General features: G+C 36.9%; 2 protein-coding genes and 3 pseudogenes across 2 annotated transcripts; 2 read left to right on the top strand and 3 right to left on the bottom strand.

The window, feature by feature from the left end:
• Positions 1-24,445: 24,445 nt before the first annotated feature.
• LOC110345683 (vomeronasal type-2 receptor 116-like) lies at positions 24,446-100,274 on the bottom strand (annotated as a pseudogene).
• On the bottom strand, positions 27,479-40,828 carry LOC147820562 (vomeronasal type-2 receptor 116-like; annotated as a pseudogene).
• On the top strand, positions 54,985-77,275 carry LOC147820561 (olfactory receptor 7A10-like). Its single transcript, XM_087204040.1, has 2 exons — positions 54,985-63,481; positions 69,697-77,275. Exon 2 carries the CDS (start codon positions 69,710-69,712, stop codon positions 70,637-70,639), a length of 930 nt encoding a protein of 309 aa, XP_087060166.1. The 5' UTR covers positions 54,985-63,481; positions 69,697-69,709; the 3' UTR covers positions 70,640-77,275.
• LOC101701937 (PEST proteolytic signal-containing nuclear protein-like) lies at positions 86,639-87,465 on the bottom strand (annotated as a pseudogene).
• A 22,024-nt stretch (positions 100,275-122,298) lies between the features above and the next one.
• On the top strand, positions 122,299-123,916 carry LOC110347495 (vomeronasal type-2 receptor 116-like). Its single transcript, XM_087204038.1, has one exon. The coding sequence runs from the start codon at positions 122,974-122,976 to the stop codon at positions 123,889-123,891; it is 918 nt and encodes a 305-aa protein (XP_087060164.1). The 5' UTR covers positions 122,299-122,973; the 3' UTR covers positions 123,892-123,916.
• The last annotated feature ends 13,552 nt before the right edge of the window (positions 123,917-137,468 follow it).

Here is a 137,468-nt window from a genome sequence, read left to right as displayed (position 1 = left end):
TAAAATTATAAATCAGTTAGGATAATTTGACCTCTTTACTATGCTCACATTCTCTTTCCAGTAAGAGATATTTCCCTCTAGATATCTCAATCCTACTTTGAGTATCCTTTCTTGAAGTTTTTTTTAAACTTATAGATTATATTGCTTTCTTGTTAGCAATTTTTAAAGACAATTTATATTTAATGTCATGAAGAATGATACTCCTCCATAGTATATTTCAGCTATTGCTACTATATTAATAAAAGTTTTAATTTTCTGTATTGATGAAGTCTCTTGTTTTACTTCTGTGTTTCTTTATAAATTTCATTTACTATCAATTTCTAATAGTATAAATTTATGACACCTTTCTTTAGGTTTTACTTAATTGTTGCAAAGTTCCAGATTCTTGTTAAAATGTATAGTGAGGTTTGGAATTCCTATTTTTTTCTTTGAAAGCGGATAATCTAGAATTTTGTAATGTAATATGAGCCTTGCTATCACATTAAATATGAAATTTTAAAAATCATATTAACTTATATCTTTGCTTCCTGGTATTGTACAGGGGACTTGTAAAGCTATGAATAAGTGTTTAATGATTAGTTAAATATTTAGAAAAATGATGTTATACTAATCTCTATAATGCAAATAATTTTGAAACATTAGATATAGAACAAGACAGTATATCAGTTCTCTGAAGGAAACATAAAGAAATAGTATAAGGAAAATAAATAAATAGTATATACTTGAACTTGGCAACATATTCTTTGAAAGTACCACGATTTCCTGAAAAAAACTTTTGTGTAGAAAGGAGAAAAATAAAAATCAGTAATAGGAGTTATATACTAAAAAACTATCATTGAAAACATTTGTTGGAGAACATCAGAATGCAAGAATAATGTATTTGGTGATACAGGTTAATAATTTTGATTTACAAAGCCTGCATGACAAAGTGTAGACAAATGCACTGCTGTAGAAAAGGTGTAGCATATTAAATATTCATAAAATAAATGTATAAGAGTAATAGATGTTTGACACTTTGGATGGAAGAGAATGAAGGCACTTGTAATGGCTTAGGAAAAATGACAAAATCTTGGATAAGAAATGCTTAAGAGATGCTAATGCTAAGGGAAGGTCAATGTCCATTAGGAAGGTAGAGAGCTTCAGAATTGGCTTCTAGAAGCAAAAGAAAGCAATCTGAGAAGAAGTTGAGAGGAAGAGAAACCAAGAGGGATTCAGAAACTAATTGCTTAGAATTCTTTTGATGGACTCATTGCATTGCTCTTATTTATCATCTTTTGAGAGCTCTGCCTGCCTCCATACCTGCTGCCCTCATCAGGAATTCCTGATGATCCTCTGTTCTTTCAGTGATTTTGGTTCAACTCAGCACCAAGTTTGACAGGGATGTGGCATCAGGCATAAGTCCTCTGCAATGTACAGTGGAACTCACCCTTTTCTGACACAGTAGAGCTAGCTGAGTGGATGATGGAGGTGTACTTACTATTTTCACAGCCTCAGAAATTACATTCTAATGAACGCTCATTAAGGTAATTATCCCATTGTTACTCTATTCTCTGAGCAGTTAGGTTCCCATGAGTGAGGTAACCAAAATAGAATGATATTTTTGTGTGTTGGTAGTTTCATATCTTTGGGATTATCTTGTGTTGCACGATATTAATTTCCCTTTCCCTGGGCTCTTTGTTCATGGTGTTACTTTTTTCTGGACTCAATGTCCTGTATTCATCTTTCTCCATGGGTATTGCCTCATATATGAAACAGAGTTTCTTTATCTATCAATGATGTGAACAGGCACAGTTTTCAAGACTGTGCAAATCCTGACAACCTTCACTTAAAGCTAAAGACAGGGAACAAATCCAACTGCACATAAAAATTTGCCAATGATGTCAAACATATCCTCAAGGTTAAAGGTGCAGTATACATAAAGTTCCAGGCATGTGGTTCAGGGAGAGGCAGGTTGAGAATGTGAGAGGTGGGTGGGTTGGCTGTCCAGGTAGTTCTCTGCAGGTATCTGGAGCTTTTCAAGTTCAAAACTTGCCCAGTGGTTGACCTTCAATATTCCAGCCCAGAAATAAAGACTATCTTTAACAAGTTACAAGGCATTGCTTTTATAGCCTGTTGTGGCTTGGACTTGGAATGTCCTCCCAAAGGCTCATGAGCTCAGAAGTGGGGCTTGTGGAAGGTGGTTGGATTATGAGACACTACAGTTGGCTTGCTTTTAGGAGGCAGAGCTGGATTTGAGGCCAGTGATTGGAGGTGTGTCCTGGAAGGGTACATCTCCCTCCTTGGATCCTCCTTCCTCTCTCTGGTGGCCATGGTGTGAGCAGCTTTCCTCTATGGCAGACCCTCCCACCATGCCCTTTGTGCCTTGCAGCAGATTGACCATGAACTGAAAATGTGAACAAAAATAAACTTCTCCTTCCTTAAGTTTATAGGTGTCCAGTATTGTGTGCCAGTAACAAGAAAGTGATCAATACACAGCCCAAATCACTATTTATTAAAACAGTTCAGGATGATGAGAACAACTGGACACAAAGCATCTATTTTTGAAAGGCTGTCTTTAGCTTAAAGAATTAATGAGTGGGATGAGAACTTTCTCATCCCTACCATGGAAGGACCCCCTACCATGGAGCTTACAATGCTCATGAATTCATATCTGATCTGTTCTTTATTCTTGGATTGACTGTGTTCATTTCTACCTCTTAGGAATGGGTGACATTTCTTGCTTACTATTGGTATAGAGGCCTCAGCTGCTACAAAATGTAAACTGGAAAGAGCCTTGTGAAATCCATTGTTGGACAGAAAGAAAGAAAATTATTGAGGACATTGCAGAGGACTTTTACTTGAGAGGAGTGTTATGAAGTATTTGTGTTGTAATATAGCAGGAATGTTACTCTTTGGAGAGCTAGCTGATTAGTGTTTATTTTGTTAATGTCCTGACTCTTGTGATTAGTATATTCTATGTTCCTTCTTTTGTCTTTCTTCTGTCTGTTCTTCTTCTGTCTTAAATTAGACTCCACTTTAACATTGCACAAATAACATTGTGCATGGACTTATGGCCTATGGTAATGACATGTAAACATGTTTTGTGGAAGAGAAGTAGATGTTTCACACAGGCAAGCAGGAGCATCTCAAGTAGACTGATTTAGGACACTAGGGATTCTATGCATTTTCATCTTAGTGATAGTGGATTTTTGAGTGGAGAAATTATGGAACAGACTTCTATTTTTAAAGATCATTCTGGCATGGTATGCACAATATAGGAAATGGTACCTTTAATCACCCCATATAAAGCCAAAGAGACAGCTATTTGCAAACCTGAAAATGCCAAAGAAGATTAAAAGGCCTGTTAAATAATCTAAAGCAAGTGGTAAAAAAAGATAATATTTATATTGAAAGATTGCTGATGGGGTCTATATAACTAAGATAATAGGTAATATGGTTTGGATCTTAAATGGCCCCTAAAGACTCATGTGTTGAAGCTTGGTCCCCAGCTGACATGCTATTAGGAGGTAATGGGTCCTTAAGGATGTGGGTGCCTGAGGATGTGAAAGGTTATAGTAAGTACAGTGGCACCTCAGTTCATGAAGCCTTTTGTTTGTAAACAACTTGGTTCACAAACAGAAGCATTTGGAAAAATTGTCTTTGTACTCTGCATTGGAAGACAAACATGATCATGACCATCTTTCCCAAAAATATGTGGCCATATTTTCCACAATCATATCACAAATTAAAGTTCTGAACTGCGGTACTACTGTAGTTCATTGTGGATTTGTCTTTGAAGGGAGTATTAGGATCCCTGTCTCTCCCTTTCTCTCTCCCTCTTTACTTCTTTGCCACTATGAACTGAGCTGCTTTGCTCCACCCTGTGCTCCTCACCACGTTGTTCTGCTTCACTACAGTGCCAGAGAAAATAGGACCAAGTGACAATGGACTAAATCTTCTGATGACAAGCCAACATGAATCTTTTCCTCTATACGTTGTTTTTCTTAGGTATTATGTCATGAAAATGGAAAAGTAACTCACTAGAAGATGGATAAGGTCGAAGAAGGAGAGTAGATTGATGTGATCATTGATGTTGATTGTATTACTTTGGCCATGGTGATTTAATTGTCCTAGTCAGTTGTGCTTCCTGGTATACCAAGACTGAGATTGCCTAAGGGTCATTACAGGCTTAAAACACAGAGGCCAACTAAACCTGGAAGACAATCCAAGAAGTAGCCATTCCCTGAGGGTTCTGAATACTTGCAAAAAAGATACTTGCAATAAGCAATTTGCAAGCAGCAACCTAGGAGTTAAACCAAAAACATCATCAACAACAACAAAAACTAGAAATGAGAACACACATAAGCAAGTCTCAAAACAAGACTTCCAGATCATGTAAAGCAGCCACAAGTGTCAACAAGATGGCATAATCTGAAACTCAAGAAGTTCTCATCCCTCAACTGGCAATCAGAGTATGTGGAAAAAAAGTAATCAGAAATAATTTATCAGATAATAACAGAGATGGTGTACTCAAGGAAAGACATGCTTAATAACTCTAGAGCAGATACAGATAAAAAAAATAGAGGAGCTCAGGAACATGATGGAATCCCAGCATAGGAAACAAATGGAATCTTTAAAACAGTTGAAAAAAGATATCCAGGAGACTAAAAACTCCATTGAAAGTTTACACAGCAGAAACACACAATGTGAGGCCAGACTATCACATATAGAACACAGGATTGTGATCAGTGACCAGGAAAAGAAATAGTCGTAAAAATACCAAAGGAAAATGAGAGAACAATCCAGCAGCTGCTAGATGATGCAAATAATAACATAACCCTGAAAGAAGTCAAATAAGAAAGAGTAGAGTGTGCAAATGACATTAAAAAAAAAACTGTTTACAGAAGTAATGGCAGAAAACTGCCCAAGCAGGGGAAAAGAACTTGACATACAGAGAAGTGAGGCATATAGGACTCCAACTAGCCATGATCAAATAATCCACACCTGGGCATATAATAGTTAACATTCCAGAAACCCAACAGAAGAACAAAATACTACAAACAGGTAGAGAAAAGTAACAAATCATATACAAAGGCAAGCCCATCAGAATCACAACACACTTCTCAACACAAACCTTCAAGTCAAGAAGAGCCTGGAGTGAAGTATTTCAAGCCCTAAAAAACAGAACCTCCAACCCAGATCTAAGTAACCTGCAAAACTATCTTTCAATCTTGATGGAGAAATAAGATAGTTTTATGACAAAGAGCACCTGAGGAACATGATTACAAAACTAGCATGCCAAAAATGTTTGAACAGTATCCTAGGAAAAGAGAGTGAAGGTCACAACCAATGAAGCCCAACAGAATGAATTCATCAGACAAGACGAAATTAAATGCAAAGTGGAAGAATCCAACAAAAGGAAAATGTCATGAATACGACAAGTCAATACATATCAGTTATAACCACCAATGTTAATGGTCTCAATTGACCAATTAAAGAAATAGACTGGCAGAATGGGTCAAGAAGCAAGATCCAACAATATGCTGCATACAAGAAACACAATTAAAAAAGAAACTCATAGACTGAAAGTTAAAGGGTGAAAAATAATGACCCATGTGACAGGAATTGGAAAAAAGCAGGAGTAGCTATTCTCTTTGCAGATCAAATGGATTTTAAACCAACACTAATTAAGAGAGACAAAGAAAGACACTGCATCCTTGTAAGGGGAACAATCCAAGAGGAAGACATGACAATAATGAATATATATGCACCAAATACTAGTCCACCCAACTATATAAAACAAATACGAACAGACATGAAAAATCAATAAGCATTAATACTACAGGAAAGGGGACCTCAATACCCACTGTCACAAATCAATAGAACAATTAGACAAAAAATAAACAGTGAAACACTAGAACTCAATCAAACTCCTCAACAAATGGACTTGACAGATGTTTATAGAGTGTTCCAATACACAATATCAGAATACACATTCTTTTCAGCTGCACACAGGTCATTGTGCAAACTATACCACATACTTGCTTAAGTAAATGTTTAAGTAAATGGAAAGGAATTAAAGTTATCCCCTGGTATTATCAGATAATGGTGCAATGAAATTGGACATCAACACCAAGGAAAACACAAGAACTTTATAAACACATGCTTCTGAACAATCAATGGTTCACAGAGGAAATTAAGAAATCAGACAGTTTCTACAAATAAGTGACAATGTCAATACAACATATTGGAATTTATAAGACACAGTGAAAGCAGTCTTACAAGGGAAATTCATAGCAGTGAATGACCATATTAGGAAAACAGAGAGAGCGCATATAAAAAACCTGATGCTGAACCTCAAACTTCTAGAAAAGAAGAGGAGGACAAAGCCAAAGCTCATACAAAGGAGGAAATTATACAGATCAGACCAGAAATCAATGCAATGGAGACTAAGAGATCCATACAAAAAGTCAATGTAGCAAAGAGTTGGTCCTTCAAAAGAATAAATAAAATTAAAACCTTTTGCCAACCTTATCAAAAAAGAAAAGAAAAGACTCAGATCCAAGCAATTAGGAATGAAGAGTGAAATTACAATTGACAGAGCAGAAATCCAGAGGATCATCAACACATGCTTTGAGAACCTATACACCAATAAGATGGAAAACACAGAAGAAATTGACAGATTTCTAAACACATATGAATTACCAAAGATGAATGAAAAAGATTTAAAAATTCTAAACAACTCAATAGCACACAATGAAATTGAATACATAATTTAAAAATTATCAACAAGAAAAGCCCAGGTCATGATGCCTTCACTACTGAATTCTACAAGACATTAAGGGAAGAACTATTGACACTACAGCTTAAACTCTTCAATGAAATTGAAAGGAAAGCATACTCCCAAATTAATTACTGGAAGAATGCATCACCTTGATTCCAAAAGCAGAGATTGATGCAACCAAATAAAAGTACTATAGGCCAACTTCACTAATGAACATAGATGCAAAAATCCTCAATAAGATACTAGCATACAAAATGCAGAAGATCATCAAATAGATCATACACCCTGACCAAAAGGGATGAATCCCAGGGATACAGGGTTGGTTCAACATGTGCAAACCAATAAATGTAAAACACTCTATGAACAGAGCCAAGGACAAGCCATATGATAGGCTCAATAGATGCATAAAAGGCATTTAACAAAATCCAATAGAAATTCATGATAAAAAAACCCTACAAAAATTGGAATAGACAGTCTCTATCTCAACCTGATAAAAGCCATCTATGAAAAACCAATAGCCAACATCACTAAATGGCCAAAACCTAACATCCTTCACACTAAAATCAGGAATAAGACAAGGATGTCCACTATCACCACTCCTATTCAATATAGTTTTGCAAATATTAGCCAGAACGATTAGACAAGAGTAAGAAATAAAAGGAATAAAGGTAGGAAATGAAGAAGTTAAATTGTCATTATTTGCAGATGGCCTGATATTCTATATAGAATACCCCAAGAACTCCTCCAAAAGTCTTCTATACTTAATAACAAAATTCAGTAGAGTAGCTAGATACAAGGTCAACACACAAAAATCATGAGCCAGTATAGTAAAAATGCCCATACTTCCAAAACTGCTATAGAGATTCAATCCAATCCCAATTGAAATTGAACAGCGTACTTCACAGACCAGGAGAAAAAAAATCCACAAATTCCTTTGGAACAAGAAGAGATCTAGAAAAGCAAAAGAAATTGCAGACAACAAAGACAAGGTAGGGGGTACCACAACTCCCAACTTGAAACTATACTGGAAAGCTATTGTAATAAGAACAGCAAGGTAATGGCAATGAAACAGACTTGCAAATCATTGGAACCAATTAGAAGACACAGAAACATCTCCAGACACACTCAGTCACTTCATCTTTGATAAAGGAGCCAAGCACCCTCACTGAAAGAAAGATACTAAATGGTGCAGGATAAATTGGGTTTCAACTTGCCAAAGATTAATACTAAACTTATATTTCTCAGCATGCACTAAACTAAAATTGAAATGGTTCAAAGATCTAACTACTCAAACAGAAACACTAAACTAGCTGGAAGAGAGGTTAGGTAAAATTCTTGAAGACATTGGCATAGGCAAAGATTTCATGAACAAAATCTCTGTCGCACGTGAACTAGCACAATGAATCAATAAGTGGAACCTCTTCTCATTAAAAAGCTTCTGCACAGCAAGAGAAACGAGCAACAATGTGAAGAGATAACCCACAATAGGGGAAAAAATTTTCTAGCCATTCCTCAGACAAAGAACTACTATCTCAAATATATAAAGAACTTACAAAAGTCAGAGTTCACAAATTTAATGACTCAATCCAAAAATGGACATCTGATATGAACAGATATTTCTCAGAATTAGAAACAACAGATAAACATTTAAAAAATGTTCGACGTCACTGGTAATTTGAGAGATCCAAATGAAAATAATGCTGAGATTCCACCTCAGCCCAGAAAGAATGGCTGCTATCAAGAAATCAATAACAAATGCTGCCAGGGATGTGGGGGGAAAGAACACCTCTCCACTGTTGGTGGAAGGGTAGACTGCTGCAACCACAATTTAAATTAGTATAGAGATACCTCAAAAAACTAGGACTAGAGGTCCTAGTATGACCCAGCCATTCCCCTGCTGGGTATCTTCCCCAAAGTATCAAAAACATCATACCACAGCAGTATATATGCACCCATGTTGAAAGTGGCACAGTTTGTAATAGCTAAATCATGGAATCAGCCCAGGTGCCAATCAACTGATGCCTGGATAAAGAAGATGTGTTTTTTTAAATATAAAATGGAGTACTACTCAACCATAAGGAATGAGAAACTAGAGACATTTATAGCTAAATGGATGCCCATTGAGGCAATACTGAAGTGAAATAAATAGGACACATATTTGTAAATAGCAAATAGTTTCTGTGGTGTGAGAAACTGTACATGTAAGTAAAGATTAAAATGTATAATAGATAATGTGAAATAGGAAGAAAAGGTGCAAGGAGGCAGGGGAAGTGGGAGGGGTAGGGGAAAAGAAAGAAGGGAATGGAATTAACATGAGAAAAGGAAAAAAAGGTAAACAAAGTCTTTGTACATAGAGGGTGTGGAAGGGTTTTAGGCAGGGGAGGGGAATGGGGAAAAATTAAGGATCAAGTTATATTATGTAAATGTATAAATCTCCAATGATGAATGTCATTATATACCTGAAATGTACCAATAAAACTAATTAAAAATAGCTGTGAGAATATTGAAATGAAAATGTTATATGGTAATTATATAAATGTTTATCATAACATACTACTGCCAGAATATGAAAGTGTGGTACTTCAAGAGGAAAAGGCTTAATGAAATATATTAAGAAATTCAAAAGCTACAGTAATCAAGGCAGTGTTGGTGTAAGGAAAGACATATAGATCATTGGAATAAAACAGAGTATCTAGAAATAGAACCACACATATATGGTCCACTGAGTTTTGAAAGATTATTTAACATTAGCATTTTATAGAATATAAACTCAGCTCAAGAGACGAGGAAGAGATAGTGTTTGCAGCAAATGGCACTAGAACACCTGGTATCTGTATATAAAAAATTAACCTCAACCCTTTTTTTCCATACGTGAAAATAACTTGAAGGGATCTATGAACCTAAATAAGAAAGCCTAAAAGTATAAAACTTTAAGAAGAAATTATAAGGGAAAATATTTATGAACTTAGGGTAGGCAAGAACTACCTAGGATACAAAAAACATGATGTATAAAAGAAAAAAATTGATAAATGGGATTCCATCACTGCCTTGATTACTGTAGCTTTAGAAGAAGTCTAAAAATTAGGTACTAAATGTCTTACAACACTGTTTTTGTTTTTAACTTTTCTAGGTCCTTTGTACTCCTACATAACTTTTAAATTTCAATATCCAATTCTTCATTTATAGCAAGTATACACAGACCTGAATTTTTATATATACCTTGTGTTTTCTAATCCTGCTAAATTCAAGTACAAGTCCTCGGGGCTCCTAGAGATTTCTTAGTATTTTCTCTGTAGATGATCATTTCATCTACATGTAAAGATTTTGCTTCTACCATGCCAATCCTATCCTAGTTGTGTCATTTTATTGCCAGGCTATTTTGGTGGGGAATGGGTTTCAAAATTTAATGGACAGATGAAGAGTAAGCATATCTGCCCTTGTTCCCCACCTTAAGGAGAAAGCATTGTATCTTCTCCATTTATATAAGGCATTCTCGCTGGAAGTATGGAGTACCTGTCTTTAATCTGTTGAGAAGTTGCTCTTCTACTTCTAGGCTCCTGTTATCTTTTACCATGAACAGCTGTAGAATTTAGTCCAATACTTTTTCTCCAACTAGTGATAGGATCATATGGCTTTTTCCTTTCCTCCATTAAAATGATGACTTTTGGGGGTGGATCTTCTAATGCTGAACCAACACTGCCATCCCTATAACAAAACCACTTTCTACATCCTGCCAGATCTGACTTCCAATAGTTTATCTTGTTAAACAAATTTCTATCTATGTTCATACATTTTTGTACTATTATCTTTATCCAGTTTTAGGATTAGTACAATGCTGACTTCCTTAAATGAGGGGAGAAGTGTTCCTTCTTTATTCTGCTTTAATTGTTTGATATAATTTATCAGTTAAAATGTTTATGAGCCTGCTGTTGTCATATAGGTAGGTTTTCAAGCTAGGAATATACTTTCTTTAATAGGTGCTATTCAAATTTTGTATTTCCTCCAGAGCTAGTTTCATTAATTTATCTTCCAAGGTACTTCTTAGAAGTTGTCAAATTTATTTCAAAAAAGATTTTTGTAATATGCTTTCTATATCCTTTTAAATTCTGTAAAATCTGTGGTAATGTCTCCTAGATCTTAATATTGTAATTTAAAAAATGTATAACTGATATTGTATAACAGGAAGAAAAGTTCTAAAAGACCAGGGGAATTGGGAGAGGTAGGGGAAGGGAAAAAAGGGAAAGAAAAAAATATGAAAAGAGGAAAAAAATGGAAACAAGTTCTTTGCAAATAGGGAAGGGTGGAGGGGGTGAAGGGAGGGCAAGGGAAGAGGAAAAAAATAAGAACCAAGATACTCATGTAAAGCTACAAGATCCCAATGATGAATGTAACTGTATTTTATACCTATAATGTACCAATAAACTTAATGGGAAAAAAAAAGATTCAGGAACAGCAGCCTACTGACAAAACTGTACATCGTAAAACATGTGGATTTCGACTTCTGAATATACTCAAAGCCCAGGCATTGGAGGGTATCTGAGGACACTTAATTTCACAACTCAGTTCTTGGGGATATTCACATAATGGGGCACAGTTATCTAAGAATGACAACATACTCAACCACACATGTGTAGCATGGACAAAGTCATGCAGCAGCTGTTTAGTCTCACCATGTCTCAGTAAGCTGATAAGAATATAATTGTTGTAAACTGAAGGACATATAACTTTTTAGTAGCTGTAACTGCTGTTTTGCTGTAGGAATAAAGGCATGCAGCTCTTGAGCTCTGGACTGGAGCTCCAACTTTCATGCTCTGATGCTGAGGATTAGCTCCCCATGTGTTGTTCTTTATTGGGGAATTAATTAATGAACTTACTCATGCATAAAGGATTATATTGACTAAACAGACCCTTCTCCAGGTGTCTTCTTGAGGAGGCTCAGCTCTCCCAAAATATTAACAAAAGAATTGAGAAAGCCAAGGGAACACAGTGTAAGAGTCAATAATATAATCAGACTTGAGTACAAGTAATAGGTTTGGTTGGAGATAAAATGAGATTAAAAATCCAGATTAAAATTCAAATTTAAAAAGTGACTGTTAGAGATGAAAGTTACTTTAAGACTATTAGAGAAGAGTCAGTTGTTCACTGAATTAAACACCACATAGTAACCTAAAAACTGACTACAATATTGGTGAATATTTGCCTCAGACCCCGCTGTATACTTTAGGAATAAAATTCTTCTTAACTTAGAAATGCTTTTTCCCAGAATGTGACTTATCTCTGAACCTTGAAGAGAATTCCTATTTGGCTTTCACAAAATAATATACCACTTGTGGGCAAAGATACATCATAGGGCTCCTGTACTGGGAGCTAAGATGGAGAAGACCTCCATGGCCACCATGACCTTCCCCTTGGTGCTGTGGTACACAGGGAGGAAGGTGACCCACGCACTGCAGAAAACCCACGTGCTGAAGTCAGGAACTTGGCTTCATTGAATGTCAGGCAGATTCCTGGCCAGGAAAGCCACAGTGAAGTTCAGGAGAGCCAGGGAGCCCAGGTATCCCAGGACACAGTAGAAGGCAGTGAGTGAGCCCTTGTTGCACATGATGATGATGTGGCCATCATCTGAATGTACATCTGTGTCAATGTAGGGTGGATTTTTTTCCATCCAAATTCCAGAGAGTGAGCTGGATCAGGGAGGAGAAAGGGATGATGGAGTTAGATTCCCTTGATATCAGCAACTGCCTCATGATGCAGTGGCCTTAAAGGTCAGCATCACAGTAGTACTTTTGGCTAAGATGGTGGAAACAGCCTCAGTGAACACAACTCCAAATGTAGTCTGCTGGAGGATGAAGGTGGCTGTTGGGATGTCCAATGAAGAGTAAGGAGGAGAGAAAACAGAAGATGAGGGAGATGAGCAGGGTATAACTGAGAGCCTGGTTGTAGGCCTTGACAATAGGACTGTCTTGGTTCTTCACAAAAAGCCCAGGAACAACACCTGTCTGTGCCAGCCAGAACCTCAAGGGCTCTTCATAATCCAAAGAAGTCACAGATTTGGGAGAGAGCAATTTCTTTGCATATTGGTTGTGACGGTGCCAGCCTTCACTAGTCGAACAGTACCTGAGAGGAGGGGAGAGGATGAAAGAAAAACACAACCTCTGAGGAAAAGAAAAAGGAGAGAGAGGTGGAGAAGCGACCCCTCTTCCCACTTTATTGCCCTTTTTATACTTTTTCCACAACTCCCAACCCCTCCTCTGTACATAATTCGGTGACTAATTATTTTCCAGGGAAAAGGTCAAATGTATCTTTACAACTCCAGGAATAACGTTCCCTTGCACTGCAGACATTCGAACTCTTTCTATTTAACCACTCTCGTTACAAGTAACCATCCTCATTTTTGTGCCAGCTGCATATCCAGGATTCATTATGTTCTCAAGAGACTCAGTGGTCTCTCAAGGTTATTTCAACTTTTCGCTCTCCACAATTGGTATACTGATTGTCTGGGCATTTCACACACTGCTGCATGTACTGTGATGACCCATTTTTAAATCACAACCTCACTTTCCTCCAATATTGATACTTTCAATGATGACATGGGCTTAGTTAGACATTTCTTACCATTTGGTAAAAAGGAGAAAGCTGGAGAGCACTCCTGTATTTCCCAGCACAGTAATTATTGTAGACAATGGTCACAGAGTGAAACCCACAGCCCCAAATCTCATGGTTTTATCAAGCAATGAAACTCTTTTATATGATACTGTAATGCTGGCTATTGGTCAATTTACTTTGGCCAAAGTCCAAATAATGTACAACAGAAAAATTGAACTCTAAGTTGAACCATTGATTTTATTAGTATAAATGTATGGTGTTGATTTATGAATTGTGAGATAAAATTAAACACAATGGTGAAGGAGAAAGAATAGACTATTTGGATGATCTCTTTAATTTTTGTACACTTAAATTGTTCTTAATATCAATTCTCTTCATTTCAAGAAAAACATTTCTCATAGTGAAAAAATACACAGTGAGTCTCACAATTTGTATTAATGTATAATAACTATAACAATTTTTATATTTACTACATACCAAGATAGGTAGGGGTTGGGATGGTCCTGTAGCAGTGTACTTTAATGCATTCTCCTGTTACATCCAAGGACCAGGGTTTGATCCTTAGCACTACAAAAAGGATGAGCCTACATGTTTCTGAATTGTGCACTGCAATATGCACACTCTACAAACAGACACATGAAAGTAGAGTAGAGCAAGCATTTCTACATGCTGAGATAACCACACAAGTTCTTGACCTACTATATACAAACTCTCAGGGCCAGACTATCATTGTGGGTTGTACACTTTGGGGTCATGCTGCTGGCTGGATAGTGATGTCATTTCCTGGATTGTTCTGCTCAGTTAGCACTATTTCTGTGACCTGATGTGGGAAGATGAGGAGAGATGAATCCTGAGCAGAGGATGATCTTTCTAGTACAACCTAACACTGAAGTAGGGTGAACTAAGGCTTGCTGACCTCATCTCCACTCCCTTTCATGGGCACCTCTTGCAAAAGAACTTGAGATATTATTATTTGAGAAGAGGGCCTGACAAAAGACAGAAACCATTTGAAAATTGCATCAGATCTAAATTCACACAGTTCAAAATATTTGGTTTTCCATCAAGCTCATGACCAGAACATGAGATTCTGCTTTTTATAAGAGGTCTTAGAGCAATTGGATGTATCTTTGTTCATCAGCTGACATGCTCTGCCCCGTGTTTTGGTCTCAGGCTAAACCTTTTCACTAGTGAGCATAACCTTATAGAGCTCTCTGGTCTGGTTGCCCCTGTTTTGTACCATGAAGTCCTCACACTGTATCTGCTGTCCAGTGGCATCCACTCTGAGTGACCTTCCCTTGGTCAGGCAATAAGTCCCTGTATGGGGCACAAGTTACTGGGGGCTGACCAGACTCCCAATCGCCTTACCAAGGATACAGCAGAAGGATAACAAAAGACAAGACAAGATCTTTACTGCATAAAGGGGGTCCAGGATGGTCAAAGCTCTTATCAGGCTAAGACGCTCTCTCCTAAAGCTTACCATTATTTATTGAATACATAGTACTTGCAGGGGTAAGGGGAGGGCAGGGAACAGTGAAGTGGAGAGTACTGATACAAGCAGTGTCCTAGCAACAAAGGAACAAGGCATGCTAGCCGGAGCATATCATTGATTAATGAGAAAACTGCTGTGGCCCATAGATTAATTTTTGCTTTTATGGAAGTTGTGTCTATGAGTGATGTTGCCCTTAGTGCAATATTGTCTTGCCATCCAAGATGTCACAGCATCATGGCTCATCGAGACCTTTGCTATGACCAGCGGCATGGGGAGTTGTTGCATTCTCACACACCAACTGCTGCCTTTTCAGGCAAGACATTGTGGGCTAATAGGCAGACTCAAACTTTTAATATGAAAAGCCAATTTATAAATTTGCAGCTCACTTGGGCTGATCTTCATTAATCTTTCACACATGGTGTGAAGTCCATGCTTAGGATAAAGAAAATATCACAGGGCTGAGAATTTCCAACACATTTGCTGATGAAAAAATTAGCTATGTGAAGGAGCTGCCTTCCTACAAATATTAGCAGTGAAGAAACCCATCAATAAACTGGTAATAAGATTCAGAATGAGTGTTGTGAAATTTTATATATACAGGGCCACACAATAAATATTTTAAGTTTGAAGATCCAGTGGCCTCTATTGGATCTTCTCCTTTTGCAGTTGTACTGGAAATACAGCCACAGAAAATGGGTGTATACACAATGGAGAAAACTTTTTGCCAGCTACTCCTCTGAGGACTAATACCTAGAATATAAAAAGAACTGAGAAAAATTAGACCTCTCCAAAATAAAAGATCCAGTCAAAAAATAGGCAACTGAAATGAATAGATACTTCTCAAAAGATGTACAAGATGTACAAATGGCAATAAATACATGAAAAAATATTTTAATATCTCTGGCCATTAGAGAAATGCAAATTAAAACAACACTCAGATTCTGTCTTACTCCAGAAATAATGGCTATCATCAAGAAATCAAATAATAAATGTTGGTGAGGTTGTGGAGAAAAAGGAACCCTTCTACATAGTTGGTAGAATGTAAACTAGTACACCTGTTATGGAAATCAGTATGAATATTTCTCAAAAAACTAAAAACTAGAAATTCCATTTGACCTACCTATTCTCCTTCTAGGTATTTTCCTGAACGAGTTAAAGACATAATAGTATACAATGATTAGAATGAATAATTGAAAATGTAAAATAAGAAGGAAAGGTCCAAAGGGGTAGGGGTATTGGGAGGGGCAGGGGAAAGGAAAGAAGGGAACGGAAAAATGATGAGAAATGGAAAAAATGGAAATAAAGTCTTTGTAAATAGGGAAGGGTGGAGGGCATGAAAGGAGGGCTAGGAATAGAGAAAAAATAAGAACCAAGATGCATTATGTAAGAGTACAATTCCCAATGAGAAAAATAATTGTGTTGTATACCTACAATGTACCAATAAAAGAATTTAATTAAAAAAGACATAATAGTACAGTGATGCTTGCATACTTATGTTTATAGCAGCATAATTCAATAGCTAAATCTTGGAAGTAGCCCATATATCCATCAACAGGTGAATGAATGAAGAAAATAGTATTTATACACAATGGGGTACTATGCTATATAGAAGATAAACTTGATCCATGTGTAGGAAAATCGATGCACTTTGAAACTATAATGTTAACTGCAATAAATAAGACATGCAAGCTTAAAAAAAAGAAAGAAAATAGGCACATTAATTTGAAATCAGCTTGGCCATCACAGTGAGAATCCACTTCAGGAAAAGCAAAATAGTATGATGTCTTTTCAACAGATGGTGCCACACTTGTGTGGGGGACCCTAGAGGACATCACATATCATAGAAACCCCACTACACTGCCGGCCCTTAGAGAAGAAATTAAAAATGCACATGCAGCAATCTTGATGGCCAAGGTTACCCAAGCAGCATTTCTCTGTGCTAACTAATGTCTGGAAGATCATAGTCACCCCTTGGTACTGGGGATCCCTGCAGTTAGGTTCCAGTATCCTGTCCAGTATATGATGCCAGCCTGAAAAAAATACACTAACAGACAGAACTACCAGAGAACAAGCAATCAGGGTGCCAGGATGATGAATGCTAGTGTAACTGACCAAGGCCCTGGTCAGTCCCAGGCACTAACTTTATTGGCAATCAATTGGGATAAAAGCAAGCTAAGTGCAGTTTCTATGGAAATTAAAGTAAATAAGGCTTGCAAAGGACAAGACAAAGCATTCTTGAATTAGGAACAGAATAGACAAAATGTATGATTGTAATTAGAATATTGTCCTTTTGGTCAGAAGGTTTTAGTTGTGGGAATGGTATTTGGGTGCGAGTTACTCTGACCTCGGCATGTAGGCTTCAGCAGGCTCACTTTTATAAACAACCCAATTGAGGGGTTAACTCTTTACAAGCTGCTTTGGGAATACTCAATATTACAGTCCTCTGCAACTTGGAGCACTTCTTGTAATGGCACAGGCTAAAGTTACCTTGTATTAATCTCATGATGTCAATATAATTGTAGTTTTAAAATATTTATACATTTTATTTTCTTAAAATGTGCGCACATTTTATTGGACTCTATCTTATGTCTGATATGTGTTGTGTGATAAAATTATAATGAATGTATACATTTTTAAAATTTAAATGATTAAAATGCAGTAAAAGCTTTTATTTCTTTCTCTTGTCTAATTGCTGTGGCAAATGTTTCCAGAACTATATTGAACAAGAATGGTGATAGTGGACATCCTTGTCTTGTTCCTGATTTTAGTGTGAAGGATTTTGGTTTTTGACCATTTACTATGATATTGGCTGTTGGTGTTTCATAGATGGCTTCTATCAGTCTGAGGTAGAGACCATCTATTCCAATTTTTGTAGGGTTTTTATCATAGATGCATGTTGGATTTTGTCAAAACCTTTTTCTGCATCTATGGAGATAATAAAGATAGGTAATGAAGAAGTCAAATTGTCATTATTTGCAGATGACATGATACTCTATATAGAAGACCCCAAGAACTCCACCAAAAGTCTTCTAGAATTAATAACGAAATTCAGTCAAGTAGCTGGTTACAAGGTCAACACACAAAAGTCAATAGCTTTCCTCTACACCAATGACAGACTCACTGCGAGAGAAATAGGGCAAATAATTTCTTTCACAATAGCATCCAAAAAACTGAAATACTTAGGAATCATCCTAATGAAAGAAATCAAAGACCTCTTCTCTGAAAACTATGGCACTCTTAAAAGAGAGATTGAAGATGATATCAGAAAATGGACAGACATCCCCTGTTCCTAGGTAGGAAGGATTAATATAGTGAAAATGGTCATACTTCCAAAACTGCTATGTAGATTTAATGCAATTCCAATTGAGATCCCAGCAGCATACTTCATAGACCATGACAAAGCAATCTGAAAATTCATTTGGAACAAGAAGAGACCCAGAATAGCAAAAGCATTTCTAGGTAACAGAGACATGACAGGGGGTATCACAATCCCCAACCTGAAACTATACTACAAAGCTACTATGATAAAAACAGCATGGTACTGTCAAAAAAACAGACTTGAGGACCAATGGAACAGATTAGAAGATGCAGAAACAATGCCAGATACACTCAGCCATCTCATCTTTGATAAAGGAGCCAAACACCCTCACTGGAGGAAAGATGGCCTCTTTAATAAATGGTGCTGGAGAAATTGGGCTTCAACTTGCCAAAGATTAAAACTAGACCTATATCTCTCACCATGCACTAAAGTAAAATCAAAATGGATTAAAGATCTAAATATTAAAATAGAAACTCTGAACAAGTTGGAACAGAGGTTAGGTAGGACCCTTGAAGACATCGGTGTAGGAAAAGATTTATGAACAAAACCTCAGTTGCCCATGAACTAGCACAAACAATCAACAAGTGGGATCTCTTCTTATTAAAAATCTTCTGCACAGCAAAAGAAACCACCAGCAGTGTGAAGAGACAATCCACAATGTGGGAAAAAATCTTTACCTGCTCTTCCTCAAAAGTCTACTATCTCGAATCTATAAAGAACATAAAAAGATCAGCCCTTCCAAATTTAAAGACCCAATCCGAAATTGGGCATCTGAAATGAACAGACATTTCTCACACAAAGAAGTAGAAATAGCAAATAAATACATGAAAAAATGTTCAACATCACTGGTCATTCAAGAGATGCAGATGAAAACAATGCTGAGATTCCACTTCACTCCAGAAAGAATGGCTACTATCATGAAATCAACCAATAACAAATGCTGGTGGGGCTGTGGGGAAAGAGGAACCCTGCTCCACTGCTGGTGGGAGTGTAGTCTGGTGCAATCCCTGTGGAAATCAGTATGGAGATACCTCAAAGAACTAGGACTGGAAGTCCCATTTGACCCCACTGTTCCACTGCTGGAGATCTTCCCCAAAGAATTCAAAAAATCATACCACAGTGATATATGTGCGCCCATGTTCATAGCAGCACAGTTTGTAGTAGCTGAAACTTGGAAAGAGCCCAAATGCCCATCAACTGGAGACTGGATTAAGAAAATGTGTTTTTTTTATAAAATGGAGTACTAGTCAGCCATAAAAAATGAGAAATTGGAGACATTTATAGCTAAGTGGATGCACATTGAGGTGATACTCTTAAATGAAATAAATAGGACACACATGAATAAATACCAAATTGTTTCTCTGGTGTGAGAAACTGAAAGTGTAAATAAGGACTAAATGTCTAATAGGTAATGTGAAATAGGAAGAAAAGGGGCAAAGGGGAAGGAAGTGGGAGGGGTAGGGGAAAGGATAGATGGGAATGGGATTAATATGAGAAAACAGAAAAATAAGAACAAAATCTTTGTAAATAAGGAGGAATGGAGGGGTTGAAGGGAGGGCTGGGTAAGGGTGAAGAATAAGAACCAAGAGACACTATGTAAAGGTGCAAATTTCCAATGATGAATGTCATTATATTGGATACCTAAAATGTACCAATGATTAGAATGAATAATTGATAATGTAAAATAGGTAGAAAACGTCCAAAGGGGTAGGGGTAGTGGGAGGGTCAGGGGAAAGGAAAGAAGGGAGAGGAAAAATGATGAGAAATGGAAAAAATGAAAATAAAGTCTTTGTAAATAGGGAAGGGTGGAGGGCATAAAGGGAGAGCTAGAAATGGGGAAAAAATAAGAACCAAGATGCATTATGTAAAGGTACAATTCCCAATGAGAAATGTAATTGTGTTGTATACCTACAATGTACCAATAACAGAATTTAATAAAAAAAAAAACAGTAAAAGTGACTTTTCCTTCATTTCCCCCAAACACTTGAGACACACTCATCCCATTGTTCTTAACTCTTTCTGAAAGAGTCTTGGAAAGTCTGTTTTATGAATGTCTCTAGTTGTACTGACCTGGCTGCCTCAATGTTCTGAATTGATTCAAAATGTTAACCTTTCATGGTAGCTTTTTACTTTGCTTCAAGGCAGAATTGAAATGGTGCTGTATTTGGTAAGTACGGTGAATTAGAGCAAGGAGTAATGTTCTATGAGCCTGCATTTCTATTGGACAGCACTAAGCAGTAATATTCATTTCATTTTTTATCACACCTTTTAAAGACACTCAGAACAGAGAACTTCCAAAACTGCTCAGGAAGTGGCAAGGATCATGGAATGTGTGCTTGAAGGAAGAGAAAGTATTTTAGGTGGATTAATGACAATGTGTCTGCTACAGTAAAAATTATTTTAATTTGTACAATCACTCCATATTGCAATCACACCTCATATTCATAAGGAGTAACTGGAGTGGACAGAGGAGTAAAAATGGAGAGATGGAAGTGGTTTCCTTATGATGACAAAAATGAGTCATGTGCAGTAATTGTGGGAATTATTTAGAAGATAATATTCCAGGACAAACAGATCTTGTGTGTGTGTCATGGAAATGGAATATGTTTAGAAAATTGAGATCCAGAAGGAGATAGACACAGCTAAGTTTATAATCTAAACATGTCATATTTTATTCATGAATGTTCATCTATTACTAAAAGAGAAATGCATGTCCTCATTTAGAAGTAGGTAGCTAATGCCTACAACAAACTCTATTGAATGTTAAATGTTCGTTCTGTGTAAAATATGAATATATTCATAATTAACACAATAATACTTTTTTCAGGTACCTTAAAGTGAAAAAACTGAGTCAATCTTCCTTCTTATTATGACACATATCATCATTTATATATACAGTGTATTTGATTATTAACTGAATGGGAACTTAGAAGCTTAGAAGTATCTCGCATACACTAATGTGCATGAGGGATATTGCAGCTCACAGAGATAATTAATGCAGGGCAGGATTGAAGTATTACATTGGTAGTACATCAGATAGAACCAAGGAAATTTCTCTGGACTCCTTCTCTCTATACTTTGTGATTCTTGCTTCTAGTCAGGGTCATAGGACACATGGGACAACACTGGCATCGTGACCTGGTTACACTGTGTCTTTGCTGGGTAACAGATTTGGGAGTGAGGCTTGCCACATAAGAGTGCCAATTCCTTCAACATGTTCTACCTAATCTTCCATGGACTCTATCCCAGCCTGGGTAATAATACAGAGAGTAGCAGAGGATGCATGTGGCAGAGGTACATGTCAGGATGGATGCATCAGCATTGCCTGAATATCTTACCTGAAAGAACTAACAGCACTAAAATTAGTTCTCCTCTGAGAAACCCTGGAGCATGTGAGGCTCTGAGCTTCTGGAATCAGTGAGGGATGAGAGTGCTTTTATATCCAGTCAAGATAAAATAAATTTTTAATAATTGAAAGTGACTTCTTTAATTAGGAGAAAAATGTCTGTGTGCAACATATATCAGGTTATCCTAGGATATGGCTTTCAGGAGGAAAAATTGAACAATAAGGGAAATTCATTCTGAAAAAATGATTTTCATTTTTTAAATGAAAAATTGGCATACAAATATATTCTTTTTATAGGTATGACTATTAAACCTCAATGCACTTTATCACTGACCTACATCTTCAACCATGATCTGTTTTATTTTGTGTGAGTGTGTGTATGACAAAATCTCACTCTGTTGCCCATGTTATTCTCCAACACATGATCCTCCTCAATCAGCATCTCAACAGGCTGTCCCTGCAGGCCTTCACCTCCATGCACAGATGAACACATTGTTTATGCACAGTAAGAGCCAAAGTCTGAATTTTGGCATTGGAAGAGAAGAGAGCGCCCTCTGCTTTTCAGAGCAGTCTGAAAGAACATGTGCACAGACTTTGGAGGGGTCATTCTCAGAGGGTTTGGAGGGAAAATTGTAACTAATGTGTCTGGAATTGTTCAAGACTGGAATTTAGTTCTTCTTGCTTGGTCAGCTCTGTCTGCTTTGACTCAGGCAAAGAAAGGTGGATGCAGGTAGGTTTTTCACAATGAATTCTCCAAAACAAAGGGACCTAGACTGTTTCTTAAAATGTCATTTACTGCCAATAGATGGACAATTTTCTTGTCTTAGCCTGAATTATCCAATGTTGCCAAGATGCATTCACAAGTCTGAGCTCCTGGCAAGATTCCCCAGAACTCTCTAATTATTACTGTGGCACAGAGTGATACACAAACAATCAGATTCTTAAAATAGATACTACTTGGATCCAAGCCCAATTAAAAATATACTGAAGAGAGATGTGGATTCCCTTGGTTTATTTCTCCTTAGACAAGATGTGCTGTGAAAAAGCACAATTAAATAATTTAATGCATAGAGCTTGCTTATATTTTGACAAAGAGAAAATAGAGATAAGTAAAAGAGTGGATGATTGGGCCAGGGTTTTAGCTCAGTGGTTCCGCCACCTGCCTTGCAAGTGGAAGGATCTGAGTTTGATCCCCCGTACCAAAAAAAAAAAAAAGTGGATGATCAATTTTTGGGTAGGGTGAAATTTATTTCCCACAGATGAATCAATCAGAGGTAAAGGTTTTGCAGGGTTTAGCAGAGAACAAGGATAAGTGTACTTCCATGGGTATAGCAAAAGAGGAAAGTGATGATTTTTAAAATTTTAGTGAATAAAAATTTTGATAGATTAAAATTGAACCTTTTAAAATTATAATAAAAATTAAAATTCTGCATTTCTCTGCTTTATTTTTTGTGCACTCCTTGCCTCTATACTTCCATCTAGTTATGTGTGGACCACTCCCATTGTTTTGCCGCTAACACTGTCTCTTCCCTCTACCCACCCATGCTTTCATCATCAGACCCCTCATTCATCCAGTTCCTCCTCTCCTTTAAGAAATGGTTTTTACTGTATATTTAAATGTAAAAATCCAGCAAGAACGGCACTACAAAAAATGCTGTTCATCAAATCATTGACAATGTATCCAAACAGATTAAATTCAATTTGGCTCAAAATTATCTTAGAAAAAAACAGTACACTGTGAACAATTAAGTTTTTACTACTTGCTAATAGTGTTAATACTATTAATAAAATTTCTAAATTTAGGAGGGCTGAAAAATGTATTATGAAGTAAGAAATAGTTTGACCATGAACTGATGAAAATTCTGAGGAATATATAATACATATCTGATCATCTTTATAACAAGACACCATATTGGCAGTGTAATGAAAATCACAAAGAAACTGCAAGGAAGGAGTAAAGAAGATAAAGGTATGATAGATTGCAAGATCATATGCATTAAAAATCCAAGGGATTCAACAAACACAAATGTACACCCAAATAATTTGGTTATTTGATTCAACAAATAACTGTTCCTTTATAAAACACTGAATACATTCAAATATGGCAGATAAAATAATTTCTTTTTGCATTAACAACAAGTTATAAAAACTTAGGAATAAATCTGAGGAGAAAAACTATTGTGTACAATATTTTGGGTGTGTGTAAAATCGTAAAACAAGATATAAACTTGTTGACAGAAGTCTCCAATTATAAAAGGATATTTAAACAAGATAAATAGACTTAGCCAACCACTGATATGAAAATTCACTGCAAGCACTGCAAAATTATCCTTAATTTAACATAAAAATTCAATTCATTGCCATTTTAAACCCAAGAACATTTGATATCACATATGATCAACCAATCCTAGGATTCTGAAGGAAACAAGAGGGAAATTCTGAAAATAAAGGGCTTCAGAAATATTGGTAGTCAAGTGTGAGAAAGGAAATACAAACCCAGTTACCAGAATAAAGTTTAATCAGCATATTAAAGGCACACTAATTATGCAAGAGGAAAAACTATAATGAAATACATTAGGGAATTCTGAAATATAATGTTTTGCAGAGAAGAGTTATAATATGAGTAATTCATAAAAGTGATTGAGAAGAACAAATGGACCACCAGATAAAAGTATATAATATAATCATCTTAAGCAAAATTATAAGAATTTATTGCAGAATTTACAAAACAAAAAATTTCCAAAATAAAATTCAAAGTAAAAAGGTGATTGTTACAGGTAATGGTAACATTAAGACTATTGTAGAAAAAAATGAGTCCCTTGATTATTGAAGTAAATGCCATGATTCATTCTAAAATCTGAGACAAAAATGTTGCAGATTTGCCTAGAGACACTCTATATTTTATGAAGAACTTTTTTTTAACTAATAAATTTTCTTTTTGCTAGAATGTGCTTTATCCCTGAACCCATGCAGATAATTTCTAACTGGTCTTAACAAAATAATGTAGCATTTAGGAGCAATGATGCAGCCCAGCAATCCTGCACTGGAGGCCAAGGTGGAGGAGACCTCCATGGCCACCATGACCTTCCCCTTGGTGCTGTGGTACACAGGGAGGAAGGTGACCCACACACTGCAGAATACCAACATGCTGAAAGTCAGGAACTTGGCTTGATTGAATGTCTCAGGCAGGTTCCTGGCCAGGAAAGCCACAGTGAAGCTCAGGAGGGCCAGGGAGCCCAGGTATCCCAGGACACAGTAGAAGGCAGTGAGGGAGCCCTTGTTGCACACAGTGATGATGTGGCCTTGTTCAGAGTGGGCATCTGTGTCAACAAAGGGAGGAGAGGTTCCCAGCCAGACTGCACAGAGAATAATTTGGATCAGGGAGCAGATGGGAATGAGAAAATTAGAGGCTCCTGACACCAGTAACCACCTGATTGATTGTTCTGGTTTTTGAAGGCCAGAATCACAGTGATGGTTTTGGCCAAAACAGTGGAAACAGCCACAGTGAACACAAGTCCAAATATTATTTGCTGGAGGATGCAGGTGGCTGTGTTGGGATGGCCAATGAAGAGGAAGACACAGAGAAAGCACAGCAGGAGGGAGATGAGCAGGGTGTAGCTGAGAGCCCTGTTACTGGCCTTGACTATGGGAGTGTCTTGGTGTCTCACAAAGAGCCCCAAAACCAGAGCTGTGAGAACAGAGAAACACAGAGCTGTGCAAATCAGAGCCATCCCTAGGGGATCTGTGAAGGACAGGAAGTCCACAGTCTTGGGGAGACAGCGATCTCTGTCTCTTTTCAGGTACTCATGTGTTGGACACCATGTACACTGATCTGAATCTGGGGAGAAGGCAAAGATTCAGCATTTCTTTTTCACAAATTTTTCATTTCTGCCCAGTTGAACAAAGTGGTTAGCCTTGCAATATCACTATGAGTACCGGTGGCTCATATGTAGTTTTGAGATCCATCAGAGTACATGCCTAACCTAGGGAGAAAGCTTTCAGCTGTGACTAATATCAAAGCCCTTCAAATGGACCCTCAACACTAGAGGGGTTTGAGGTCACATCATGCTCTGATTTATTAATGTCATCAAGGCTATGGGTTGTGGACTTCTCTCAGCCCCTTTGTTACCACCACACCACAGCCTATTCCTCATGAAAATCTGTGTGTAGACACACTTGTAATAGTCACTTAGTGCAATTGAATTTAAGGCTTTCCAATATCTATACTCAGATGGAGAAATATTTATTTGTCTTCTTACAAGCTCAGTGTTTTAACTAATTGATCTTAATTCATGGAAGAACAAGTCTTTCTTCATGTAACATATTTATTTTTCTGTGACTATTCCAGGAAATTTTTCATAAAAATATTGAAAACTGTGAATTGAAAACACTTGTATTTTGTATGCCACTATATTGCTGGTGTACAACACTTTAGAGTAACTGATATTTTTATCCAGTTAGTGAAGAATATGTGTATTTCTAAAAACTTCATGCACTTACAACTGAAAGTATCATTTCCTAACCTTTTTTTATAATGTGTTATACAATAAGTTGAGAGCTTAGTATATATGATGATCATTGCTGCAAATGTTCACGTCTGCTTTTATAGAGCTTGAAAGCAGTCATGGGGCACAGCTCTATTAACAGGCATTTCTTTGTTCAATTTAAAATTTATTTACAGAAGTAATAAGGAACTTTCCTACTCCCATTTTAAGGGTCCTAAGGGTTTTTTCTTCCCACTCAGGTGGAGATTTAACACATGCATTCACAGTAAACTATATCCCCAGCTTCTTTTGCTTTTCATTTTGAGACAGGGTCTTGAAAACTTACTCAGGCCAGCCTCAAATTGCAATCTTCCTGCTTCAGAGCCTCTAAGTAGCTGGTGTTACAAGACTGCAACTCCATGCTGGGCTCTTATTTAGATTTTGTAGGTAAATCTCTTGCAAGAGGACAAGATTATGAACTTGTTTATACAGATTGTCTTTCATGTTTCTCCTGTTGGAATACTCATCCCTCTTCATAGTCACCAGGTGCTCCTGGTTTTTGCCCATAGATCTGCTTGACACAGACAAGCAGGTGAATATGGCAGCACACATTCCAAATCCTTTATTTCTTTTTTTTTAATTTTATGCATTACTTTGATGTTTCAAACCTGTCACAAGGAAGAGAAGTAATTTTTGGTAACTTATTTTTACTGAAAAAATTACTAGCTTTACTAAGTGAATAAAACCAAATGATGCTTCCTGCTGATATAATTGGAATGGCCCAGTACTTTTGCAGGAATTCAAACAATTACAATGTTTATTCTGTAACTTTCTAACATTGAAGTATTTTAAAATTGGTCCTACATTTCTTATTTTACAAAAGCATTTTGTTTGATTTTTAACTGCATAAATTTAAATGTGTAGAAGTTACTTTCAGAGATATCAGATGATTGTATCTTTCACTGGAATATTGTGTCTTTGTATTTTCTTATTGTACCATAACATAAAAGTTGATATTATACTATCTTTATATTAACTCTGCATACTTAAGACTGTGAACATGGCACACTGTATAATGGAATATTTCCACAATATTTTATGTAGTTTATTATTTAATGAGTGTACATTCCTCAGATGAATGCAATTATAAAGCATTCCAAATATGTTCCAATAAAAAACAACAATGTATGTACTTATAGTTTGTTATGGAAACTGTTGAGTGGGAAACTTCAAAGCACCGGCAGATAGGTAGGGGAATTATACATCTTACATTCCCTGGACAGTCTTTAGAATGGCTCACCGTGAGACTCATGTTTTAATGCCATCCATCTGACTCAGCCCTGGATGGCAAAGAAAGGCAACCACTGGAATCAGTGCCTCTGAGGAGCATAATAGAATGTGCACTGTCAGATGAGAATATGGACATATTTTAGTGATCGAAGTTAAAAAATAAATGTATTGGAGGGGCAATTATTATGGTGTAGCTTAATGTTTTCTACCTGTCTGATTGGAAATGTGTCTCTCTGGGCAAAATACACAAGTAAAGCAGCAGGCAGGTCTTCTTCCCTGTGGAATTTTTCTAAATCCTGGACCACAGCTCTGGCTACACACTGACTGAGGAGTCTAAGAGGAAGAGAGAAGCACTGGTCATGATTTTGCACATTCTTAGCAACTTAGCTTTGATGTAAATATTTCCCTTCTCATCAGAGAGAAATTTGACTTTCTCTATGAGATCATCACTTCCTCTCTCCCATCCTTACCCAATTTGATACTACCTAGACATCTAATTCAGGATAACAATGGTTAACTTCCCTTTGTTTGTTTAAGCTATTTGCCAAATATAATACACAGTTCCCTGATTAACTTAATATGTCACCAGCTACATTGCTTGACTATTTTCTCTTATTTATCAACTTCTTCCAGAATCTTTTTTGTGTGTGTGGTACTGGGGATGGAACTCAGGACCTTGCACTTGCAAGGCCAACATGGTGCCACTGAGCTAAATCCCTGGCTCTTCCAAAATCTTTAGTGTTAAGTCTTTATGTGTTAATGCTTCAAAGAAGGTTTACTCTGGAGATTATTTTACAATGGCATCACACTTGATTGAACATAATCTTTTAAGTTCTAGAGAGCAGAATGTAATGACATGATAACTTGGTCAACCACTGAAATTAACTACAGAAAAAAATTCCCTCCAAGAAATATAAAGAGTGATGCAATAGCAAAATGAAGAGAATACGTTATGAACTGTATGTGTATTTATTGCCTCTCTGTACTTCAAAATCAAGGCGGGCACCGCTTTCTGCACACTAACAGTCTGTTGCATACAGAGCATGACTGTTGTATAAATTGCCTCTAAAATTGTGTGGGATAGTTCAAGCATATAAAGGTGACATTACATCCTGTCAGTGCTTTGAGATGCTAAGTAGAACAAAAGCTGAAGACTAAATCTTATGCCAAAGGACAAAGGAAAAAAGGAATAGTGTGAATGTTATTTCAGTCTAAGACTTGCCATTTTATAGTCCTTCAAAGCATAGTAAAGACTCTGACAATGTATGGCAAGGGTTTTGGGGTATTTGGATGGATATGTGTGGTATCTACCTATTATTTCATCTCCACCCCTTTTCACTATCTTTATTCCTTTTTCATTCACTGCAATATGAATAAATATAGCTTGATAAAATATAATTGTTGGTATAAACTTGCTCTCTCTACTAGAATTAGCTCAGAATATCTGTCAGATGCTAAAGGTGAATTTAGTGCCGAGTTAAAGGCTTATATTTAGTCTGATCTCAGACTATATTCATATATCTGCTTTATCCACTATTGAAAGGAATCATAACTCTGTGAATCCACAGGCCATTCTATCATCTCTTCACTGATGACCAAGGCTTAATTATGCGGACTGTTGGAGACAAATTGTCCTACTTTAACCAGTAACACAAGACCAGTTGGGAAATTCACAGTGTTCTTAATGTCATATTGTGCCATATGGTATCTTTTGTCATCTAAGGAAATGTGGATCCTCACACCGTTTGTGAATTCAATTTTCTTCAGGAATGGATGAAGCTAGAGGAAAGGCCTCAGTTTGAAAATGAGAAATTCATCCAAATTAGAGGTGGAAAACCAATGTGTACTAAGCAATGCTTTTCCCTCCACCGTACACTCAAGTTTCATCTTTGATAGATGGTCTGTTCCATTTGGGTGTTCACCAACCCTTGGGTCCAAGTGAGAACTCTTCTCCCCATGAATGAGTGGGGGAGTAATGGAAACCAATCACAACAATTCTAGGATATTGGCTCCTGTGCAGCATTTTGCACAACCTTGGTTGCAACTCTGAGCTCCAAGTTCGTTTTGGATTTGGTACATGTCAATCTTTTCCACTGAAAAGGGATCTATATGAGTGAATTCATTTAGGATCATTTTTTAAAAATGTATTAAATTCTTTTATTGGTACATTGTAGGTATACAACACAATTACATTTCTCATTGGGAATTGTACCTTTATATAATGCATCTTGGTTCTTATTTTTTCCCCATTCCTAGCCCTCCCTTCATGCCCTCCACGCTTCCCTATTTACAAAGACTTTATTTTCATTTTTTCCATTTCTCATCATTTTTCCTTTCCTTCCTTTCCTATCCCCTGCCCCTCCCACTACCCCTACCTCTTTGGACCTTTTCTTCCTATTTTGCATTATTGAATATTCATTCTAATCATTGTACATTTTAGGTATCCAATATAATGACATTCATCATAGGAAATTTGCACCTTTACATAATCTCTCTTGGTTCTTATTTTTCACCCTTACCCAGCCCTCCCTTCAACCCCTCCATTCCTCCTTATTTACAAAGATTTTGTTCCTATTTTTCCTTTTACTCATATTAATCCCATTCCCTTCTGTCCTTACCCCTAGCCCTCTCACTTCCTTACCCTTTGCCCCTTTTCTTCCTATTTCACATTACCTATTAGACATTTAGTCCTTATTTACACTTTCAGTTTCTTACACCAGAGAAACTATTCAGTATTTACACATGTGTGGCCTATTTATTTCACTTAAGAGTATCACCTCAATGTACATCCTCTTAGCTATAAATGTCTCTAATTTTTCATTTTTTAAGGCTGAGTAGTACTCCATTTTATGAAAAAAAACCACATTTTCTTTATCCAGTCTCCAGTTGATGGGCATTTGGGCTGTTTCCAAGTCTTAGCTATTACAAACTGTGCTGCTATGAATACGGGCGCACATATATCACTGTGGTATGATTCTTTGAATTCTTTGGGGAAGATCCCCAGCAATGGAACAGTGGGATCAAATGGGACTTCCAGTCCTAGTTCTTTGAGGTATCTCCATACTGATTTCCACAGTGTTCGCACCAGTCTACACTCCCACCAGCAGTGGAGCAGGGTTCCTCTTTCCCCACAGCCCCGCCAGCATTTGTTATTGGTTGATTTCATGATAGCAGCCATTCTTTCTGGAGTGAGGTTGAATCTCAGCATTGTTTTCATGTGCATCTCTCAAATGGCCAGTGATGTTGAACATTTTTTCATGTATTTATTTGCTATTTCTACTTCTTTGTGTGAGAAATGTCTGTTCATTTCAGATGCCCATTTTTGGATTGAGTCTTTAAATTTGGGAGGTCTGATCTTTTTAAGTTCTTTATAGATTCGAGATAGGAGACCTTTGTCTGAGGAAGAGCAGGTGAAGATTTTTTCCCACATTGTGCATTGTCTCTTCACACTGCTACTGGTTTCTCTTGCTGTGCAGAAGCCTTTTAATAAGAAGAGATCCCACTTGTTGATTGTTTGTGTTAGTTCATGGGCAACTGAGGTTTTGTTCATAAAATCTTTTCCTACTCCGATGTCTTCAAGGGTCCTACCTAATCTCTGTTCCAACTGGTTCAGAATTTCTATTTTAATATTTAGATCTTTAATCCATTTTGATTTTAGTTTAATGCATGGTGAGAGATACAGGTCTAGTTTTAATCTTTGGCAAGTTGAAGCCCAATTTTTCCAGGACCATTATTTAAAGAGGCCATCTTTCCTCCAGTGAGGGTGTTTGGCTCCTTTATCAAAGATGAGATGGCTGAGTGTGTCTGGCATTTTTTTTGCATCTTCTAATCTGTTTCACTGGTCCTCAAGTCTGTTTCTTTGCCATTACCATGCTGTTTTTATCATAGTAGCTTTGTAGTATAGTTGCTGGTTGGGGATTGTGATACCCCCTGTCATGTCTCTGTTACCTAGAATTGCTTTTGCTATTCTGGGCCTCTTCTTGTTCCAAAAGAATTTGGGGATTGTTTTCTCAAGGTTGATGAAGTATGCTGCTGGGATCTCAATTGGAATTGCATTAAATCTATATAGCAGTTTTGGAAGTATGGCCATTTTCACTATATTAATCCTTCCTACCCAGGAGCAGGGGATGTCTGTCCATTTTCTGATATCATCTTCAATCTCTCTTTTAAGAGTGCCATAGTTTTCAGAGAAGAAGTCTTTGATTACTTTTCTTAGGATGATTCCTAGGTATTTCAGTTTTTTGGATGCTATTGTGAAAGGAATTATGTGCCCTATTTCTCTCTCAGTAAGTCTGTCATTGGTGTAGAGGAAAGCTATTGATTTTGTGTGTTGACCTTGTAACCAGCTACTTGACTGAATTTGGTTATTAATTCTAGAAGACTTTTGGTGGAGTTCTTGGGGTCTTCTATATAGAATACCATGTCATCTGCAAATAATGACAATTTGACTTCTTCATTCCCTATCTTTATTCCTTTTATTTCTTTCTCTTGTCTAATTGCCATGGCTAATGTTTCCAGAACTATATTGAAGAAGAGTGGTGATAGTGGACATCCTTGTCTTGTTCCTGATTTTAGTGTGAAAGATTTCAGTTTTGACCATTTAGTATGATATTGACTGTTGGTTTTTCATAGATGGCTTCTATCAGTTTGAAGTAGAGACCATCTATTCCAATTTTTGGTAGGCTTTTTATCATAAATGCATGTTGGATTTTGTCAAATGCTTTTTCTGCATCTATGGAGATAATCATATGGTTTTTGTCCTTGGATCTATTAATATAGTGTATTACATTGATTGATTTTCGTATATTGAACCATCCCTGCATCCCTGGGATGAATCCCACTTGATGAGGGCGTATGATCTTCTTGATGATCTTCTGCATTCTGTTTGCCAGTATCTTATTAAGGATTTTTGCATCTATGTTCATTAGTGAGATTGGCCTATAGTTCTCTTTTTCAGTTGGGTCTTTCTCTGCTTTGGGGATCAAGGTGGTGCTTGCTTCCAGGAATGAATTTGGGAGTATTCCTTCCCTTTCAATTTCATTGAAGAGTTTAAACAGTAATGGCAGTAGTTCTTCTCTAAATATCTTGTAGAATTCAGCAGTGAAGCCATCAGGGCCTGGGCTTTTCTTAGTTGGTAAGTTTTTAATTGCATTTTCAATGTCATTGGTTGACATTGGCTTGTTCAGAATTTGTAGGTGTTCTTCGTTCAACTTTGGAAATTCATATGTATGTAGGAATCTGTCCATTTCTTCTGTGTTGTCCATCTTATTGGTGTATAGGTTTGTGAAATAAGTATTGATGATCATCTGTATTTCTGCTGGGTCTCTTGTAATTTCACCCTTTTCACTCCTAATTGCATGGATTTGGGCCTTTTCTTTCCTTTTTCTCACAAGGCTGGCTAAAGATTTGTCAATTTTGTTGATCTTTTCAAAGAACCAACTCTTGGCTTCATTGATTTTTTGTATCATTCTCTAAGTCTCCATTGCATTGATTTCACCTCTGATCTTTATAATTTTCTCCCTTGTATGAGTTTTGGGGTTGTCTTGCTCTTCTTTTTCTAGAAGCTTGAGGTTCAGCATCAGGTTGTTTAATTGGGCTCATTCTGTTTTGCTAATATGAGTATTCTCTGCTATGAATTTCCCTCATAAGACTGCTTTCATTGTGTCCCATAGATTCTGATGTGTTGTATTGTCATTGTCATTTAATTGAAGGAATTGTCTGATTTCTTCTTTAATTTCCTCTGTAACCCATTGGTTATTCAGAAGTGTGTTGTTCAATTTCCAAGTGTTTATGAAATGTTTTGAGTTTCTTTTGCTATGGTTCTCCAATTTCATCTCACTATGGTCTGATAATATACAGGGGATAACTTCAATTCCTTTTCATTTACTTAAACATGTTCTATGTATGAGCATGTGGTCTATTTTGGAGAATGACCCATGTGCAGCTGAGAAGAATGTGTATTCTGATTTTGTGGGGTGGAAGACTCTGTAAACATCTGTTAAGTTCCTTTGTTCAAGAGTTCAATTGAGTTCTTGTATTTCATTACTTATTTTTAGTCTAGTTGATCTATCTATTTGTGACAGTGGGATGTTGATTTCCCCCACTACAATTGTATTAGTGCATATATGATTTTTCTTGTCCATTAATATTTGTTTTATATAATTGGGTGCACTAGTGTTTGGTGCATAGATATTTATGATTGTCATCTCTTCCTCTTGGATTCTTCCCTTTACAAGGATGTAGTGTCCTTCTTCATCTCTCTTAATCAGTGTTGGTTTGAAATTTACTTGATCTGCCTGGAGGATAGCTACTCCTGCTTTTTTTGGGTTCCTGTCACATGCAATATTGTTTTCCACCCTTTAACTTTCAGTCTATGAGTTTCCTTTTGAATGAAGTGTGTTTCTTGTATGGAGCATATGGTTGGATTTTGCTTCTTGACCCACTCTGCCAGTCTATTTCTTTTGATTGATGAATTGAGACCATTAACATTGATGGTTATATCTGAAAAGTATTGACTTGTCATTGCCATGACTTTTTCTTTTTGTTGGGTTCTCCCGCTTTACATTTAATTTCTTGTCATGCCAGATGGGTTCATTCTGCTTTGCTTCCTGGGGTTGTGATCCTCAATGTCTGTTCCTAGGATATTGTGTGAAATTTTTGGAGTGCTGGTTTGGTATTCACGAAGTTCCTAAGGTGCTCTTTGTCATGAAAGTATCTTATTCCTCCATCCATTTTGAAAGATAGTTTTGCAGGGAACATCAATCTGGGTTGGAGGCTGTTTTCTTTTAGGGCTTGGAATGTCACTCCAAGCTCTTCTTGCCTTGATGGTTTGTGTTGAGAAGTCTGCTGTGATTCTGATAGGCTTTCCTTTGTATGTGATTTGTTTCTTTTCTCTAACTGTGGAACTTTATTCTTCTGTTGAGTTTCTGAAATCTTAACAATTATATGCCTATGTGTAAATTTTTTTTGATCAAGGCTATTTGGAGTCCTATATGCCTCACTTATCTGTATGTCAAGCTCTTTTCCCCTGCTTGGGAAGTTTTCTGCCATTACTTCTGTGAACAGTTTTTTTTATGTCATCTCCACTCTCTCCTGTTTCTTCATTGAGCCCAATCAGTCTTATGTTATTCTTCTTTGCATCATCTAGCAGCTGCTGGATTGATTTCTCATGTTGCCTTATAATTTTGAAGCAATTTTTCTTTTCCTGGTCACTAATTGCAATCTTATCTTCTATATCTGAAATTCTGTCCTCACATTGGCTCATTCTGCTGTGTAGACTTTCAATGGAGTTTTTCATGTCCTGGAAATCTATTTTCATCTGTTTTATGGATTCCATTTGTTTCTTATGTTGGGATTGCATCATGTTCCTGAGCTCCCCTCTAGATTTATTAATTATGTCTTGCACTAGCGGCACAATTTCTCCTGTTATCTGAGAAATTATTTCCGATTTCATTTTTTCCAGATCCCCCTTTGTTGTCAGTTCAGTGGGTCCAGGTTGTTGAGTATCAGAATGGTCCATCTCATTTCCCTTTGTGGTTGCTGGAGATGATCTTGAAGTCTGGTTTTGAGACTTATTTACATGTTTTCTCATTTCAACTGGGATGGGGGGCTGTTAGCTCCTGCATGGATTACCTCCTCTGAGCTGGGTGAGGTGGGACAGGGGCTGGGAGCAGCGGTAGTGATGGTGACCCAAAAGCCCTTTCATGTGGGCTGGGAGCAGCAAGAGGTATGGTGGCCTGGAAGCCCCTTCCTCTGGACCAGGAGCAGTGGGATGGTGGTTCAGAAGCCCCTCCCTTTGGGCTGGGAGTGGTGTGAAGCTTGGTGGCCTCTAAGCCCCTTCCTCTGGGCCAGGAGCAGTGGAACAAAAGGTGACCCAAAATCCCTTTCCTCTGGGCTGGGAGCAGCGGGAAGGATGGTGACTGGTAAGTCCCTTCCTCTGGACCAGGAGCAGTGGGGTGATGGCTCAGAAGCCCCTACCTCTGGGCCAGGAACAACAGGACTCAGTACCTTGGTCTGGTGGTCTGGTGTCCTCTGCATCTTTGTAGTGTGGAACCAGGTGGCTGCCTGTCTGCAGTGGGGTGATTCAGTGTCTTCCACATGACTCAGGAACTCAGTAGGGCATGCACAGACCTGCCTGTCTGCAGCGGGGTGATTTGGTATCTTCCACGTGACTCAGGACCTCAGTAGGGCGTGCACAGACCTGCCTGTCTGCAGTGGGCTGATTTGGCATGTTCTGTGTGACTCAGGACCTCGGTAGGGTGTGGGCAGACCTGCCTGTCTGCAGCTGGGTGATTCAGCATCTTCCGCATGACTCAGGACCTCGGTAGGGCATGCACCTCCTTTAGGATCTTGATCGTGATGGTTGCATGAATGTATGGAGATATCCAATCTCATGAAAATAAACTCACTAAATATGTGCACTTTGTGTATATATTACACTCTAGGAAATTAAGAAAGTGTACAACATAGGTTGTTTTTGTCTATTCCTACAGATTTGTTGGTGAAATTTATTTTTATATCATATGGAAGAACCTATGTCTTCTCCCCTCCCCCAAATCTCTTCAGGTTTTAATTGGGATTTTAAATAAGTTACTAAGCCTTGAAGCCATGGGGGTCCACGACACTGTATTGTGGAAAATAATAAATTTTTCTTTTAACAACTGTTAAGTTCTTCAATATCTTGAATAAAAGCACTCTACACACTCCCTAATTTTAGGAAGGATTTATGTTGGTAAATTCACTTAATTTTCTTAGTGTCAAATAAAGATGCTCAATGAGGTATATCAAATGTTACTGCTATTGAGCCTGGAAATTAGATAATGACTTAAAGTGCATGAGACATTTTTATACGTCTATATTTGTCTTTACATTTTACATTTATTGATCACATTCAATAATCTGATGAATGTATTTGTCACTTCTACATGAGAAGAGGATTCATAAAAATGTTTCCCAGTCTTTGCTAACTAGGGGGACCTCAACAGTTTCCATAGCCTTACAGCAGACTGACCTCAAGAGATATTTTTCATGGCCTTATAAGAGACTTACATCAATAAATAGTACTTACATATGTCATTATAATATATTTACATTGGTTGTCATCAAAGGGTTAAATTCGACATATATTTTTGTGATGACTTTACATTGGCCATTTTCAAAAGAGTAAATTTTCTGTGAAAAACAACAAGGTTTTTATTGAAAAGATGCTTTTGGTACTAAACTAAATTCAAGGGCATAAGGTTTCATATATATAATTGTGATAATTATTATTGTTAATTTTCTAGTGTACTGTTTATTCATGGTTTCTTACTGTACAGGTTTTTTAATATATTGCTTATGATAACAAACTCCTTTTGATTCAGATATTTGCCTTTCTCTTACACTCCAGCTACTTATGATAACAGGTACATTTATAGGCTGATATATTTTCTTTAAATGGTATCCTATCAAAAGATAACAATTTGGGTAAGAGTTTTTGGGTTTTTTGGAGGAGACAGTGTTTAACAATGGTTATTTTCTACTAAGATAGATGTTTAAGTGTATTACAAAGATAATGTCATCATGAGTGTTATGCTAAAATGTTATGTGTGGCTCTTGACTGGAGGCTTTTTTTCCTGTTAGAATTTTACAGAAATTCAATTACTAGAACAATCACAATTGATAAAAAAATAAGTCTTCTAACTATATTTTATATTTCAAAGTCCTTGATATCAGATAAAATTATAATAATTAAACTCACTACTCATTGCAATGCAAATGTTATGGATCTTCTCTTCTGAGTGTTCAACAACTAAGGTTTAGAGACCAGAATTAGAAAGGTAACTGGGCTAAGAAGACAGCCAATATACTGGCCCTGGCTTTCCAAGGTCAACAAACAACCCAAGACATGAGAGAACCTTTCCTACATGATCCTACAAATTACTCAATACAACTAATAACATAGGGGCCAAGGTATGCTTATTTTTCAACCAAAAATAAAAAGATGCTGTGGCCATCATGCCAGAATGCATGATCATGGACTAAGATGATGGATTTGCTGCAAGCAGCATGATGTACCACCCCTGCTAAAAGCCATACAATGGCTGAATCTGAGAGACTATCCTTGCCAGATATTGCCCACGGACCTACCAAGATCATCAGACCTGATGCAGCCACAGCTTTCAAACTAAAAGGGAGAGAGGCAGAGGACTGTAATATTGATTATGCCCACAGCAGGCTGTAAAGAGTTAACCTCACAATTGGCTTGTTTATAGAAGTGAGCCTGGCTGAAACCTACATGACAAGATCAGAGTAACTCACACCTAAATTATGTTCCCACAACTAAAACCTTCTGACTGGAAGGGCAATGTTCTAATTGCAATGTATATTTAGTTTATTCTGTTCCTAATTTGAGAATGCTTTGTCTTCTCCTTTATGAACCTTGTTTACATTAATTTCCATAGAAACTGTACATAGCTTGCCTTTACCCCAATTGATTGCCAATAAAAGTCAGTGCCTGGGACTGGCCAGGGCTTTTTTTCAGTTGCACCACCATTGGTGGTCCTGGAACCCCACTTTCTCTCTTCTAGTTCTGTCTCAGTGTATTTTTCTGCAGGCTTACATGGTATAGTGGGCTAATGGATACTGGAACCTAACTGAAGAGGTCTCTGGGACTTCAATACTTGTATTATGATTCATATAAGCTAGGGATAAAAATCACACCAATTTATACTTGACATTCAGGGGGTGTCATGTACTTAGGTACATCTCAGGTTTCTCACATTTAAAAATGAGAACACAGACTCTGCTCCTACGATTCCCCGAGATTTGGAAAAGGGTGATATATACAAACAATTCTTTACCATGAGGAAGTTTAGAATATCATGTAGAATCCTTTTCTATTTTTAGTCAAAGTTTCACATTGAGGGCTTTGGCCACAACATATACAATACTCTGGGTGAAATAGCTGCTGTTGGATATAATCTTCATGACTGTATTTTCTGGCTCCTAATACATTGCAAGAAAAAAATACACAACTGACCAGTTGTAGTTCTCCTTGTAGTTTGTCATGAGTTCTGTTTAGATATTTTACCACATTTCATTCTATATTTGGAATTTTGGGATATAATATCTAATTAATTGGCTTGGAATCCTAGCCCACAGCAGCAGTGTTCTCCCCATGCAGGTGCATATTACAGATATATCTATGTCCAGTGCAAAAGGAGCCCTATTCCATTGGCTTAATTTTGCTGATCTAGACTTGAAAATATGCTTGTGGTTCATCTCATTGAAATACCTGCAAACAATATCAAGCCATCAGTGCATGTTGTGCTTCTGAAGTAGGTTTACCTGCCAGGGAAGAAGCCCAGGATGCTCTGCATCTTCTGGAGAGAACATTTCTGTTTTCTCCAAAAGCATTTTATGGAGCACATGGGCCACTGCATACACAGCATTGTAGATTAAATAGCTGGAGTCAGATATGATCATCAGGTCAATGTTTCCTGGCATAAACTCTAAGGAAGTATTTGGTGGGCAAACTCTAATTTTTCCACAAAATGACCCAGGAAGAGAGCATTCAAAAAATGTAAACCATAATTTACTGAAATAAAAGTCTTCAGGGTATTGGGAAGTGTTGGATGTCCTGAGGAAGTGTCTGAAACCAGGGACTTCAGCATTGTGAGGAGAAAATGAGAAGCTTCCATGGAAGGAGTGCAGCATGTGGTTCATCTCATACATGACAATGTCCCACTTGGCTGTCATGACCCACACCTTCCCTATGGTTAAATAGAATTCTGCTGTGATGTCCACAGTGATGAGGCTCCCGACTTCCCCATACAGGATGTGCACATTTGCAGATGAAACTCTGATCCTGGACATGAAAGTGATGTCACTAGATCTATACATTATCTTAGTGGCAGGGAGCTTTTCTGTGAAGGCCACACAGATACCTTACTTGAGCATCTCTGCTTTCAGGTCCCTCAAGAACAGCTCACCTTTCAGGTCATCAGATATAAAGATGGCCACCCACGTCCAGCCAAAATGCAGCAATAATGAGATCATGGCATGGACCAGAGTGCTGTCCTTGGTGGCCATCTGATAGAGTGATGGATATTGGTCTTTATCACTGAGGCTGGAATCAAAAGGTCCATATGTTACCTGGGTAAACAAAGAAAAATATGATTTTAAATCATAGTTGGATTTGGATTTGTTTCCTTTGCAGAGGGGCTGAGACAGTTCCCTTCAAGATAGGGCTAGTGAGACCACTAATGAATAAAGAGTGAGACTGGTGTAGAGATTCCCCAGTCCTCTTATTCTGAACAGACAGAGTTGTGGGTTTTCTGCTCTGTAGCATTTAGGGAAGGGTGTGTATATGTGATGTTCTATGAAAGAATTCTTAAGATCCACATGTTCTTTTCATTTCTGGCAGATGGGTCAAGAAGGAGTAAACTTTAGCTAGTGTCTGCCTCACCCCCTTCCTGTTCCCTTGGGCTCTAGTGCCACCTGCCAGCAGCCAATACTGGATGTAATCTCTGAGAAAGAAACAGGTATTTACTGTGTTAATCTCTGAATGTCTTCAAATTATTCCTGCAGTTACCTAGACTGTCTTGAGAAATACAATCACCTACAATGGGTAACTGTGTAAAGACAGTATTTCCAGAATGCTCCCAATGTAACAAATCTATTTATCCATTATGCCCCCTAACTGATCTTCATGTTGTTAGGTTCTTCAGGAAAGAACATATGATACTGATACCTGGTAGTAGAAATTTCTCTGGGAAACCTCTCAAGATATCTGTGTGGGTGAACTTAAGGCAGGTTTGTGCAAAGTGGATGAATCTCAATAGAGTTGTAGGAGCTTCAGCTACTCTTTGGATCTCTAAAACTTTAAGCCCTCAGTGTTGTCTCAAATAAATCAGATGTCCCCATGTCCCTAGACCCACACTGGAGAGTCACTGACCCCTGGAGGCTCCTGAGACTGTCATGTTCTGTGATGTGCAGATTGTGCTGTGGAGATTCCCCACAACACACAGCTGTGAACTGCTAGCAATCAATGGTAAAGGAAGTTGGGAAATCAACACACTGGCACAAGGCATAAATATGGATTGAAGCTCACAGTAACTACTTCTTCCCTCTCTCTCTCTTTTTAATCTCAATTATCTCCAAAGGCAGGGAGTTTCCTATAATCTGTCTTAGGCATTTAAAGGATTTCCATTCCTAGTCTCCATATGTCCTATTGACCCGATGGGAGGGAATGACATTGGATGCATTAAAAATTTTTTCTTTCCAAAATTCATGGCCCACTTGGCTGTGGGAATTTGTAGAGTTCCAAAAGTGTTCCAATCTCAGCTGAAAATGCTGCCATGGTTCCTGCAACGATGGTGGAAAATTTACTGTGTGTCTGGCAGTTGTAGTTTGGGAATTCCCTCATTGTTCCAGACAGCCAAAGCAGAGTGCTCCACAAGGAGAAGTGGTCACTGGCAATGGCATTGTAGACATGGAAACCCAAGGTCACATTGGGGAGGAGCTGAGAGTCCTTGTTGATCTCCTCCATGGCAAAGTAGAAAGCCAGTATGTACTGGTAGCTCTTCCAAAACCATCTATTAAATTAGAAATTATATCAGTTCTACAAACTGTGTCCATAAAATTTTAGAACATAGTATATTTCCTATTTTGTGCAAACAGAAGTTACTTGATTGCCAAATGCACAAAGATACTAAGAGGTTGTAAGATTATGATTATTGTACAGACTAATACATGCTACACTATAGATGAAACCTGAATACACTGCAAAACATGAAATTATCCAGATGGAAATATCACAAATCATGTGGATCCATTTATAGGAGATGTTTCAAGTAGGCAAATCTATAGCATTGCGAAGTAAATTATTGCCTTCCAGGAATGGAAGGAAGAATGGTTAGAAACTCTAAATGAATATGTGGCAATGAAATCGCTGGCTTTCCTGTAAGTGTTTAGCATTAAATATCATCAGCTTTGTCCATGAGGATATCTTTGTAACCAATACTTTTATTTTACTTATGTTTATCAGGGAAAATGTGCATAGCTTAATTTAAAAATATTGGACATTTAGGTATCATGGGTACAGAAATTGAGTTACAACCAAAATGTCCAACATTAGTTAAATGAATGGTGGCATACTCATGTAAAATGACAGTAGGTCTGGAAAAAATAACAGAAATGTTCATTACTCCTACAAAATTAGGACTGTGATATACTTCTAGTGACTAGAAGACCATTTACAGAATAAAGCTGAGAGTCTGTGCCCATATTAGGCTTGCACAAGTATAGGAATATATATTTTTATTGTTTTCTGACCATGTTAATTGTAACTGACTATGTTGCAGAGAAGGAGAGTGGCCTGAGGCTTCTCTGGCTGGACAACAGATTGCAGAGTGCAAACTTGGTCTTCCAGCTTCGGGAAATGGGGTGACAGTTTTTCTTCTTCATCCCCTCTGCTCTCATGAGCTTTCTTGACCACAGTTTCTCAGGAGGTCTACAGAATGCCTGGGATTAAATATTCTTTCCTTCTCTATTATCAGTGCCTACCCCCTAACTGAGACAGATGGGAAGCATCAGTAGCTGTCACCTAACCAGAGATTTCATATACATGAAGCAATGGCCAGAAAATGGTCCATTTTATATTTTTGGTAAAGGAAGAGGAAGAGATAAAAGGAAGAGAAACTCAAAATTAAAACATGAAAAGGAAGGATAACAGGCAGGATGTGTCAGAATACTAAAGACAGAGAGTCAGAAAACTAAAATTCTTCCCACAAGTTGGCAGCCCAATATCTTCTCTTCTTATTGCATGTGGTTTTGCTGAAATGACAAGACTTAAAATGATGTCAGCAGATACTGGTAAGAATAGAGACACCCATGGAATCAAGTTGCATAATGACCAACTCTCTTGGGATATGGATATATTGATGTATTGAGCCATTCTTTCAGTATGCTCTACTGTTGCACTAGCAAACCATGTAAGGAGAAACATGGTAATCTACAATTAAAGCCTTAATAAAATCAATCTGGGAACCAGTTATTACAAACACATGCCATACTGTTGATTAAGTCTAGAATGAATGAATTTCTGCTTTTTTTCTGGAAAAATTAACAATGAGGTTCCTGGAATAAGACATTAAACCCATTTAAAAGATGGTTTCATTTCTTCTCGTGAACATCAAGCTTAGGGGAATGAATGTCTCATGTTTGATAAGATTCAATTATGGGGACCAGTGAGCAGACAGTGAGGCCCTCACCACATGGAGCTGAGCTCCCTCCTGCCTGCGTCCCAGCCCCCAGTGACTAGTTTAGCCATGTGGGGACCTGCTGCACCCTTCCCTCTCCTCTGGCCTCCTGGCTGTGCCGATTCCTGGTTCCACACTACATAGGCAAAGGGAGGCATAAAGGCCATTGTCCTGAACTGCAGAAGATACAACAGAAGTGAACAACAAAAAGAAGGCCTTTCCCTGGCTCCTTGATGAAAATTAAAGCCTATTAGAAAAGCAAAGAGAATCTTTGCAATAAAGGCACACCAGACCACCGTACTTGCTAAGGTGGACAGATCGTCACCTCCCATCAGAACCTAGACTATCCTAAGGGGAAAGGCAGCTGGAGCCTGCAGTAGAGACTTGCAGAGTGCAACCCTGCAGGAGGACAGAGAGCTCAACTTAGGCCTTGCAGCCAGAAATCTGCCTGAATCTCATGGTTCTGCTACTGTCTTGCTGAGACTCATTGACTTACAACTGCACACTGCTGCCTGCATTGCCTATTGTGACAGCATAGACATACCCTAAAGGAGACTCTTCATTTTTATTTTTTATTTCTTATTTTCAAAAACATCTTTTGCTCTTATTTTTAATTTTTAATTTTTAGTTTTTATTTTTTCTACTCTTCAATTTTTTCTTTTTTCTTTTTCTTTTTTATTCTTTTTTCTTTCTCTCTCTCACTCTCTCATTCTCTTGCTGTCTTACTTTGTACTTCATCTTCCTTTTTGTTACTGTTCTGGCCCTAATTTGGATTTCTTCTTTATTTTTCTCTCCTTGTATTTTTTCTCCTCTCAATTGTCATTAGTTTTAAAAGAAAGTAAATAAAATTTCTAGCCACCCTATTGCTGTTAGGTTGTTCTGGTCTCTTCTTTGTTCTTTAATTCTGTCTTTTACTCTTGTCTTCAGCGGTTTCTTAGAGTTTGCATGATCTTCCTGTGTCCTTTGGCCTCACTGCTAACCTTTCCCTATCCTTCTACTTATCTATCCCTCCCTCCCTCAGCCACCTCATTTTTAACAAAGGAGCCAACCACCCTCATTGGAGGAAACATAAATATTTAATAAATGGTGTTGGAAAAACTGGATTTCAACCTGCCAATGACTAAAACTAGACCCATATCTATCACCATGCACTAAACTAAACTCAAAGGGCATTAAAGAGCTAAATATTAAAACAGAAACACTAAACTTGCTGGAAGATTAGTTGGATAAAACTCTTGAAGACATTTGCATAGGAAAAGACTTTATGAACAATTCCTCAGTAACATGGGAACTAGCATAAAGAATCAACAACTGGGATCTCATCTTATTAAAAAGCTTCTGCACTGCAAGAGAAACCACCAACAGAGCTAAGAGACAACCTACAATATGGGAAAAAATTTGTAGCAGCAGAACCTCAGACAGAGGACTACTATCCAAAATATATAAAGAACTTAAAAAAATCAGACACCCCCAATTAAAAAACCCAATTCAAAAATGAGCATCTGAAACAAACAGATATTTCTCACAGAAAGAAGTAAAAACAGCAAATACACACATGAAAAATCTTTCAACATCACTGATCATTCGAGAGATGCAGATGAAAACAACACTGAGATTCCACCTCTGTTGGGAGCAATGCTACATAATTTTGGAGAAAAATCATTTGATTAGGTCTAGTTCTCCTGCCTGCATGCCAGCTATGGCAATTCAAGACATAATTCCATTTTGGTCTCCGGTAACAACTGAGACTTCAATGACCCAGTGATGCTGTGATGCTCCATTACAAGATTACAGCAGCTGAAGATATCCTTGGAGGAGCAAAATCTTCATCTGCATAGTTCCTCATTTATCTAGATATTCCACTGCACTTCATGTTCTGAACTCTCTGTCCTGAGTTGTCTGTTACATTTGTTTCTCCCGATGTACCAAATGCCCTATCCTGAGTCATTTGTTACATTTATTTCTCCCAATGTACTGAATAAAAAGTGCAGCGAACTCAGGAGGCTTTTTCTTTGCCACCCAGAGCAGCACTGAACAGGTCTAAAGCTCAACTTCTTCTCAAAGTCTCATTTTTTCTACCTTTCCTGTATAATAAGTTAATTCGCCTTGTGCTCCTGTGGCTCACAGGAGACTAGGACTTACTGCAGAAGTTCTAGTAACATCCTCTTTCCCTGTTCCCTACACACCTCACCCTAGAAAGAATGGCTGCTATCAAGAAATGAACCAACAACAAACGTTGGCGGGGTTATGGGTAGAAAGGAACACTTCTTCATTGTTGGTGGGAGTGCAGACTGATGCAACCACTGAGCAAATCAGTATGGAGATACTTCAAAGAACTAGGGCTAGAGGTCCTATTTGACCCAGCTATTCCCCTGCTGGGTATCTTCCCAAAAGAATTAAAAGAATCATACCACAGCAATATATGTGCACCCATGTTTATAGCAGCACAGTTTGCAATAGCTAAAGCTTGGGAACAGCCCAAGTACCCAACAACTGGAAGCTGGATAAAGATGATGTGGGTGTTTCATAAAATGGACTACTGCTCAGCCATAAAGAATGAGAAACTATAGACATTTCTAGCTAAGTGAATGCATATTGAAGCCATACTCTTAAGTGAAATAAATAAGACAGACACGTAAATACTGAATAGTTTCTCTGATGTGAGAAACTGAAAGTGTAAATAAGGATTAAAATGATTAAAATGAATAATTGATAACTTGAAATAGGAACAAAAGGTCCAAAGGAATAGGGGAAGTAGGAGGGGAAGGGGAAAGGAAAATTGTGAGAAAAGGAAAAAAATGGAAACAAAGGTTTTATAAATAGGGAAGGGTGGAGGGGGTGAAGAGAGGACAGGAATTGTGAAAAAAATAACCAAGATATGTCATGTACAGGTACAAGTACCTAATGGTAAATGTAAATATATTGTATACCTATATGTACCAATAAAAGAATTTAAGGAAAGAAAAGATTCAATTATGGATCTTTTGTAGGACGTGGTCTGTTTTGGGTGGTGGATCTCAGCTAAAATTGGCTTCACCATGAGACATAGTTCAACAAGGTCCTTGTCCAAACTGGGCACCTAGAGTGAGTCACTGATTTTAAAATTAATGTCAGGCCAGGGCTAAGTTTCTGGGGTGCCTATGGCTGTCACATCATAGATGCTCAAGAAGCAGGTTCTGAGGCAGCAACAATTTCATTCATTTGAAGGATCCCCTGCTTGGTAATGAGCATGCATCTGATGGACTGGACACAAGGATGAGGAATTCTATCATCTGTTTTTATGGAGAGGAGAGCAAAAGAAAAGTGAAAAAATATGCAAGTATCGGGAAGTAAAAGAACCTCAGAAATCATGCTTTTCTGCCATGTCTTTACATTTTTTATAGTACAGTTCTCTATACATATGAACCACAGATTTGCACATACACTAGCACTTCCAAACAAAGAGTTGATAGTGTATTTAATACACACACACACACACACACACACAGACAAGGAACTTACCTATTGGCTCTCATGCTAGTTTTAGGCTGGAATAAAAAAGATAGATGGGATATTTCTGGGTCCTGGTTCATGTAGTACAGAGGGAAAAACCTACCAAGAACAAAGTCTCCATCTCTGTAAACACTTGGACTCAGGTATCCTAAACACCATGAAATGTCACACTGGGATGTGTGTAGTGGTTTCAGGAGTAGGAAGAGCAAAATTGGGAAGAGCATGTTAGGCTCGGCCCAAATGGAGACAAAGTTCTTTTTGTAGTCTGGGGTGAGGAAATGGAGCAGGGTCATGTCTGTCGACTTAGCCCTCTGTAGGGAGAACCAATCTCTGTGTAAGGCACATAGAAGGCCCACAGTCATCATATCCCTCCCCAAAGTGGAGAACATGAAAAACCAGCTTCTACACAGGAGCAGAGCTAGAGACACAGTGATGTATTAGTAACGTAGCCATGGTGGTGACATGTCACCCATGATGACATGATGGCCAGAGCATTGCTGGCTCCCTCTTTTCAGTGCTTCATGTCTCCTCAGCTAGGAGCTCTGGGGATTGACCTGCCCTGGGGCTCTGCACCTGTCACCCCCAACTTGGTGGAAAAACATTTTTGAAAAACATGTTTGGGTCTCCTTCCCTTGGCTTTGTTTTTTCATCATGGTCCACCAAGGATTTGGAGACGCCCCCTCCTGAAACAGAGGGATTTGTATTTTTGTGTCATCAAGGACAACAGTCTGTTTGTCAGAGCCTGTTTTGAGGAATTGGGCATATTTTGAAAGTTGGTTTTGAAATCAAGAAAACATCTATTGGCAAAATCCCATATGATATCTTAAGAAGAAAGTGCATGATGGAGGTTAAGCATTGATGAGCAGTTGTGCAGCCCCCATGTAAACACTTTACATGGTTTAGTGTCAGTCTCACGCCTGTGGTACACTCCTGGAATAAATCCTGGACCTCACAATTCGCAATGCTGTAAACCACATTACAGAGAAGACGAGGAGCCCTCCCACATCTCAGAATTTCCATTGTTATCTCTGAGCTTGACCTGTACTCTTCCCACTTTGAATTCTCTCACTATTACATTGTTCCTTTCTTTTTTTCTTTTTGTTTTTCTGTAACTGGGATTCAAGCTCAGGATTTTGCACTTGCTAGGCAGGTACAGTGCCATAGAGCTACATCCCTGGCCCCACATTGTTTCTTGGTGTCACAATGAAAAGGAACTTTACTTCTGACCCAACACTTACGTCCTGGATTCTTACCCTTGTGTTCCACAACTCTTCATAGAAAACTTTTATGTTTCCTGCCTATGTATTAATTAATAGTTTGCTGTTGACAAGTACAAATTGAATATATTCATGCACTGAACTAGATATATGGTCATTAGTATATGGTGTGGGATTGTTCTATCAAACTATGCATCTCATATATCATTGTGGTAAAAGATACAAAGTGCAGTGTTTTATTGTCACCTATATTGAGTATGATGTACAACAGAACTGTTAAAATTATGCCTGCTGACTTAAATTTTATGTCTTTTGCCCTAAATCTTCCTAAATACCTCCAATTTTTGGTTTACTCCCTTTTTCTATGAGTTTGACTTTTTAACCCTTGGCATGAGTGAGATCTACAGAGTTTTCCTCTCAGTGCCTGGCTTATTTCATCTAACATATCCTGTAGATTTATTGATATTGTTGAAAATTACCGAATTCCTTTTTTAAAAGGCATAATATTTTACAGTGAATATGTACAACAGTTTTGTTTTGCATTCATCTGTGGATGGATGCTCAGCTTGATTCCATATCTTGGCTACTTGAATATCACTATGAAGAACTGGCAGTGCAAGTACCTCTTAAACAAAGTCATTTTTTATTTTGTGCATATATACCAGTTGAGGAGTTGCTCAATCATATGGTAGTTCTATTTTTAATTTTGGGAGAAGCCTCCAAATTGTTTCTTTAATAGTCCACAACTTTACATTCCCTTCAGCATTGTACAAGTGTTCCTTTGTCAGTACATGTCAAGTAACTTTTACTACATTTCAAGCTTTTTATTAATGCATATTTGTAGGACAGAAAAAGTTTGTGATTGTATATTACTACATGTGTTTAATGTTATTTATTTTCTTCCCCATTACCTCCCTCTCTCTTCCTTTCCCCTCTCCTCCAAATACCCCTTCCTGTCAGAAGAAGAACATCATTTAGTTTTCTGTTCTCTTTCCTTGGTGTTAGCATTCATTTTTACTTATTTGGAGGTTTATTATTTGAGAAGAGCATGCCATTTTTAACTTTCTGAGACTGGCTTATTTGATTTAAGTACATTGTTTTCAGTTCTATCCATTTTCCTTCAAATGAAATGATTTTTATTTTTCTAATGGCCATTGTGTATTTATACCACTTTCCCTTTATCCATTAATCTTTTGAGCATAGCATTTCCTTAGCTTACTTATTGTCATTTATGCCACTATAAAATTGGAAATGCATATATCATAATATACTCTTTTAATATTTTCATGAATAGAAGTGTGGTATAGCTTGATCAAAGTTTTATTTTTTGAAGAATACTCATGCTGCTTTCTATATGGGTTGGCTTCATCTCAGGGCTCCCAGTGTTAAACTCCCATAGTGACTGGGTGAGAGACAACCATAGGAGATTGTCAATGGCCAGGGGGCTGTAGCAGGTGGGCAAGAGATACCAAAGTGTTATATGCTAAACAATTCAGGCCCTAACCCTGTGACCAGAGTCCAGGGTCAACCTGAAGTTCCATGGATTTGAAAGTCACAGTACTGTCATTCTGCCTAATCTTATGGCAGTTCTGGGGATCAAACTCAGAACCCTGCACTTGCAAGGCAGGTGCAGTGCCACTGAACTACATCCCTGGCCACCCCACCTAATCTTACTGTCAGCTTGCTGGTGTTTACTCAGCATGGATCTGGGCTGTGACTGCCTCCCACGTCTGCCAGTGAGAGCAGAGTCATGCCTTGCAGTTGACATTGCCCAAAATGCTAGAGCCCAGAAGATAACTATAGCCTTGAAATCCCAGAGAAAGTGTTTTTTCTTTGGTTTTTGTTTTGGTTTTGTTTAAAATTTCTTTTTTTTTTTTAGTGTGAACATAATTTTTAGGTTTTTTTATGTTACAGTTGTGCTTTTGTTTTTTCTTCTTTCTTCCCCTCCTGTCTACTTCACCAGTTTCCCAAGGCTTGGGTAATCTTCCTTTATCCTTCAGACTTGCTTCCAATTGCTTCCTTTCTTTTTCTATTTTTTTCTCTTTTCCTTTTTACATTTTTTACCCTTGATTACTTTTCTCTTGTTTTTTCTCTCCATATAATTTTTTTCTTTTTTGTCCTTTTTCTTGTATCTTCCCCTTCTTGCTGGTTTTTCTCTTACCTCTACCTTGTTTTATAGACATAATTCTACTCTGCAATAAGATCCTTTGTACCACTTCTCTCTCCCTCTTCTCATATCATAGAGTTTAGTGTTTCATGATTTTCCTTTTGCATCCTCCATTCCCAAACCTTAAATCTTTAATAGTATAACTATAAAGCTTTGTTCATTTTTAATTACTGTTGAATTAAAATTAATGTTTACATTTAAAATTACTGTTGAATTATTTTTCCATTAGTAGAGATATAGTGGTTCCATTTAGTACGTATTAGCTATAAGTCAGTATCTGGGTTGCAATAATGTTTACATCTTAATTGACATTTTCCTCTATAGGAATAAGGGTGGTAACCAACTGGTTCTTATGGTATGTTAATATCTCAGTTGTCATGGGTGGGCTGGGGGTTTGGCTCAGTGGTGCCACTGGTGACTTGCAAGTCCAAGGTCCTGAAGTTTGATCCCCAGTGCTGAGTAAATAATTGGTCATGGGCAACACCACTGTAGCTGATTCACTTTATATGAACAGTGTTACATAATTATTGCAATTTCTCTGTAAGCCAACACTCTGATTGCCTTTGTAACATCAACAGCACTGGAGTACATTTCCAGAAAACTTTGTTGCTGGACTAACTACATTGTATCCTTTCCCAAAATAACAAAGGTGGGCGAACCTTGGGGGTGCAGCCAAGGATTATACTTAGCAATGCCCAACCTACAACACTGGAAAGCAACTAAGGACATCTCTAGAGTAGCAAAAAGGCTTTAGACAATTAAGTATCCACAAACCTCAGCCCAAAACAAAATACACAAATAAATAAAAATGATAGAAACATAGGAAGAAAATGCAACAAAATACTTCAGTCTCACCCCAGAAAGAATGGCTGCTGTTGTGCAATCAACCAATAACAAATGCTGGTGGGGCTGTGGGGAGAAAGGAACCTTCTCTGTTGTTTGTGGGACTGTAGCGTGGTGCAACCACTGTTTAAATCAGTATGGAGATATTTCAAAGAACTAGGATTAGAGGTCCCATTCAACCTAGGTATTCCCCTACTGGGTACATTGCCAAAAGAATTAAAAGAATCACACCACAGAGATATACGTGCATATTTGTTCATAACAACACAGTTTGCAATAGATAAAACTTGGAAACTGCCCAGTTGTCCATCAACTGGAGACTGGAGAAAGAAACTGTGGTTTGTTTGTTTTTTATAAAATTTAATACTACTCAGTCATAAAGAATGAGAAACTAGTGACATTTATAGATAAATGGATGCACATTGAGGTGATACTCTTAAGTGAAATAAATAGGACAGATATGCGTAAATACCAAATAGTTTCTCTGGCATGAGAAACTGAAAGTGTAAGTGAGGATCAAAATGCATAATAGATAATGGAAAATAGGAATAAAAGGTCCCAAAGGGAAGGAGAAGTGGGAGGGCTAGGGGAAGGGAAAGAAGGGAAAGGAATAAATATGAGAAAAAGAAAAAATTGACACAAAGTCTTTGTAAATAGGGAGGGGCAGAGGGGTTACAGGGAGGACAGGGGAATGGGGAAAGAAATAAGAACCAAGATATATTCCCATTAATGAATGTCATCATATTGTATAACATAAATGTATAAACTTAATGAATAAAAAATTGAAAAAAGTAAACAAGAACAGAGTCCATTGGCATTACCATTGTATAAGGAACCATCAGCATTTCCTGCAGCCTACTCCAGGGAGGACATCAGAATATTTGCCACTGAGGTCACCAGTGTCCATTTCTATGGTGAATCCAGGACCGGGAGATATGGTCGCACACCTCTCCTCATCCAGAGGAGTGGCTGCTTGTTAATATGATTGGGAAAGAGCTTTCCCCTCTGAAAGTGCTGTGATTCTTCTACTGCAGCTGTCCTACAGCTGAAGACCCTTTACTGAAGACCCTGTCTCTGTGGATGAAATAATCACAAGCACATCTCAGACACCGCAGCCATTGCTCAGTGACATAGCTTGCAGTCTGGTTACCAGACCTCATTGTATGTGGTCATGCTCTTCTCATTGCCTTAGTGGCCAGATAAAGCTATGACCTAGTCTCACCTCAAAGCCATTGTACCTCTGTACATGCTTGTGCTTCCATTTTCAGACCATGGGTAACTTCACAAACATCCACATCTTGCATGTTGTGGCATGTGGGGGCACATACACCATGTGCCTATACCTTGTGCCCTATTATCTTTTTTGATGGCAGAACTATAGCCTCCCACTCATGCTTTTGATTCAGGTGCCAGCTCCATTGCTACTTTCTGTGGGGTGTCACAGTTACTCATGTCACTGGGCTCAAGAGTGAAACTGCAAGCCACGCTCATTTCCAGAAGGGATATCCTTAGACACATCTTCCTCAGTGGGAGAAAAGTCATTGGGAGGACTTCAGGAGCCATCACCACTGAGGTTTCCATTACCTCCCTACTCACTGACATTGCAGACATGGACAGCACTGGCCACTGAACATCCCTGCTGTTTGTCAACTCCAACATGAGTTGAAAGAGCTTCACAGAGATTTACATCTCTACCTTCATGATCGCCAGAGTCACTCCATCTTCCCACCAAGTATCTTTTAACCTCCCCTCTTCTTTAGGAGAAAATATTTTCACAGAAAAATTAGCTTGTACAGCTTGGAAGAAGTGACTGCTTTACAAAATATATGGACATCAACCAAAGATAATTGGAGACATGAAAAAGCAAAGTTATAACATCCCAAGATAACTGCCCAGAGGCTAACTCTACTGAAACGGAGATGTATGAATTGTTTGACAAAGAATTCAAAACAATTGTTTGAAGGAAGCTTAGCAAACTATAAGAAATACAGAAACAATTTTAAAAAACCCATAAACCCCAAAGAGGTGAAAGGCCTCTACAATAAAAATTATAGTACTCTGAAGAAAGATTGAAGAAGATTATAGAAAATGGAAAGACATCCCTGTTCCTGGATAGACAGAATTAATAGCATTAAAATGGCCATATTACCAAAAATGATCCATAGATGACTGCAATTCCTATTAAAATACTAACAAGCTTTTTCACATCTAAACAAAACAATCCTAAAATTTATATGAAACCAGAAGAGGCCCAGAATACCAAAAGCCACCCTGAAAAATAAGAGCACAGTGGGAGTTATTGCAATCCTGATTTTAAGATATATCCTAAAGCTACAGTAACAAAATAGAATGGTACAGCACAAAAGTAGGCACATAGACCAATGAGATAGAACAGAAGACACATAAACACCATGTACTTTTAATCATCTTATTTTTGACAAAGGGGCTAAAAATATACACAGGAGAAAAATATACACTGGAACCTCTAACAAATAGTATTGGGAAAATTATTTATCCATGTGCTAAAGAACAAAACCCAAACCTCTCACCTTGCACTAAAATCGAGTCAAAATGCATCAAAGTCCTAGTTATAAGAACAGAAACAGTGAAACTTATGGAAGGTATAGAAGGGAAATCACTTGAAAACAGGCACAGGCAAGGACTTCCTGAACAATTCAAATAGCACAAAAAATATGACCAAGAATCAACAAATGGGATTAGATTGTATTAAAACTATTGCACAACAAAGGAATCAATCAACAGAGTAAAGAACCAATCTTTAGAATGGAAGGCCTAGTGACTAGAGTATATGAAAACCCCCCAAAATTGGACTCCACAAAAAAACCCAGTCAAAAATTGGGAGTTCAATAGACATTCTCAAAAGAAGTGGAAATGACCAATGAGTACCTGAAAAAAATATTCCACACTTTTAGCTAGTAGTGCAATGTAAATTAAAACACTAAGATTCCATCTTAGTCCCATCAGAGTAGCTATCATAGAGAAACACACACACTGGGCAGGGGATTTGGCTCAGTGGTTCTGCCACCTGCCTTGCAAGCAAAAGGTCCTGAGTTTTATCCCCATACCAAAAAAAAGAAAAGAAGAAGACAGAAAGAAGGAAGGAAGGAAGGAAGGAAAGAAAGAAAGAAAGAAAGAAAGAAAGAAAGAAAGAAAGAAAGAAAGAAAGAAGGACACGAACACCATAAAACAACAAATGCTGGTGAGGATGTAGGGAAAAAGAAATCTTCCTGCATTGTTAGAGGAATGTAACCTAGTACCACAGCTATGAAAAACAGTGTGGAGGCTCCTCAAAAAATTAAAAATAGAAGTTCCAGTTGACTCAGCTATACCTCTCCTAGGTATTTTCCAAAAAGAGTTAAAGACACCATACTATAGAAATACATGTGTACCTGTGCTTATAGCAGTATGATTTACTGGTAAAAATATTTCTAGAGCCACTAAAAAAACCTTGCATTTACAAAGTACTGTGGTTGATAAAAATATTCCTCTGGATTGTACAAGAAGGGAAACAGAGACCACTGATAGACACAGTGTGCAATTAATGAGACTTGGATTCTTTCTCTTCTGCTTTGTCAGAGGCTGCAGTCTCCTGGTTTTTAGTTTCTCTCCTTTCATAGGTGGATCTTTAATTTCCTGGGTAGCATTTGGGCCTGTTTTCCCTTAGCTCCATTTCCCCCACACACATTGTTTGTGTGTGTTTTTGTCAGATTTATCAAGACCCACCATCTTGGGAGTGGTTCCAACAGCCCTAGGGCAGAAGACAGCCTTGCAGAGGGTAGCCTCCTGGGATAGGCCCCATACATACTCTCCCTCCCACCTGGAAGAGGCAGCCCAACATGGACTTTAACTCCAGGTAGGGCTCCAGGGAAGCTGTGGATCACAACCAGAGAAAGGGAGAGACGCCAACCAAAAAGAAGCAATCCCTTCTCCCCATCACTGGCCCATGTACCAGGGAGCACTGTGTCCCTACAGGATCCTCCTACCACCCACCACTCAGTGTCAACAAGGAAAGCTCCTTGCTCTAAGCAGACAGAGGCTGAACACTGCAAATTGGGTGGTGTGGAGTTTACTGTCTGGAAGTCACAGAGCCCATCCTGGAGACATGGGGAAAGGGGAGAGATTCAGTGGAACCACACTGAGTGTGTGCTTCCCTAGTGTTTCTCCAAACACCAGAAAGATCTGCGACAATGGGAAATCTTGCCCACTGCCCATGATCCCATACAGGCAATGAAGGCCCTCTGCTGAACCTGAGGGCTGCAACAAGTTCCTCTGGAAAGCAGAGCTCTTGAGACAGGGTCCAGGGATGAATAAAGGTCTGAGGGTGAAAGGACAGAAAGCATCGCCTGAGAGCTTCTGCTGATAGCTGTGCAGAGCCCTGGAATGACAGCACAGAGCTGACCATGGATTTGTCCTGGATTGCGGGAAGCAGGAGGTCACTAGTTGAAGCCAAAGTAAAAATGGATGTTGGGAAACTATCACACCTGCTCTTCCCAGTTTAATCGAATTGATTGAATCCTGGGACAGAGTCAGAGGTCTGCAGTTGTCCATGCCCAAGGCAGAGCTTGCATCTAGGAGGCAGGTCCAGAGGCCCTGTGAGCTCTCAAGACTCTCATGCAGGTAGTTAAGCAGTCCACAGAGGGAAATGGGCTTGGCTGCCTGCTATTGAATTGTGATTACAGCATGAATGCAACTGTGTGGACACTGGTTCTATGGTATAGTGTCTGCATGTTTGTTTGATTGTTTCCTTGCTAGTGTTTCTGATCTGATTTTTTCTTTGTGTTTTGCTTTTATATTATTATTTTTTCTTTTTCTCAAAGTTTTTCCTGTTATTCTGCTTTTTCAGTTTTTTCTCTTTTCTTAACTTTCTTTCCTCCCTATGATTTTCTTTCTTACGTCTTCCCTTTCCCTATCTTCTTGTCTTCCTTCTTTCCTTGACCTTTCATGCAACATCTATACAGCAGGTAACTGGATATATACAAAAGAGAATAAGAACTGAGCAATGCTTTAATTTGAATGGTACTGTTCAGGGTCATATTAGGGCAACCCTTACCAGAATTGTGCTTAGATGATCCAAACAAAACTAACTACAAATATATTAACAGATTCTGAGAACCTCACAGCATTTCTCAATCTCTAGGTACATTCCTCTTCCTCTGCATGACTCCTCCCACCTCCACTAATATTCTCTCAACCCACCTCAACACTAGCCCTTTACTCTAGCTCTAAAATGCCTCCCAATGACTTCTAACTCTGTCTATTTTTCACCTACTGATGTTTCTATTATCTTCCTCTATTGTTATTGACATATCCCCCTCCTTTTCTCCTTTCTCTTTCCTTAATCCCACCTCTCCACATGGAAGACTAATCACTAGCAGCACTATAGTACAGTCTATAAGGGTTCATGTTAAAAGGGAAAACTTATCTAAATGAATTTTTATGATTATGACTGGTGTATGATTGGAAATGTGGGTACTGCTCTAACCAGTAGGACTTTTCCCCTTAAAACACAGTCGTTTTGATCCAACCCAATTAAACTGAAGAGACTGAAGTGATAGACAATGGATCTTGACAAATTAATCCAAGGTCACATCACTGGAAAACAGAATTTAACTAAAGAGTTTTTCATACTAAAATCAAAGTCTCTTTGCTCTTCTTGACCTCAACTCTCAGCACAAAAAATATAGGCACATGAAAAAAGAAGGTAACAAAATGCTTCCAAAGGATCCCTACTCCCCCAAAACAGATTCAAGAGGTATAGATGAAGAGGAAATTAAAAAAATCAAATATGGCAGCTGAACTGCACAAAATGATCAATGAGGAAGGAAAGAAATTTGATGAGCTCAAAGATGATATAACGAAACTGATAGTGGAATTAAACAAATTGCCTAATGTGGTTAAGGAAAAGTCAAAAAAAAAATCAAAGGAGCTAATAAAAACCATTCAAAAGATGAATGACAAACTTACTGAAGAAATAGAGTCTCAGAAAATGTCCTAAACAGGGCCAGGGATTTAGATCAGTGGTTTCACCACCTGATGTGCAAGCACAAGGACCAGAGCTCGATCCCTGGTAGAAAGAAAGCAAAAAAGAAAGAAAGAACTAAAGAAAGAAAGAAAGAAAGAAAGAAAGAAAGAAAGAAAGATGTCCTATGTGGAAAATGGTAGAATTCAGCTATATAGTTGTAAGAATAGATCACAAGAAGTTTGTTAACTGAGGGAATTAAGTCATTTCTGGGAAATTCCACAAGTCTGTTTGTTAAAAGAATGCCAGAAAACTTTGAGACCTTGTAAAAGTCTCACAGGAGAAAAACAGATTTTCCTAGTTTTCTTATTTACCATTTTCTGGGGTCAGAGGACCGTGACCCAATGACCCTAGGGGTGGTAAGAGAGATACGACTCACTATGCACATCTGTGATGTTTATGGTGGGCTAGTGGGCTTGATTTTTGGCTAAAGTCATAGTGCTCTCTTGATACTATCTGATAAGAAGAGGGCTGCGGTGTGCTCTTTGATGTATGGGATTGGTGAATGGAAACAGGGGACTTGTGAATTCTCTTGTAGCTTTTATGAGTCACTTAACGTCACTGGTTATCATCAGAGGTGAAAATCAGAAAGACAATAGCCAGAATAACTAAGCTGCTTTCATACATGTATAAAAGCCTTGCTTCTTTCCTTTGTGATTGTCAAATAGTCCCAGAGGAATTAAACTGCTGTTCATACCCCAGGCTGTCTCCTTTTCTTTCTTTAAAAGTCTGTGCTTTCTGGGGTTCCAGGTCTCCCTCAAGAGAGACCAACAACAGTCCTAAACAGAAATTCTGGAAGCAAAGAATTCTGTTGAATACATGGACAGCAGAAATGACAGTGTGAGGAGAAAATGTCAGATCTCAAAGATACATCAGAAGGACAAGACCGTATACTCAGAGATACCTCAAAAACAGCAAAAGAGTAAGGAAAATTGATCCAGCCACTACTAAATAGTGCTAAGAAGACTGACCAAAGGTAGAGAAAAATTAGCAGCACAAATGAAATAAAAATATGTTTACAGAAACCTTAGAAGAAAATTTTCTAAGTATGGAGGGAAACTACACATACAGGTAAGCAACATAAAATTCCAAATTACAAGAGAAGAGGTTCTTCATGACACATCACAGTCAAAATCCCAGAGTTTCAACACAAGGACAGAATCTTCAAAGCTGTCAGTGAAAAGCAAAAAATCCATTATAAAGATAGATCCATTAGGTCTATAGCACTTTTCAACACACAATTTAAAGACCAAGAGAGCATGGGGGAAGTTATTCAAGCCCTAAGAATACAACATTTTGGGATTTTTTTAAAGACATGGTGTCACTTGTAGTTAAGGCTATCCTTGAACTCACTACATAGCCCTGGCTGGCCTCAAACTCATGGTGATCCTCTTGCTTCAGCTTCTCAACTGCTGGGATTACAGGCATGCACTACCTCAGCCAGCTAGAAAATGACTTTTAACTGTAATATATCTGGCATTATACAACAAGGATATATGCACACCCATGTTTATAGCAGCACAGTTGGTAATAGCTAAAGCAATCAAGTACTACTCTGCCATAAAAAGGATAATCTTGAGACATTTCTAGGAAAATGGGTGCATCTTAGGACCATACTCTTAAGTGAAATAAATCAGACACACGTGTAAATATCACATTATCTCTTTTGTGTGAGAAATTGAAATGGTAAATAAGAACTAAAATATATAATAGATATTGTGAAATAGGAAGTAAATGTTCAAATAGGAAGGGGAAATAAGGAGGGAAAAAGAGAGAAAGGAAGGAAAGGGAAAGGAAAAACAGAGTAGCAGGAAAAAATGGAAACAAAGAACTGGGCATGGTGGCATAGACCTATAATCTCATCACTTAGGAGGCTGAGGCAGGAGAATTATGTTGAGTTCAAGGCCAGCTTTGGCTACAGAGTGACTTCAAGGACAACCTGAACTACAGAGTGAGACCCTGTCTTTAAAAAGCTATTTATCTACAGGGTATTTGACCCTACTGCCATAGAATACACATTCTCAGCAGCATATTGATCTTTCTGCAAAATGCACCACAAAGCCCAAAAATCTTGCTTAAATAAATACACAAGAATCAAAACTATCCCATGTACATTATCAAATCATAGGACACTGAAACTAGAAATCAATTTCAAAAGAAACAACATAAATTTTGCAAACACCTGGACATAAATAACACAGGCTGGAAAACTCAATGGATCACAGAAGAAATCAGGAAGAAATTAAAGAATTCCTAGAAACAAATGATAATATCAGGGGCCGGGGATTTAGCTCAATGGTTGTGCCACCTGCCTTGCAAGCACAAGGTCCCCAGTTCGAACTATGGTACGAAATAAATGACACCAGAACAACATGCCCCAACATGGACACAATGGGACACAATGAAAGCACTCCTAAGACAGAAATTTGTTTCTGTGAATGCTCACACTGGAAAAACATAGTGAGCCCAAATAAGTAATCTAATGATGCACATGAAGGTCCTAGAAAAGCAGAAACAATCCAAACCCAAATCTAGGACAAGGAGGAAAATCACAAAGATCAGAGTGGAAATTAATGAAATTGGGACAAAAAGATACACTAGAAAGAATCAACGAGTTGAAGAACTGATTCTTCAAAAGAATAAACAAAATAGACAAATCTTGAGGTAAACTTACCAAAGAAGGAAAAAGACCTACATCAGTGATGGTGAACCTTTTAGAGACAAGTGCCCGGACTGCAACCCAAAAAATCACTTGTTGATCACAAAGTGCCAACATTGCAGTTAAACTCAAATATTAGAGTTTAGTTTAGAAGAAATAACCATACATCAATATCTTTTGTCTTAAAAGAAAAAACAAATAACACATGTGCTTCAGGTTCACCACCACTGACCTGTATCAAGGCAATTAGAAATTAAAAAGGCAAAAATACAACAGATACCACTGAAATGCAGAAGATCATTTGTAAGTAATATGAAAATTTACACTCCAGCAAATCACAGACTACAGAAAAAATGGACAGATTCCTAGGTACATACGAATTATCAAAACTGAATGAAGAAGACGAAAAATCCTGAATGGTCCAGTAACAGGGAATAAAATTGGGGCAGTAATAAAATGACTTACCAATCAAGAAATCTCAAGACCCAGTGAATTCACTGCTGGATTCTACAAGAACTTCATGGAAGACCTAATGCCAGCTCCTCAAACTCTTTAATAATGTAGAAAAGAAAGAAGTACTTCCAGACATTTTCTTGGAAGTGGCATTATCCTGATTCCAAAACCAGATCCAGTGAGAAAAGAATCCAATGAGAATTGGATCCAATGATCCAAGAATCCAATGAGAAAAGAATAATACAGGCCAATCTTTTACTGAATACAGGTGCAAAAATGTCCAACAATATATTGGTAGTGAGAGTGCAACACATTGTCGAAAAGATCATACATCATGACTAACTAGGTTTCATCACAGAAATGTAACTTGGGTTCAACATGTGTAAATCAATAAATGTAGTACTCAACATAAACAGAAGCAAGGATAAAAAAATCATCTCAGAAGATGCAAAAAAAATCCCTTTGATAAAATACAATATATATTTGTGATTTTAAAAAACCTTATGTAATCCATTCATGACAAATCTAGTGACAATATCATATTTCATTGGGAAAAACTGAAAACATTTCTTCTGAAATCAGGAACAACAGAAGGATGTCTACTATCATTATTCCCGTTTAATATACTACTTGAAACACTTGCCAGAGCAATTAGCCAAGAGAAAGAAATAAAAGGGATATGTATAGGAAATGAAGAAGTCAAACTATCATTATTTACAGATGATATGATCCTCTACATGGAAGATCAAAATAACGAGACCAAAAGATTCCTAGAATTAATAACAAAATTTATAAGTGTAGCAAGATATAAATACAACACACAAAAATGAATAGCATTCCCGTATATTAATAATGAATTCAATGAGAAAGAGATTAGAAAAGCAGTACCATTCACTGTAGCATCAAGAAAACTTAAGCACTTAGTAACTAACCTAACCAGGAAAGTGTAAGATTTAAATGAAACAACAGTAGTCTGAAAAATGAGAACAAAGAGGGGATGAACAGATTGTCCTCTGTCCCTGAATAGGTAAAACCAATACTGTCAAAATGGCTATTCTTCCAAAACTTATTCATTGATTTAATGCAATCCCAATAAAAATAACCGCATTGCTCACAGAACTAGAAAAAAAATTCTAAAATTTATATAGAACCCCAAAAGACACAAAATAGCAAAAGCAGTCCTGGGCAACTTAAACAAAGCAGGAGGCATCACAATCCCAGATTTCATGTTATACTACAAAGGCACAGTGATTAAAAAAACCCCAGCATAGCACAGGTATGAAAACAGACATGTAGCTCAATGGAGCAGATCGAGGTTGAAGAAACAAATCCATGGACACTAAGTCATCTGATCTTTGACAAAGGATCCAAAAGCACATGCTAGAGGAAATATAGTCTCTTTAAAAATAGTGCAGAAAAGCTGTTTACACAAAGGCAAAAGACTGAATCTAGAACCATATCTATCACCATGTATTATAACAAAATCAAAATGAATCAAAAATATAAATGTTAAAACAGAAACACAATCTGCTGGAAGTTAAAATAGGTAAAACCTCTTAAAGTCATAGGCACAGGAAAAGAATTTCTAAACAGAATCCCAGTTGCACAAGAAATAACTTCAAGAATACCTAAATGGAATTATATCAAATTAAAAAGCTTTAACACTGCAAAGGAAATAACCAGTAGAGTAAAATGACAACATATGGAATTGGAAAACACTTGTGGTAGCTACTCTTTGAAGAGAGGACTAATGAAAGAACACATGAAGAACTAAAATAAAAAAGACCCCTCAAATAAAATACCCAATCAAAAACTAGGTCACTAAAATGAATAGATATTTCAAAGCAGAACTACAAATGGACACAATAAATATATGAAAAATGTTCAATATCTCTGGCATTAGAGAAATGCAAATTGAAACACCATAGAGATTCCCTCTTGTACAAGGAAGAAAGGCTGTCATCAAAAAATCAAATAATAAGAAATGCCAATAAATGTCCAGGAAAAGAAGCCTTCCACATTGTTGGTGGGAATGTACACTAGTACAATCACTATAGAAATTAGTATAGAACTTCCTCAAAAAGCTAAAAGTAGAAATTCCATTTGATCCAGCTATTGGACCTTTTAGGTATCTTCTTGATAAAGTTAGACATCATATCACAGTGTTATATTCATGTCCATGTTTATAACAGCATAACTCATCTAAATCTTGGAAGCAGCCTTATGCTCACCAACAGATTAATGGATAAGGAAAACATGGTATTTGTACATAATTGAGTAATACTCTGCCATAAAGGAGAAATTTTAAGTAGTTGTAGAAAAATGGATGCACTTGGAGACCATGTTAAGTGCAATATACTTGACACACAAGCTTAAATATCACATGACTTCTCTTATATGAGAAACTCAAAATGCACATGATTTAAAAATCTAAATAAAAGGAAATGGGAAATGGGGAGATAGATCTTTTGCAAATAGGAAAGGCATTTAGAGATGAAGGGCATGGAGAGAGTTGAGAGCAGGGGAAGAAGATGAATAAAGATATTTTAAGTAGATGCACCTACACCCTAAGATGAATGTAAACATTATATATTCCAAAATGTACTAATAAAATAAATAAATATAAACTACTGAAAAAATCAATAACATTCCTGTATAGCAACAATGAGCATACAAAAAAATAAGGAAAATCATCCATTCCTAAAATAAAGTTTTGGGAACTGTTTCATTCTTAGTAGATACTTAGCATCCTCTTGTCAAACACCAAATATTCCTGGGGGAATTATATCTCTCATAGAGAACCACTGGCCCAGAGTTTTAGAACTGATATCATGATTTCAGAATTCAAACCAAGGTCCTATTTCTTACTTGATTTATAACATTTGTTAGCATTGTTTCTGCAGGAGAGATTGGAGCACTACAATCTCATAGAATAGACATTCTAAAAATCAAAGTTACACAATCTGTATCAGGTGGGGAGCTTAGTTTATAGTGCAAAAAAGAACTAAATACATCTCTTCTAATTAAACATTTCAAAAGGAGAAACTACAGATTTGTTATTTTAAAATCTTGTAAGTTTTGGAAAAAGAAGGCAAGAAGCAGTTCAAGGTTTTATACCAAAGAAACACTATTCTCTCCCTTGGTAAAGGAGGAAATGGTGATTTTTTGGAGACTTTACCAGGTGCTTTTACACACCAGAAACAATGCTTTGAAGATTCAGTAGATGTAACTGAGCTAGGTTCATGTGTTAGACTTATAAAAATACTTAAAGGAGTGATAAGGTGCTAGGAGGTTATACTGTGGAGAGTGAAGGGTTGAAACAACTCTGAGCCTTTTGAGATTCTTGAGTCAGATAAGAACATAATGAGCCAGGATAGCCTTTTGAGATTCTTGAGTCAGATAAGAACATAATGACTGCTGGACAAGAAAGTAACATTCCCGGAATTGTAAAAATATAATTGACCTTTTCCCTGTAAAAATAATTAGTCACCTGGTCACGAGGGGAGGAGGGGAGGGAGGCTGTGGGTGATGAAAGAGGATATATAAAAGGCTCAGTAAAGTGGGAAGGAGAGGCTCTCCCTCTCCTCTCCTTTTCTTTTCTCCCAAATTTGTGTTGTTTTTCTTAATCCTCACCCCTCTCCTCGGGTACTGTTCATCTAGGGACGGCTGGCTCCATCATTATACCTGTAAAGGGTAGGTGAGTTCATAGAGCTGTAAGAATAAAAAGTAGCTTTCCTGGATTATAAACTGGTAACTTGGGAACAGAGAATCAGCAGGAAAAGTTTCTTGGTTTTCCAGGCCAGTTTTCCACAGAGACACCAGGCAGATAGAGGATGATGTAAAAGTGGGAAAAGTGCCTAGTGAGCAGTTATAGGGAGCTGCAACCATTTATTTTGATGTCCCCAGTGTGTACCGGCTTGGAATGGACTGGATCTGATGGTTTCTTCTAGGGAACTGACACCTGACTCTTTTCATTTGTCTTTTCTGGAGACAGAACTTCAGTATTTATGTCAACCATCCAGGGAAGAATTGGCACTTTTATGAGACTTTCCTCTCAGAAATTGTATCCAGGTGAGTCAAATCCAACAGATACTGCAGGTGAGGATCAAAGAGAATAGAACGCAAGAATGTTTATCTGAGGTCATCTGAAAGCCACTCAGACCTAACCGAGAGCAGGGACTGCTGTGTTTCCTTGCTATTCTGATGTATTAATTATTCATAATTATGAATTTATAATGCTAAAATGTGCAATGAATATTGAACTGATTAATGCAAGTTTCATTGGTGACAGTGAAATTATGGTCACAGAGGCCTGAACGGAATAGGGAACATGAGACAAAAAGTCCTTCCAGGAAAAGAATGAAAATCCAAAGATCTTTGCAACTAGGATGCGTAGATAAATGGGGTGTTAGTTAAGGAGTGAAATGCAGTGTAACCAGGGCATTTTTTATGTTTGAGGTGAGACATATGTTTCTCTATCAATGAGAAAGATCCAGAGAAAAATTCTTGCAAATTTTATCTTGCAACCAAAATTCATGAGACATACTTTTCAAAGTATGAATTTTGGAAGGCCTCCTGTCATATGTAATATTTTGAAGTCTCTGGCAACTTAATCATGAATTAGCAATCCATGTTGAGATCATTAAATAATTACCATTTTTATCTTTTCTGTTAAATCTTTTAGATTTTCCTTCCGTTTTGTTTAAATTGGCACATGCTATATACATATCTATAAATACCACAGTGAGCCATTCTAACATATATAATGAATATATCCTAGTCAAAAGTTAAAAAAATAAAAAAAATTCAGTAGAGGGTAGATTACAGTCCTCTTGAAATTAGGCAGGCTTGGGGGAAGTGAGAATGGGAGTTTGAAAAAGGGGTATCCAAATATATTTATATTGAAGAAATAAGTTCTAGAGTTATATAGCATTGTAGGGCAATAATAGTTTACAATTTATTACATATATTTTTCTGTGAATGATTTTTATAATCATATAAAACAATTATAAAATTACTTCTAAGGGGTAATGCTAGGTTTTTATTATACACTTAAAAAATTAGAAAAGAGAAATTCAAAGTTCCCCAACACACAAAATCCATAAGTATTTAAGGAAAGGGAAATACTACTTTCTGAAAATAAAATACTCATTTTCACTGCATAAAGAAATATACTTAATTCCAATGTACTTAAACTAATTTAATTGTCACAGTCATTCTTTGTTCTGTAAGTTTGTTGTTTATTTTACAGATGTACAAATTGGATTATGTGCACTTTGTAAATGCTATGTTAAGTTGTTCCCTTACAGTCTCACTCATTAATTCCTTACTGACTTCTCCGCCACTATCATAATGCGGGAATAAATATTTTAGAGCATGTATAATATTTCATAATGGGCTTGTATTAGTCACACTTTTGATAATCTTTCATGTTTTTTCTCCCTAATTTGCTATAATATCAACGTTGCAATAATGTTTTGCTATTTTGAAATTCAAAGTTCTGAGACAGGAGTGATTTTTGTTCCCCAAGGGATAACAATAATGTCCAGAGAAATGATTGACTTCTACCTAGGGCCAGAGTCATTTGAGGTCAGCCTTGCTGCTGACCATCCTATTATGTACAGATTACTCCATCCCCAACACACACACACACACACACACACACACACACACACACACACACACTCTACAGGAGAATAGTCTGGCTAAGAATGTCCACAGTGTTGAGATTGAGAATCCTTCAATTTTTTTTGTATTAAATTCTTTTATTGGTACGTTGTAGGGATACAACACAACTACATTTCTCATTGGGAATTGTACCTTTATATAATGCATCTTGGTTCTTATTTTTTCCCCATTCCTAGCCCTCCCTTCATGCCCTCCACCCTTCCCTATTTACAAAGATTTATTTCCATTTTTTCCATTTCTCATCATTTTTTTCTTTCCCTTCTTTCCTTTACCCTGCCCCTCCCACTACACCTACTCCTTTGGACCTTTTCTTCCTATTTTACATTATCGATTATTCATTCTAATCATTGGTACATTTTAGGTATCCAATATAATGACATTCATCATTGGAAATTTGCACCTTTACATAGTGTCTCTTGGTTCTTATTTTTCACCCTTGCCCAGCCCTCCCTTCAGCCCCTCCAGTCTTCCCTATTTACAAAGATTTTGTTCCTATTTTTCCATTTTCTCATATTAATCCCATTCCCTTCTATCCTTTCCCCTAGCCCTCCCACTTCCTTCCCCTTTGCCCCTTTTCTTCCTATTTCACATTACCTATTATACATTCAGTCCTTATTTACACTTTCAATTTCTCACACCAGAGAAACTATTTGGTATTTACACATGTGTGTCCTATTTATTTCACTTAAGAGTATTGCCTCAATGTGCATCCACTTAGCTAAAAATGTCTCTAATTTCTCATTTTTATGGCTCAGTAGTACTCCATTTTATTAAAAAATCCACATTTTCTTTATCCAGTCTCCAGTTGACAGGCATTTGGGCTGTTTCCAAGTTTTAGCTTTTACAAACTGCACTGTTATGAACATGGGTGCACATATATCACTGTGGTATGATTCTTTTAATTCTTTGGGGAAGATCCCCAGCAGTGGAATAGTGGGGTCAAATGGGACTTCCAGTCCTAGTTCTTTGAGGTATCTCCATACAGATTTCCACAGTGGTTGCACCAGTCTACACTCCCAACAGCAGTGGAGCAGTGTTCCTCTTTCCTCACAGCCCCACCAGCATTTGTTATTGGTTGATTTCATGATAGCAGCCATTCTTTCTGGAGTGAAGTGGAATCTCAGCGTTGTTTTCATTTGCATCTCTTGAATGACCAGCGATGTTGAACATTTTTTCATGTATTTATTTGCTGTTTCTACTTCTTTGTCTGAGAAATGTCTGTTCATTTCAGCTGCCCATTTTTGGATTGGGTCTTTAAATTTGGGAAGTCTGATCTTTTAAAGTTATTTATAGGAGAATCCTTGAATTATATACTTGCAATTATAATATTCACAGCTGTCTTCATATTGTGCCCCAATACAGGGTACCAAATCATGTTCCAACACCAAATTAGAGAGTACCCCCTTTCCTATTTTATTTGAAATTCTACTCCCAATCAATCTAACAGCTCTTTAGTTTTGTTTTTCTCTAGGCTGGAGGTTATGAGTAAACATTTCTTGGCCCCCTTAAACTATTTTTGACTTTAAGCAAATATATATATTTCATCACCATGCTGAGTTCTCTATTATTACCATTATTATTTCTCTCTTTTTTTGTACCAGGGATCAAACTTGGGGCCTTGCGCACGCGAGGCAGGTGCTGGAACCACTGAGCTAAATCTCCAGCACTCCATTATTATTTCATATGACTTCTATTTTACAAATTATTGTTTCTCCATTGACTTGCAGGGTGATATTTTTGATCCGAATAAGGTTTTAAATTATATTTAGGTATACTTGTATGTCTTCTTATTCTTGAAGGGTATTTTTGCCTCCACATGATTTTGCTCAGTGGATTATATACACAGTATAATTTCCAGGTGTTCACCTAAATGAAGAGTGTGTTTTCAGATGAAGTCATTCGGCCCTGTCATTATTGAGTGAGGCAGGATTGTGAAATGGGGGATCAACTTTACTTTCTTCTAGAATTATAGGCACTTCCATTTGCTTTCATTCCACAAGGCAACCTTTTCTTATTACATTGAAACATAATCTTTCATATGTTGAGAGCCCTCATACATGGAGACTCAATTGCTGCTTTTTTCAACAAATGATAACTGAATATCTGTTACAAGCCAGAATGATAGGGTCATTCTATGTCATATGTTAATATTTCAGAGCTTTTGTTAATTTCATTGTTAGCATGTGTTACTTGTAATGTCTTTCACTTAGTTCCTTAAGAAATGGTGGTGTTGAGGGTGGAAGCCAGAGCCTCACCCATGCTAGGAAGACACTTTGTGGCTGAGCTACACCACAGCCCCCATTTCAGTTAGTTGTTGAGGCTCCATGACATTTTATTTGCCTTTTTTTTTTGTGGTATGGGGGATCGGGATTGAACTCCGGTCCTTGCGCTTGCGCAGCAGGCAGCGAAACCACTGAGCTAAATCCCCGGCCCAACACAGTCATTTTGAATCAACTCTATTCAACCTGATTTCATTTACATAACTTCTTATTGTCTTAAAATGCATACATATTTACATAGGTTTGGAAAAATACAAAGATGAACAAAGCAGGTGAGTTTCTGCTCATTTGGATCTTGTAATAGAATGGCATAAACTGAGTACAGTGAAATAAATGTGTGAATGACACAGTACCCCCAGGCATAAATTAGATAGGTCAAGGTATCCTGGTCATGACATGTGCATGACCTTATAGAATGCCCTGGGGAGGTCATTTCATCTTAGACAGAGACCCAAAGGAGGGCTAGAGTGTACATGGGATTTGTTGAAAAATAAATTAAAATTGAAAGCCCAAAAATAACAAAGAAAATATACCACAAGAGATATATCAAACCCCTTGCTGAATTTATTCATTGTGTATAACAAATATACACTAAGAAAAAATTGAGAAAAGGACCTGCCTCAGTCATCACTGGGCTGTATCAAAACTGAAAGATGAAATAAATATGAAATAAGTATAAGAAAATGTTTTGTTCACATAAAAATGTGCTGAACTTTTGTTTTACTTTGTGCTGTATGATTTTGGGGGAATTGTTGTTTATTCTCCTTGATCATTTTTTTGTCTTAGAGTCATTTTTATATGGTATTTAAAACCATGAAAATTTCACAATGTTAGAAAAGATATAAGCTTATTTTTTCTGCCTTCTTGTTTTTGCAGGGCATCCAGGAGATAGAAATTTGGTTGGAATTTTGCCAAAACCAAAGGAGCATTTTTTTCTCTTAGTCTCTCAGGAAATGTCTGAGTTTCTTTCTTGCTTAATCTTTTGTGTCCCTTTCATTCTTCTCTTATTCTCACTATGTGTTTATTGAACTGATTTTTTGGGTGTGTGTTTCTATAAATACAGAGCAGGAGTGTGAAAATGAAGCAAAAGTTAGCTCATACTTGTTGTTTATTGGAGGCTTACCAAATGGGAAGTCTGGGCCCCATTTCCACCTTAGAGGAAAGATAACCCAGTCTGCCCAGTCCACTAGTACCTCACACAGGGTGGTGAGAAGACCAAATGGCCAAAGTGTAAAGATGGTGGTTTGTGCCCAGTCCTGACATTGCAGATACCTGGGCTCTGGATTCCAAGGTGACTCTGCTAATACAGAGGTAAAACTCAAACATTGGTAGTAGTAGGGAGAGTTTCCATTTGAATTCACAGGGTGCTTTTGCCAGAAAATTAATAATGTGCATTCGGCATGTAGTGTGGATGAAGTTCTCCCTGAGTCTTGCAGTTTCAGCACCACTCATTACTCAGCATCCTCTGACACCATCTCTTTCACTCTCCCTCTTTCTCATTGACCTCCACACACTGGCTCTCCAAAGGCCTTGAACATGTTAAACAAGTACTTGCCACTGGGCTTTTGCACTGGCTTCTCCCTACATCACGTAACATTTCTGGAGAGGACCTTTCAGCTCCTGTTGTCTTCTTGAGCTCCCTGTTCAAATGGCTCCTTCTTGTTGATCTGGCCTAGATATCCATGACAAATGACATCCTCAGGGTTGGGCATAAGGATCAATGGTAGAGAAACTGCATTGCATTCATGATGTCTGGGGTTCTAAATAAAGGTACTCTGAGCACTTCACAAAAAGGAGCTTCCTATATACCTGCTTTCATTCTCTATATGGTAACTTCACTGTCTGGCATATTACATGATTATTCCTTTTAATAATGGCTTCATTGAGATATACTTCACATTCAGTTAATGTGTTATCATTTGATGAATACTTGCATATACAAATGAAATCCTTTACCACAAAAGTGAATAGATATGTGATGTCCTTGTTTGCATATATTCTTAGTTCATCTTTGGAATGTAAAAACTTCTGTTTTACAGCAGCCTAGTCAGAGCTGGAGCATAGTCAATACTCACTATCCCTAAAATGTGAGAAATAGTTTCCCAGTACAACTGTACATGACATGACTTCCTGGGGAAAAGGCTTATAGTGGGACAGATATTCCTAATTAGGAATGGCACTAGGATCATCTAAGGGGAAAAGATCTTCAAAAAGTAGAAGTTAATTTATAGACTGGAAAATATAAATTGGAGCATTACAACTATAGAAGTAACATCCATTTGTGTGAATAGTACTCATGCTATTTTTTTTTCCTGCTAGTTGCATCCACCATATGGAACTAGGAAACAACACAAGAATTTCAGAATTTCTTATACTGGGATTTTCAGATGACCCAGAACTGCAGCCCCTCATATATGCACTTTTCCTGTCCATGTACTTGAGTGCTGTGCTTGGGAACCTGCTCATCATCCTGGCCATCATCTCTGACTCACACCTGTACACACCCATGTACTTCTTCCTCTCCAACCTGTCCTTTGTGGACATCTGTTTCACCTCCACCACCGTGTTCAAGATGCTGGTGAACATCCAGACACAGAGCAAGATCATCTGCTATGCAGGCTGCATCACCCAGATGTACTTCTTCTTGCTCTTTGGAGGGTTGGACAAGTTCCTCCTGGCTGTGATGGCCTATGACAGGTTTGTAGCCATCTGTCACCCCCTGCATTACACAGTCATCATGAACCGCCCACTCCGTATGGTGCTGGTGTTGGTGTCCTGGGTCATGAGTGTCCTGCACGCCTTGTTACAAAGCCTGATGGTGCTGAGGCTGTCCTTCTGTACTGACTTGAAAATCCCACACTTCTTTTGTGAACTCAATCAGGTAGCCCAACTTGCCTGTTCTGAAAACTTTTTAAATGACCTTGTGATGCATTTTGCACCTGTGCTACTGGGTGCTGGTTCCCTTGCTGGTATCATTTACTCTTACTCCAAGATCGTTCCCTCCATATGTGCAGTCTCATCAGCTCAAGGGAAGCATAAAGCCTTTTCCACCTGTGCATCTCACCTCTCAGGTGTCTCCTTATTTTATGGCACTGGCCGAGGTGTGTACCTTAGTTCTGCCACAGCCCGTAGCTCACACTCAAGTGCAGCAGCCTCAGTGATGTACACTGTGGTTACTCCTATGCTGAACCCCTTCATCTACAGTCAGAGGAATAAAGATGTAGAGAGAGCTCTGAAAAGACTCTCTGGAGGGGAACTTTAGAAGGGCCCATTGGACATGGCTGAAGAAGTGCCCTTGCTGGCTGCATTCTAATCCTCAGAGTTGGAAATTGTGATTCTTGGATTCAATTGTGAATGCAAACTTAGTCTTTCTATTAATTTCCTGGTGTTTTCATTATTCTGATTACAATCTTTCTTTTTAAACATTTAGTAGTACATGTTTGCTGTACATAACAATTACATTCATTGTGGGGAATTGGTACATGTACAGAACACACCTTAATTCTTTTTATTTCTCCTTCCTTGGCCCTCCTCCCATCTCTAGAACCCCTTCCAGTTTAAAAGAATCTATCTCCCCATTTCCTACTATCTATCTTTTATTTTATTCTTTAATCAGTTATACTTTGAGTTTCTTATATAAGAGAAACAATGTGATATTTAGGCTTGTGCATCTGATTTCTTTTAATGTTACCTTCTCCAGGGGAATCCATTCTCCTCCAAGTGGCTCAATTCATCCCTCTTTATGGCTGAGAAGTACTCTACTGTGTATATATACTACATATGCTTTCTGATGTCAACTTTCTTAAAAATATGAACTCAATTTTAATTAATTAATTTATAGCAGTGTGTATTAGTTTACAGATTAATGGGTTTCATTTTGACATATTTGTACATGAGTGAAGCATACTTCATTCATTTCCAGCTCCTTTTACTTCTGCCTTTCCATCCCATGATTTTTTTCTCTCCTCTAATAGTCTCCTTTCTACCTTCAAGTCATTTTTTAATGGATTCCACATATGAGAGAAAGCTTACAATGGCTTTCTTTCTGAGTCTGGCTTATTTTGCTGAACACAATGGTCTCTAAGTCCATTTATTTTTTCTGAAAATACCTGATTTCGTTGTTGTTTAGGATTGTATAATGCCCTATTCTGTCTGTCTGTCTATCAGCTATCTATCTATCCTCTATCTATCTGCCTATCATCTATATCTTCTATCATCTATCCATCTTTATCACATTTTCTTTGCTATTCGTCATTTGATGGGCATTTAGGGTGATTCCATAGCTTGAGTGTTCTGAATGAATTGTGCTACAATAAGCATAGTTCTGCAGGTATCTCTATAGAGCCATGACTAATTTTTTTGGTAAATACTGAGGATTGTTAGAGTTTGATCATATGGCTGGCCTATGTTCATATTTTGAGGACTCCCCATACTGATTTCCATCGTGGCTGTACTAATTCATATTGCCTCCAATAGTACATAAATATTCCTTTCTCTTCCCACAGCCATACCAGCATTTATTTATTGTATTCTTTTTTTTGTATATCCTTTTATTGGTACATTTAAGTGTACAATATAATGACATTCACCATTGGAGATATGCACCTTTACATACTCTCTTGGTTATTTTTTCCCCCTTCCCCTGCCCTCCCTTCAACCCCTCCATTCCTCCCTATTTACAAAGACTTGTTTCCATTTTCTCATATTGCTTCCATTCTCTTCTTTCCTTTCCCCTACCCCTCCCACTTTTCCCTCCCCTTTGCCTCCTTTTTCCTATTATTTATTGTATTCTTGATGATACCTATAAGAGATATGTAAAGAAAAAGTACATTGAGATTTTATTTTATGCTGTCTCATAAATCCCATAAGCTTTTTTCCCTCCTTTTCACTCTTTTTCTTTGTTTCTTCTGACTGTGTTTGTTTACAAATAACCCATGTTTGAGTTCACGGACTTTTTTTTCTTCTGCTTAATAAATAATATGGTTAACAAAGTATATTGCACTTTCATTATAGTCATTGCATCATTTAGTTCCAGCATTCGTCATTTAAAAAAAAAATTATTTGTACGTTTTAGATATACATTTGTACCTGTGCATGATTTATCTTGGTTCTTATTTTTCCCCATTCCCCTGCCCTCCCTTAAAACCCTCTTTCCCTCCCTATTTACAGACTTTGTTTCCACTTTTTCCTTTTCTCATTTTTTTTCCTTTCTCTTCTCCCTCCCCCCCTTCCCTTTCCCCTTCCTCATAGGACTTTTTCTTCCTATTTCATGTTTTCTGCTGTACATTTTGGTCCTCATTTAGATTTTCAGTTTTCACACCACAGAAACTATTCAGTACTTACACATGTGCATTCTATTTATTTCAGTTAAGAATATCACCTCAATGTGCATCCATTTAGCTATAAATGTCTCTAGTTTAGCATTCTTTATGGTGAGTAGTACTCCATTTTATTAAAAAGTAAACCCACATCTTCTTTATTCAGTTACCAGTTAACAGGCAATTGGGCTGTTTCCATGATTTAGCTGTTATGAAATGTACCACCATAAACATGGGTGTACATATATCACTGTGGTATGGTTCTTTTAATGCATTTGGGAAGATAGCAGGTGAATAGCTAGGTCAAATGGAACCTCTAATTCTAGTTTTGTGAGGTATGTCCATACTCATTCCATACAGATTTTTACAGACCAGTGGTTGCACCAGTCTGCACTCCTAACAATGGAGAAGGGTTCCTTTTCCTCCACCAACCTGCCAGCATTTGTTATTGGTTGATTTCATGATAGCAGCCATTCTTTCTGGATTGAGGTAGAATCTCAGTATTGTTTTCATTTACATTTCTCCAATGACCAGTGATGTTGAATATTTTTTCATATGTTTATTTGGTGTTTCTACTTCTTTGTCTGAGAAATGTCTGTTCATTTCAGATGCCCATTTTTGGATTCAGTCTTTAAATTTGGGAAGTCTAATGTTTAAAACTTCCTTATATATTCTAGGTAGTAAACCTTTGTCTGAGGAACAGCTGGTAAAAATTTTTTGCCACATTGTGAGTTGTCCCTTTACTCAGTTTGTGGTTTCCCTTGCTGTGCAGAATCTTTTTAATAAGATGAGATCCCATTGTTGATTCTTTGCTCCAGTTCCTGGGGGATTCAGGTTTTTTTATAAAGTCTTTTTGTATGTCAGTGTCTTCAAGTATTCTATTTAACCTCTCTTCCAGCAGGTTTAGTGTTTCTGTATTAATTTTTATATCTTTGATCCATTTTGATTTTAGTTTAGTGCATGGTGAGAGATATAGGTCTAGTTGTAATCTTTGGAAGTTGAAACCCAATTTCTCCAGCACCATTTATTAAAGAGGTTCTCTTTCCTCCAGTGAGGGTGTTTGGCTCCTTTGTCGAAGATGAGGTGGCTGAGTATGTCTGGACGTGTTTCTGCAACTTCTGATATCTTCCACTGGTCCCTGGGTCTGTTTCATTGGCAGTAACATGCTGTTTTTCTCAAAGTGGCTTTGTAGTATAGTTTCAAGTTGGTGATTGTTATACCTCGTACCTTGTCTTTTTTGCCTAGAACTGCTTTTGCTATTCTAGGTCTCTTCTGGCCATTTTCCCCTTCTATAGTCTTTTCTTTTCCCTTCCTTAATTTCCACCTCCCCTTCCTTGTTTTCCTTCCCATTTGAACATTTTTTTCCTATTTCCCAATATGTTTTATACATTTTGGTCCTTATTTACCCTTTCAGTGTCTCAGGCCAGAGAGGCAATGTGATATTTAAATATATGTGTTTTATTTATTTCATTTAAAAGTATGCTCTCATGATTCATCCATTTATCTAGAAATGTCTCAAGTTTATCTTTTTTTATGGCAGAGTAGTACTCCATTCCATCAAAAAACTATATCCTCTTTATCCATTCATCCTTTAATTTGAATTTGGGCTGTTTTCACATTTTAGGTATCACAAATTTTACTGCTATAAACATGAGCATCCACATCATTGTACTAAGATACTTTTAATTCTTTTAGAAAGATATGAAGCAGGGGACAAGTTGGGTTAAATGGAACCACTAGTTTTAGTTTTTGAGGAATCTCCACACTGATTTACACAGTGGTGCACCAGTCTACATTTTCACCAGCAGTGGAGCAGTGTTCCTCTTTCTCCACAGCCCAGCCAGCATTTGTTACTGGTTAATTTCATGATAGCAGCCATTCTTTCTGGAGTGAGGTGAAATCTCAGCGTTGTTTTCATTGGCATCTCTACAATTAATGGTGATGTTGAACATTTTTTCATGGTTGTTTGCTGTTTTCACTTCATGTGAGAAATGTCTGTCCATTTCAGATGCCCATTTTTGGATTGAATGTTTAACTTTGGCAGGTCTAGTTGGTTTAAGCTCTTTATAGATTTTAGATGGCAGACCTTTGTCTGAGGAACAGCTGGTGAAAATTTTTTCCCACATTCTGTGTTGTGTTTTCACACTGTTGGCGGTTTCTCTTGCTGTGAAGAAGCTGTTTAATAAGAAGAGATCCCACTTGTTGATTGTTTGTGCTAGCTCATGCACAACTGATGTTTTCTCCATAAAAACTTTTCCTACACCAATATCTTCAAGAGTTCTCCCTAACTTATCTTCCAGTCAGTTTAGCATTTCTGTTTTAATATTTAGATCTTTAATCCATTTCAATTTTAGATTAGTGCATGGTGAGAGACATAGGTCTTTTTTTAATCTTTGGTAAGTTGAAACCCAGCTTTTCCAAAACCATTTATTAAAGAGGCTATCTTTCCTCTAGTGAAGGTGTTTGGCTCTTTTGTCGAAGATGAGGTGGCTAAGTGTGTCTGGAGTTGTTTCTGCATTTTCTATTCTGTTCCACTGGTCCTCAGGTCTGTTTCTTTGACAGTATTATGCTGTTTTTCTCACATCAGCTTTGTAGCAGAGTTTCAATTTAGGGATTGTGATAAGACCAACCTTCTCTTTATTGTCTAGAGTGGCCATTCTAGGTCTGGTCTTCTTCCACATGAATCTGTGAATTGTTTTCTCAAGGTCTGTGCAGTATGCTGCAGGAATTTTAAGTGGGATTGCATTGACTCTATATAGTGGTTTTGGAAGTATGGCCATTTTCACTGTGTTGTTTCTTCCTACCCATGACCAAGGGATGTCTTTGCATTTTCTTTTTTTTTCCCATTAAATTTATTGGTACATTTTAGGTATAAAATACAGTTACATTCATCATTGGGATCTTGTAGCTTTACATGAGTCTCTTGGTTCTTATTTTTTTCCCCTTCCCTTGCCCTCCCTTCACCCCCTCCACCCTTCTCTATTTGCAAAGACCTTGTTTCCATTTTTTTTCCTCTTCTCGTATTTTTTCCTTTCCCTTTTTTCCCTTCCCCTGCCCCTCCCAATTCCCCTGCTCTTTTAGACCTTTTCTTCCTATTACACAATATCAGTTATACATTTTTTAAATTATGATATTAAGATCTAGGAGACACTATCACAGATTTTACAGAATTTAAAAGGATATAGAAAGCATATTACAAAAATCTTTTTTGAAATAAACTTGACAACTTCTAAGAAGTAACTTGGAAGACAAATTAATGAAACTAACTCTGGAGGAAATATAAAATTTGAATAGCACCTATTAAAGAAAGTATATTCCTAGTTTGAAAACCTACCTATATGACAACAGCAGGCTCATAAACATTTTAACTGAAAAATTGTATCAAACAATTAAAGCAGAAAAAAGAAAGAACACTTCTCCCCTCATTTTAGGAACTCAACATTGTGCTAATCCTAAAACTGGATAAAGATAATAGAAGAAAAAATTATGAACATAGATAGAAATTTGTTTAACAGAACAGACTATTAGAAGTCAGATCTGGCAGGATGTAGAAAGTGGTTTTGTTATAGGGATGGCAGTGTTGGTTCAGCATTGGAAGATCCACCCACAAAAGTCATCATTTTAACAGAGGAAAGGGGAAAAAAAGCCATATGATCCTGTCACTAGTTGGAGAAAAAGTATTGAACTAAATTCTAGAGCTGTTCATGGTAAAAGCTATCAGGAGACTAGAAGTAGAACAGAAGCTTCTCAACAGATTAAAGACATGTACTCCATACTTTCAGCCAGAATGCCTTATATGAGTGAAGATAAAATGCTTTCTCCTTAAGGTGGGGAACAAGGACAGATATGCTTACTCTTTATCTGTCCATAAAACTTTGAAACCTAGTCCCCACCAAAATAGTCTGGCAATAAAATGACACAACTAGGATAGGATTGGCACAGCAGAAGCAAAATCTTTGTATGTAGATGAAATGATCATCTACAGAGAAAATAGTAAGAAACCTCTAGGAGCCCCTACAATTTGTACTTGAATTTAGCAGGATTAGAAAACAAAAATTATATATAAAACTTCAGGTCTCTATATACTTGCTATAAATGAAGAACTGGATATTGAAATTTAAAAGTTACGTAGGAGTACGAAGGACCTAAAAAAGTTAAAAACAAAAACAAAAACAAAAACAGTGTTGGAAGACATTTAGCACCTAATTTTAAGACTTCTTCTAAAGCTACAGTAATCAAGGCAGTTTTGGTGTAAGGAAAGACATATAGATCATTGGAATAAAACAGGGAATCTAGAAATAGAACCACACATATATGGTCCACTGAGTTTTGAAAGATTATTTAACATTAGCATTTTATAGAATATAAACTCAATTCAAGAGCCAAGGAAGAGATAGTGTTTTCAGGAAATGGCACTACAACACCTGGTATCTGTATATAAAAAACTAACCTCAACCCTTTTTATCCATACATAAAAATAACTTGAAGGGATCTATGAACCTAAATAAGAAAGCCTAAAAGTATAAAACTTTAAGAAGAAATTATAAGGGAAAATATTTATGAATTCAGGGTAGGCAAGAACTACCTAGGATACAAAAAACATGATGTATAAAAGAAAAAAACTGATAAATGAGATTCCATCAAAATTTAGAACTTTAAATGACATCATTAAAATGAAAAGTAGTCCTTAAACAGACCATATTTACAATGCATATAACTTATGACCAGAATATATAAAGAATTCTTAGAGCTCATTAATAGACAACCCAATTAAAATGTAGACATAAGAAGATGATAAATAGCCAGTATAGCACAAGGAATGGTGTGCAACTCTAGAATCAGCAAAATACTAATCAGTACAATAATAAGATTGAATTATACACTCATTAGGGAGATGAAGTCAAAAGTTTTAAAAGCCTTGTCATGACTTTTTCTTTTTGTTGGATTCTCCCCCTTTGCGTTTAATTTGTCACACCCAATGGATTCATTCTGCTGGGTTTCCTGGGGTTGTGATCCTCATTGTCTTTTCCTAGGGTATTGTCTAAAATTTTCTGGAGTGCCAGTTTGGTATTCATGAAGTTCCTGAGGTGCTCTTTATCATTAAAGTATCTTATTTCTCCATCAATTTTGAAAGATAGTTTTGCAGGGTACATCAATCTGGGTTGGAGGCTGTTTTCCTTTAGGGCTTGCAATACATCGCTCCAAGCTCTTCTTGCCTTGAGGGTTTGCATTGAGAAGTCTGCTGTGATTCTGATGGGCTTTCCTTTGTATGTGATTTGTTTTTTTTCTCTCACTGCTTGTAGAATTTTATTCTTCTGTTGGATTTCTGGAATCCTAACTATTATATGCCTATGTGTAGATTTTGTTTTGATCAAGGCTAGTTGGAGTCCTATATGCTTCACTTATCTGTATGTCAAGTTCTTTTCCCCTGCTTGGGAAGTTTTCTGCCATCACTTCTGTGAACAGGTTTTTCATGTCATCTGCAGTCTCTCCTGTTCCTTCATTGACTCCGTTCAGTCTTATGTTATTCTTGTTTGCATCATCTAGCAGCTGCTAGATTGATTTCTCATGGTTCCTTACAATTTTAAAGCAATTTTTCTTTTCCTAGTCACTAATTGCAATCTCATCTTCTATATCTGAAATTCTGTCCTCACATTGGTTCATTCTGCTGCACAGACTTTCAGTGGAGTTTTTAATCTCCTGAGTATCTGTTTGTGTTTGTTTTATGGATTCCATTTGTTTCCTATGTTGGGATTCCATCATGTCCCTCAGCTCCTCTTCTTTTTTATCTGTGTCCTCTCTAGATTTATTAATCATGTCTTGCACTATGGGCATAATCTCTGCTGTTATCTGAGAAATTATTTCTGATTTTCTTTTTCCCAGATCCTCTTTTGTTGCCAGTTCAGAGAGTCCAGGTGGTTGAGTATCAGATTGTTCCATCTCATTTCCCTTTAGGATTGCTGTAGGTGACCTGGAAGTCTGTTTGTGAGGCTTGTTTACATGTCTTCTCATTTCCATGGGGGTGGGGTGGAGTGCTGCTGGCACCCACAGGGCTCACTTCCTCTGCCCTGGAAGTGGTGGAATGGTGGCTGGGGAGCCTCCTTCTGGCCCTGGGATTGGCTCACCTCCTCTGCCTTGGGAGTGGTGGAATGGTGGCTGGGGAGCCTCCTCCTGGGTGCTCTAATTTATTTCTAAATATTTCATACTTTATGACATAAATGCCTTTTAAATTTCAAATTCTGAATTATGAATGATGTGAAGAAAGAGTTGTTTGAACATTAACCTGATATTACATTCACAATCAGTTCCATTAATGATTAATTTACCTAGATTTTCTCCTAGCACACCAGTATCATTGCAAAAATAACACTGCTTTTTTTTTTTTTCCACTTCCAATAACATTCTCATCTTTCTTTTCCTGACATTGTTCCATTGGCTGGCATCTCCACCACACCATGTTGTAGATGTGGTGAAAGAAAACATTACTGCCTCATGTTTGTTTTCAACATTGAATGATTCTGTAAACATTTCTGTGGAATCAACAAAGTTCCTACTCTTCATTTAGTAAAATTTGTTGTCATTCATAAATTGTAGATAAGCATTCAATTTCTTTATATATTATTTCATTTATTGATGCTTTTTAATCTTTTCTAGAATCTAGTGCCTTGAGTTTTATCAAGTAAGTACAATTTGGCCACAATGTAGCCTCCTTAAACTGTAGAACATTTCGGGTCAGGAAATGGGATTTTCATTTAAGAAGGAAAGTAGCAAACTGGGTGTGGGCCTGCACACATGTAATCTCAGCACTTAAGAGGCTGAAGCAGGAGAATCTTTGCAAATTCCAGGACAGCCTAGGCTACATAATGAATTCAAGGCCATCCTGAACTACATGGCGAAACCCACTCTCACACACAAAGAAAGTAAAAAGCAGTTACTTGTGATGTTAGATTTTCTGTTGTCATGCAGGAGTAGCACAATTCAAGATTACTCATAAAATGCATTGAGTTTCCCATTATCTATTTATCTGAAGGAGTTTGAGTAATTAAGTAATGGTACTCTCTTGGATAGTTATAAAGTTTACCAGCTAAACTCTCAATTAACATAAAAATTGTGAGAAAAAAACGTATAGATTAAACTGTTTTTTTGTTTGTTTGTTTTTGCTTTTGGTACTGGGGAAAGCACTTGGGATGGACCTCATGCTTGCAAAGCAGGTGGTGGTGCCACTGAGCTAAATCCCCAGCCTGTGGATTCAACTTTTTAAGTAGATGTGCTATTATGAAAAATTTTGCTCAATATTTATGTGTAAATTCATGAATTTCATTAACATTTTCAAATACATTGATATGGAGTTATTTATATTCTCTTACAAAATGCTTTGTATTTTTTCAGATGTGTCTATTTTCAGTGTTTGTATATTTGGTTTTGTAATTGATCTTTTTGTGCTTAATTTTATCAAGGGCTATTAATTTTATTTTGTTACTGAAATCAACTTTATTTTTTCTGGCATTTATGTGCTTCTATTTCCCTGTTACTTCCATTTTTATTGTTTCTTTTTGTCTTTGATTTCTTGTTTGTGTCTAATATTTCTGATGCAAACCTTCAGCTTATCTTTGCACAAACACCCACATAAAATAAAATACATACATCTATATGTCCCCTAAGATAATTTTAGCTTCAACTCACAGGGTTTAATGAGTGGCATTTTCAAGTTCAACTGTTTGTCATTTCTGTTAATTTCTTTTCTAACAATCATGATTTTGAGAAATCTATTAAAACATAAAAGAATTGTTGCTGGGTGCACTTTTGATTTATGAACATGGTACATATAATGCAACTACTATATACCAAATCAGTATAAAGGATACATTACACAAATGCATATATTTTGTGAATTTTGGCATATTTCTAAAATACTGAAATCATACAGTGAGGTGAAATTAAATCATCAGTGACAAAAAAATGGAATAGCCTACCCAGAAAGGTGATTCCAATCTGTCATGATTTAGTATAACAAATTCAAGTATTCACAAAGTGATGATAATGATACCTAAAATCTTCAGTATTGGTTTTCTATACACTCTTTATTCCATGTCCCAACTACTCTCCTATATTGAGTGTTTTAATAACATTGCCCTTGGATTTGTTACTTTGAATATTATATAAGTAGGAATGTGTCATTTTGATTCTTCTATTGACCTGAATAAGAATTTATGTCCCTCTTATTCATCAGTAATGTGTCATTTTGACACTTCTATTGACCTGAATAAGAATTTATGTTCCTCTCATTCATCAGTTATAGTGTTAATATTACTTCTTCAGTGAAGTTTAAAACATTATTATTACTAGGCATAGTGGCGCACACCTATAATCACAGCACTCAGAAGGCTGAGGCAGGATGATTGCCATGAATTTGAGGCCAGCCTGGGGTACATAGTAAGTGCAAGGCCAGACTCTATTACATTGAGAGACACTGCCTCAAAAAGAAAACCCCCAAAATAAATAAAATGATATTCCAAAATGTTGTATATAGCATCATTTACTGAACCCCAGTCATTTCATTACCCTGCCAATTATTACTGCAGATTGATGGGTTTAATTTTATTTTCTGCCATTGCATATTGCCCCCACTGAACATCTGTAAATTACAGATGTGTAAATGAGGTCATGCTTACAATCATCATGTGATACATTAAAGACACACCTAGTTTTTAAGGGAAACACACAACTTGTGAACACTTGAACTGTTTTGAAATAGTGTTAGGTCCTTGGAAAGGAAGCATGTGCAGATTTCATATACTCAGTGTGGTCTAAATGTATCTTAAAGAAAGGAGAAGTCTTCGTGCTTACAAACACTGTGTACTGAAATGAACATGGAACTTACAAAACTGAATTATTCAGAAATAGCATATTGTGCAAATAGTGCTTTCAATGATTCTAGAAAACTGAATCAAGGAATGTTCAAGGGACAGAGAGCTTTTTGAAAAGTGACATTGTATTCTGTACAATAATTAAATCAGATGCCAAAGGAAGAAGGAATTATATTTTGGTAAGCTCTTAACTTATTTCCCATTTTCTAAACAGAAGGAAAGATAAAGTGAGAAATGGAGAATTTCTCTGGAAGGCATGTACTACCTGTCTGGTTGGAGATCTCATTCTCTGGGCAAGGGCTGCAGTGGAAACAACAGGCAGCCTGTCCTTCCTGAGGGGATTTCCTGAATCCAGGATGACAGCTCTCACTGCATGCAGAAAGGGGAGTCTGAGGGAAATCAGATATGTGTTGATGAATTCTTGGACTTTTATCTAATACTTCAGAGTTAGAGGGATAGAGTAAATTTAATAGGTGGATCTTACATGTTTAGTGTATGACTGGAATATATAAAATTTCTGAAAATATGGTTAAAGAACTATATTCCTTTCTCATTCATCAAAAAGCTAATGAATACAAAAAATTTTAACTGAAATGTGACTTTTTAATTTCCATATGTGACTATTTCCTAAGCTAAGGCAAAGACAAAACACAGCACATTTTTTTTATGATTAGTGAAATGCATTACAATTTTATCTGAATTACCTCTGTAATTCCTGTGCCCCACTCTATCACATTCTCATTTAAAGACAGTTGTTGACTATGTAGAACATGAGGCAGGGGGGAAACAGTCCTACTTTCATTGTAAGTCTAAGATCCTCTGAAAGATTCCAAAAGTTGAGAATGTCATATTCCGCAGCCAGTTTCCTTTGCTTATCCATGTTCACTTGGCCTCCAGCAGGATTGGTACATTGAAGTTCCTTCAGAAAGTGGTGCAACTATAAGAGATGCGTAATTCTATAAATAACTGGACCCCATGATTAATGATCAGAACTACACCAGGGAAAGTCCTTGACTGTCTTTAGTCCCTGCTTTACAATGACAGTTTTGCACATGTCCAGTGAAGTAGAAAAAGTGAAAGGTATGGAAAAGTAACGTATCACAATGTTCCAAATATATCAATATCCATTAAAATGCTACAACAAGGCCCAGCTAAATATTGTTTAAAAACAGAAAATACTTCACCTATACAGTGAAAACTCCCCATGTCCGTTTTCTGTCTTATTATTTCCAGAGGACATACATGAAAAAGTAAAGTTTTCAATACAAACTCAATATATCCAATATAGTACTGGCTACCATTTAAATACATACATACGTATATTTACATAGTATGTAGAAGAATACAGTGTTTCCTGTTGTTTGCATAAAATCCCATGGGTAAAGTTTCAGATTTGTTTAGTTATAATCATTAGGTGGACAGTATGCTGACATCCTGTGGAATACAAAATATTTATCATGGCTCATGTCTAATTTCCCCCTTGGTAGTGTGTCCTTTTTCTGAATAACCATTTCTACTCAAATTGCTCCTTGACAATGAAATTGTTGCAGAATCTCTTGTTGTCTTGGATAAAATATTCTAAACTGTGTCATTTGCACATTTGTGGAACCCCTCAAGGTAAACACATTGGTGGCAGTATCTGCCAGCCAATGCAAGAGCCATTACCTTCCAGTGGGGAAATCCCTCCAGTTCTCCAATCTTGCTTGATTGCATCTGAACTTGTTGAAGAAGTGTCTTGTGGAAAGCATAGGCTATAGCATACACAGCATTGTAGATATCATAATTCTCATTGCTCATGGCAGGGTCAAAACGACTCACAGGAAGATACAAGAGAGAAGCATTGGGTGGGCGTTTCTTCAGTGTACAATCAAAATTAGACAAAGTTCAGTCAAAGTTCATGGACCAAAATATAGACAGGTAAATATCTTCTGGGTATTTAGAAGGGGAAGCTGTCTGGATGAAAGCTTTAAAACCAGAAATCTCCTCAAGCTGGTGTGAGAAAATTAGTGTACCATGGAAAGGGTCAATTATGAAATTTTCCTCAAAGGTGGCAAAATGCCATTGTGAGTTTGTGACCCAGACTCTCCATGTCACTAAATATTACCCAGTGTAAAATCTAACATCACTTACTCTGTTAGTATCAAAGTAGATGATAATAACCCTTGCTGGTGATGTTTCTCTGGTCCATAAATCACATGTTGGTCGATTTCATAAATATCACATGGCACTGTTTGAGATCATTTTTACAAATGCTACACAGATTCTACTCCTGTCCATGTCTTCCCTTAAGTCTGAGAGAAATGGAAGACCTTTCTCACTCTCTGAAATGACCACTCCCAACCATGTCCAGCTAAAATTAAGCATCAATCAGACCATGCCAAAAGCTAGAGATGTGTCTTTGGGAGCTGTCTGATAAAGAGAGGGAAACTGACCATTGTCACTGAGAATAGGGTCAAAAGAGCCATAGGTCAGCTACAAAGAAAAGAAATCTGAAAGTGAAATAATGAAGAGTTTGGTATAAATTACAATCTCAGATTTGAAAGGCATTAATCAAGAGCTGGAAGTTATAGAAGGGGATATTTATACATTCAACTTTGTAATTGTGTCACTGTTTAAGAGCCTTTCAGAAAATAATTAATTAGATGCAGGAAGGGAAATATCTTTGTCTAACTTCTCGGTTTTCCTCATTATTGTAGACAATTAAAATACATGTGACCTACCCAAATTCTTTGTACTCACTGTTTTAGATTATATATCTTTCTTATTTTCTTTTTTATCTTTCTTATTAATACATATTTGTCATTTGATCATAGGTATTTTTTTCTGTACTTGATCTATCTCTATTCTTTTTCCCAATTGCCCTCCCTACCCTTCAACCCCTCCTTCTTCTCATTTCAAAAAATTTTGTTTCCATTTTGTTCTTTCAGTCTTGTTCTTTTTCCCTTCCTTCACTTCCTTCTTCCCCTTCCTCCTCCCTTGTTCCCTTCACATTTGAACATTTTCTTCCTACTTCCCAAAAATCTATCATGTATTTTTGTCCTTATTTACACTTTTGTTTCTCACACAGGAGAAACAATATGATATTTAAACATATCTATCTGATTTATTTCACTGAAAATTATGGTCTCAAAGTGCATCCGTTTACCTTAAAATGTCTCAAGTTCAATCCTTTCTGTGGCAGAGTAGTACTCCAGAGTAGATTTTTAAAAAATCGTCTTTATCCATTCATCCCTTGACTGTTTCCAAGATTTAGCTATTACAAATCATGCTGCTGTAAATATTAGTGTCCACATTTTGCTGTGGTATGAGGCTTTTACCTCTTTAGGGAAGATACTAAAAAGGGAAATAGCTGGGTCAAATGAAACCTCTAGTTTTAGTTTTTGTTGGTTTTTTTTTTAGTTTGACAAAATTTATTGGTTATTTTAGTAAGGACATTCATCTCAGCCATTTCTCTCATCTTGACCTTAGATTAGTATTTCATTTGGGTCAAGAAAAGAGTCTGTAGGAGAGGGATGTTATTTTATTTATTTAATTTTATTTTTTTGGTACTGGGGTTTGAACTTGGGACCTTGTGCTTGTGAGGCAGGCACCGGAACCACTGAGCTACATCCCTGCCCCAGGGATGTTATTTTAACAAACAGTAAAATGGACAAAAATGAACAGTTTGCCTACAAAAAAGTAAAGTTGAAGTTAAATTCATGAATCTTGGTATAATTAAATCATGTGAGAACTAGTAGTTCTATATACATTTCCATTGTTTTACTTGGAGCTTAATCTAAACTTTAATGTAAAAGAACAACTTATTAGGCATATGTGCAGGTTTCTTCTCTGGAGTTACTATTAACAAAGATCAGCAAGTGACTACCATTAATAAAATACTCTGAAGCTGCCTCCAAATTTAACATTGTAGGCATTCTGAAGGAAATCACTGTACCATTTTTCTTTTGTCTGTGACTATGCTTTCAAAGATGTGTTTAACTGTCACTTTAAAAAAGTCCATATACAATACAAAAATACAAAACAAAACACAAATCTAACAGTATACATGATGAACAATTCTATAAAATGTGTTTGAAGATGCATTTTCTTTCATTTTCAGTACCTACAATATGCCCAGGCCACTGGGCAGTATGTATACACTTAAAATAAACCATATAATTGTTCTAATAAGAAATCCGGTAGTGAGTTCAATTCAGATTGGATTTAACAACTTAGTAATGTAAATGTGTAGACAAAGTTACAGAAAATGCATCTTATTGTCTTCCATCTTCTACAATGTTAAAATTTTTTTTGGTGTTTATACCTTTAAAAAAAACCCAGCCAAATACTTAATCAGTGTGTACATTTAGATTTTTGGTGGTGGTTTTTATTTTAAAAGAAACAGCTTCCTTATAATTTGCTTCAAGTTCTGGTGGAAATGCTTACAAGAATTAGCTAATAAACAAAAACCAAGAGAAGCGCATTCAAAATACTGATTTACTTTGGTAGCAAATGGCTGTTCTTTGAAGACTAATGAAGGTAGACAAGACCATTAAAGTGAAATGGGCTATTTCAAATACAATACTTCACATAGAAATTTTTTTAAAAAATTATTTTAGTAAAAGAGCTAAGCATCTGTATCCACTGATAGCAATTCAATACCTAGTAATATGATAACAAAAACAAATGCCCATAAGGAAAAAAACTTTTAATTTTATCTAAATTTACTTTCAGTCAATAGTCCAGCAACATTTTCCTTTCAATACAATACTCCCCCTTTCTCTATAAGGCTGTTCCTGGGAGCTAGACAGTCAGTTTAGGTAATGATGGAGTTCATTTAGGAGTAACTGCTGACAGTTTTAAGTAGTTATTTTTTGCTTCCCTCTTAATGTGCTAATAGTTGTGTCTAAAAAAATATGCAATTCTTAAAAAGGTACCATTTCTGATTTCTTTATTATCTGTAACCTTTAGGAACTAATCACATGAAACTACAAAATTAGCAAATGTCTTGAAATCTGTATATAAAACAAAAATTAACTCTAATTTCAAACTCTCACTTACTAGTGTACCACTCAATCTTTAAAAAAAAGAAAAAGAAAAAGAAAAAGAGGCTCCAAATGTACTCTTATACCATTTTAAAAAAGGAAACTGTTCCTTTTAACTTTACACCCACCCCACACCCCAATTCAAAACACATGATTTAATTTTCTTGGTCATGGACATTTCCAAGATGAGATTTTATATTTCGTTCCCATAGCTTCTGGTTATCAGAAAACCCATGCTTTCCTTTATTGAAAGTTTGGTCCAGTTGATGTTGGTGTATCCCTTCCAATATTCTTCATCCTCATCTTTGCTTCTGGAGGCATTTCCTCTGGTTCACTATCTTCATATTCATTAAAAGCTGCTGCTACTGAAAGGGTTTTTGGAGCAGGAGTTGGAACAGTTTCTTCAGGCTTACTTGATCCAAGTTTGATGGATATAGCTGATGCTTTCTTTGTTGTCTGACTACCTATGGCAAATCCAAACTTGGAGATCTTTGTAGGCTTTTTTGGGAGGTCTGCAGCTTCTTCAGCTGATTGCTTCTCAGTGCTGCAACTGGAACTTTCTCCTCTATTATTGGAAGAAATAATCTTAGTTTTCACAGATTTTTCTGCTTCTTCAGGTCCTGGTGAAGTTGAAACAACTTACCAAGATGAGCTATTTTTACTGAGCAGATTGATGGGAGCAGCAACCTCAAAAAACATTGTTATAAGGAAGATACCTCTGCAGTTGTCACCTACTGACCCAAGTCTCTTCCACTGTTAGAGTATATAGCAGGAACTGAGGTTCTGTGTCAGTAGAAGAGGTTTCCATGAGTTAACTCCGGCGGCTCCAGGTTGCTTCAGCTTCTCAGAGTTCTCCTCTCCCCCATTTCCATCCACCATTTTTCCAGCTGTGGCCTCCCCTGCAGCCACGCCAAGGACTGTTTTAGTTTTTTTGTAAAATCTACATACTTATTTCCACAGTGGTTATACCACCAATGAGTTACAAATTAAATTAAAGAAGAAATTAGAAAGTGTCTTACCTTTCTTGTTGCTGAGACAAAATACCTGACATCCAATTTTTTTTTTTTTTATTTTGGTACCGGGGATCGAACTTGGGTCCTTGACATCCAATGTTAAAGGGGGAAAAGTTTGTTTAGCTCAAAGTTTGTAGAGGTTTCAGGACATAATTTCCTGGCTTCAAGGCATCATGGCATGGCAGAGAGGCAAATGTTCATGCCAGTGGAAGACAACCAGGACTTTAACAGCATCTTTCTTCCACTTTTGTATTCTTTCTAAGCTACTGGGATTAGGGCAGTGCCAAATCATTCAGTGGTCTGATTTAGTAATCACACTCCTTAATCCTAGTATCACACAGTCTAGATTCAGCCACCTGTGAAAAATCCTGATGACTGCATGAAGTTTTGGAGGGGGCCATCTAGACAAAACCATAATAAACAATTTCTACAATTGAATGATGATGCCAACACAACATATTGGAACTTATGTGACACAGTGAAAGCAGTACTATGAGGAAAATTTATACCAGTGAATTCCCACATCAGAAAAAGCTGAGCAAGCTCAAGTAACCTAATGTTGAACCTCAAGCTTCTAGGAAAAGAAGAGCAAATTAAAACCAAAATATTTATGAGGGAAGAAATTATAAAGATCTGAGCAGAAATTAATGCAACTGGGACTAAGAAAACAATACAACAAATCAATGAATCAAAGAATTAGTTCTTTGAAAAGTTAAAAAAAATAGACAAACCCTTAGCCACTCTCATTAAAAAAGGAAAGAAAAGACTCAAATCCATGCAATTGGGAAGGAAAAATGTCAAACCAAAATGGATCCTGTAGAAATCTAGATTTTCAATACCTACTTTGAGAATCAGCACTGTAAGAAAGGCAGAGAACAAATGGATAGATTCCTAGATACATATGAATTACCAAAGCTGAATCAAGAAGATACAAAAATTCTAAATAACCTAATATCAGTTAAAGAAACTGACCAAGTAATTAAAAAAACACTATCAACTATGAAAAGCCCAAATGCTTATGGATTTACTGCTGAATTCTACAAGAACTTTAGAGATCTAATGCCATGACTCTTCAAACTCTAAGGAAATTGTAAGGGAAGTAATACTCCCAAAGCCATCCCTAGATGCAAGTTTTACCCTGATACCAAAACCAGAGAAGAATCCAACCAAAAAGAGAACTACAGGCCAATCTCCCTAATGAATATAGACACAAAAATCCTCAATAAGATACTGGCAAACACATTGCAGCAAATCATCAAGAAGCTTATATATCATGACTAAGTAGAATTCATCCCAGATATGCAGGGATCATTCAGCCTATGCAAATCAATAAATACAATATAACATCGACAGAACAAAGATTAAAAATTTCATGATCATCTCAATAGATTCAGAAAAACAGTGGACAAAGTCCAGCATCGCTTCATTACAAAAACTGTACAGAGAATAGAAATATAAGGTCTTTATCTCAATCTGATAAAAGCCATCTATGACAAACCAACTTGCCACACCATATTATATGGTTAAAAACTGAAAGCTTTCACTTTAAAATCAGGAATAAGTCAAGGATCCCCATTATCAATACTCTTGTTCACTATAGTTCTGTAGACACTAGCCAGAAAAATAAGACAAGAGAAAGAAGTAAAAGGAATACGGATAGAAAAGGAAAGTTAAATTATTGTTATTTGTTGATGACATGATACTCTACATAGAAGACCCTGAAGCCTCCAACAAAGGACTCCTAGAATTAATAACCAAAAGCCAGCATAGCAGGACACAAAATCAACATTCAAAAATCAATATCATTCCTGAACCCAAAACTAACTGAGAGAGAAATTAGAGAAACTACACATTTCACAATAGGATCAAGTAATGTGAAATATTTAGGAATCAATTTAACAACAGAAGTGAAAGACTTATACATTGTAAATTACAGGGCTAGAGATTTAGCTCAGTGGTTCTGTTGCCTGCCTTGCAAGTGCAAGGTCCTGAGTTCAATCTCTGGTACCCAAACAAAACAAAACAAAAATCCCAAACCTCAACAAAAAACAACATTGTAAATTACAATACTGTTAAGGATTGACACAATTGATTGATACAATCAACATGGATATCAGAAAATAGAAAAATGTCTCCTATTCTTGAACAGGTAGAACCAATATAGTGAAAATAGCCACACTTCCAAAACAGGTGTGCAGGTTTAATGCAATACCAATCAGAATACCAGCAACATACCTCACAGAACTAGAGAAAACCAACCTAAAATTTGTATGGAACCAGAAGAGATACAGAAAAACAAAGCAATTCTGGGGGGAAAAAAGCAAGGGAAAGGGCATTAAAATCCCCAGGTTGATGTCATATTATAAAGCCACTGTGGGGAAAACAGCATTATAATGGCAAAAAAGCAGATCTGAGGATCAATGGAACACAATAGAAGATGGAAGAACAACTTCCAAGCACATGAAGCTACCTTATCTTTGTCAAAGGTGCCAAACACCTTTGCTGGAAGAAAGATAGCTTCTTGAATAAGTGGTGGTATGAAACTGGCTTTCCACAGCCGAAAGATTAAAACTAGACCCATACCTCTCACTATGTACTAAACTAAAATAAAAATGGACCAAAGATCTAAATATTAAAGAAGAAACACTTATTAATCTTCTGGAAGATAAAATAGGTAAAACTCTTGTAGACATGGATGTAAGCAAAAACTTTCTGAACAAAACCCCAGATGCACAGGAAATACTACAGGATCATCAACTGGGATTTCATAGTAAAAAGCATTTGCACAGCAAAAAAAAAAAAATGAACAGAGGGAAGAGGCAACCCACAGCAATGAAATACAATTTTACCAGCTAGTTCTTAGAATAAGAACTTTTATCTAGAATATGTAAAGAACTCAAAAAACTCAGAAGACACAAATTTAGAGAACCAATCAAAAATGGGGATGTGAAATGAATAGACACTTCTCAGATAAAGAAGTTCAGACAATAAATATATGTATGAAAACATGTTCAACAACACTGGTCTTATGAGAGATTCAAATTAAAACAACACTGATGTTGCATTTCACTCCAGATAGAATGACTGTCTTCAAAAAATGCAGATAAGACTATAGGGAAAAAGAAACCCTTCTGCACTGTTGGTAGATTATACATCTTGAGAGATGCTCAAACCCTAACTTATTTACTGTCTTTGAGTACCAGAGAGCAGCAACACAGGTGGCGAGGTTTTATCTCTTTCCTCCTACCCATCCTCACCTGTGGAAATTTGTAGAGTTCCAGTATTGTTCCAGTCTGTGCAGATATTTCTCATGTTGTTTACATAAGAACAGCTACAGACTTGCTCTCCCTCCTGCAGGTGTAATTGGGGACCTCGTCCTGCCCTGTGAGCAAAGTGAGGGAGCTCTCCAATGCCCTCCATTCACTGTGCTGGACATTGTGGAACTCATATCCCAGAGATATGTTGGGCAGAAAATGGGGGTTATTATTGATCTCTTCTATGGCAAAAACCAAGGCCAGAACATATTGGTAATTGCTGAGCTTAAACCTACAGAAAAAGCAGAAAGTTTCTTAAGAAAAAGATACAATGCATTATTAACTTTAAATCCATTACAGCAACTTTTATGCACATCTGTGTCCCTCCAAATTTCGTATGTTAAAGCTTCCTTAGCACTTAATATGATGTCACTACAAGGTTGATTTTTTTAGGTGTAATTAGATCTAGATAACACTATGAAGATGATTTTTTTTCTGAGAGTGGTTAGTGTTTTTCCAAGTGACAAGAGAGATCTTCCAATTTTTCCAGATGAGAACACATAGAACTGAAAGCCATTATCTATTAAGTTCTTAGTTCCTAAAATTATGGAAAGTAAATAACTGTAAAAACCACACTGTTTGTGGTATATTTTTATAAAAAAGCTTCAGGAAATATTCTGATGAAAGGTGAAGATTCAGTAGATGAATGCTTCCTTTGGAAGTGAAGGCTTCTATAGGGTGTAAGAATTTACAGCTCCAGCAAATAACATAACACAGGCTCAGAAAAGTTCTTCCTCAACATACGTGAAAGAAATTGTTCCCATTTATACAGAAAACTAAATTAAAAGTCTTATTAGGTGCTGGAGATGTAGGTCAGTGGTGCCACACCTGCCTGGCAAGCACAAGGTCCTGAGTTCAATCTCTGGTTCAATACCTGGCATGATACTTTACATAGAACAAAAATACTACAGAAGTCTCTGAGAACTAATAAACAAAGAAAACGTCAGGATACAGATTCAAAAGACAAACATCAATAGTATTCCTATCTTCAAGTTATACTACAAGCAACAATGACAAAAATGGCATGATATTGACACACAAATAGATGTATGGATGTATGGATCAGAATAGAGGCTACAGAAATGTTCCCCTGCACCTTCAGCTTCGTGATCTTTCACAAAGGGGCTGGTAACACACATTAAGGTAAAGATAGCCTGGTTAACAAATGGTGCTGGGAATATAGGCTGCCTACATGCAGAAGATCAAATCTGGATCCATATTGCTCACGATGTAATAAATAAAGTAAAAATTGATCAAATATTTAAACATTGCCATAGAAAAAATGAACTTACTGGAAGATAAAATAGGTTAAATGTTTGAAGTCACTTGTGTAGGTAAGGACTTTCTGAACAGAAATCTGATTACACAAGAAATAACCCTGAGAATCAATAGATGGGATTATATCAAATTAAAAATCTTCTGCATAGCAAAGGCAACAATCAACAGAGTGAAAAGACAACATAAAGAATGGAAAGATATTTTGCTATCTGTTCCTAATATAGAGGAGTAATATTTAGAATCAAAACATTTAGACCATCCAAAATAAAAGATTCAATCAAAAAAATGGGCAAGTGAAGTGAATGGACACATCTCAGAAGATGGGCAATAAACATGTGAAAAAAATGTTCAACATTTCTGGCCATTAGAGCCATGTAAATTAAAACAAGGCTAAGATTTCATCTTGTACCAGAAAGAATGTCAATCATCAAGAATTCAAAGAATAACAAATGTTTTGCACATTGTTGCTGGGAATGTAAACTAGTCCAACCACTATGGAAATCAGTATGGAAATTTTTCAAAGAACTAAAATTATAAATTAAATTTGACCCAGCTATTCCCTTTCTAAGTATCTCCCCCAAAGAGCTAAAGGCATCATATCACAGCAATACATGCATACAAATGTTTACAGAAGCACAATTAGTAATAGTTAAGTTCTGGACTCAGCCTGTATGTCTATCAATGGATGAAAGGATAAAGAGAATGTGATATCTCTATGTAATGGAATACTACACTACAATAAAAAGGTTGAACTAAAGATGTTTTTAGGAAAATAGGTATATCCGGAAAACATAATCTTAAGTAAAATAAAACAGGCACAAGAGCTGAAATACTGTATGGTAGTTATGATTTCAGAAAGACAAAGTACATATAAAAAGCAAAACAATGGAGTAATAGAAGGAAAATGGAACATAGATCTTTTGGAAATGAAGAGGAGTCCAGTTGAGAGAGGGCGAGTGGAGGGTTAGAGGAGAAGAGAAAGTAAAAAGATTTCACATATGTCAGATACTTGTACTAAACAACTACAATGAATGGAAACATTTGTTGTCATAAATTTGAACAGAATATAATAATAATGAAAATGGAGGTGGAGCATTTAGAGAAGGAGGGAGAGAAGTGGCTGGGAGAGAAGGGGAATCAAGATGTGTTATGTACATCTACCTCCCACACTCCCTAGGTTGAATGTAAACTTCATGTATAGCAAACATGAACTAATTGAAAATAAAAATAAAATTGACAAAAACAATAGTGTTCCTCTATGACAATTAGTTACAGATTGAGAATGAAATCAGGAAAACAATTTCATTCACAGCAGCTTCAAAAACATTAATTACCCAAGAATTATCCTAACCAACAAAGTGAAAATCTCTTCAACAAAACTATAGTACTCTGAAAACTGAAGATTAAAACAGAGATTAGAAAATGCAAAGACTTAACCTACTTCAGGAAAAGCAGAATCAATATTGTCAACATGGCTCTGTCACCAAAAGTAATCTGTTGATTTTCCATAATTTAACCAAAATACCAAAGCATTAGTTACAGAAATAGGAAAATCTATCCTAAAATTTATGTGGAACCAGAAGAGAGCCAGCATAGCTAAGCTAAACCTGAATGAAAAACAAAGCAAAGCAGATGATACATGTCCCTGATTTCAAAGCTAGAGTACATCGCCTGCCTTGCAAGTGGAAGGACCCGAGTTCAATTCCCTGTACCAAAAAAACCCCCCAAAAACCCCAAAATGAAAGCTAGAGTAATTCAAACTGTATGGTCCTGGAACAAAACTAGACATGCTGACCAATGGGTTACAATAAAAGGCAGAAACAGCCCCATGAAGCTCTAGCCATCTGGTCTTTGACATAGGGGAATAAAAAACCAAACACTGGAGAAAAATATCTTCTTTACCAAAGTGTGTTTGTAAAAGTGGTTATCCATTGCAGAAGAATGGTTCTAAACCCATATCTCTCACCCTGAGTTAAATCAAATAAAAATAGATCAAAGACTTAGATATACAAAGAGAAACACTGAAACTGCTAAAACGTAAAGTACGTAAACCCCTGCAAGATACAGGCACAGGCAAAGACTTTGTGAACAGACTCCCAATTGCACAAGAAATAATTCCAAGAATCAACAGTTGTGATGGTGTGACCATTTTGTACAGCAAAAAAGTACTAGCAAAAAAAGAAGAATTTTCTATACAGCAAAGGAAACAACACAGTGAGGGCATAGTTCTCAAAAAAAATTGCAGCTACTCCTTGGACAGAAGACTAATTTCTAGAATATATAAAAATACAAGAATATTACAACCTCCTAAAACTAAAGAACAAAACAAAAATGAAAACCTAAAGTGAATAGACATTTTAAGTGTACTTTTACATAAAATATTTCTGCTTGACAATTTCTGAAATGCAAATCAAAACAGCACTGCAATTTAATCTTATTCCAGTAAGAAAGGCTGGCATCATAAGTTCAAAAGAGCAAAAACAAAAAGAAGAAATGAAAGCTGGTGAGATTGTGGGGAAAAGGGAACCTTTCCACACAGACTGCAACAATCTAGCATGTACTGGAGTATAACTACTGTGAAAACCAGTAAGAAAACCTCTCAAGAAACTAAAAGTGTAAAATCCATTTGCTACAGCTATATGGCTCCTAAGTGTCTTCCTTAAATGGTTAAATTAATCATATTACAGTAATATATACATATTCCTGTTTATAGCAGCACAATTCACAATAACTAAATTATAGGAGTGGCCCCTATCCCAGTGCACAAATGAATAGGAAAAATATATGCTATATATACACAATGGAGTAGTAATCATAAATAATATTAACCTTGAGTCATTTTAATGAAAGTAAAGGCATCTTGAGTCCATGAAGCTAAGTGAAGTAAATCAGGCACAGAATGCTAATTATCACATGGTCTTTCTTATATGAGAAACCCAAAACATAAGTAATATAAAGACCAAAATAAAGAGAGAGAGTAGGAAACAAAGAGGTAGACTGGAGATGGGAAAGGGATCTAGAGAAAGGGAAAGAGTTGAGGGTGAAGGGGAAAATGCAGTAAAAGTGATCAAGATGGGATATGTGTATTTGTCAATTCCCCAAAGTGGACGGGATTGTAATGCATCACAAACATATACTAATAAAAATTTTAAAAGACACAAATACACTGAAATGAAAGAAATTTCAGAATAAACTTTGGCACTGGTAGCTGTGCTTATTCCACAGAACCCCTATTCTTTTCACATTTACTAAACTCTGGTGCGTAAGTCACTTCATGTTCAGAGATAATTACTTTTTGCCACATCTTTGCTATTTCGGCAAGAATGCAACAGTTTGTCCTTGTAATTTCTAAATTTTTCTCACGTTATCAGACTTGACAAAGAGCCTAGCTCAAGTTCACTCCCATGAATGGTCTCTCTGTGACTGAAGAGTGAATGAATCCCTACCTTCTTTTTGCAGGCCTGGGGATTTTACTCAGAGCCTGCCAAGTGCTCAGCCAAGTGGTTTAACCTAGAGCAACATCATCCGGCCATAATATGGATCCTTCAGCTGTGAAGCATAGGTTTCTATGTATCCCATAAATTGGACTGGTTGATTTTCTTTGGAAATATTCTGCTAATACACTGATTCCATGTTTTGTTTGAAACTGTAAAGTTATCATTTTCACTAGCGATTGTCTATATTTTCTTTTGTATGGAATAGAGGAGATGGAGCCCAGCAGATTGAACTACACACCCAGCAATTTGATTTTTATTTTGAGACAGGCTCTCAATTTGTCCAAACTCAGCTCAACTCTCAGTCCTGCTGCCTCAGGATCCCAAGCAGGTGGGGTTACAGACATTTGCCACAACATGAAGACACAAACGCCACATGTTTTTGAGATGATATAAAATAGAAGAGCACAATTAATATAACATATGATAATTTGAAATCGTATGCTTTTAAAAACTCAGTGTGCAATTTTCTCACTATTCCTAATCATGAATTTTTATTCAATTAGTTTTTCCAAGTTTATTTTAGTTTATACATGTATTTTGCAGTTCATTATGTTTTGGCACTTCAGGTGAGACAGGGACATTCTATTAATTGTATCAGGACATGGGTACAATACCTAATAATTACATTCACCCTGGGGAGCTGTTACATATGCACATCACAGTGACCATTTATGATTGCCCTAACCCTCCCCTGCCTCCAAACCTGCCCCGTCTTCATTTCCTCTTCCTTTCTCCACAAAGTCTGTGTTCAGGATTCCTGTCTTTTCTTTTGCTCATCAAGTCACTTATATTATAGGTTTATCATAAAAGAAAAACACATGATACTTAGCCTTCTGTGAGTGATTTGATTTAGTAAGAATTATGAACTCAAGTGGCATCTTTTTTCTTACAAATGACTCATTCTTGTTCTATATGAATGAATGCTACTCCATTGTTTATTTGATGAATATATCACATAATATATAGTTTTACTTGTAATTTTATGAAAGAGGTATATATAATATTATAATTATATTGATACAATTTTAAGGCATTTATTTAAATATACATGATTATAATTATTTATATATGTAAAACATACAAACATAAGGTATAATTTTATTTCAAAGGATCTTTGAAGATATGCACAAAAGTTCACCAAGATTTAGGTAGCCATGTACCTAGTCATTTCATTTTTCAGAATTTATTTTCTGTTTTTTATTTTTTATAGTATATGTTTGCAGTAAATGCAGTTAACATCTTGCAGATTAGATATATGTATATAACACAGTCCCTTTTTACATCCCCTTCTGCATCTCTTCCACCTCCCTCTCTGCTCTTCCAAATCCCCTTCTCTCATTTTCATTCTTGTAGACATTGTTAATGTTATCTCATTTTTATGACATATAATGTTTATATTCACTGAGGTTATTAGGTTCCTATACATGGCATACAAAGAAAACTACAATATTCTGAAAAAGAATTCACTTTTTAAATCAGAGACCAAAGATCAATATATCACTTTGGGCATCTGTTAAGGATTTATGTACTATCTTTCCAAGTTATATAATGTAAAAGTAAATGTCAACTTAAAAATTAAACATGAAGTGGCTAAAAATTGGATAAGAAGAGAGTAAAAGTATGTTAGTAATACAAGGTACAATACTATGTAGGGAAATGTCAAAGAACTATCATAGATATGGAGGATGAATTACAGTGGAATAGAGACAGACTAATCTTCAATTTAAGATGTATTTACACTAAGGGGCAAATACATAAAACTTTATTATGACTACATCATAATAATTGTGACTACCTTTTATGCATATATGGGCCACATTCTAAATTAAAATTAACAAACTTGTATTTTCCACTACAGTATTCATGTAAAGACAAAAATTTAAGATGATAGCATTTTATCCTAAAGATTTTTTCATTTTTAATAGAAATTAAAAGCTTCTCCTGAGTCCCTAAGATGCTGTTCATGTTAGACAGGCAGGCTGGCCCCTAAGTACTCCTGAAATTGCATATCTGTATATATTTTTTCAGTGACCATCAGTGTGTCTTTGAATTTTATGGAGGGAGCCACCTACTAAAGCAGGCAGGTTCCCTGATCTGGTGAATGTGGGAAACAGAGGGCAGGAGGGAGAGCAGGCAGCTTCCCCTCTTCCCCAGGAAGAGAAGCACTTTACTACACCATATAGGGTGCTAGGACAGCTGGTACAGATGGGAAAACCTTGCCTTCTGTCTTGACACAACTTTTCTCCTTGCCAGATACTGTTCACTTGTTCACCTGGGCAACTGGGTCTTTACTTTAGGGCCTCTGTGGTTTCCACATATTGCCCAATTTTATTCTGAATATTTCTAATATATATTGAAAAATAATCACCCTTGATGTCTGAACTGTTCTACATCCTACACTGTTCCTAGTTTGTTTTTTTTTTAATCACACTAGCTTATCATCACCTAGAGTCCTATTAGATTGGTTTAGAAAGGAATGACATTTGCCCAAATTTTTAGTTAGTAAAATTTTATCTAACATGGCCCAAATTGCTCTTTACCTCTAAACACATACTATTTCATGCAGCATTCAGAATCTAGCCCAATTCCTCTTCTGTAATGCAAAATCCCTTTATGGCAATTGCTACACCAATAGTTATGCCACAATTAGAAAAAATTTCAGCTGACCATCTTAAAAAATGACATGAACAATTTTTTACTTTACAAGTTTTTAAGACATTCATGTTTGTCTTTCCTGCTTCAACCATCCAAACTTCTGCCAATGTGAACCAGCTAAGGAAGATCACTCTGTAGCAACCACAGAATCAAAGTGTGTACATGGAACACATGGAAAAACAGCACTCAAACCCAGTTTTTAAAATATGGAAATAGAACAACTACATAAATGTAAGAAAGTGTGTAGGAATAAAAAAGATCAAAACATGGTATGAAAATATAAGATGGAACATAAATGGAAATCTGAGATGGGTAGTGTCACTTACATAGCAGGCAGAAGTCTCGATTCCTAACCCTGCCATCTCTGCTCTCAAGTGTGGGCAGTGTCCATAGCACCCTTGTGGTTGTCATATCTTAAAAAAGACACAACTATCCCTGCATTTAATTCCAGTTTCCTTTCTCATGGGAGCATAAGTTACCTTCTAGGATCTTCGGTCACTTTTTCTCACCCATTTGTTAACAGCAGCTTTATCTACACAATTCTTATTGATAATATTTGAAACAGAGGACATACGTGAAAAAGAATCAAGTTATCAGAGGTTAACTAAAAAAGAGCCAAGTTATGAAGGATAAAAATATCACAGTTTACTTATTTTTAAACCAGGGCTGAACTGGTGCTCCAGGGGGTGTAGCAGTCCCTGGCATTAAATAATCACTTAAAGATCACTTGAAAGAATAAGCAAGCATCTACACCATGAAGTCTGTCCAGCAAGTGGGGATTAAACAGATGTGAGATCTCAGTGGGGACAGCCTGAATTGTACCTAATGAAAGAAATGTGGACACACCCTGGACTCTGTTACAGAGATAATGCAATGTAGTCTCTTAGCAATGAGCTCTCTCCAGTGGCTGCCACTGTGTTTCCAGGCATTTTCCACCCTGCTATTCAAGCAGAAAATGAATGAATGAAAAACACTTACTGTGAGAAAAGAAGTAGTCCTTGTTAGGCCTCCAATGAGAGATACTGGAGAGATAGTTATGTGTATAAAGGAGGAAAAACCCACTAGCCACCACATCTGCATCCCTGTTCACACTTCTTTTCATTCTTGTAAAGCAACTGAAGTGATTCCAAGTACATACCAAGAGAGGGAGCTGCGACAGGAAGTTGGTATTAATCAAATGAGACATATTGGAAATTTCTGCAAATCTCTGTTTGAACTTTGAATGTGCAGTGCCATCCAGGAAAAGAACTATGTGCACATGTATGCATGTTGTGGCCTCGAGTGGACACACCAGTGACTCTCCCTTTAACCTGTAACTCTATCTACCCTGGGGCTCTGCATCTGATGTCCAGTGTCCAGATGACAAATACACATTGGAAAATATAGTAAAGCACCATTCTCTCCACCCCTACGAATAATGATTTCATCCAAGTACAATAATTGCATATTCCCATGGACTACTTCCTCTTGGGCAGATTTGGTCCCAAGCCTATACCAATGATCAATTTTCAGTAAAGCTATTTTGGATGATGCAAATGGATTGCACCAGAGAATTAAGTGTAAGGTATTTGGTGAAATGGTCTCAAAGTGCTCATGATCAGAGAAGTATACTTTATCATCATGCCCTCCCAAATGCAAGATACCTCAGTACAACCTCACACACCCAGGGTTCAGGATGGTCAGAGAACATTTCCTGGGTAGCCCATCCTTGTCTGCCTTACAATCACATGTGCTGAAATCCCACAGCTGCATGTGTTCCCTTCTGTGTGAAGAAAAATATCTATACTGAACTCAGGAATTCTAAGTTAGTAACTGAGGATATGTTAATAAATCAAGGAGGACTTCTGAATCACAAAATTTAAAGTCTTCCTCTACTTTTCACTTTGTTTAACCATGTGAATCACAGGGGTGACCATATTCTGACGACCCATTCCTACACTCACACCCTCAGTTTCCTTCACTATCAATACTTTTAATGATGACATTTTATGATGACATTTCTCACCATTTTCTAAAAGGGAGAAATCTGAGGACCACTCATGTATTTCCCAGCACAGGAAATATTGTAGACCAATGGTTACAGAGGGAGACACATAGCTCCAAATCTCATGGTTCTATGAGGCAGTGAAACTACTGTGTGATACTGTAATGCTGGCTATGAGTCAGTTTACTTTTGGCAAAATCTAAATGATGTATAACACAAAACTTGAACTCTAAGGTGAACCATTGATTTTATTAATATAAATCTATGATACTGATTTATGAATTGTGACATAAAATTAAATATAATGGTGACGGAGGAAAAGTGGATTTTTTGGGTGATCTCCTTAATATTTGTCAACTTCTATTGCTCTTAATATAAATTATATTCTTTTTAGAAAAACATATTTACCAAATGGGTATTCACTGGCCGGCCCTATGTTACCAATTGTAAGGGATCATACTGAAAAAATACACATTGTGTTTCAAAATTTTCTATGAAGATGTAATACCTCAATAATAATTTTTATATTTAGTAAGTACTAACATAAAGTAGAGGCTGGGATGGGCCTGTAGTAATGCATATTAATGCATTTTTCTGTCATGTGCAAGGTCCAAATTTTGACCCTTAGCTCCACAAAAGGATAAGACTACATGTATATGAATTGTGCATCGCAAGATGCACCCACTATACACACACACACATGAAAGTACAGCACAGTAGGCATTTCTAAATTCTTAGATAACCACACAAATTCCTGACCTCCTATATACAAATTCTCAGTGCCAGACTATCATTGTGGATTGCATTACAATTCAGGGTCCTTTTGCTGGGTGGACAGTGATGTCAATTCCTGGACTCTTCTGGTCAGTTACCACCACTTCTGTGGCTTCATATGGGGAAATGAGGAGAGACGAATCCCGGGCAGAGGACTGTTTTCCTGCTACAACTTAATACCTGATGATGTGAGGTGGCCTAAGGCTTGGTGATCTTATCTTCATCCTCTTTTATGTCCCCTATTGCAAAATAAAAATGTGAGATATTCTTGTTTGAGAGCAGGGTTGACAAAGGACAGAAGCCATTTGAAAACTTCATCAGATCTAAATTAACAGTTCAAATATTTGATTTTATATCATCACACACAATAATATATTTCATCATGTGACTATATTAATGAGAAATTAAAAACAAGTTCTTATTTTGTGTTTCTTCTTTACAATGAATCAATGAAAAAAGAGAATAACAAAAAAGTAGATTTTCTTAAGGTAGCTGGATACAAGGTCAACATTTAAAAAATAGCCTTATATACAAATAACAGACTCACTGAGAGAGAAATTAGGGAAACAATTCCTTTTACAATAGCATCCAAAAAATGAAATATCTAGGAATCAGTCTAACAAAGGATGCAAAAGACCTCTACATTGAAAACTACAGCACTCTGAAAACAATGATCAAAGAGGATATAAGAAAATGGAAAGACATCCCTTACTCCTGGGTAGGAAGAACCAATATAGTGAAAATGACCATACTTCCAAAACTTCTATATAGATTTAATTCAATGCCAATTGAAATCCCAACAATATATTTCACAGAATTAGAGAAAACAATCTAAAAATTCATTTGGAACAAGAAGAGACCTAGAATAGCAAAAGCAATTTGAGGCAACAGAGACGTGGCAGGGGTATCACAATTCCCTATACTACAAAGCTACTGTGATAAAGACAGCATGGTATTGGCAAAGAAACAGACCTGAGGATCAGTGGAATAGATTAGAAGATGCAGAAACAACTCCAGACATACTCAGCCACCTCATCTTTTACAAAGGAGCCAACCATCCACACTAGAGGAAAGAAAGCCTCTTTAATAAATGGTGTTGGAAAAACTGGATTTCAGCCTGCCAAAGACTAAAACTAGACCCATATCTAGCACCATGCACTAAACTAAGCTTGAAGTGGATTAAAGATCTAAATATTAAAACAGAAACACTAAACTTGCTGGAAGATAAATTAGGTAGAACTCTTGAAGACATTAGCATAAGAAAAGACTTTATGAACAAAACCTCAGTAGCATGGGAACTAGCACAAAGAATCAAAAACTGGGATCTCATCCTATTAAAAAGCTTCTGCACTGCAAAAGAAACCACCAACAGAGTTAAGAAACAACCTACAATGTGGGGAAAAAAATTTAGCAGCTGTACCTCAAAGGATATATAGAATAGAATATATACAGAATATATAAAGAACTGAAAAAATTCAGACCCCCAAATTTAACGACCCAATTCAAAAATGGGCATCTGAAATGAACAGACTTTTCTCACACAAAGAAGTAAAAGCAGCAAATAAACATGAAAAAATGTTCAACATCACTGATCATTCAAGAGGTGCAGATGAAAACAACACTGAGATTCCACCTCACCCCAGAAAAATGGTTGCTATCAAGAAAGCAACCAATAACAAATGCTGGCGGGGCTGTGGGGAGAAAGGAACCCTCCATTGTAGGTGGGAGTGCAGACTTGTGCAACCACTGTGGTAATCAGTATGGAGATACATCAAAGAACTAAAACTACAGGTCCCATTTGACCTAGCTATTCCCCTGCTGGTTATCTTCCCCAAAGAATTAAAAGATTCGTACCACAGTGATATATGTGCATCCATGTTTATAGCGGCACAATTTGTAATACCTAAAGCTTGGAAACAGCCCAAGTGCCCATCAAGTGGAAACTGGATAAAGACAATGTGTTTTTTTAAATAAAATGGAGTACTACTCAGCCATAAGAAATGAGAAATCAGCCACACCCTACCGAGGTCCCCAGTCAGGCGGAACAGAGGCCGGATCAGCCAGCTGCAGACAGGCAGGTCTGTGCTCACCCTGCCGAGGTCCTGAGTCACACTGAAGACGCCTAATCACCCCGCTGCAGACAGGCAGGTCTGTGCATGCCCCACCAAGGTTCTGAGTCATGCGGAAGACACTGAATCACCCTGCTGCAGACAGGCAGCCACCTGATTCCACGCTGCAGAGACACAGAGGACGCTGGACCACCAGACCAAGGTACTGAATCCCACTGTTCCCAGCCCAGAGTGTAGGGGCTTCTGAGCCGTTGTCTCACTGCTCCTGGTCCAGAGGAAGGGGCTTCCCGATCACCATCACTGCCGCTGCTCCCAGCCCAGAGGAAAGGGCTTTTGGGCCACTTTCTGTCCCGCTGCTCCTGGCCCAGAGGAAGGGGCTTCCAGGCCACCAACCCTGCCACCACTCCCGGCCCAGAGGGAGGGGCTTCTGAGCCACCACCCCACTGCTCCTTGTCCAGAGGAAGGTGTTTCTCAGCCACCATCACTCCTGCTGCTCCCAACCCAAAGGAAAGGGCTTTTGGGTCACCATTTCTACTGCTGCTCCTGGCCCCTGTCCCACCTCACCCAGCTTAGAGGAGGTAATTCGTGCAGGTGCTAACAGCCCCCGCCACAGTTGAAATGAGAAAACACGTAAATAAGTCTCAAAACCAGACTTTCAGATGACCTACGGCAACCTCAAAGGGAAATGAGATGGAACACTCTGATACTCAACCACCTGGACCCACTGAACTGGCAACAAAAGGGGATCTGGAAAAAATGAAATCAGAAATAATTTCTCAGATAACAGGAGAAATTGTGCCCCTAGTGCAAGACATGATTAATAAATCTAGAGAGGAGCTGAGGAACATGATGGAATCCCAACATAAGAAACAAATGGAATCCATAAAACAGATGCAAATAGATTTCCAGGACATGAAAAACTCCATTGAAAGTCTACACAGCAGAATGAGCCAATGTGAGGACAGAATTTCAGATATAGAAGATAAGATTGCAATTAGTGACCACGAAAAGAAAAATTGCTTCAAAATTATAAGGGAACATGAGAAATCAATCCAGCAGCTGCTAGATGATGCAAAAAAGAATAACATAAGACTGATTGGGCTCAATGAAGAAACAGGAGAGAATGCAGATGACATAAAAAATCTCTTCACAGAAATAATGGCAGAAAACTTCCCAAGCAGGAAAGAGCTTGACATACAGATAAGTGAGGCATATAGGACTCCAAATAGCCTTCATCAAAAAAAATCTACACATAGGCATATAATTGTTAAGATTCCAGAAACACAACAGAAGAACAAAGTTCTCCAAGCAGTCAGAGAAAAGAAACAAATCACATTCAAAGGAAAGCCCATCAGAATCACAGCAGACTTCTCAACACAAACCCTCAAGGCAAGAAGAGCTTGGAGTGACATATTCCAAGCCCTAAAAGAAAACAGCCTCCAACCCAGATTGATGTGCCCAGAAAAACTATCTTTCAAAATTGAAGGAGAAATAAGGTACTTTCATGACAAACAGCACCTTAGGAACTTCCTAAATACCAGCACTCCAAAGAATTTTACACAATATCCTAGGAACAGACATTGAGGATCACAACCCCAGGAAGCAAAGCAGAATGAACCCATCTGGCATGACAAGAAATTAAATGGAAAGGGGGAGAACCCAACAAAAAGAAAAAGTCATGGCAATGACAAGTCAGTACATTTCAGTTATAACCATCAATGTTAATGGTCTCAATTCACCAATCAAAAGAAATAGACTGGCAGAATGGGTCAAGAAGCAAAATCCAACAATATGCTGCATACAAGAAACACACTTAATTCAAAAGGAAACTCATAGAGTGTAAATTAAAGGGTGGAAAACAATACTCCATGCGACAGGAACCTGAAAAAAAGCAGAAGTAGCTATCTTCTTGGAAGATCAAGTAGATTTCAAAGCAACACTGATTAAGAGAGATGAAGAAGGACACTACATCCTTGTAAAGGGAAGAATCCAAGAGGAAGAATTGACAATCATAAATATCTATGCACCAAACACTAGTGCACCCAACTATATAAAACAAATTCTAATGGACATGAAAAGTCATATATGCACTAATACAATTGTAGTGGGGGACCTCAACACCCACTGTCACAAATAGATAGATCAACTAGACTAAAAATAAGTAATGGAATACTAGAACTTAATCGAACTCTTGAACAAATGAACTTAACAGATGATTACAGAGTCTTCCACCCCACAAAATCAAAATACACATTCTTCTCAGCTGCACATGGGTCATTCTCCAAAATAGACCACATACTCACATATAGAATATGTTTAAGTGCAAAGGAATTGAAGTTATCCCCTGTGTATTATCAGATCATACTGCAATGAAATTGGAGATCCATACAAAAGAAACTCAAAAAATTTCATAAACATGTGGAAATTGAACAAGACACTTCTGAATAACCAATGGGCCCCTGAGGAAATTAAAGAAGAAATCAGACAGTTCCTTCAATTAAATGACAATGACAATACAACATATCGGAATCTATGGGACACAATGAAAGCAGTCTTACAAGGGAATTTCATAGCAGTGAATATGCATATTAGGAAAACAGAACAAACCCAATTAAACAATCTGATGCTGAACCTCAAGCTTCTAGAAAAGGAAGAGCAGGGCAACTCCAAAGCTCATACAAGGGAGGAAATTAGAAAGATCAGAGGAGAAATCAATGCAATGGAGACTAAGAGAATGGTACAAAAAATCAATGAAGCCAAGAGTTGGTTCTTTGAAAGAATCAACAAAATTGACAAACCTTTAGCCAACCTTGTCAGAAAAAGGAAAGAAATGACCCAATTCCATGCAATTAGGAATGAAAAGGGTGAAATGACAGCAGACCCAGCAGAAATCCAGAGGATCATCAAAACCTACTTCCAGAACCTATATGCCAATAAGATGGAAAACACAGAAGAAATGGTCAGATTCCTAGATATATATGAATTACCAAAGTTGAACGAAGAAGACCTAAAAATTCTGAACACCCCAATATCAACCAATCAAATTGAAAATGTAATTAAAAAATTATCAACTAAGAAAACCCCTGGCCCTGATGGCTTTAGTGCTGAATTCTACAAGACATTTAGAGAGGAACTGCTGCCACTACTGTTTAAACATGCATTTATGATAAAAAGCTTACCAAATATTGGAATAGATGATCTCTACCTCAAACTGATAGAAGCCATCTATGAAAAACCAACAGCCAATATCATACTAAATGGTCAAAAACTGAAATCTTTCACACCAAAATCAGGAACAACACAAGGATGTCCACTATCACCACTCTTGTTCAATAAAGTTCTGGAAACATCAGCCATGGCAATTAGACAAGAGAAAGAAATAAAAGGAATAAAGATAGGTAATGAAGAAGTCAAATTGTCATTATTTGCAGATGACATGATACTTTATATAGAAGACCCCAAGAACTCCACCAAAACTCTTCTAGACTTAATAACCAAATTCAGTAGAGTAGCTGTTTACAATTTCAACACACAAAATTAATAGCTTTCCTCTACATCTCTACCTCAGACTCACTGAGAGAGAAATAGGGCAAATAATTCCTTTCACAATACCATCCAAAAAACTGAAATACCTAGGAATCAACCTAACGAAACAAATCAAAGACCTCTTCTCTGAATACTACGGCACTCTGAAAAAGAGATTGAAGATGATATCAGAAAATGGACAGACATCCCCTGCTCCTATGTTGGGAGGATTAATATAGTGAAAATGGCTATACTTCCAAAACTGCTATATAGATTTCATGCAATTCCAATTGAGATCACAGCAGCATACTTCACAAACCTTGAGAAAGCAATCCAAAAATTCGTTTGGAACAAAAAGAGACCCAGAATAGCAAAAGCAATTCTAGGTAACAGAGACATGGCAGGGGGTATCACAATCCCCAACCTGCAACTATACTACAAAGCTACTGTGATAAAATCAGCATGGTACTGGCAAAGAGACTTGAAGACCAGTGGAACAGATTAGAAAATGCAGAAACAACACCAGACACACTCAGCCATCTCATCTTCGACAAAGGAGCCAAACACCCTCACTGGAGGAAAGATAGTCTCTTTAATAAATGGTGCTGGAGAAATTGGGCTTCAACTTGCCAAAGATTAAAACTAGCCCTCTATCTATCACCATGTACTAAACTACAATCAAAATGGATTAAAGATCTAAATATTAAAATAGAAACTCTGAACCAGTTGGAACAGAGGTTAGGTAGAACCCTTGAAGATATCAGTGTAGGAAAAGATTTTATGAACAAAACCTCAGTTGGCCGTGAACCAGCACAAACAATCAACAAGTGGGATCTCTTCCTATTAAAAGGCTTCTGCACAGAAAGAGAAACCACCAGCAGTGTGAAGAGACAACCTACAATGTGGGAAAATATCTTCACCTGCTCTTTCTCAGACAAAGGTCTACTATCTTGAATCTATAAAGAACTTAAAAAGATCAGACCTCCCAAATTTAAAGACCCAATCCGAAAATGGCCATCTGAAATGAACAGACATTTCTCAGACCAAGAAGTAGAAATAGCAAATAAATACATGAAAAAATGTTCAACATCAGTGGTCATTCGAGAGAGGCAAATGAAAACAATGCTGAGATTCCACTTTACTCCAGAAAGAATGGCTGCTGTCATGAAATCAACCAATAACAAATGCTGGCGGGGCTGTGGGGAAAGAGCAACCCTGCTCCACTGCTGGTGAGACTGCAGACTGGTGCAAGTACTGTGGAAATCAGTATGGAGATACCTCAAAAAACTAGGTCTGGCTGTCCCATTTGACCCCGCTATTCCACTGCTGGGGATCTTCCTCAAAGAATTAAGGAATCGTACCACAGTGATATATGTGCACTCATGTTCATAGCAGTGCAGTTTGTAATAGCTAAAACTTGGAAACAGCCCAAATGCCCATCAACTGGAGACTGTATAAAGAAAATGTGGTTTTTTAATAATATGGAGTACTACTCAGCCATAAAAAATGAGAAATTTGAGACATTTATAGCTAAGTGGGTGCACATTCAGGCAATACTCTTAAGTGAAATAAATAGGACACACATGTGTAAATATCGAATAGTTTCTCTGGTGTGAGAAACTGAAAGCATGAATAAAGACTAAATGTATAATAGGTAATGTGTAATAGGAAGAAAAGGGTCTAAGGGGAAGGAAGTGGGAGGGCTATAGGACAGGATAGAAGGGAATGGGATTAATATGAGAAAATGGAAAAATAGGAACAAAGTCTCTGTAAATAGGGAGGAATGGAGGAGTTGAAGGGAGAGCTGGGCAAGGATGAAAAAGAAGAACGAAGAGAGACAATGTAAAGGTGCAAATTTCTAATGATGAATGTCTTTTTATTGTATACCTGAAATGTACCAATTATTAGAATGAATAATCGATAATGTAAAATAGGAAGAAAAGGTTCAAAGGTGGAAGGGTAGTGGGAGGGGCAGGGGAAAAGAAAGAATGGAAAGGAAAAAATGATGAGAAATGGAAAAAATGCAAATAAAGTCTTTTTAAATAGTGAAGGGTGGAGGGCGTGAAGGGAGGGCTAGGAATGGGGAAAAAATAAGAACCAAGATGCATTTTATAAAGGTACAATTCCCAATGAGAAATGTAATTGTGTTTTATACCTACAATGTACCAATAAAAGAATTTAATACAAAAAAAAGAAATGAGAAATCAGAGACATTTATAGCTAAATAGATGCACATTTTGATGATATAGTTAAGTGGAATAAATAGGGCACACATGTGTAAATACCAAACAGTTTCTCTAGTGTGAGAAACTGAAAGTGTAAATAAGGATTAAGATGATTAAAATGAATAATTGATAATTTGAATTAGAAAGAAAAGGTCCAAATTTGTAGGGGTGGTGGGAGGGGAAGTGGAAAGGAAAGAAGGGAAAGGAAAAATTATGAGAAAAGGTAAAAATGGAAACAAAGTCATTGTAAATAGGGAAGGGAGCACAGGGAATGGGGAAAAAATAAGAACCAAGATACATCATGTACAGGTACAAACACCCAATGATAGGTGTAAATGAATTGTATACCTAAAATGTACCAATAAAAGAATTTAAGCAAAAAAACAGTAGATTTTCATTTACATATTCTATTGTGCTTGAAATATTTTACAAAGATGCATACATCTCTAGGGACACATTAATACCTAGAAATAGAAGTAGTCCAAATAAAACCAATCAACCTGGTTATATGTTCCATAATATTAAGAATATTGTGGACATTTGTTACAATATGGCTTTACCTCCTCCCAATTTTCTAGGCTTTGCACTGTGGGTTTTGTTCGTTGAGCCTGAGCTCGTATCAATTTTATGTGGTTTCCTTTTCAGGTGTCTGGAATTTCTTAGATGCCATGTGAGAATAGATGACTTTGTGTTTAATGCAATTTATTGTTATTTAGCATTTGGTAATTTGCCAAATGATGCTTTCTTTCTAAAATTTGGCTTGGCCAGTTGGCTTGCCCTCTCAGAAACCATCGATAATTGGAATGGATAAATTGGTTTGTTCTTAACGAGACCTTTTCAATGTGTCAGTCATAATACTGTACACTTTTTCTTCACAACAAGCAGATATACTGCTTTTTGGGGAGGTTAAAATCAAGATGAACATAGAGAAAAATAATATCATTCATTTTCATTCAGTTTAACCTGGACATTGATTATTCCCCAACTGCATCATTCACACACAATGTGAGGTCCATGCTGAGGACAAGGGAAATGGCACAGGATTGAGAGTTCAGAACATACTAATGAATGATTCAGATAAAGATGGACTGCCTTTCTACAAATGTCAGCAGTGAGAAAACCCATCAGTAAGCTGGTAATAATTAATTTAGAATGGTCACAAAATTTTATATGTATAGCACCAGAAAGTAAATAGTTTAGTTTTGAAGATCATGTGGCCTCTATTGCATCTGCTCCCTCTGCCGCTGTACAAGAAATACAGCCACAGTGAATAGGCATATAAATTTGAGACCAGCCTAGACACCATAATGAGAATCTACTTCAGGAAAAGAAAAAATAGTATGATGGCTTTTCAACAGATGGTGTTATCCTTGTGTATGGGACCCTAGAAGGCATGGTATATCACAAAAAACCCACTACAATGCAAGTCCTTGGAAAAGAAATTGAAAATGCATATACATGTGGCAATTGCAATGACCAAAGTTACCCAAGAAGCATTTCATAGTGTTTTTAAAAATTAATTTTTGGGTACATTTTAGGTATACAATATAATGACATTCATCGTTGGAAATTTGCACCTTTACATAATGTCTATTGGTTCTTATTTTTTCCCTATTCCACTGCCTTCCCTTAAACCCCTCAATCCTTCATTATTTACAAAGACTTTGTTTCCTTTTTTCCATTTTCTCATATTAATCCCATTCCCTTCTCTCCTTTCCCCTACCCCTCCCACTTCCCCTTACCTTTTGTCACTTTTCTTCCTATTTCACATTATCTATTATAACTTTTATACTTTACTTGCAATTTCAGTTTCTCACACTAGAGAAACTATTCAATATTTACAGTGTCCCATTTATTTCACTCAAGAGTATCAACTCAATGTCCATCCATTTAGCTAAAATGTCTCTAATTTCTTCTTTTTTATGGCTGAATAGTGCTCCATTTTATTAAAAAATGCATTTTCTTTATCCAGTCTCCAGTTGATGAACAATTGGGCTGCTTCCAAGTTTTAGCTATTACAAATTGTGCTGCTATGAAAATAGGTGCATATATATCACTGTGGTATGATTTTTTTAATTCTTTGGGGAAGACACCCAGCAGGGAAATAGCTGGGTCCAATGGGACATCCAGTCCTAGTTCTTTGAGGTTTCTCCCTACTGATTTCCAGAGTGGTTGCACCAGTCTACACTCCCACCAGCAGTGGAGCAGGGTTCCTTTTTACCCACAGCCCTGCCAGCATGTTACTGGTTGATTTCATGATAGCAGCCATTCTTTCTGGAGTGAGGTGGAATTTCAGCATTGTTTTCATTTGAACCTCTCAAATTACCACTGATGTTGAATATTTTTTCTTGTTTATTTGCCATTTCCACTTTTTTGTGTCTCTTCATTTCAGATGCCCATTCTTGGATTGGGTCTTTAAATTTGGGAGGTCTCTTTGTTTAAAAGAAATTTACATATTCTAGATAGTAGGACTTTGTCTGAGGAACAGCTGGCAAACATTTTTTCCCACATTGTGGGTTGTCTCTTCACATTGTTGGTTTCTCTTGCTGTGTGGAAGCTTTTTAAGAAGAAATCCAACTTGTTGATTGTTTGTGCTAGTTTATGAGCGGCTAAGGTTTTGTTCATAAAATCTTTTCCTACACCAATGTCTTCAAGAGTCCTACCTAATCTCTGTTCCAGCTGATTCAGCATTTCTATTTTAATATTTAGATCTTTATTCCATTTTTATTTTAGTTTAGTGCATGGTGAGAGATATAGGGCTAGTTTTAATCTTTGGCAAGTTGAAACCCAATTTTTCCAGCACCATTTGTTAAAGAGGCTATCTTTCCTCCAGTGAGGGTATTTGGCTCCTTTGTTGAAGATGAGGTGGCTGAGTGTGTCTGGGGTTGTTTCTGCATCTTCTAATCTCTTTCACTGGTCCTCAGGTCTGTTTCTTTGCCAGTACCATCTGTTTTTATCACAGTAGCTTTGTAGTATAATTTCAAGTTGAGGGTTGTGATACCCCCTGCCATGTCTCTGTTGCCTCAAATTGCTTTTGGTATTCTATGTCTCTTCTTGTTCCAAATGAATTTTTGGATTGTTTTCTCAAGTTCCATGTAGTATCCTGCTGGAATTTCAATTTGAATTGCATTAAATCTATGTAGCAGTTTTAGAAGTATGGCCATTGTCACTGTGTTGGTTCTTCCTACCGAGGAACAAGGGATGTCTTCCCATTTTCTGATATCGTCTTCAATCTCACTTTTCAGAGTGCTATAGTTTTCAGAGAAGAGCTCTTTGATTTCTTTTGTCAGGTTGATACCTAGGTATTTCAGTTTTTTAGATGCTGTTGTGAAAGGAATTGTTTGCCCTATTTCTCTCTCACTGAGTCTATTGTTTGTGTAGAGGAAAGCTATTGATTTTTGTGTGTTGACCTTGTAACCAGCAGCTTTACTGAATTTGGCTATTAAGTCTAGAAGACTTTTGGAGGAGTTTTTGGGGTCTTCTATATAGAGTATCATGTCATCTGCAAATAATGAGAATTTGAGTTCTTCATTTCCTATCTTTATTCCTTTTCTTTCTCTTGTATAACTGCCATAGCTAGTGTTTCCAAAACTATGTTGAACAGGAGTGGTGATAGTGTACATCCTTGTCTTGTTCCTGATTTTAGTGTGAAGGATTTCAGTTTTTGACCCATTAGTATGATATTGGCTCTTGGTTTTTCATAGATGGCTTTCATCATATTGAGGTAGAGACCATCTATTCCTATTTTTTGTAGGGTTTTTATCATAAATACATGTTGGATTTTGTCAAATGCTTTTTCTGCATCTATTGAGATGATCATATGTTTTTTATCCTTTGTTCTATTAATATAGAGTATTACATTGATTGATTTGCAAATGTTGAACCATCCCTCATCCCTGGGATGAATCCCACTTGGTCAGGTTGTATGATCTTCCTGATGATCTTATGCATACTATTTGCCAGTATCTTAGTAATATTTAATATTAGGATTTTTGCATCTATGTTCATCAGTGAGATTGGACTATAGTTCTCTTTTTCACTTGGGTCTTTCTGTGTTTCAGGGATCAAGGTGATGCTTGCTTCTGGGAATGAATTTGGGAGTATTGCTTCCTTTTCAATTTCACTGAAGATTTTAAACAGTAGTGGCAGTAGTTCCTCTCTAAATGTCTTGTAGAATTCAGCAGTGAAGCCATCAAGACCCAGGCTTTTCTTAGTTGGTAAGCTTTTAATTATGTTTTCTGTTTCATTGATTGATAGTGGATTGTTTAAATTTTTAGGTCTTCTTCATTCAACTTTGTTAATTCATACTTATCTAGGAATCTGTCCATTTCTTCTGTGTTTTCCAACTTATTGACGTATAGGTTCTCAAAGTAGGTATTGATCATCCTCTGGATTTCTGCTGAATCCATTGTAATTTCTTCCTTTTCATTCCTAATTGCATGGGTTTCAGCCTTTTTTGTCCTTTTTCTGGTAAGTTTAGCTAAGGGTTTCTCAGTTTCGTTCATTCTTTTGAAGAACCAAATCTTGGCTTCATTGATTTTTTGTATCATTCTCTTAGTCTCCATTGCATTGATTTCTGCTGTAATCTTTACAATTTTTTCCCTTGTATGAGCTTCGGGTTTGTCCTGCTCTTCTTTTTCTAGAAGTTTGAGGTTCAGCATCAGGTTATTTAATTGGGGTCATTCTGTTTTCCTAATATGATTATTCACTGCTATGAATTTCCCTCGTAAGACTTCTTTGTTTATGTCCCACAGATTCCACTATATTGTATTGTCCTTGTTGTTACATTGAAGAAACTCTCTGATTTCTTCTTTAATTTCCTCTGTGACCTATTGGTTATTTAGAAGTGTGTTGTTCAATTTCCATGTGTTTATGAAATTCTTGTAATTTCTTTTGCTATTGATTTTGAATTTCATCTCATTATGGTCTGATAATATACAGGGGTTAACTTCAATTCCTTTGCACTTACTTAATCATGTTCATTGAGCAACTATTTGGCCTATTTTGTACAACGACCCATGTGCAGCTGAAAAGCATGTGTATTTTGATTTTGTGGATGGAACACTCTGTAAACATCTATTAGGTTCATTTGTTCAAGAGTTTGAGTTCTAGTATTTCATTGTTTATTTTTTGTCTAGTTGATCTGTTTGTGCCAGTGGGGTACTGAGGTAGCCCACTACTATTGTCTTCATGCTTATATTATTTTTCCTGTCTCTTAGCATTTGTTTTATATAGTTGGGCACAGTAGTGTTTGGTGCGTATATATTTATGATTGTCATCTCTTCCTCTTGGATTATTTCCTTTAGAAGAATGTAGTGTCCTTCTTTGTCTCTCTTACTCAGTGTTGGTTTGAAATCCACTTGATCGGCAAAGAGGATAGCTACTCCTGCTTTTTTTGGGTTCCTGTCACATGGAGTATTGTTTTCCACCCTTTAATTTTCAGTCTATGAGTTTCTTTTTAAATTAATTTCATTTCTCCTATGCAGCATATTGTTGAATCTTGATTCTTGACCCATTCTGCCTGTCTATTTCTTTTGACTGGTGAATTGAGACCATTAACATTGATAGTTATAACTGGTACATATTGACATATCCTTGTCATGACTTTTTTTGTTGTTGGATTCTCCCCTTTACATTTAATTTCTTGTTGTGCCCAATGGATTCATTCTGCTGGGCTCCCTGGGGATGTGATCCTCATTGTCATTTCCTAGGATATTGTCTAAAATTTTTTGGAGTGCCAGTTTGGTATTCATGAAGTTCCTAAGGAGCTCTTTGTCATGAAAGTATCTTATTTCTCCATCAATTTTGAAAGATTGTTTTGCAGGGTACATCAATCTGTTTTGGAGGCTGTTTTCCTTTAGGGCTTGAAATACATTATTCCAAGCTCTTCTTGCCTTAAATGTTTGCATTGAGAAGTCTGCTGTGATTCTGATGGGCTTTCCTTTGTATGTGATTTGTTTCTTTTCTCTAACTGCTTGTAGAACTTTGATCTTCTGTTGGGTTTCTGGAATCTTAACTATTATATGACTATGTGTAGATTTGTTTTATCAAGGCTATTTGGAGTCCTATATGCCTCACTTATCTGTATGTCAAGTGCTTTTCCCCTGCTTGGGAAGTTTAATGCCATTACTTCTGTGAACAGTTTTTTTAATGTCATCCGCACTCTCTTCTGTTTCTTCATTGACTCCTATCAATCTTATGTTATTCTTCTTTGCTCTGTTTAGTAGCTGCTGGATCGATTTCTTGTGATCCCCTACAATTTTGAAGCAATTTTTGTTTTCCTCATCACTACTTGCAATCTTATCTTCTATATCTGAAATTCTGTCCTCACACTGGCTCATTTTGCTGCATAAACTTTTAATGGAGTTTTTAATCTCCTAGAAATCTGAAATATGTTTTTTGGATTCCATTTGTTTCCTGTGTTGGGATTCCATCATGTTTCTCTGCTCCTGTATTTTTTTCATCTGTGTCCTCTCTAGATTTATCAATCTTGTCTTGCAGTATGGGGACAATCTGTGCTGTTATCTGAGAAAGTATTCCTGATTTCATTTTTTTCCAGATTCTCTTTTGTTGCCAGTTCAGGGAGTCCAGGTTGGTGAGTATCAGATTGTTTCATCTTGTTTTCCTTTGGGAAAGGAGGTGGTGTTTTTGGTGATCTGGATATCTGGCTTTGAAAATTGTTTACATGTATTCTCATTTCAAAGGGATGGGACAGATGTGCTGCTGGCACCCGTGAGGCTCACCTAGCCCTCTGGGTTGGGGGCTGAGGTATGGGAGCTTGAAAGGCTCAGCTGCTTGGCAATGAGGGCCTCTGCTCCTCTGTGCTGGGGGCAATAGTATGGTGATCCAAAAGGCTCACCATCTTGGCACTGGGTGGTGCTGTGCTCCTCTGCACTGGGGGTGATGGTACAGCAACCAAAAGGCTTAGCTGCTCAGTGCTGGGGACCTCTGCTTCTCATTAATGGGGGTGGTGGTTAGATGGCCAAAAGGCTCATCTCCTTAGCACTGGGGGCCTCTGCTCTTCTGTTCTGGAGGTGGTGGTATTGCAGGCCAAAAGGGTCTCCTCCTCGGAGCTGGGTGGGGCTCTGCTCCTCTTCCATTTCACAATGTTAATAAATGTGTGGAAGCTCAGGACCACCACTTTGAGCACCTCTGATAATTGCACAAGCCAAAGGTAACTTGTATTAATCTTATGATACCTTGATGAATGTAGTATTAAAATATTTATACAAATTTTTCTTTTCCTAAAATGTGTATATATATTTTAACGCACTCTATATTTCACATATATCTGCAATTCATGCTTTGTAATTAAGCTATAATGAATGCCAACATTTTTAAAAATTACAGTAAAAACCACTTTGCTTTAATTTCTCCCCAACACTCCACTGCACTTGGAACACATTCATCTCATTGTTTTTGTCTCTTCCTAAAAGAGTCTCAGAAGGCCTCTTTTATGAATGTCTTTAATTGTACTGACCTGGCTGCCTCAATGTCCTGAATGGAATCAAAGTTTCCAATCTTTATCTTTTATGGTTATTTTTATTTGAGTAAAAGTCAGAATTGAAATCTTTTCTGTTTATATTAACAAGTTCTAAAAAACTCAGGAATAAATATGAGGAAAAAATATTGTGTAGAATAATTTTTGTTAATAAATGCAAGACAAGGTAGACATGTTGACACAAGTCTAACATTAAGAAAGGATATTTAAACAAGAGAAATAGAAAGCCTTACCCAACCATTGATATGAAAAATCACTGTACAACTCTACATTTAACACATAGATTCCATTCATTGCCATCTTAAATGCAAGAGTATTTGATATTACATTTGATCAGCCAATGGCAGGATTCTTAGGACAGGAAGAGAGGGAATTTCTGGAGAAAGGGTTTCAGAAATATTTACAGGGAAGTGTGACAAGGAAATAATAACCCAGTTACCCAAATAAAGTTTAATCAGGATATTTGAGGCACACTAATGCTCAAGAAGTAAAAAACATAATGAAATACATTAGAGAGTTCTGAAGTATAATAATCTCCAGTCAAAAGTTACAGTGTAAATAATTAATTAAATAACACCAAGAAGGACAAGTGGAACACAAGATAAAAGCAAGAAATATAATCAAACTTAAGCAAAAATATGAGAATTTATTGCAGAATTTATGAAACAAGAAATTTCCAAAATAAAATTCAAAGTGAAAAGGTGATTCTTTGAGCTGTCAGTAACATTAATATTATTCCAGAAAAAACTAAGAGGCAGTTGATTATTCAAATAAACTTCATGTTTTTTTTCCCCCATTAACTTTATTGGTACATTTTAGGTATAAAATACAGTTACATTCATCATTGGGAACTTGTACCATTACATGAGTCTCTTGGTTCTTATTAATTTTCCCCTTCCCTTGCCCTCCCTTCACCCCCTCCACCCTTCCCTATTTGCAAAGACTTTGTTTCCATTTATTTCCTCTTCTCATAATTTTTCCTTTCCCTTTTTTCCCTTCCCCTACCCCTCCTAATTACCTTGCTCTTTTAGACCTTTTCTTCCTGTTACACAATATCAGTTATACATTTTAAAAATTACAATATTAAGATCTAGGAGACATTACCACAGATTTTACAGAATTTAAAGGGATAAAGAAAGCATTTTTTTTTGCACTTTATTGCATTCTTTTCTTGGTACATTGTAGGTATACAACACAACTACATTTCTCATTGGGAATTGTACCTTTACATAATGCTTCTTGGTTATTTTTTCCCCATTCCCTAGCCCTCCCTTCACGTCCTGAACGATTCCCTATTTACAAAGACGTTGTTTAGATTTTTTCCATTTCTCATCAATTTTTCCTTTCCCTTCTTAACTTTCCCCTGCCCCTAACACTACCCCTACCCGTTTGGACCTTTTCTGCCTATTTTGCATTATCGATTATTCATTCTAATCATTGGTACATTTTAGGTATACAATATAATGACATTCATCATTGGAAATTTGCACTTTTACATAGCCTCTCTTGGTTCTTATTTTTCACCCTTGCCCAGCCCTCCCTTCAAGCCCTCCAGTCCTCCCTATTTATAAAGATTTTCTTCCTGTTTTTCCATTTTCTCATATTAATCCCATTCTCTTCTATCCTTTACCCTAGCCTTTCCACTTCCTTCCCCTTTGTCCCTTTTCTTCCAATTTCACATTACCTATTACACATTTAGCCCTTACTTACACTTTCAGTTTCTCACACCAGAGAAACTATTTGGTATTTATACATGTGTGTCCTATTTATTTCACTTAAGAGTATCGCCTCAATATGCATCCACTTAGCTATAAATGTCTCTAATTTCTCATTTTTTATGGCTGAGTAGTACTCCATTTTATTAAAAAAACCACATTTTCTTTATCCAGTCTCCAGTTGATGGGCGTTTGGGCTGTTTCCAAGTTTTACCTATCAAAAACTGTGCTGCTATGGACATGGGCGCACCTATATCACTGTGGTATGATTCTTTGAGTTCTTTGGGGAAGATCCTCAGCAGTGGAATAGCAATGTCAAATGGGACTTCTAGTCCTAGTTCTTTGAGGTATCTCCATACTGGTTTCCACAGTGGTTGCACCAGTCTACACTCCCAACAGCAGTGGAGCAGGGTTCCTCTTTCCCCACAGCCCTGCTTGCATTTTTCATTCGTTGATTTCATGATAGCAGCCATTCTTTCTGGAGTGAAGTGGAATCTCGGCGTTGTTTTCATTTGAATCTCTCAAATGACCAGTGATGTTGAACATTTTTTCATATGTTTATTTGCCATGTCTACTTCTTTGTGTGAGAAATGTCTGTTCATTTCAGATGCCAATTTTTGGATTGGGTTTTTAAATTTGGGAGGTCTGATTTTTTTTTTAAAGGTCTTTATAGATTTGAGATAGTAGACCTTTGTCTGACGGACCACTGGTGAAAAATTTTTCCCACCTTGTAGGTTGTCTCTTCACATTGCTGGTGGTTTCTCTTGCTGTCCAGAAGCTTTATAGTAAAAAGAGATTCCACTTGTTGATTGTTTGTGCTAGTTCATGGGCAACTAAGGTTTTGTTCATAAAGTCTTTAGCTATACCGATGTCTTCAAGAGTTCTACCTAAACTCTGCTCCAGCCAGTTCAGTGTTTCTCTTTTTATATTTAGATCTTTTATCCATTTCAATTTTAGTTGAGTGCACGGTGAGAGATATAGGTCTAATTTTAGTCTTTGGCAAGTTGAAACCCAATTTCTCCAGCACCATTTATTAAAGAGACTATCTTTCCTCCATGGAGAGTGTTTGGCTCCTTTGTCAAATGTGAGGTGGCTGACTGTGTCTGGAGTTGTTTCTTCATCTTCTGATCTGTTCCACTGGTCCTCAGGTCTGTTTCTTTGCCAGTACCGTGCTGTTGTTTTCACAGTAGCTTTATAGTATAGTTTCAAGTTGGGGGTTGTAATACCCTCTGCCATGTCTCTGTTACCTAGGATTGCTTTTGCTGTTCTGGGTCTCTTCTTGTTCCAAATGAATTTTTGGATTGTTTTCTCAAGGTCTATGAAGTATGCTGCTGGGATTTCAATTGGAATTGTATTGAATTTATATAGCAATTTTGGAAGTATAACCGTTTTCACTATGTTGATCCTTCCTACCCAGGAGCAAGGGATGCCTTCCCATTTTCTGATATCCCCTTCAATATCTTTTTTCAAAGTGCTATTGTTTTCAGGGAAGAGGTCTTTGATTTCTTTTGTTAGGTTTATTCCTAGGTATTTCAATTTTTTGGATGCTGTAGTCAAAGGAATGGTTTGCCCTATTTCTCTCTCAGTGAGTCAGTTGTTTGTGTAGAGGAAAGCTATTGATTTTTGTGTGTTGACCTTGTATCCAGCTACTATACTGAATTTGGTTATTAAGTCTAGAAGACTTTAGGTGGCATTCTTGGGGTCTTCTATATAGAGTACTGTGTCATCTTCAAATAACGACAATTTGAGTTCTTCATTTTCTATCTTTATTCCTTTTATTTCTTTCTCTTGTCTAGTTGTTGTGGCTAATGTTTTCAAAACTCTATTGAACTGGAGTGTCTTGTTCCTGATTTGAGTGTGAAGGATTTCAGTTTTTGACCATTTAGTATGATATTGGCTGTTGGTTTTTCATAGATGGCTTTTATCAATTTGAGGTAGAGACCATCTATTGCGATTTTTAGTTAGGTTTTTACCATAAATGTGTGTTGAGTTTTGTCAAATGCTTTTTCTGCATCTATTGAGATGATCATATGGTTTTTGTCCCTGGCTCTATTGATGTAGTGTATTACATTGATTGATTTGCATTTGAACCATCCCTCCATCCCTGAGATGAATTCCCACTTGGTCAGATTGTATGATGACAAAATGTCGTCTACTAACAAATATGAGACCTTAGCTTAATATATCCCAAAACTTTTATTTGTATTAAGTATTAAAATAAAAAATACCTTATCTACCATATACCCAGTTACACTAATCATAGTATATACATGAAGGAATTACTCTCCATTCTACTGAGATACCTTCCTGTATATGCTCACTTTGCACTATGTATAATAGGCAAAATATTAAACCTGCCTAAGTTGCCATTGGTAGGTGTGTAGATGAAGAAGACAGTATATATGAATACTGAAGTATTCAGTCATAAAGAAAGATGCAATTTGTCATTTTCAGGAAAATAATGAAACTGGAAATCCTCATGTTCAGTGAAATAATCCAGACTCATGAAGACTCTCCCTGATATGTGTAATCCAAACAGATGGCATGAAAGTGGAAGAGGGGCTGTTATTAGAAAAGAGAAAATGGGATGTGATGTAAGAGAGGATAAGGCAGAGACAAAATATATTATGCACACGAAGAAAAATACCACGTGGAAACTCAATATTTTGTAAAATTAATAGGCACTAATAAAATATAATGAAAATAAATGCTGTGAGATTTCAAAAGTGAAAAAATGTACCAGTGGTGAAATATCAATGAATTCAAAAGCATGCCAATAATGATTTACTTAAACTCCTTCAGAGAAAATGAAAAATGGGACAATAATTTTTGTTAAGAGGAAAGCTAAAGAAAATGTGGTACTTATGCACAATGGAGTAGTGCTCTCTCATAAAGAAGGATAAACATGAGTCATTTGTAGAAAAATGGATGCAGATTGGGATCATAATGTTAAGTGAAGTAAGTCTGACACACAACCATAAATATTGTATAGTTTCTCTTCTATGAAAAACTAAACATGTAAAAAAACAAATAAAAGACAATGAAGAGGAAAAAAGAGAGAGAAATAGAGTTATTGTAATCCAACATGGATAGTGTATCAATAAGTGTTCCTTGATTTAGTATAATTGCCTTATATGTCTTATGTGGTTTTTGGCTTATTAGTCTGTTTGTCAGTGTGTATAATTAACTATGTAAGAATTTATAAAATAAAAAAATGAATCAGATGCTAACACAATAAAAAGGGAGGGGAGGGGGGAGGAAAATGAATTAAGATGTGTTAAGTACAAGTACTGATTTCCTACAGTGAATATATTCATTATGTACTGTAAACATGTACAAATTAATATTTTTAGAAAGAGAGAGAAAAGCTGCATTACGTTATCCATAGCTGACAGTGTCATTACAAGATGTTAAGTTTACAGGCCACTTTCCTTGGGGAACTAAATTGGCCTATTCTATTCCAAATTTAGCCTTATATTCTAAGGAGGGAATCCATGACCAAATTCAGTCTATGATATATAATTTAGTGCACTACTTCTGTGAAAAGAGAAATAATATCAATTAATGAAGAAAAATATACTAAAAGTGAAATCCCTTCCTTGACTTACAAACATTTAATAAATTAAGAATAGGAAGAAACTATTTACATCCATAAATGACATTTATACAAACCTAAAGTAAACCACACATTTTGTGGTTAAATTTCTAAAGCAAAAATCAGAGTAGAATTTTCCTTATGACCTCTTCTATGAGACATTATGCTACTTGTCCCTGATGATAAAATACACTCAGAAACACATATAAAAGTAATCATGTACTGGGAAAGAAGAATACATCTGAGGTAATTATCTTATGCTGTTAGGGTGTAAGAATAAAACCCATGTAAATTAATGATTGAATTTAGTGTTGATGGAACATAATTTAAGGTGAAAAATAACCTATCTCTGCAGCTCAGTTATCAACCACTCATAGATAATATTGTGTAAATTAACACTTAATAAATCTTAAAGTATTAAGTAGATAGAGATAAAACTAATAAGGGTTCTGAAAGATGCAACATTTAAGTATAGAAAGTTTTTCCAACAATGAAATTGAAGTAATTGATTGAAGAAAATTCTTGGATGGAAATGGTCACCAATGGGAAAATGTCAGTATTTTACAATTGATTCTACAGATTCAATCCAATTGTTAAGCAAATTCAAACAGATGTTTTCATGAAAACAACAAGCTTTCATGGGGTGAGAGATGATATTCTAATGGACATTTTAATATTTATCATATCCTTAGAATTTAGTCAATTATTTAGGTTTCTCCAGCATTTGTTCAATGAATAAATCTATAAAGCATGACTTTTAAAGGTTTTCTATTGATAGGCAGATATTTTAATGTTTTGTGGAAGTGGACAAGTGTAAAGAAAAGCCCAGTATCAATTGAAAGATACTGTAAATATAACATTCCTTTCCTTGGTGTCTAGAAAATCAAATGAAAAGCTGGACATGGCAGTGTAGACCTGGAAGTCCAGCACTCTGGGAGGCTGAGGCAAAAGGATCATAAATTTGAGTGCAGCCTTGGCAATGTCAGTAAGTTTAACAAGACTGTATTTCAATATTTAAAAAAAAAAGTTAAAGGAGTAGTGATGTAGCTCAGTACAAAGGTACTGAATTCAATAATCTGACCTAAAATGGAAGAAAAAAATTTAAATGAAAAACAAAAATAAAATAGAAACAGAAAAAGGACAATTTGGCTCAAGAAATCCTGTGAAAGTCTGTGAATGTGTGAGTGAATGGGAGAGAAATAAGGAACTTGAACTAATAACAATTTCACATTGTCAGTAGATATGGAGCAGTGTATGATGTGTCCTGATGATCAGTATGCCACAATTCAGCAAAACCACTGTCTCCAAAAGTCTGACACTTATCTGGCTTATGAAGACCCCATGGGGAAGGCTATGGCTAACACTGCCCTGAGTCTCACCGTTCTCACAGCTGCTGTTCTTGGGCTCCTTGTGAAGCACAGAGACATTCCCACTGTCAAGGCCAACAACAGGGCTCTCAGTTACACCCTCCTCATCTCCCTCACCTTCTGTTTCCTTTGCTCCTTACTCTTCACTGGCTGGGCCAACACAGCCACCAGCATCCTCCAGCAGACTATATTTGGAGTTGTGTTCACTGTGGCTGTTTCCACTGTCTTGGCCAAAACTGTCACTGTGGTGCTGGCCTTTAAGGTCACTGCTCCAGGCAGAAGGATGAGGCAGTTGCTGGTATCAGGAGCACCTAACTACGTCATCCCCATCTGCTCCCTCATCCAACTCACTCTCTGTGGAGTCTGGATGAGAACAAATCCACCCTACATTGACACAGATGCCCAATCTGAATGTGGCCACATCATCATCGTGTGCAACAAGGGCTCACTCACTGCCTTCTACTGTGTCCTGGGATACCTGGGCTCCCTGGCCCTGGTGAGCTTCACTGTGGCTTTCCTGGCCAGGAACCTGCCTGACACATTCAATGGAGCTAAGTTCCTGACCTTCAGCATGCTGGTGTTCTGCAGTGTGTGGATCACATTCCTCCCTGTGTACCATAGCACCAAGGGGAAGGTCATGGTGGCCATGGAGGTCTTCTCCATCTTGGCCTCCAGTGCAGGGCTGGAGTGCATCTTTGCCCCTAAGTGCTACATTACTTTGTTTAGACCAGAAAGAAATTCTCTGCATTGGTTGAGAGATGAAACACATTCTGTCAAAAAGCAACCTTATTAGTTACAAAAAAAAAAAATGTGCTTCCTGAAATACATAGTGCCTCTAAGGCAATTCTGCATAATTTTTTCACGTAGTTATTAGATTAAAAATTGGGGTTTAATTCAATAATCAACTGACTCTTTTTTCTATAATAATCTTAATGTTACTAATATCTGTATCACCTTTCACTTTGAATTTTATTCTGGAAATTTCTTGTTTGTAAATTCTGCAATAAATCCTTATATTTTTGCTTAAGTTTGATTATATTACTTGCTTTTATTTTGGGTTCCACATGTTGTTCTCAATCACTTTTATTACTTATATGGTAACTTTTGTTTGCAGATCATTATATTTCTGATGTATTTCCTTATGTTTTTCCCCTTCGTGAATTAGTGTGCCTTAAATATGCTGATTAAACTTTGTTTTGGTAACTGGGTTTGTATTTCCTTTCTCACACTTGCCTGTCAATATTTTATGTTTTAAAAAATTTCTTTACTTTTGGTTGGATATAAAAGCACTTTTTCCTCTCACTGATTCTAGAATCTCAGAGCCTCACATGCTCCACTGTTTCTCAGAAGATTATTAACTTTAGTCACATTAGTTCTTGCTGGTAAGACATTCAGACAATGTTGATGCATCCATCCTGCCATGTATCTGATCCTCTGCCACTCTCTGTGACAATTCCTACCCAGGCCAGTAGACTCCATGGAAGGTTAGGTGGATCATTTTGGAGTAATTGACACTCTTATGGCATGAGCCTCTCTCCAAAATCTGTTACCCAGCAAAGTCACAGTGTAGCCAGGACACAGTGCCAGTGCTGTCCCATGTGTCCCATGATCCTGAGTAGCAGCAAGGACCACAAAGTATAGAAAGAAGGAGTCTGGAGAAATTTCCTTGGCTTCACCTGATGTATTGGGGACCCCCAACAAAGCCTCTGACCCCCAATTAGTTATGCTATGGGGAAAGAAGACAAAGATAAATAGTAGAAGAAATGAGGCCCAGGAGGTCAGAGCTTATAGTGAGCAAAGATCCCGAACCTTCAGACTTGCCAGTACTTTATTGAGCACAAAGCACCAGGGGTGAGCATATGGTCAGGGATGTGGAGTGATTATCAGAAGTACTGACATGGGTGAGGCCTAGCAAAAACAGAACAAAGCATTCTTTTTTAAAAAACTGTATATCCTTTTATTGTTACATTTTAGGTATAAAATATAATGACATTCATCATTGGAAATTTGCACCTTTACATAATCTCTCTTGGTTCTTATTGTTTCCCACTTCCCTGCCCTCCCTTCAACCCCTCCATCCCTGCCTATTTACAAAGACATTGTTTCCAGGTTTTCATTTTCTCATATTACTTCCATTACCTTCTTTCCTTTCCCCTACCCCTCCCACTTCCCCTTCCCCTTTGCCCCTTTTCTTCCTAGTTCACATTACCTATTATACTTTTTAGTCCTTATTTACACTTTCAGTTTCTCACACCAGAGAAACTATTTGGTATTTACATGTATGTCCTATTTATTTCACTTAAGAGTATCATCTCAGTGTGCATCCATTTAGCAATAAATGTCTCTAATTTCTAATTTTTTATGGCTGAGTAGTACTCCATTTTATAAAAAAGCCCCACATTTTCTTTATCCAGTCTCCAGTTTGTGGGCATTTGGGCTGTTTCCAACTTTTAGCTATTACAAACTGTGCTGACATGAACATGGGTGCACATATATCACTGTGGTAGGATTCTTTTAATTCTTTGGGCAAGATCCCTAGCAGTGGAATAGCAGGGTCAAATAGGTCTTCCAGTCCTAGTTCTTTGAGGTATCTCCATACTGATTTCCACAGTGCTTGCACCAGTCTACACTGCCACCAGCAATGGAGCAAGGTTCCTCTTTCCCGACAGCCCAGCCAGCATTGGTTATTGGTTAATTTCATGATAGCAGCCATGATTTCTGGAGTGAGGTGTTATACAGCATTGTTTCATTTGCATCTCTCGAATGACTAGTGATGTTGAACATTTTTTCATGGATTTATTTGCTATTTCTACTTCTTTGTCTGAGAAATGTCTGTTCATTTCAGACGCCCATTTTTGGATTGGGTCTTTAAATTTGGGAGATCTGTTCTTTTTAAGTTCTTTATAGATTCGAGATAGTGGACCTTTGTCTGAGGAAAAGCAGGTGAAGATTTTTTCCCACATTGTGGGTTGTCTCTTCACACTGCTGGTGGTTTCTCTTGCTGTGCAGAAGCTTTTTAATAAGAAGAGATCCCACTTGTTGATTGTGCTAGTTCAGGGACAACTGAAGTTTTGTTCATAAAATATTTTCCTACACTGATGTCTTCAAGAGTTCTACCTAACCTCTGTTCCAACTGGTTCAGAGTTTCTATTTTAATATTTAGATCTTTAATCCATTTTGATTTTAGTTTAGTGCATGGGAAGAGATATAGGTCTAGTTTTAATCATTGGCAAGTTGAAACTCAAGTTTTCCAGCACCATTTATTAAAGAGGCTATCTTTCATCCAGTGAGGGTATTTGGCTTCTTTATAGAAGATGAGATGGCTGAGTGTGTCTGGCGTTGTTTCTGCATCTTCTGATCTGTTTCACAGGTCATCAGGTCTGTTTCTTTGCCAATACCATGCTGTTTTACCACAGTAGCTTTGTAGTAGAGTTGGAAGTTGGAGATTGTGATACCGCCTGCCATGTCTCTGTTACCTAGAATTGCTTTTGCTATTCTGGGTCTCTTCTTGCTCCAAATGAATTTTTGTATTGTTTTCTCAAGGTCTGTGAAGTATGCTGCTGGGATCTCAATTGGAATTGCATTGAATCTATATAGCAGTTTTGGAAGTATGGCCATTTTCATTGTATTAATCCTTCCTACCCAGGAGCAGGGGATGTCTGTCCATTTTCTGATATCATCTTCAACCTCTCTTTTCAGAGTGCTATAGTTTTCAGAGAAGAGGTCTTTGATTTGTTTCGTTAGGTTGATTCCTAGGTATTTCAGTTTTTTGGATGCTATTGTGAAAAGAATTATTTGCCCTATTTCTCTCTCAGTGAGTCTGTCATTTGTGTAGAGGTAAGCTATTGATGTTTGTTTGTTGACCTTGTAACCAGCTACTTGACTGAATTTGGTTATTAAGTCTAGAAGATTATTGGTGGAGTTCTTGTCGTCTTCTATATAGAGAATCATGTCATCTTCAAGTAATGACAATTTGACTTCTTCGTTTCCTATCTTTATTCCTTTTATTTCTTTCTCTTGCCCAATTGCCATGGCTAATGTTTCTAAAACTATATTGAAGAGGAGTGGTGATAGTGGACATCCTTGTCTTTTTCCTGATTTTAGTGTGAAGGATTTCAGTTTTTGACCATTTAGTATGATTTTGGCTGTGGTTTTTCATGGATGGCTTTGATCAGATTGATGTAGAGACTGTCTATTCCAATTTTTTGTAGGGTTTTTATCAATAAATGCATGTTGGATTTTCCAAATGCTTTTTCTGCATCTATTGAGATGATCATATGGCTTTTGTTCTTGGCTCTATTGATATACTGTATTACATTGATTGATTTGCATATGTTGAACCATCCCTGAATCCCTGGGATGAATCCCACTTGGTCAGGGTGTATGATCTTCTACAGTCTATTTGCCAGTATCTTACTAAGAATTTTTGCATCTATGTTCATTAGTGAGATTGGCCTATAGTTCTCTTTTTCGGTTGGGTCTTTCTCTGCTTGAACAAAGCTTTCTTGCAAGAAGTGAATCTTAGGTTAATGGGAACTTGTTCTTTCCCTTATATTAAAATTAACTTCTTATACAGGTTGAGCAAGAACCATGGGCTTTTCAGCTGTAGATACTCTCAGCTAATACGGGCCCCACAGAGCCATTAACCTGGGTTAGTCTCGGCCATGGCCAGTGGCAGTTGCATTCTCCTTCTGCACACCAGCTGAAGCCATTAATCTGTGCACTTATGCCTTAGACCAGTTCTGAATTAAACCAATTGTATCTGCCAGTTGAATATAATCAAAGCCATGTCAACACCAACTTAAGGTAATCTCCTTCATGAGACATTTGGGAAGTAGTACTTCAATCCTGGCCTTTATTAATAATCCCTGTGAGCAGCAATATCCCCCACTGCACTTAGAAGTGTATGTGAGGCACTTCTAAGCTACTGTTCAAATAGGGTTAGTTAGGTCCGGGGATTTAGCTCAGTGGTTCCAACACCTGCCTCGCAAGCTCAAGGTCCCCAGTTCGATCCCCGGTACCACAAAATAAAACCCAAAGGCAGAACAAGGAAAACTATCATTACTCCTAATGAACATGAATTCAAATAGGGTTACTTATTAAATACACTTAACATGTAAATGATGATGATGTATTGTAATAATAAGATTACTGATTTATTTAACCCTGTTATCTGAAAATAAAAGATGTTATTGTGTTAATTATGAATAAAGTCATAAACAGAAAAAACATTTGATTCAACATAAAGTTTATCTTAGGCATTAGCTATCTAATTCTAAATGAAGACACCTGTTTTTCTCTCATTTTTAGTAATAAACTAAAATTTGTGTATAAATTGTGACGTGGCTATATTATGAATTTAGGTGTGTGTTTTTCTGAAGGTCAAATTTCTAAACATGTTCCATTCCCACAATACACACAAGACCTGTTCATCCTGGAATGTTGTCTTCTAGATGGTTCCCACAATTACAGCACGTGACTCATTTTTGTCACCACAAGGAAACCACCACCATATCTCCATTTTTACTCTCCTGCTCACTCCAGTTACTCCTTATGTATATGAGGTGTGATTGCATTATGCAGAGAATGTTCAAATTAAAACAATTTTTTTACCATAACAGACACATTACCGTTAATCCACCTAAAATACTTTCTCTTCCTTCAAACACACATACCTTGATTCTTTCACTTTCTGAACAATTCTGGAAGTTCTCTGTTCTGAGTGTCTTTAAAATATGTGATAAAAAATGAAATGAATATTACTGCTTAGTGCTGTCCAATGGAAATGCAGGCTCATAGAACATTACTCTGTGTCTTAATCCATCTTACTCACCAAACGGCACCATTTCAATTCCGGCTCTTACTCAAAGGAAAAATAATCATGAAAGGTAAACATTTTGAATCACTTCAGGTCATTGAGGTAGCCAGGTCAATACAAGTAAAGACATTCATAAAATAGGCCTTCCTGGACTCTTTCAGAAAGAAGTAAGGAAAATAGGATGAGTGTATAAAGTGTGGTGGAATGTTTGGGGAAAATTAAAGCAAAGTAGCTTTTACAGTAATTTTTTAAATGTAAGAATTCATTATAGTTTTATCAAACCATATGTATCATATATATATATGTATATATATATATATATATATATATGATATACAGAGTCCACTATAAATGTGTGCACATTGTAGGAAAAGAAAAACATATATAAATATTTTAATACTACATTTATTGAGACATCATGAGATTAATACAAGTTACCTTTGGCCTCTACTATTACAAGAGGTGCTCAAAGTGGTGGACATGAGCTTCCAAACATTTATTAGCATGGTGAAATGCTGCTTGGATACCCTTGGTCACTGAGATTGCTGGATATGCATTTTCAATTTCTACTCTGAAGATTGGCAGTGTAATGGGTTTTCTGTGATATATGATGTCCTATGTCCTCAAGGATCCCCCACAGAAGGGTAACATCATCTGCTGAAAAGACATCACACTATTTTTTCTTTTCCTGAAGTGGGTTTTCACTATGATGTCCAGGCTGGTCTCAATCTATATGCTCATTTTCTGTGGCTGTATTTCCAGTTCAACTGTAGAGGAACCAGATGCAAAAGAGGTCACATGATCTTGAAAACTTAAATATTTACTGTCTGGCCCTATATATATAAAATTTTGTGACCCTCATTCTACATTATTTATTAGCAGCTTACTGATGGGTTTTCTCACTGCTAACATTTGCAGAAGGCAGCTCCTGAGCATCTCTGATTTATTCATCAGCAACTGTGTTGGGAACTCTCAGCCCTGTGCCATTTTCTTTGTCCTCAGCATGGACCTCACGTCATGTGTGAAGAACAATGTGATTGGGAAATAATCTTCAAGTTAAATCAAATGAAAATAAAATGATACCTCTTTTCTTCATGTTCTTCTTTGTTTTAACCTCCCCCCCGCAAAAAAAAGTCTACCTGCCTTTTGTGAGAAAGAATGTATTGTATTTCCAGTGACTCCCTGAAAAGTTCTGATTTGGAACAAACCAATTTATTCACTCCTATTATCTATGGTTTCTGAGAGTTCAAACCCACTGTAAATTTTAGAAAGAAAACATCATTTTGCCAATTACCAAATGCTAAATAACACAATAATTTGCATTAAAGACAAAGCCACCCATTATCACATGGCATTTAAGAAATCAAGGCATGTGAAAAGTAAATCATGTAAGATTGATACTTCAGAGTACTGTAATATGGATTATGCCCCAAAGCAGGCTGTGAAGAGCTAACCCAATTGGCTTGTTTTGAGAACTGAGTTTGGCCAAAGCCCATGTGCCAAGATCAGAGTAACTGTCACCCAAATTCTGTTCCCCCAACTAATACCTTCTGACTAGAAGGACAATGTTCTAATTACAACCACACATATTGTGTATTTTGTTCCTAATTCGAGAATGCTTTGTCTTGTCCTCTATGAGCCTTGTTTCCATTGCTTACCATAGAAACTGAGTGTAGCTTACCTTTATCCCAATTGATTGCCAATAAAAATCAGTGCCTGGGACTGGCCAGCACCTTTGTCAGTTGCACTGACCTTGGTCATCCTGGCACCCTGCTTTCTCTCTCTTAGTTCTGTCTCTTAGTGTATTTATTTCTTAGTCCTGCATCATATACTGAGCAGATGGGTACTGGAACATGACTACAGGGGTCTTCAGGAGGTATCAGGTCAGGCTGAATGAAGAAAGCCCAGAGGAAAAGCCTGGAAAATTGGCAGGAGTCAAAACCACATTGTGACAAGCATCCACAATAATCTTAATAACTATGAAACTTGTGACCACGTTAATTGGTTTTATTTCAACTAATTCTATTTCTATATATCAACATGTCTTTAGCGTTGTATGTGTCTTTGTAAAATATTTCAAGCACGGTAGACTGTGTAAACAAAAAGCTACCTTTTTGCTATTCTGTTTTTTTTCCTTTTTATCATGATTATCAAAAAGAAAGAAACTCAAAACAAAAACTATTTTTTGTGTGAGTTTAAGTTCTCCTTTAATAGAGTCATGTGAGTGAACAAATATAGTATTGAGGGTGACTTGATGTAAAACCAAATATTTGAACTGTGTGAATTTAGATCTGATGCAGTTTTCAAATGGCTTCTGTCCTTTGTCAGCCCTGCTCTCAAATAAGAATATCTCAAATTTTTCTTTTGCAAGAGCAGGTCATAAAAGGAAGTGGAGATGAGGTCAGCAAGCCTTAGGCCACTCCACATCAAGTGTTAGGTTGTAGCAGGAAAATCATCCTCTGCCCAGGATTTGTCTCTCCTCATGTCCCCACATGAGGCCACAGAAGTGATGCTAACTGACCAGAGGAATCCAGGAACTGACATCACTCTCCAGCCAGCAACATAACCCTGAATTGTAATTCATTTCACAATAATAGTCTGGCCCAGAGGAGGTCAGACTTGTGGGCTATCTGGGAACATAGAAATGCCTGCTCTGATGTACTCTCATGTGTCTGTGTATAGTGGGTGCATCTTCCAATGCACAATCCATATCCATGTAGGCACATCTTTTTGTGGTGCTAGAGATCAAACCTTGGACCTTGTACATGACAGGAAAATGCAAATGCAGAAACAACTCCAGACACACTCAGCCATGTCATTTTTGACAAAGGAGCCAAACACTCTCCTTAGAGGAAAGATAGCCTCCTTAATAAATGGTGCTGGAGAAATTGGGTCTCAACTTGCCAAAGACTAAAACTATACCTATATCTCTCACCATGCACTAAACTAAAATCAAAATGGATTAAAGATATAAATATTAAAATAGAAATTCTGAACCAGTTGGAACAGAGGTTAGGTAGAACCCTTGAAGACATCAGTGTAGGAAAAGATTTTATGAACAAACCTCAGTTGCCCGTGAACCAGCACAAACAATCAATTTCTAATTAAAAGGCTTCTGCACAGCAAGAGAAACCACCAGCAGTGTGAAGAGACAACCCACAATATGGGAAAAAATTTTCACCAGTGGTCCTGCAGACAAAGGTCTACTATCCTGAATCTATAAAGAACTTAAAAAAATCAGACCTCCCAAATTTAAAGACCCAATCCAAAAATGGGCATTTAAAATGAACAGACATTTCTCAGACAAAGAAGTAGAAATGGCAAATAAACATATAAAAAAATGTTCAACATCACTGATTATTCAAGAGACAGGAAAATGCATTAAAGTGCAGTGCTATAGGCCCATCCCAGCCCCTACTTTATCTTGATATTTACTAAATATAAATATTATTATTGAGCTATATATTCATACAAAATTTTGAAACTCAATTTGTATTTTTTCACTATGACCCCTTACAATTTGTAACACGGCCTGGGACTACCTACTTGGGAATTATGTTTTTTCTTATAATGAACAGAATGTATATTAAGAACAATTTAAGTTTACACAAATTAAAGATATCATCCAAAAAATCCACTCTTCCTCTTCACCATTACATTTACTTCTATGTCACAATTCATATATCAACATCATACATTTATCCTAATAAAATCAACGGTTCACCTTAGAGTTCAATTTTTGTGTTATATATTATTTGGATTTTGGCAAATGTAAACTGACCCATAACTAGCATTATAGTATCATACAATAGTTTCAATGCCCATAAAATCAAGAGATTTGAGGCTGTGGGTCTCCCTGTATAACCATTGTCTACAATATTTACTCTGCTGGAAAATGCAGGAGTGCTCTCCAGCTTTCTTCTTTTTACCAATGATGAGAAAAGAGAAATTTCTCATTAAACCCATATCGTCATGAGAAGTATCATAGCAGAAGATCCTAGAAGATGACTTTTGCTCCCGTGAGAAAGGAAGATGTAATCAAAAGCAGTGATGATTGTGTCCTTTTTTAGGACCGCAAGGGTGCTATGGACTCTGCCCACACTTGAAGGCAGGGATGGTAGGGTAATAAAAAAGAACCAAGCTGTATTAAGTACATGTACTGACTCCCTAAGATGACTGTAAACTGCATATACTGCAAACATGTACTAATAAAAATTAAAAAACAAAATGAATTCTGAGAAATGAAATGATTGGGTTCACGGCTACCAAAATCTTGGTGCACTTTTGTGCATATCTTCAAATATCCATTGAAATACTTTAAAATTATACCTTATGTTTATACATTATATATATGTAGATCTAAATGCTTTTAAATTATATCATGTATCAATATAATTAGCATTATTATATATACATATTTAAATAAAAGTATATGTAAAACTATATGTTATGTAATATATTTGTCACATACACAATGGAGTAGAATTCATTCACGTAGAAGAATAATGAATCATTTGTAAGAAAACAAATGCCACTCGAGGTCATAATATTTAGTAAACCAAATCAGTCACAGAAGGTTAAGTATCTCATGGTTTTTCTGTTATGATAAATCTAAAATATAAGTGAACTGATGAGCAAAAGAAAAGATAGACAGGAATCCTGAACATAGACTTTGTGGAGAAGGGGAGGTGATATGGAGATGGGCCAGGTTTGGAGGCAGGGGAGGGTTGGGGCAATTATAATGTATCACTGTGATGTGCATATGTAACAGCTCCCCGAGATGAATGTAATTATCATGTATTGTACCCATGTCCTGATACAATTAATAGAATGTCATTTTCTCACCTAAACTGACGAAACATATTTAACTTTGCAAATACATGTATAAACTAAAATAAATCTGGAAAAACACAAAGTTATTTCAGTAAATATGTATATTAGGCCAAAAACAATCAAAATAAATCTATATTATTGTTAATAATGTCAAATAAATTGAATAAAATCTATGATTAGCAATAATGAGAAAATTGCACATAATATTTTTACAAGCATGTAATTTGAAATTATCATATGAAATACTATCTTTGCTCTTCTATGTTATAACACCTCAAAAATGAATAGCCTTATCCTCGTGTGGTGGCAAATGCCTGTAATTCCACACACTTTGGATCCTGGGGCAGCAGGACTGTGAGTTTAAGTCCAGTTCAGGCAAGTTAAGAGCCTGTCTCAGAATAAAAATCAAAGTGCTGTGTTTGTAGTTCAACTGCTGGGCTCTATCTCTGTCACTGCACTCAAAAAAGAAAATTCAGAGCCTCACCAGTGAAAATGATAACTTTACATTTTCAAATGAAACATGATATCAGTGTATTAGTAGAATACTTCCAAAGAAAAACACCCAGTCCAGTTTATGGGATACATAGAAACCTATGCTTCACAACTGAAGGATCCGTATTATGGCCGGAGGATGTTGCTCAGGGTTAAAGCACTTGCCTGAGCACTTGGCAGGCTCTGAGTAAAATCCCCAGGCCTGCAAAAAGAAGGTAGGGATTCATACACTCTTCAGTAACAGAGGGACCATTTATAGGAAGTGAACTTGAGCTAGTCCTTGATCAAATCTGAAAATGTAAGAAAAATTTAAAAATTGCAAGGACAAACTATTGCATTCTTGCTGAAATTGCAGAGATGTGGTAAGAGAAATACAATTTTTTTGTATTAAATTCTTTTATTGGTACATTGTAGGTGTACAACACAATTACATTTCTCATTGGGAATTGTACCTTTATATAATGCATCTTGGTTCTTATTTTTTCCCCATTCCTAGCCCTCCCTTCACACCCTCCACCCTTCCCTATTTACAAAGACTTTATTTCCATTTTTTCCATTTCTCATCATTTTTTCCTTTCCTTTCTTTCCTTTCCCCTGTGCCTCCCACTACCCCTACCCCTTTGGACCTTTTATTCCTATTTTACATTATCGATTATTCATTCTAATCATTGGTACATTTTAGGTATACAATATAATGACATTCATCATTGGAAATTTGCACCTTTACATAGTCTCTCTTGGTTCTTGTTTTTCACCCTTGCCCAGCCCTCCCTTCAACCCCTCCATTCCTCCCTATTTACAAAAATTTTGTTCCTATTTTTCCATTTTCTCATATTAATCCCATTCCCTTCTATCCTTTCCCCTAGCCCTCCCACTTCCTTCCCCTTTGCCCCTTTTCTTCCTATTTCACATTACCTATTAGACATTTAGTCCTTATTTACAATTTCAGTTTCTCACACCAGAGAAACTATTCGGTATTTACACATCTGTGTCCTATTTATTTCACTTAAGAGTATTGCCTCAATGTGCATCCACTTAGCTATAAATGTCATTGACCAGGAAGCTACTTGTGCACGAGAATATTTAAAGGTGAAAAAAATAGGGGTTCTTTAATTACCAATGTCAAACTTTACTCTGAAATTTCTTTTATTTCAGTATGTATGCGTCTTTTAAAATTTTTATTAATAAATGTTTGTAATGCATTATATTTATGTTCAGTTTGGGGAATTGACAGATATCATCTTCATCATTTTTACTGTACTTTCCCCTTCACCCTCACCTCTCTCCCTTTCTCTAGATCCATTTGCTATATCCAGTTTACCTCTCCATTTCCTACTATCTCTCTTTATTTTCTCATATATTGCATATATTTTGGGTTTTTTGTGTGGCAGGCAGTGAAACCATGGGGCTAAATCCCTGGCCCTTGGGTTTCTTGTGTAAGAAAGACCACGTGGTCTTTTGTGTCTGATTTACTTCACTTGGATTCATGAAATCAAGGTGCCTACATTTTGTTTAAAATGACTCATATTTGTAGTTATTTATGATTAATACTCCATTGTGTGTACATAGCACATATTATTACCATTCACTTGTTCCGTGAAATAGGGGCCACTTCTATAATCTTGCTATTGTGAATTGTGCTGCTAAAATCATGAATATGTATATATTACTGTAATATGATTAATTTAACTCTGTAAGGAAGACATTTAGGAGTCATATAGCTGTGCCAAATGCATTTCCCATTTTTAGTATTTTTAGGGACTTTCATACTGATTTTTTATAGTAGTTATAACATAGTGCATGTTATATTCTTACAGTCAGTTTAGAAGTGTTCCTGTATCCCCACAACCTCATCAGCTTTTGTTCCTTTTTGTTACCTCTCTCTTTTGAGCTTATGATGCCAGCCTTTCTTACTGGAGTAAGATTGAATTGCAGTGCTATTTTGATTCGGCTTTCTCAAATGTTCAAAATACAGAGATATTTCATGTAAAAGTGCACTAAAAATGTCTATTCATTTTAGTTTTCCATTTTTGTTTTAGGAGGTTCTAATATTCTATTTTTTCTTGTATATTGTAGAAATCAGTCTTCTGTCCAAGGAGTAACTGCAATATTTTTTTCTTTTTGAAAACTATCCCTTCACTCTGTTGTTTCCTTTGCTGTACAGATGCTTCTTTTTTTGTTAGTACATGTTTACTGTACATAATGATCACACAATCCCAATTGCTGATTCTTAGAATTATTTCTTGTGCAATTGAGAGTCTGTTCACAAAGTCTTTGCCTGTGTCTGTATCTTCAAGAATTTTACCTATTTTGTATTTTAGCAGATTCAGTGTTTCTCTTTGTATATCTAAGTTTTGATCCATTGTTATTTGATTTAACACAGGGTGGGAGATATGGGTTTACATCCATTCTTCTGCATTGGATAACCAGTTTTAACAGCATCCTTTGGTAAAGAAGATACTTTTCTCCAGGGTTTGTTTTTTATTCCCCTTTTCCAAGACCAGATGACTAAAACTTCATGGGGCTGTTTCTGCCTTGTATCGTATCCCATTGATCAGCATGTCTAGCTTTGACCCAGTACCATACACTTTGTATTACTCCAGCTTTGAAATCTGAGAGTGTATCACCTCCTGCTTTGATTCTTTTTTTGTTCAGGTTTTGTTCAGCTGTGCTGGTTCTCTTCTGGTTCCACATAAATTTTAGGATTGAATTTTCTAGTTGAGTGACTAAGGCTGTTGATATTTTGGTTAAAATTATGGAAAATCAACAGATTATTAATCCTAAATTAAAATGAAATAAATTTATATGAAAGTGCAGCACATTTCAGAGGTTTAGAATACATGTACCCTCATTTGGAGGTTTATCTTCAATTAGTGAGAGAGAACCATTAGTGAGTTTAATCCAGGAAACATCAAAGAAGCTATGTGTAAGGAAGATAAGTCAGGTATAAGTATAAACCCTGCAAAATAATCTACTTTAAACATCAACTCAATCCACTTTTAAATGTTTGGATTTCTTATTAAGATGTCTCAAGTCAGTAATACTAAATTACACATCATTCTAAATTCATTTTACAAAAACCCAAATTAGAATAATCTGTGGCAGTAACCACTAAAACATTTTTTATATTAAAAAGAAATTCTAAAGAACTGTATACTATACAAATTGTCATTATTTGCAGATGACATAATACTCTATATAGAAGACCCCAAGAACTCCACCAAAAG

Source organism: Heterocephalus glaber, unplaced genomic scaffold, assembly GCF_053883595.1.
Source record: "Heterocephalus glaber isolate CG9 unplaced genomic scaffold, H.glaber_assembly_v1.0 deba00001859, whole genome shotgun sequence".
NCBI classification, from domain to species: Eukaryota; Metazoa; Chordata; class Mammalia; order Rodentia; family Bathyergidae; genus Heterocephalus; species Heterocephalus glaber.
Note: the sequence above shows the minus strand (reverse complement) of the source record. Positions and strands in the feature narration are given on the sequence as shown.

What these genes read in the sequence shown, in the direction of transcription:
- LOC147820561 (XM_087204040.1), top strand. Translation starts at nt 69,710, where the DNA reads ATGGAACTAGGAAACAACACAAGAATTTCAGAATTTCTTATACTGGGA.
- LOC110347495 (XM_087204038.1), top strand. Translation starts at nt 122,974, where the DNA reads ATGGAGCAGTGTATGATGTGTCCTGATGATCAGTATGCCACAATTCAG.